At 36.5% G+C, this 144179-nt stretch overlaps 3 protein-coding genes across 6 annotated transcripts; 2 read left to right on the top strand and 1 right to left on the bottom strand.

Annotated features, from left to right (window-relative positions):
• Window positions 1–6984: 6984 nt before the first annotated feature.
• On the bottom strand, window positions 6985–10014 carry LOC131153093 (pentatricopeptide repeat-containing protein At5g16420, mitochondrial). The gene is made up of 2 exons (XM_058105137.1): window positions 7861–10014; window positions 6985–7525 (listed from the first exon to the last, which is right to left on the bottom strand). The coding sequence occupies exon 1, from the start codon at window positions 9893–9895 to the stop codon at window positions 8204–8206; it is 1692 nt and encodes a 563-aa protein (XP_057961120.1). The 5' UTR covers window positions 9896–10014; the 3' UTR covers window positions 6985–7525; window positions 7861–8203.
• A 40034-nt stretch (window positions 10015–50048) lies between these two features.
• LOC131154020 (type II inositol polyphosphate 5-phosphatase 15) lies at window positions 50049–119662 on the top strand. 3 transcript variants are annotated; one of them, XM_058106477.1, is made up of 11 exons: window positions 50049–51043; window positions 72367–72619; window positions 85605–86415; window positions 86586–86710; window positions 94853–94937; window positions 95133–95298; window positions 95401–95441; window positions 95530–95797; window positions 96030–96153; window positions 96593–96953; window positions 118514–119662. In XM_058106477.1, exons 1-11 carry the CDS (start codon window positions 50212–50214, stop codon window positions 118880–118882), a joined length of 3435 nt encoding a protein of 1144 aa, XP_057962460.1. In that variant the 5' UTR covers window positions 50049–50211; the 3' UTR covers window positions 118883–119662. The 3 variants fall into 3 exon arrangements, with proteins under 3 accessions (XP_057962460.1, XP_057962459.1, XP_057962461.1); XM_058106478.1 differs by having other exon boundaries at window positions 50108–51043; window positions 118524–119662; XM_058106476.1 differs by having other exon boundaries at window positions 95133–95441.
• On the top strand, window positions 97575–99588 carry LOC131154021 (uncharacterized). 2 transcript variants are annotated; one of them, XR_009136304.1, is made up of 3 exons: window positions 97575–98028; window positions 98116–98473; window positions 98656–99588. XR_009136304.1 is itself a non-coding variant. In XM_058106479.1 (2 exons), the coding sequence occupies exons 1-2, from the start codon at window positions 98159–98161 to the stop codon at window positions 98827–98829; spliced, it is 489 nt and encodes a 162-aa protein (XP_057962462.1). In that variant the 5' UTR covers window positions 97575–98158; the 3' UTR covers window positions 98830–99588. The 2 variants fall into 2 exon arrangements, 1 of the variants encoding a protein (XP_057962462.1); XM_058106479.1 differs by having other exon boundaries at window positions 97575–98473.
• Window positions 119663–144179: the final 24517 nt, after the last annotated feature.

Below are 144179 nucleotides of genomic sequence, written 5' to 3'. Positions count from 1 at the left end.
GTATACAAACTTGGGAAATCGTTGTATGATTTAAAACAGTCTCCAAGACAATGGTACAAACGATTTTATCATTTTATGATGGATCACAAGTATATCAGAAATAAATATGATCATTGTGTTTATGTTCGCATACTGCAAAATGGATCTTTATATATTTACTCTTATATGTTGATGATATGTTGATAGATTCAAAGAATAGGGAAGAAATCAATAAGTTAAAAAGTCAGTTAAATCAAAAGTTTGAGATGAAAGATCTTGGTGAAGCAAAGAAGATACTTGGCATGGGGATTCGCGGAGACAAAATGAGAGGAAGAGATAGTTTGTCTTAGAAACAGTATTTGAAGAAGGTAGTATAGAGTTTTGACATGTCTGAGCAATCAAAATCAGTAAGCACTCCTCTTGCTCCTCATTTTAAACTTAGTGAAGTTGTATCTCCTAAATCAGACGAGGAACGTAAGTATATGTCACATGTTCCTTATGCAAGTGTTGTTGGTAGTCTGATGTATGCAATGGTTTGTACTAGACCTGATATTTCACAAGTTGTTAGTATGGTGAGCAGGTATATGCATGATTCAGGTAAAAGACATTGGCAAGCTGTGAAATAGATTTTGAGATATATTATAAATATGATTGATGTTGGTATAGTATTTTAGAAAAATAATACTATTGAACAACGGGTTGTTGGATATGTGGATTCTAATTTTGTAGGTGATCTAGATAAACATCAATCAACTACTGGATATGTTTTTACATTTTCTAATGGTCCAATGAGTTGGAGGTCTACCTTACAGTCTAAAATTGCCTTGTATACAACAGAAGCAGAGTACATAGCAACTTTAGAGGCTGTAAAGGAAGCTATTTGGTTGCAAGGTTTACTTGAAAATTTGGGAGTTATTTAGAAGCACATTGTTGTGTTCTATGATAGCTAGAATGCTATTCATTTAGAAAAGAACCAAGTCTACCATGCACGAACGAAACACATCGACATTCGGTTTCATTTAATATGGGATATTATTGATAGATGTAAGATACTTCTTCAAAAGATTACTATAGCTAAATATCCCACAAATATGTTGACCAAGATTGTGACAACAATCAAGTTCAAACATTGTTTAGACTTGATCAATATCCTGCAAGTCTGAATATTGTTGAAAGGTGCCGATGACGTGGAACTTCAAAAAATATTGGTGACTGAAAAATTTGTTGAATTTATCGTCAAGGAGGAGATTTGTTGTTCTTTATCTCACATTAGTAGAATAGTTCCACATTGGTAGAAAAAGTCATTTTGAATTTTTTTTTTTATTTGTCCCACATTGGTGAGAAGTATTTTTTGGACTTGAGGTTGAGGTTATATAAAGAGCTCAACTCTACATTTATAAAACACACTTCAAAGTTGTATTTTGTCAAAAAGTAGTGGATTGATCATCAGCGCCCGAGGACGTAGGTAATTCTATACCGAACCTCGTTAAATTCTTGTCTTATTCTTTTTATTGTCTTTTATTATTAGTTTCTACATTTGCTTTAATTCCTTATATTTTCAATAGCCTTAATTGTAGTATTGGTGTTTGGTACAAGTGGGGTGCCCGGTACAACAATATTACCAAATTATAATTTTAAAAATAACTTCAGTTATTGTATTACAAAATAAATTGTTCATTGCATAGTAAAAAAAAAAAATTATATTAGAGATGAGAATGATAAATTATCTGCCATCCGTCACAGATTTTTCGATGATCCGCCATAAATCTGCAATTTAAATGAGTCAAATATGAATTGTGATATCCTAATCCAATAATCCACCTAATCCGCCACGGATTATTTGACTCAATCCGCTTTACAAAGTCTAATTTCAATTAGAAAGACCTATTGTAGTCATGTGCAAAGATAATAAAAGCTTCAAATACAAACAATTTTGACTAAAAAAAAATACAATATAAGGCAAGAGCATAATTTTATCAACACATTCCAAAGGCTTACCTCTATCGAGGTGAATATTTAAAATGCCCTAATATGAATGGCAAACTAGAAATGTGAAATTTGAATTAGAGAATCAGATGTGAGTCAAAAACATGTCAATAGAGTAGTCACTAATGTCATTATTATGATTATTTGTGGATTAATTTCAAGGACATTACAAAGGCTTTCTATGGATGGCTCATTGAAAGCACTATTTTTCCAATGGAAACGAGCTTGCCTTGATTAAAAGAACTATTATCTAGCCTTCCGAATAGTTTCAAGCCTCCTTCTCCCATTCCAGCACTCTGGCCAAAAGGCTTGGGAAGATTCAAATGGGCTTTCTTTGGTGTAGGTGGGTAGCTCTCCTAAAGGAAGTAAAATGCATCATATTGACTGGGACACAGTTTGAACAACTATAAGGGGTGGGAGTTGGGGGTTAAGGAAATTAAGGGACTTAACAATGCTTTGCTTGGAAAGTGGTTGTGGAACTTTGAGCTCCAAGATGGCAAACTTTGGAGGAGAGCAGTGGAAGAAAAATACTGTAGAGAAGAGGGAAAGCACTATCTAAAGGAAATGAACAGCTTGCGAAAGAGAAGGAAGTTTCTCTAGATTCATTGCCTTTGTGGTGGGTAACAAAAATAGATCATATTATGGCTTGATGTTTGGCAGGGGGATAATTCTAGAGGCACTCTTCCTACATTGTTCAGGCTAATCTCTTGTTAGGAGGAGCCTGCTGCAGATGTAGCAGCCACTGCTCAAAGAGATACAACCTGAAACTTGCGGCTCAAAAGAGGCTTCAATAATTAGGAAATGAAAGCATTGATTAGTTTATTAAATTCTCTTCAAAAGGTCACAACTCGGTCTTCAGGTGAGGATCAGGTTAGATAATTAGGGGACAGGAAAGGTAGACCCTCAGTAAAGTCATCCAAAACCTGATCAATCAAGAAGAGAATCCGGTTTTCTTGGGAAGCCATTTGGAAACCTAAAAGCTCCTTAAAAAATCAGCTAGGGGTAGAAGAGTTCAGTTTTATAATAAGTTTGAGCAGATACTTTTGAGAGAATGCGTTAACTGAAGGCAGAAGTTAAGATTGTATTGGCTAAAGAGGGATACTGTAATACGGGACACTTCCATCGAGTGGCGAGTGGGAGGCGAAGGAGGAATTTTATAAAAGGATTGGAGGATAATACGAGTACAATTACTAGGGACCATGTTGGCACTGCAAGTACAATTTCTGATTTTTATAGGAATCTTTTTTATGAGGAGTAGGGAGGTTAGGACTATGATTGAGGGGTTGGATTGGTGCCCTATTCCTGTAGAGAAAGCAGTATGACTCAAGAGGCCTTTTGAGGACGATCTTAGAAGTGTTGTATTCGATTTGTATATAAAGAGGGCTCCAGAGCCAGGTGGATTCACAATGGCTTTCTTTCAGGATGGTTGGAATTTGTTGAAGGACAATTTTCTAGTATTTTTTCATGAGTTTTTCCATAATGGGATTGTGGGTAGGAGCACTAATTCCCAGTTGCCTAAAGAGAATTTTCCTACTAGAGTCAAGGATTTTAGGCCAATCGGTCCGGTGACTACTGTGTATAAGATCCTTGCCGAAGTATTATCTAAGAGAGGATCTAGTTTCTTGGTAGTTACAGTTTCTCAATGAGAGGATGCGTCCCTTGGCGATAGACAGATTTTAGGTGCAACTCTGGTAACTAATGAGGCTGTTGAAGATGGAAGAATAACAAGGGCCTGCTTTTGAAATTGGATTTTGAAAAAGCTTATGACCATGTTAGTTGGGATTTCTTGGATAGAGTGCTGGACAGTTTTGGAGTGAGATCAAAGAGTTGGATTAGGCAACACCTTTCTTCTGTGGCCTTCTCTGTTCTAGCAAGTGGGGAGGCTAAACCCTAGTTTAGTGCCTCTAAGGATCTAAAAGAGGGAGGTTCTCATTACCCTTTCCTTTTCACTGTCGCAGGTAATGCTTCGAGTAGAATGATTGAAAAATTGGTTTGATAGAGGCTTAAAAAGGATTAAGCTGGGCCATATGATCTGACCCATATAGCATTTGTAATTTGCAGAAGACGCCATTCTCTTTTCTTTTAGAAGGATATGGGTAGGTTTTCCAATATGTTAACAATTTTACAAGTGCTTGAAAAAGTGTCGAGTCTTAGGATTAGTTTCTCTTCAAGTGGCATTATGGGCATCGGAATCAACCGAAGTCCTTTTGTTAGGCTAGTCGTCATGTTCCTAAGTTGGCCTATCACTAATTTAGGTGTCCCCCTTTGTAGTGATTCTTTTTGGGAACCAGTTTTTGACAGAGTTGCTTGGAGGTTGGATGGATGGAAAGAAGGTTTTTTCACATTAGTCATATTCATGCTTGTCTTTATTCTATCCCCGTCTACAAGAAGTCCCTTTCCAAAATTCTTATAGTAGCGCGTAGATTAGAAAAATTAAGGAGGGATTTTTTGCGGTCAGGAATCAATGAGCATGATAAAGATCATCATGTTAGCTGGACATATGCGAATACGTCCAAAGGGGAGGGAGTTCTAGGCCAAGGTAATTTGGTGTCCAAAAACATTTCCTTGTTGGGGAAGTGGTTGTGGTGCTTTCCTTTAGAACTCGAGTCCATTTGGCATAGAGTAGTTTGTAGAAAATTTAGACTTCTTCAAAATGGATGGATGCTAAAGTTGGGGTTAATTTATTATTACCTATTCAACTCCTTGGAATTTGTTTCTCGGATTTATCGTTTTCCCTAATGTTCAGCAGTGTTGGTAATGGAGAGAGAATCTGTTTCTTGGAGGATCATTGGTTAGGGGAAGCTCCTTTGGCAATTTTGTATCCTCATCTTTATCAATTATCCTCTTTTCATGATTCCCCTATCTCTACGTTCTCGCACTTGTAAGAGAATGGACGCTTTTGCAATTTTGGAAAGAACCTAAATGAGATAGAGACTAGCGAGCTTGCCCCTCTGCTGAATTTGATTCATTCTTTTCAACTCCAATCTGGGAAAGAGAAAAGAGTTTGGGGTTTAGATTCTTCTAGGGATTTTTCTCGGAAATCAATTTGAGTCATGATCCTAATGCTACTCCTTTTGCCTCTCACTCTTTCATTTGGAATGCCGAAGCCCTTCTATGGTTAGGCCTTTTTGTGGGCAGCAATCATGGAAAAAATATAATACCAATAATTTACTTTAGAAATGCAGACCTAACAAGTTTTTGTCGCCTGATGTGTGTATTCTCTGTTCTAAGAGTGAAAAGACATGTTCGGGTTTGTTCTTACAGTCATTTCTCTTTGACCCTCTAGAGTTAATTGTTTCGTATTCTTGGAGAGTTGGCTGCACCCTTTCTCCTTGAATACATTTTGTGCTTTGCCGTTTATGGGGTTTGGAAAGGGGAAGGAGAGAGAGAGGCTTTATGGTAGTGCTCCAATTTGGCTATCTTTTGGTGTATTTGGATGTGTTTGGATGGAGAAAAATGCCAGAATCCTTAAGAACTTGGATACTCCTCTTTAACTTTCTTTAGACTAGAATGTTGTTCCTCGCATCACTACAGGTTTTGGCAAATGGTTTCTTTCAGCATTTACCTCTGGCAGAAATTCGGCAGGACTGGGATGCTTTGCTCAAGTAGAGCTGTTTTCTGCAATCTAGGTTGTTCTTTTTTTGGTTGTTTCAATAGAGATTTCTAATCCTCCCTGCTTTTTCTATTCCTCCCTGCTTTTTTCTTTTCTTGTTGTTGTACTCTTTTTATCTCTGAAAAATTTCTTTGTATTCAAAAGAAAAAAAAAAAAAACAACTTTTTTCTCACTTCGGAAGATGCATTGGATCAAGGGGGATAATCTAAAAAAGGTATATCCATGTGATGTAGGATGAGAAGCGGGTACTTCAATGGACCATTTCAACCCAATTTGGAAGCCGATGTCAAAGAAGAGGGTCAATAGATTATTGGATCTTAAATACAAATGTACTAAGTTAATTAGTTGTTTATTATGTGTATTTAGTTTTCTTCTAGTAGGATTATGCGTTTGGGGGCTTGCTTATTTTCAGGGTATATGTGTAATTTCATGTGTTAGAGGCTTTCTTATAAATAGCGCGTGAAAGCCATGTAGAGGTGGCTATTGTTGAATTTGAATTGATAGTGAATGCATGATTTGCCCCCCTTGCATCTCCTTCCTTCTTCTTCTTCTTCTTCTTCTTCTTCTTCTTCTTCTTCTTCCCCTCTCCTCTCCTCTCCTCTATCTCTCCCACATTCTCTCATAGCTGCAGATCTTTGATGCTGTCCTGCATCACCATGTAAGCCAGAGTGCTATACTTGCTATGCGAGGATGGACCAATGGAGAGAGTGCAAATCACCTTTTACTTCATTAAGAAGACCATAGAAATTTGGTGTTTGGTTTGGCAGTGAGTTAGAATGAGCAGGTAATGCCAACTACAGTTCAATCTCTGCTTCACTGCAAAACAGTAAAGTGTAGCAGCAGATCAATGAAAACAATTTGGAGTCTGATTCCACTCTGCCTGATCTGGAACATTTGAAGGGAGAAGTAGAACGGGTTTTCAGGGGCAAAACATGCGCATTTATAAATTTAAGGACACTAAGCATTTGCAAGCACCAATTTCAGGCCTTGCATTTGGATTTGTGTGAATTTAGACAAAACTCAATATAATCTTGTACTGCATTTTGTACAAATCCACACAAATCCAAAGCCGAAATTCATACTCCCAAACATAGGGTGTTATGTTTACTCTTTCTTGCCAGAGTACGGGAAACTTTTCTCCAGCTTTTGTTTCTTGGACTCATTTTCTAGTTTTTGGCTTTGCATATTTTTTGGTTTCGTACTATGTGCTGGCAAAGTTTACTTTAAAAACAATTCCCTTCCAAATTCTGACATTGAACCTAGAAAGAGGAGCAAAATTATGCAAGACCCTCAATGAAATGTGAGACAACCCCACCACTTAGTTAAACAATTTGTGTTAAACCTAATTAAATTACTCTGCTCTGTGCGGTTATGAATGTCCTCCCCAGTGTTGATCAATGTATTAGTTTTAAGAAGAAGCCAATGAGTACTCTCATAATAAGTATGAGAATATAATTACACTTTAATTGTGGTAGGAGGGGCTTAGATGAGAACAAAGTACATGGATGCAAGTAAAAAATATAATACATAACGATTTGTGGTCAAAATGTTAAAAGAGAAATGGTGAACACTTACAAAATCATGAGAGGTCCTCCTGGTAACGTATGTTCAGCACTTCTTTGTTCCTTATCCAGCACAATTATCTGTTCTTTACTCCCAGAAAATACCTAGGGCGCTGCTGTAAGCCCCAACTCCCAGAGCAAGAGAGAAAGAGGAGGTGTAGGGGAGAGAGAGAGAGAGCTCCACAGGAAATTTATAATAGGAACATACACGAAAAAAAAAGGTAGGAAAAACATCTTTCCAGCAATTATTGAGCTTGGATATTCTTCCCATTAACTTCCCCCCAGGAGAAATGTGAGTATAGTGCTTTTCCATTCATTAATTTCCTTCCCTTTTTAATTCCTTGTAATAAAACTCATCAAACTTAGATGATCAGGTCCACAATATCTGCAAGAATTAAAAAACGCATCCATTAAACAAGATGATTGAGGCACCTATAAGCAACTCTTTTTCTTGGATGTTTTGTTTTGCTAATTATGTAAGACTCCTTCAAAAGAACATTACCAATAAAAACACTAGCATCTTCCAGAAGAGATCATTTAAAAATGAAATTTGACACAATGCATGTCCCATATGCACACAAATAGAATGAGGAGGCTTGGAGGTCCTAACTACCTACCCAATCCCCATGTAGATTCTTAGACCTATATACAAGGAATAAGAATTAACATATACAAGTGCGAAGGAAAAACAATCACCAAAAGCAATGGTTGAAGTGTCACCTTTGAAGTGGTATTGAAGTCCTGGTTCTCTGAAAAATTTCCATAGTTCTCATTCTAAGATGATAAGATAATTGCCGGTTCGGTGCATGGAAGGCAATAACAGTCACCATATAACCTCCAATCGGCTATTTGGTTTTGAAGATGCTCACAAATATATAAAGGTGACTCAGAGTAACAGACCAAGAAGACCTCTGCCCATAGTATTCCCCCAAATTGGAGACCACTCAAAATATTGGCTTTCTTGCATGAACAGAAGGTAATTCACCCGTCTCTAAAGTTTACATGTTTTGGAACCACCTCTCTTGTAAATGCAGTAAGACAGGAAAATGCCATGCTTTGGATTCTAAGAGACATCATCTAGTAATATTCCATTGAATCTATCAAGAACAATTCCCCCACCAACTACATTGCCAACAATCTTGGTAATAAGAACTTCCCAAGAATCAGTATCAACTCCACCCCTTGAAGCAGCCATGTGAAGAATCTTGGTGACATCTCCTTCCTTTTTTGATTCATAAAGGCCCTCAATCAATATAGAGTAGGTCAACTTATTTGGCAAACAGCCCTTATCCAACATTTCCTCAAGAACTCTAACTCCTTCCCTTGCATTACCAACTTTGCAAAACCCTTTAATCAACATGTTGTAAGTGAAAGCATTAGGACTATAACCTTTTTCCACCATGTCATCCCACAACCTCCCAGCCCCATGCAGTTCCCCTTGCTCACACATTCCCGCAATAAGTGTGTTATACACCAAAACACTAGGAATTGAACCCTTTTCAAACTCATCAAACAGCTTCTTTGCTTCCCATATTTTGCCCTTCTTACAGAGCCAATGCATGAGCGTACTAGAGACCGCATTATCTGGGGTACAATTTTTCTTCAAAAGCCTTTTCCACAAATCACGAGCTTCCTCAACTTTCCCTTCTTCACACAAGACGTCAATAACTTTACAACAAAGTGCCGAACTTGGTATATATTTCTTATCAAGCATATCGTCAAGCAAGTTAAGCGCCTCCCCAGACTTGTTTTCTTTGCAAAGTGCTTCAATCATCACCCCGTAGGTTACATCATTGGGCTCAATCCCATTTTCCTCCATATCATCCATCACCTTAACTGCATCAATCAACTTCCCTTGCTTACAAAAGCCGTCCATCAGTATTGTATACGTAGTTGCATCTGGGAGCCATCCTCTATCCAAAATTTCTCCAAAAATCTTCTTTGCCCCAATCATATCAAGCCGCGAAACATACCCCCCTAAAATAGTCGTGTAGGTCACGACATTGGGAATCATTCCCATCGCCGGCATTTCATTCAAAATCCTAATTGCACCTTCAACATCATTCTTCTTGCATAGGGCTTTGATGAGAATATTACAAGTAAAGACATTGGGTATGATCCCAAACTTCTTCCTACAATTCTTAAACATGAGGTGCACCAAATCATACCGTTTGTTTTGAACCAAAGCATTCAACAGAGTGTTAAAAGACCTCACCGATCGATCAAGGCCGAAATCATTGATGCGCAAGAATGCACGAACGGCCTGTTTAGGCCGGCTCGCAATGCCGTAGTTTCGGATGATGGTAATGAAAAGGTTTTCGCCGCATTTGATGTTGGTCCTCCGCAATTGGGACACTAGGATTTCCATTTCATCAAAAGCGCGAGCACGCGACAGCTTCTGGATGATGGCATAGTAGGTGTCGTAATTGTGGGAAAAGCCGGGGTGAAAATTGCCGGCGTGCTGGAAAATTTGAAGAGCGAGGTCGAGGTTTTGTTGGCGAGTGATCATGGAGACGAGGCGCTTGGGATAGAGGCGCTGCGGCCAAGGTTTGATCGGTGGCGTGACGGTGTAGGACTTGAGGAGCTGCTCCTTGGAAGTGACCATCGCGAGGTGGTGGTGAGAGGGGTGGGCCGCGAAGACATCAGAGGCTGAAGACGTGCACAGGCTGCGTTCAAAAGTGGAGATTGATGAATGCAGGGCGAAGACGGTATGAGTCTTCAGCGTCGGAAAATGAGATCGCCGGTGGAGCAGCATATTTCTTCGCGCAACTCGAGACTGTCTATTCCAGCCTTCACCCTTGCCGCCAGATGACCGAGCGTTTGGCAGCACCAAAAGAAAGAAGACTACTCGCTATTGTTAAAGAACAAGGGCTGAAGTCTGAAGACGCACAAGGTTCCATATATAAAGAAAACAAAATTTTGCTTTAGGCTTCCATTGCAACTCCAAAAAACATTAAAAAAAAATATATATATATATATATATATATATATATACATATATAAGAAAATTATTTACATTTTCATCTTTAGTTAATAAAAAATAAGAAAATAATATATCAAATTTATAGATAAAATTTTAATTTTACACATTATTAATATATTTTTTTATTTAATTAAAATGAATTTTTTCTTTTGTATGAAGTACTATAAAAAATAAAAGTTTTTTTTAATATAATTTAAAAAATAGGAAAAAATTAAACATTAATGATCTGTAAAATCAAATTTTTGTTTATACATTGGTTAATATTTTTATTTTATTTCTCATTTTCCATGATAACCAAATATGAAAATGCAGATTCCTTAATATTTTGTTTTTTTTTATTTTTCTAATATCTTTTTAGTCTCAATCGAGAAGGTTTCAAAAATTTTGAAATTTTTTTTTAAGATTTTCAATTTTCATAAACCTTCTTTGAGTTTTGTCAAAAAGACACAAATCTTTCCTTATATCTGCCAAAAAGATATGTTTTTTTAGTACATAATGTTAGGAGAGATTTATACAAATTTCAAAGTTTTAGGAGAGGTCTCTAAAATTTATGAATTCTCATAGGAGATCCCCTTTTTTTTTGTCAAATTTTAAGAGAGGTCAATGTTTTTACAAATAAATAAATAATCTTTTACCCAAGTTTGTCACTCACACATGTCAAGTGAATGAATATTTATTTAAACTACTAAGTAATCACCGCAAAAGCATGTCTATATAGTTCAAAAATACATTTTTCATTGCAAATTGTTGTGCAAAATAATTGTTTTCACATTTTTTATAGTGCAATGCAACAATATTATATTTCCCAACACGGATACATCCTCTCTTAGTGCAATGCTATTAAGTGGCTAATATAATTAAATATCAAAATTTTGCAAAAGAGCTAAGAGGAATAAGTTACCAAACATCTGGGCAATTGAGAGACAGAGTTGAAAGATTGAGAGCGAGAGTGACAAACAAGAGCCGAGAGGAAGGAGTCTCGAAGCTGTAGAGGCTCTCAACTTGGAGCCAATCCCTCGAGTAGGCACCCTGTAGTACCTTCCTGTTCAGAACACAGAGGAATCACCCCCCAGAAGAATATCCAAACAAACACTAAGGAGGGAAAAGAAGACTGGAGGACTTAGAAGACCACAGGTAATATCAGGCTACCCCTTCCATCCACTACTTTGCAATACAGTAGTGTACACATTTGTAGGTTATTTGAACCTAAACCCAACACCGAATCAAAAACCCAAACCAAACTCCCAAGAACCTAGTCCCGAACTGCAATCGAACCAAGTATAGATCCATTTTAAAACCCACTAAGCCCAACCTGTTTTAAAACCAAGCTCACCTTCATTTTTAAACAATCCCAGACCCACCTTCGTTTTGAAACCCACCAAGCCCAACCCATTTTAAAACCAAGCTTGCCTTCATTTTTTAAACAACCCCAAGCCCACTTTAGTTTTGAAACCCACCAAGCCCAACCCGTTTTAAAACCAAGCTCACCTTCATTTTTAAAACCCCTGGGCCACCTTCAGCTTCACTTTTTTTTTTTTTTTTTTTTTTAAAAAAAAAAAAAAAAACAAAACAACCCAAACCCACAAAACAAACCAAGCCCAATTCGTTTTAAAACTAACCTGAGACCATTTTTTTTAACCAAGCCCGTATCACTTTAAAAAATCAAAGCCCACCAGGTTTAAACCCTAGCCCAACACGTGCCAGAGCCCACTAGCCCACTCAGAGTGTCTCTGAACCCACACAACCCCATGGTTGACTTATATGAGTCAACTCGGTACCAACTCACTAGGTTAGGGTCCAGACGAGTCACCTCATCCTTGAACCCTAACCCTCGAACCTGAAACCTTAATCCCTCAAGCTTTCACACACAGACCTGAGCACACACTAAACGCAATTAGCCATTCAATCTAAAGCACAAATCATTGTGTCCAAAACCAAAGCACACACACCCCAAATCTTCAAGCCAACACTCAAAATACAACATCACATTTACACAACATCACACAAAGCACACACATTTACAGAAGCCAAAAAGCAAAACACGATTAAACAGGGAATACTTATCTTGAAGTTCGTGGCCACTCTGTGGACTCTCATCACCTCAGGATTCCTAATTATATCCCTCATGGATCTCCAAATTAAGTCACGAGGAAAGGAACTAGAAGACCTCATGGGTCTTCACTAAGAAGTAGAGAAAGTGAGAGATCTAGGGTAGGGTTTTGGACCAGGACAAAGAAGAGGGTTAGGGTTTTAGGGAGTGCTTGTGAGTATAGAGGAGTATAGAGAGAGAAAAGAGAGAGAGAGAGAAAGAGAGAGAGCAGGCTAAGGTTTTAGACCTTTTGAAAGCTTCTGAGAGAGAGATGAGTGAGAGAGTTTCAGAGAGAAGAGGAGTGTAGAGAGAGATTGAGAGAGATTTAGGGTTTCAGGAGAAAGGAGAGGGAGGAAAGAGGTGGAATCATAGAGAATGGAGAGGGAACAAAGTGATAAGTGAGAGAAGAAAGGGTAGGTTATAGGGAGCATCTGAAACCCTAGGGTTTCATAAAGGTTTCTGGGAGAGATAGCAGAGAGATAGAATCGTAGAGAACAGAGAGGGAACAAAGAGATGAGTGAGAGAAAAGAGGGTAGGTTGCAGGGAGCATCTGAAACCCTAGGGTTTTATTAGGGTTTTTGGGAGAGAGATTGCAAAGAGAGAGAGAGAGAGAGAGAGAGAGAGAGAGAGAGAGAGCTTCAGACGAAAGGATTGAAAAAATGAACAAAAGGAAAAAATTAGGCTTTTGTATGTTCAATTTCGGAACCACCAAGAAGCGACACGTGGCTCACCCTCCTCCACTCCTTTAGCGTGTTACGCGGCCTCTCCACCACCTTTCAATTTGTGCTTTCACTCTATGGGTAGGATTATGCCGCATCAACGATCCAAGTCTCCTTCCTTTGCTCCACTTGGTGACCAACAAATGGCTTGCCCTCCTCCATGCACGTAGAGTGCTACACAGCCTCCTTATGGTCGTTCGATTGGGGTTTCCCTGGGACAGCTACGATGATGACACGTCAATGATTCGAACCATGTAGGAACACCCCACTCGGTGACCAACACATGGCCAGCCTACGTCACCATGATGTCCGAACCTGCAAACTTTAATGAGGGTATATATATATACATGCCGGCCACGTGTCTCCACCCGGCGACAACACGTGACTTAGTCCATTGACCTAGACCGGTCTCTCACGAACCGATTGACCCCCTCCTTGAACGGATTTTGAACCGATTCTTTTAATTTTTCTTATTTATTTTTGTATTATATTATTTATTTGGATAAAAATTTGGGGAAAATATGTAAAAATCACACAAAAAAATTCAGAAAAACAGAGAAAAATCACGAAAACATTTTTGAGGTTAGAAAATTGTTTTTGCACACTTTTCATCCCGAATATTTCTAAAAACCTCCGATAAAAATTTTAAAAAATATTATTTAATATTTAGAAAAAATTTATAAATTTTTGAAACAAATTTGGGAGTTTATTTTCATAAGATATTTTCTCGATTTTTAGTCCCTATGATTTCAAAACGGGGTGCGGGCTTTTCAAGCTTCACATGCCCTAATTCTGAGGAATATATTATAATAAGTATACTATGTAAAAATTGTGAATACTTGTGTGATTTATTGGTGTTTTGTAAATTGTTCAAAGGGAGTAAAACAAAAGGCTATTAAATTTAATTTAGGGATAATCTTCAATTAATTAGGTACCGTTCATAGAAAGGGTGTGTAGGGGGTGCTAGTACCTTCCCCTCACATAACCAAACTCCCGATCCTGATCATGGTGACGCAAACCGATTCTACCATTAATTGGGTGGTAATCACGTGTTCTAACCACACTCCAAAAGGTTAGTGGCGACTCCATCACATCCAAATTTTCACGAAAATAAACTTATCATTTTTATTTTGCCTGCCTCGAGGCAACCTCACTTCCAGGACGTCACGACATATAACACGCAACCTTACCTTACATTTTTTTTTTCAAATGAAAAAATTAAAAGTTATTATAATTCTAAAATAATAAGTGTCAACACATGCAACCAAGGGTGTAACGACCTGCTTATTTTACCATCTATTTTATTTTATTTTTTTCTGAAATAATTCAAACCAACATATTCAATCCGGTAGATCATAATCAACCTGAACCCGTGGGTACTAGGGATATATCAAAAATACAAAACGGAAGCCTAAGCAGCAGAAAACATAACATCAAATATATACCTCAACATCGTATCAGTACCAAAGTTTACTACAAATATCATAAAATATACATAACCCAAAAATGTCCAAAAGTAGCATAGGGTTCCCACCCACAAATCCGTCAGACCCTAGAAAAATGCTTACCCTTCAAATAGGGTAAAACAACTGAACTCTAATGTTGCGAAGCTTTATCCGCTCTCCTACCTGGGGCTCCTGAAATGTTTGTATAATTTTGGGGTGAGACGCCTCTCAATAAGGGAAATAAACTAATACTAGTATGTGACAACATGAGTTTAACCGTGTTATACACAATAGCATATATAAGCATATCTAGTAAATATGTTTGTATCATTTATGGGAAAAACATGCATAATCATAACATGGCATAACATAATGGATTTTCATAGCATAATTCATCTCATATAATAATAATAATATGAAAGCAACCCTGGTAGGTTAGCTAGTTGTTGTCATGTATTACCCCCACATGACTGGGTTGTGTGGCCTGAAGGCGAGACCTGACAAGGTTGGCCGACCATTGCCAAGTCAAAAGTACAGTCTGTAAGTCCGATGGGTCTGTCAGACATAGTCCGTACACCAGGGGCGTCCACACTTCTTAAAATCACATCGACTATACATCCTCGTGCTAACCTCGTACGAATGTTAACACAATATCATGATGATCATGAACACATAACAGCGGTACCATGCAAGTGCTAACCTAAACCGAGCCAATCAAGTTCTGATAACATATAACATATAATCAAACTGTGATACATGAATATTTCATATTAATAATTGCCAAGTTAATATCATCACATCATTTTGCATATATATATACACATCATGAAAATCATCGGCCCGTACATCGGCATTTCATATTTTACCATAGCTCGGCCCGTACGACTGCAAAACATATCCATAGCTCGACTCGTTCATTGGCAAAACATATATATAGCTCAACCCATACGCCGGCAAATCATATAAAAATCTCAGCCCGTACGCCGGTTTTCCATTATAAAAATCCATAATATCATCATGTTCCTAGAAAACGGTAATTCATCATAAAATCTACTTATGCCACATAAAATGGGTATTATATGTATCCAGAACTATCATCATTTTCAGTAGTATTTCGAAACATAATACTCATATATATATATATATATATATATATATATATATTCATGAAATCAAATGCTATACAGTTTTACTCATAATTTTCATAAAATAACTAGCTTAATTTATCCCCTTACTTGATTCCTAAAAAGCCCTTAAGAAAACAGTCCTGCACCTGCAGGGTTCCTGGTTCAACACCCTGAAAACAACATTTTTTAGAATTGAAATTCAGTATTTCTACACATACTACATTTCCTACAACTGTAGGGAAGGGCAAATATTGAGTAAAAGTCTTACCCTGGATTTGGGATGAATCCCAACGATCCACTCTAGCAAAGTTGAAGAGATCTTTCCCAAGAGTGTCATGGTGGCCTCGGATTGTTGAACCAGCAAAAAATCGGCCCTAAATCCTAGAGAAAAGGAGGGAAAATTGAAAGGAGAGAGAGAGAGAGAGAGAGAGAGAGAATTCCGACGGCCAAAAATGGCTGAAAAAATTGCATTTAGGGCTACTTATACTATGGCCTTCGTTGACGAGCCACGTCACCATGTCGACGAGGTCTAGAAGGCAACTCGTCGACGAACTCTCCCCCTTGTCGACGAAATTCAGAATCGCTTAAATATCCTCTCAGTATCTTCTCGTCGACGAAGCGCACCATCGTCGACGAGCCCAAAGTGCCACGTCGTCGATGAATGCTTCGTTGCCGCCTCTTTTACAATTTCTATTTTCCTCTCTCTTTATTATTATTATTTAAATACCATTCTTCTTCGGGTCATTACAAATGGTCTAACAATTTGACAGGGATGACAACCAAGAAAATTTTTTGGAAGGATGTTTAATCATGCTAAGGTTATATGGTGTCATCACTAGCATGTTTATTTATCGTGTAGTTTCATTTACCTAATTACTACTAATTAAGTAGTCTCTAAGTTAATCTAAGGCCAAAGAACCAATAGACACGATCTATTTAAACAAAACCCAATTCAAGAGTATGAGTATGCAATGACAAGGTATTGACAGCCCCTACACACCGTCTTACGAGCAGTATCTGATTAGTTTAAGATTACTTTTGAAATTAATCCCATAAAAATTTTGATTTTTTTCCCCTTTCAACAATTTACCAACCTTTTAAATATTGAACAACCTTGCATAAGACAAAAACTGCCCTCTCCTTGTGATCTTCGAAGTCGTCATCAGATTAATATCAACATATGAGTAAGTTAATTTGAAATTATCCATTTATTAAATATTTGGTGGCCCCAAAAAAGATAGAAACTGTAACGCCCCAAAAATAATTATTACAGGAGCATGTAGTGAATGTAAAAAAAATAAAAAATAAAAAATAAAAAAATAAATAATTAAATTAAATTAAAGTAATTAAATTAAAATTAATTAATTAATTAATTGGTTAATTAGTTAATTGATTAAGCAAATAAATAAAGTATCATGATATATATATATATATATATATATATACATATATAATAATTTAATATTATAAAGCATATATTGGAATCCTCAAGAACTTCCTGAGGATTCAATTCCTTTGAATTTGGACATACGCCAGAAGCTTCCTAGCGTCATCCTGCTCTCCCTCACTCTCCTCGTCTCCTCTCCCTCTTTCCTCAATTTCTCGATAAATATTCTGTCGATCAGAAAATCAAAAATATCATTGGGTTCCCAGTTCCGCCACTGACATTTCTATCAGAGCGAATTTGTCATAGGAGCGGCGTAGGCACCATTCCTGGGGTAAGGTAATTTTTCCCTATTTTCTCAATTTCTCCTTAGATCTTTAACCAAATCGACAATAAGGCACAACCACAGGGTCTTAGTCGCAATCATCGTCATTTTGGTCAGAGTAAATTTTCAATCTGGGTTTCCTAGGCACCATTCTAATGCAAGAGTGGGATTTGGAGAATTAAGTAAATTGATTATATTTGAGGGTATAATTATTTATTTGGAATTTATGTGCCTAGAAAATATTAAAATAGTATTTTACTTAGTATTGATTTAATGAAATTAAGATTTTTGATTCAGGATCCAGGTGAGCGCTGCAGGCATCAGTTTGGGATTCCTGTTGGCGTAGTTCAAGAAATTAGAGGAATAAATTAAGTCAGAATTTTCATGGAAATACTTATTATTCCACAGCATTTTATTTCAGAAATTATGTATGATATAAAATTATGTTTGAAAAATTACTGCTGTTTATAGGGAATGTTTATATATATATTATCATGGAAAATGATTCAATTTGTGTTGCATGGGCCTAAAATCTTAAGATTTATGTGATGGCAAAATGTTATGATTTTAGAACCTTCATGCTATTATTGTTTTCGGGAAATGGTTAAAACAATACAAGAATTATATTTTTCATAATTCATAAAATGACGCAAAGATCGTAATTTATGAAACAGCGCGAGGGCTGTAATTTAAAAAACGACACAAGGGCCGTAATTTATGAAACGGCGCAAAGGCCGTAATTTATGTGAAATGGAGCAAGGGTCATAGTTTATATAAAATGGTGTAAGGGCCATTAATTTATGTGGTATGATATGAAATGTCGGTGCAAGGGTTGTAATGAAAGATATGTTATTTTTGTGAAAATATTATTATGATATGAAATGCCGGTGCAAGGGTCGTAATGAAAGATATGTTATTTTTATGAAAATATTATTATGTTAGATATTATGGTGAAACGGTTATATTCAGCATATGAAATACAGTATATGATATCAGTACCCGGATGGCTTAGTTTAGTTCAGTTCAGCAGCACGATACCTTAGCTATATATGTATTCAGATTATGTTAGTGCTACCACATGTTGCAAGGGACTGTGGGAGATTGGCCGTCGATGTGACTTCAGTGTAGACTTGCAGACGTTCCCCTCGTCGTTCGGATTAGGGTGGGGCAGACCCATCGTACTTACAAACGTATATTGATCTAGCATGGTCGGCCAGCCAATGCTAGGTCTCGCCTTCGGGCCGCACAACCCAGTCTTGTGAAGGTAATACATGGCATCAGTTAGCTATCCATCCTAAGATTTATTTCATGTATTATACAATTATATAAGATGTTTTACATGTACGAATATTGTAATAACCCCAAAAATGACTATATAAGATTAGTGAGGTGATTCCAAAAAATAATTAATTAAATTTATAAAATAATAATAATTAAATATATTATTATTATTATATTTATATATATATAATAATTCACTTGAAGCTTCAAAGAAGCTTCAGGCGAATTCACAATTCCATAGCAGCCCCCTCAGTCTCTCTTTGTTGCTCTTCATTTCTCTCCTTCTCTCCTTAGTTCCGTGACGGATTCTCGCCCGATCGAAAATCAAAAGATACCACCGGACTCCATTCTCCGCTGCCGTCATTTCTACCGGAGCGGATTGGTAGTAGGAGCGGCGTTGGCGTATCTCCTAGGGTAAGTTAATTTCTACTTTTACCTCAATTTCTTACAAATTATAAGCTTAATTGACGATCGGACACCAAGACGAGAATCTAGGGTTAATTCTTTATAAGTCTAGCGGAGTGGATTTCTCGTGGGGTCGTCATGGGCATAACCCCAAATTTGGGATAAGGGGGTTATTAAGGGGCTTGTTATCATTTAATTAGTGTTAATTTAAAAATGTTAGAATACTGAACATCTGAGGTTGAAGTAGGATTTTTGAAATTTAGGGTCCGGGTGAGCGCCGCGGGTGTAATTTTCTGACCCGCATGCATAATTCAAAAAATTGAGGGTGTTAAATAATAGTTTAAATGTTAATTTGGGGTATATGGAGCCTAGGGAAGGTTAGATGGGTATTATTTTAGGGAAATAAGTTAATTAATCTGGGGAAAATGCAAATTGCAGGATTTGAGTTTTGGGCGCCAAGAGCATAGGATTTGGGTTCTAACAAGACTCTCAGTAAGTCAAGTAAAGAGAATAAATTATTACAGTCAATTTAAGAAATACTAATTGGGTTGTTATGTGAAAATGATATTATGATATTTTACCTAAAATTTATTATGATATGAGTATTAGATGAAATTTGTGTGGCATATGATTTTTACTAAACTATGTTTAAAACTGGTTTAAAGGACCTTGAGAATTATGAGATTATGAGATGCTATCAGCTTGGACATATTTTTAGAAACTGTTAGGCACCTCCTACGATAGCGGCTACTCCTCGACCATATAGAGGAGGCTATCAAGCACCTTAAGGCAGACAACATATGAATACTGCTCTGATGCAAGTTTATGCACTGATGCCTAGAGATACTAAGGTGGCAAGAGACATGGTGACAGATAGTAAAATTATAATATCAGTTAAAGTTATTGTTTTATGTGATTTAGAAGCAATGTGTTCATTTATTTCTTGGGAATATATCAGACTATGTAAAATGGGAACTTAATTATTAGACATCAAATTATTTGTAGCCACACCAATAGGAACAATGGTAAAATGTAGAAGGGTGTTTAAGGATGGTCCAACGGATATTCAGGGAAGGATATTGTCTACTGGTCTTGTAGTGCTTTATAGGCACCGATTTATTTTGATCTTGGCAATGGACTGGCTAGCTGTTAATTAGGCCAGTATTAACTATTATCAGAAAGAGGTAGTGTTCAGACCTCCAAGAGGATAGGAGTATAGATTTGTGGGTCCATGTGTGCGCGCCTCACCACAGTTGTTATCCGCCATTCAGGTGAGGAGGTTGTTGTTGGAGGGTTGTTAGGGATTTGTGGATTGTGTGAAGAAGGTACCAGAAGGGGAGTTAAGATTAGAGGATATCCTGGTAGTGAGGGATTTTCTTGATGTATTTCCTGAGGATTTGTTGGGACTACCTTCTGAACGTGAGGTAGAATTTGCTATTGATCTAATTTCGAGGACAGTGCCGATTTTGAAGGCGCCGTACAAAATGGCACTGGCAGAGTTAAAAGAATTAGAAGAACGGTTGCAGGAATTGTTGGATAAGGGGTTTATCCAACATAATTTCATATTTCCATAAGTCGGCCAAAATAGTGGAGACAGTTTAATCTTGAAATTAAGATGCCATAAGAATGTAAAATACTAAGTGGGCAACAATTTGACTTCTATGTTCTATGAAAATTTTTTATTTCCTGGTAAGTGATGTTATCACCATAACCTGAAAACAAACCTGAGAATAAGATGTCATGGGCATCACATTGCCAAGTAACCTGAAGGATCTTGTGAATCAAATAACACCTAATCGAATCATCTTTAGCAACTTACCTAAAAGAAAAATCATAATGATAATTGGACCTTAGCAATCTATACTAGGACCTGAAGTTTTATCTTTTTGCTCTATCCTATGCGAATCCAACTTGGAAATGGGACACTAATTTAACGGCTCAGGCATCGGTTCAGTTGGGATTTGATTCGTATACAGTTTAATGTGAAATCTTTTGTGGTAATCTGCAGTTGATTGTGGCTTTTGAAGTTATCTTCAGAATCTAATCCTTCTACCATTGGAAACTCTATAGTACAAATGAATATCACCCTTTTCTTCCCGATTCATTTTACATAAGATTTATGCTACCGGATAATGTCCGATCACTGATCATAACTAACTAAACAACTTCATTAGTATTGGATTTCGTACCAAAAATCAAGACACATGTGTATCGCATATTTGTCTAGCCACTAGAGTAAGATCAGGGTTGGCTTGAGTCAGTATACCAGGACTTAGACTTGCCCTAATTGCAATCTGTGTTCTTCATTGAGGATATTTTCCAACTATGTTTTGATATTCAATGTGTACTACCATAGGTTAGAAATTGAGTCATAAAAACTGTTTGAAGTAAGAAAAAAAATCTAGGAACCAAATTTGGTAGGAAAATGATACCTTACCTTGATTAAAAAGTGTAAGCTTGTGCAGTAGTTTGACATTGAAAAGAAATTGGGTGATTAGAATTCCAGGGAATGTTTGGGAGTTCATATAATTTTTTTTTACTCATACGAATTACGAAGTTATGATGAGAGTTTTGAAGTACTTTTATACATTTGATCTGACAGGCAAATGATAATACATCCTGATTTGAGATTTCCCAACAGGTATGATCCTTGATAAGTATGAGTCATTATTGCAAGTTCTCTAGTTAAAGATGAGGCTAACCATTGGTGGTTATCTATTGATCATACACCTAATTGTTTGTTTTTAAAAGAAAATAGTACTCAGAAATCCAAATGGAGTGAGGGTTTTCTTTCTAACTAATGAGCTCTCATACTTGACGTCTTGAGTGCTTAGGGAAGGATAGAATTTGGGCACATGTTTGGGGTTTGTAGTAGTAATGAAAGAAATATACGAGTTAACGAATCCAAAACTTCTTTACCCATAGGTGATGAATTTTTAGATATTTTTTCCAAATGATTTATCGGGTCTACCTCCAAGAGGAGATTGAATTTAATATTGATTTGGTGCTAGAAACAAAGCCTATGTCGATTGCTGCCTATAGAATGACATCAACTAAACTAAGGCAACTTAATCTGTGACTAGAAGATTTCCTTAACAAGGAATCTGTTCGACCTAGTATATCATTATAGGTTGTACCTGTGTTATTCACTAAGAGACATAATGGGGCCTTGAGATTATGCATTAATCATTGGAAGTTGAATCACGTTACAGTAGGAATTGATATTGACTTCCACGGATTGGTGGATTATTTGATTAATTGGTAAAATCTAAAAAAAATTTAGGGTTGATTTGTAATTAAATTATCACTAATTAAGAATTGGAAATTATATACTCCAAAAACAGAATTGAGTACACAGTAAGATCACTATAAGTTTCTGGTGTTACCAATTGAGGGTTATCAATGCACCTTACATTTCCATAAATATAATGAATCAAGTTATTCAACCATAATTGGATCACTTGGATCAATTCATTATAATTTATATGGATGATTTTTGGCGTATTCAAAGACTCAAGAAGAGCATGAACAACATTTGTGGTTAATGAGAGCATCAATTATATGCTAAACAGGAAATGTTGGTGTTAGATATTTGGAAGGTTGGAGATGGGAATTGAAGTTGTTGAGTATTAGTGTTGAAGTAAGGTGTATTAGGACATGATGTATAATCCATCGATTTATGTCAGTTATCAGTTCTAATAAAATTGTTTATAAAGGTTAATTCAAAACTTGTTAGGTTAATGATGGATTTTTTTTGAAGTTATATTTAACAAATTTTGATGATGAAATTTTTATAAGGAGTGGAGAATGTAACGTCCCAAAAATAATTATTACATGAGGATGTAGTGAATATAAAAAAATAAAAATAAAAAAAATAATTAATTAAATTAAAGTAATTAAAATAAAAAAATTTATTAATTAATTGGTTAATTAGTTAATTGATTAATCAAATAAATAAAGTATCATAATATATATATATATGTATATATAATAATAATAATAATAATAATAATTTAATATTATAAAACATATATTGGAATCCTCGGGAAGTTGAATTTGGGCGTATGCCACAAGCTTCCCAGCGTCATCCTGCTCTCCCTCACTCTCCTCATCTCTTCTCCCTATTTCCTCAATTTCTCGACAAATATTCAGTCGATCGGAAAATCGAAAATACCATTAGGTTCCTAGTTTCGCCACCGACTTTTCTACCGAAGCGGGTTTATCATAGGAGCGGCGTAGGCACAATTCCTGGGGTAAGGTAATCTTTCCCTATTTTCTCAATTTCTCCTTAGATCTTCAGCCAAATCAATGATCGGGCACCACCATGGGATCCTAGTCGCGATCATCGTCATTTTGATTGGAGTAAATTTTCAATTTGAGTTTCCTAGGCACTATTCCAAAGCGAGAGTAGGATTTGGGGAATTAAGTAAATTGGTTATATTTGAGGGTATAATTATTTATTTGAAATTTATGGGTCTAGAAAATATTAAAATAATATTTTATTTATGATTGATTTAATAAAATTAGGATTTTTGATTCAGGGTCCGGGTGAGCGCTGCAGGCATAAGTTTGGGATTCCTGTTGGCGTAGTTCAAGAAACCAGGAAAGGGAATAAATTAAGTCGGAATTTTCATGGAAATACCTATTATTCTACAACATTTTATTTTAGAAATTATGTATGATATAAAATTATGTTTGAAAAATTACTATTATTTATAGGAAATGTTTATATATATTATCAGGGAAAATGGTTTAATTTGTGTGGCATGGGTATAAAATCTTATGATTTATGTGATGGTAAAATGTTATGATTTCAGAACCTTCATGCTATTATTGTTTTTGGGAAATGGTTAAAATAGTACAGGAATTATATTTTTCGTAATTTATAAAACAGTTCAAAGGTCATAATTTATGAAACAACGCAAGGATAGTAATTTATAAAACAACGCAAGGGTCATAATTTATGAAACGGCGCAAGGGCCTTAATTTATGTGAAATGACGCAAGGGCCATAGTTTATATTAAATGTCGTAAAGGCCATTAATTTATATGGTATGATATGAAATGTCGACGCAAGGACCGTAATGAAAGATATGTTATTTTTATGAAAATATTATTGTGATATGATATGTCGGCGCAAGGGTCGTAATGAAAGATATGTTATTTTTATAAAAATATTATTATGTTAGATATTATGATGAAACAGTTATATTCAGCATATGAAATACAGTATATGATATTAGTACCCGAATGACTTAGTTTAGTTCAGTTTAGCAGCACGGTACCGTAGCTATATATGTATTCAGATTATGTTAGTGTTGCCACATGCCGCAAGGGGCTGTGGGAGATTGGTCGTCGATGTGGCTTCAGTGTAGACTTGTAGACGTTCCCCTAGCAATTCAGACAAGGGTGGGGCGGGCCCATCGTACTTACAGACGTATATTGATCTAGCATGGTCGGCCAGCCAGTGCTAGGTCCCGCCTTCGGGCCACACAACCCAGTCATGTGGGGGTAATACATGACATCAATTAGCTTTCCATCCTGAGATTTATTTCACGTATTATACAATGATATAAGATGTTTTACATGTACAGATATATAGCATGACATGTATGCTACTTTCAAATATGTTTATTCAGTATTTATCAGACAGATTTCTCATATATGATTTATGTACAGTATATGCTTATGACACGTGAAATACCCATGTTGCCACACACTGATATTAGTTTATTTCCCTTACTAAGAGGTGTCTCACCCCAGCCCTAAAACATTTCAAGGAATCCAAGTAAAGGAGCGGATAGAGTTCCATAGCGTTAGTGGTTGCTTGATCTACCTTGTCAGAAGGGTATGTCGCTATGCTAGGGTCAGATGGGTTTTTGGGTAGTGACCTTAGGGAACTTTATGATCATTTTTGGGATGTGTGTATATTTATATGACAGGTTTGTAAAACTCTAGTATTGTATTTGGACGGTTGGTTTGTTATGTATATGATGTATGTTTACCGCTGCTAGGGTGTCAGTGATATATGACAGGTTTATTCCCCTGTACCCGTGGGTCTGGGTGGATTATGTTTACAGTTATCATGATTATTGACATGCTATTATGTGAATATATATATATATATATATATATATATATATATATATATATATATGGTAAATTAGGTAGGTCGTTACAGAAACTGCCTTTATCTTGAGATCCTCAAAGGCCTGCACAATGTTGGTACTTAGGAAACCAAAGAGGGGGGGGGGGTGAATTGAGTCTTTTTCTAATTTTATGATCCTTACTCCTTTTATTAAACTCTTAATGAGTAATAGTTTAGTATGTATATTCTAGTGAATGTGTTGCGGAAACTTAGAAAAGAATAAGTTTATATTGACTCACAACTCACCCTGAATGCTTCAATAACCCAAGATAATGTATGAAATATGCACAAACACAATTGAAAAATTAATTCAGTCAAATAATAAGAAATGTAAGAGAGGAGGGAGAGAAATGCTTAAACTCTTTTATAATGGTTCAGTCTCCTTCACGAGAAACTACATGCACTCTCTCGATCAAATCCAAGTCGAAGTTTCACTTGCAAACTTGTTGCTTTTCAACCAAGGCAAGAGCACAAATTACAAGACCTAACCTGTTAACGTGGCTAGAATACAAAACGAGTCTTTCACTGAGGTTTAAAACAACACTTACTGTAATGCCCCGAACCCTTTAACCTGGGTCTGGTGCGTTATACCTGATAAAATCCTGATAATCCATAATCCATAATATGCGCAACGGAAAACATCACCATAATCTCCATATAACATAATACCAGAGTTTACTAATTCTAACTATAATCCATAATAAATCATCACCTGCATTCTTATATATACACATATCTCCCAAAACATTTCAGTATTTTCATAATCATTCCTTACCCAACAACCTTAAAACATAAAGACATAAAACATAAATATTTACATTCCCCAAAATTAACATAGAAATATATCCTTTTCTTTTTATACAATCCTCAAAAGGCTAAAAACTCTCGAGCTCTCAAAGCTCGATCTCGAGGAAATCCTGAAAAAGATAAATTCATATTCGGATGAGACACATCTCAGTAAGGGAAGAAACAATATATTAAAACAGTATGTGGCTAACATGAATTTATATAACAACATAAAATTTAACATTTGAAAATTGTTAACATAATTTCTGAAATCATTCTCTGATCCTAACAAAACATATGCAAAAGATTTAACCCATGAGATTTGTCACGACCTGCTCATTTGACTCATTTTTTTTATATATATTATCAACATTATAAAATCATTACTACATATCCCACAATCCAACTCAGCAGGTCACCATCCACCTGAACCCGTGGGTTTCAGGGATACAACAAAACATACAGCAAAAGCCTACGCAGCAGAAAGTATAAAATCATATACAACTCATCATAATGTGCCCAATACATACCAGAATACTATAAACACTAACTCTCAATATATGTACATCCCAAAAATGGAATCTAGGGACAATTCTCACAAAAACCTAACTATCCCTACAAAAAAACTTACCCTTCGCATAGGGCAGATAAACAACACTACTTCTGTGGGGCTTTTCCTACTTTCCTATCCAGGGCTCCTAAAAAGTTAATAAAATTTAGGGGTAAGACACCTCTCAGTAAGGGAAATAAACTAATGCTAGCGTGTGGCAACATGAGTAATTCGTGTTCAACATATATCATATACAACACATTTAGTACTGTTTCATCAAATCTGGGAAAACATATGTATATCAAAACATGGCAGAACATACTGCATTTTCATAACATATCTCAACTCATGTCATAATAATGATAACATAAAAATCATCCTAGTGGGTTAGCTGGCTGTTGTCATGTATTACCCCCACATGACTGGGTTGTGTGGCCCGAAGGCGGGACTTGACAATGGTTGGCCGACCACTGCCAAGTCGATAGTCTAGTCTGTAGGTCCGATGGGTCTACCCAGACTGGTCCGTACACCAGGGGCGATAACAGCACACTTCTCGAAAATAACCACATCGACCATCTCATCTCACACCACTCCGTACAGTGGCGTTAACACAGATATCATGATCACGGGGATCATGGACACATAGCAACGGTACCGTGCAAGTGTTAGCCTAAACCAAGCCAACCAGGTTCTGATACCATATACATATACTGAAACCGTGATACATAAATATCTCATTTCATTTATTTTCACATCAATCATATCATTTCACAAATATACATGTATCATAAAAACCATCGGCCCGTACGCCGGTATTTCTCATTTTAACATAGCACGGCCCGTACGCCGGCAAATCACATAGCACAGCCGTTACGCTGGCAAACCACATAACACGGCCCGTACGCCGGCAAATCACATAACACGGCCCGTACGCCGGCAAATCATATAGCACGGCCCGTACGCTGGCAAACATATCCACACATATATATATATATATATATATATGTACAAAAACATCTCGGCCTGTACACCGATTTTCCCTCATAAAAATCCACTTCATCCACATTCCCAGAAAACAACATTATACAATATTTTTACTCATGCCACACAGTAGATTTTCCACATACTCAACATACGATCATTTTCACAATATTTTACAAATATAAAACATACGTATATAAACATATACATTTTCCATAAATCAAATGATAACTATATATATTTATAAGCATTTTCCAAAACAGTACTAGCTTAGTTTATCCCCTTACCTGATTCCTGAAAAACCCCTAATAAAATTGCCCCGCACTCGCAGGATTCCTAACTCAACACCCTGAAAATGAAAAATCCCATAATTAAAGTTCAATATTTCGAAACATACAATATTTTCCTCAACTGTTAAAAACTCAAATATTGGGTAGAAAGTTTTCACCCAAAAGCATTCAAGTTTAACACCTGAGGGGTTTCCTGACCAATACTCCGAAACTGAAAACCCCCAGTATTAAATTTCAGTATTTTCATGCGTATGACACTTTTCTCAACTGTCAAGACTCCAAAAATTGAGTAAAAAGGCTTACCCTGGATTTGGGATGGAATCCAAATTTGTTTCCCTAACGATCCGCTCTGGCAGACTTGTAGAGAACTTTGCCAAGATCATCGTGGTAGCTTCAGATCGTCGATCTGACGACTGGTGAGGCCGGAAACGTATAGAGAAGGGAGAGAGAACCGTAGAGAGAGAGAGAGAGAGAGAGAGGAGAGAGAGAGATTTCTTAAAAAAAACATTTCTCCTGGATTTCCGTATATATATATATAACTAGGGGTGAGCATAATTCGGGGAAAACCGAATTAACCGAATTAACCGACCGAAATTGGTCGGTTCGGTTCGGTTAAAAAATTATGTTCGGTCGGTTCGGTTATGCTTTCCAACATTTCGGTGAATCGGGTTTCGGTTCGGTTAATGGAGAATGTTAATTCGGTTAACCGATTAACCAAATTAATAATTAATTAAATTTAAATATAAATTAGTAAATTAAAATCTGGTTATTATTATTCTGGTATTCTCTCAAACTCTCAGGCTCAGTCTCACACTCAGCCAAAACGCAGAAGACCCTCCCTCACTGGCAGTGAGTCACTGCCTCTCTCTCACTCACCTGAGCTCGCTCCTCCGCAGTCCACACCAGACACCACCGGTCCACCAGACTCCATCTTCACGCGATGCCGTCGTATGTGTCCATCGCCGTCGCCATCGCCGGCCATCGTCACCAACACGGCAACAGACTACACAGTCATTGCTCTCTGAAATCAGAAGGCCATCACTGAGTCACTGCCTCTCTCCCACTCATCCGAGCTCACTGCTCCGCACCGCCATCGCCATCGTCGTCGCCGTCCATCGTCACCAGCACACAAGCTGACAAGCACCCTCTCATTCTCATTTCTCCTCTCGTGCACATACCAGTTCACCGAGAAGTGAGAACCACCCCCGAGTCCCCTTCCCTCACTTCTCGGGAAGCTTCCCCCCTTCCCTCACTTCTCGGATACACCTTCCCGGCTTCCCCCCTTCCCTCACTTCTCGGTTAAATTCGGTTAACCGAATTACCCGAAAAATAAATTCGGTCGGGTCGGTTCGGTTCGGTTCAGCCAAACGGTTCGGTCGGTTCGGTTAACAGTTTTCTTTAACCGAAAATTTCGGTTAATTCGGTTAATTAACCGAATATGGCCGAACTGACCGTTTGCTCACCCCTATATATAACAGGATTTTGTCAACGAGCTCGACCTTCGTCGACGAGTCCTTCACAAATTTCGTTGACGAGACCCTGTATTCGTCGATGAAATTCAGGCGGCCTTAGAACCTCTTTCGGTATTTTCTCGTCGACGAAGCCCTGTGTTCGTCGATGAATTCCTTTAAGCCTTCGTCGACAAATTCCTTTAAGCCTTCGTCGACGAATATAGGGGATTCGTCGACAAAGCCCTAAAACTCCCCCTTTTTGTTTTTCCCTTCCGAAATGCAATGTCGTCGACGAACGCGGAGCGTTCATCGATGAAGTCTATGGCTTCCTTCTATTTTCGGTTTCCATTTCCCTTCCTTATTATTTAAATTTCATTTTAAATTTGGGTCGTTACAAGATTACCCAAGGATAAGGATGATTACCTGCCTATAAAAGTAGCACCCCTTTACTTTGATACCTATGCAACCCAAAGGTCCCAACTAAAGCATACTAGGACACTCACCTTACTCAGTAAGCCCTCAAGTGTTAAATTGATCTCGTACTCACACCGTTCAAAAATAGCTTTCCGGCAAAGGCCCTAAGGATAGGAAAATCTACCCGCCCGTACAAGTAGGTTCCCTCTACCCTAGTGCGTTATGCAGCTACTGCCACATTTGAAACTACTAGCGCACTCGCCTTTCTCAGCAAGCTCTCAGGCAAAGAGTACGCCCCGCCCAAATCATAGCATGTTCTACGTACATAAAACTTCTAATATCATAATACATCATTCTTTCTTTCATCATTCAATCATACATACTTGTTTATATTCATAACTTAAACATTTCATTTCATTTCACTTTAAGTGACTCTTTCCCATTTTACATTGTTCACATTTCACACTTCATTTTCGTTCATTCATTTCCATTATCATTTCATTACATACCCAGCATCTTCCAGCTGTTTTACCCATCATTTTTCAGTTGTCATACATTTACCCAACATCTTTCAGCTATTTTACCCAGCATCTTTCAACTGTTTTACCCAACATCTTTAAGCGGTTTTACCTAGCATTTTTCAGCTGTCATACATTTACTCAACATCTTTGAGCTATTTTACCCAGCATATTTTAGTTGTTTACATGATTGTATTAACACACACAAGCAGCATAGTTCATATCATATTTTATTCTCAATACTTTACTAACTTAGTGTAACGCCCCGAATCCTAAAACTCAGGTCCGGTGCATTATGCCTAATAATAACCTGATAAATCATAAATCCTTACATACATTTGCAGCGGAAAAACATAAACATAATTTCCATATAACATAAAACCATAAAACCGTAATATACTAGAGTTTGCTATATCCTAACTAGAAATCCATAAAATCCAACCATCACCTGCATTTCCATAAATACATACTCCATAACATTCCAGTATGTTCACAAACATTCTTTTCTCCATAGACTTAAAACATAAAGACTTACAACATAACATATACATATACCCTGTTTCTTTATATAGTCCTCCAAAAATGCTAAATACCCTCGAGCTCCCTAAGCTCGACCTCGAGAATGTCCTGAAAAGAAATCATCATATTCAGGTGAAACACTTCTCAATAAGGGAAGAAACATACATATTAAAACAGCGTGTGACCAACATGAGGTAAATAAACATCATTTTAAATACATTTGCAAAACATCACGTAACATTGAAATCGTTTTCTGAACCTACACAATCAAATGCAAATAGTTAACCTACGAGATTACCCAAGGATAGGGCTGATTACCAGCCCATACAAGTAGCACCCCTCTGCTCTGATACTTAGGTAACCCTAAGGTCACAACTAAAGCATACCAGGGCACTCACCTTACTCAGTAAGCCCTCAAGTGTTAGATTAATCTCATACTCACACATTCAACAATAGTTTATCAGTAAAAGTCCTAAGGATAGGGAAATCTACCCGCCCATACAAGTAGGTTCCTTTTGCCCTAGTACGTTATGTAACTACTGCCACATCTGAAGCTACTAGTGTACTCGCCTTTCTCAGCAAGCCCTCAGGCGAAGAGTTCGCCTTGCCCAATCGTAACATATTCTACGTACATATATACTTCTAATATCATAATACATCATTCCTTTCTGTCATTATACATTCATACACATTCATTTATATTCATAACTTAACTTTACATTTCGTTTCACTTTAAGTGACTCTTTCCCATTCATATCGTTCACGTTTCACATTTCTATTCATTGCATTGTCATTGCATTGCATAACATTTCATTTCATTACTTCGTAGTACAACTGGTCTTTAGTCATCATTAGTTAGTTTCCACATAGATATTCGTTAGAATCTGCTACAGTTAGTTTTCACATAGAAATGTGCTAGAATCTGCTAACATGGCTGTCTTTCAGCTGTCTTACATTTACATGGTTGCATTTAACATACACAAACAACATTGTCCATATCATTTTTTCTATTCATAAAGCTTTACTTACTTAACCTGCATCTCATATATCTAACATATATTTGCACAGAATCTTATGTCACATAGTTTTAGCAATAAAATTCATATACATTCCTTACAAAATAAGTCAACCTATAATTAACATTGATATACTAAAAATACATTTCATTTCTTACTTAATTTCTCAGAAAATCTCTTTCACTTTTATTCGTTTACTTTCACATATACATAACTATATAAACATTCTTAGGCTTAGAAAACATAAATTTCATAGGTGGCATTTTAAACCCGCATATAAACATATTTACAAAAATAACACATAATTTATGAAAAACTTGATTTAATATATAAATTTCCCCTTTACCTAACTTTCGAACTACGTTAGCAGGATCCCCGAACCGATACCCGCAGCGTTCACTTGAACCTTGAATCCAAAAATTCTAACTTAATTAAAATAAATTCCAATTAACTTAAATCTTAAAGAAAATACTTATTTACTAATTCCTAGACTCCAAATAACAACATTCCTTAAGAAAATTCCAATATAACTAACTTACCCTGATTTTGGGATGTTTCCCAAACCTCACAACCCAACGATCAGCTTCTACAGCCTTGAAGAGAATGATCCCATGAGCCTCGTGGTAGTTCCGGATCGTCAAACCGGATCAAAATTGGCCCGAAATCGAAGAGAGAAGGCTGGGGGATCGTTTTTATAGAGAGAGAGAGAGAGAGGAGAGTGTTCGAGAATCCACGTTGAAAATGAAGAAAAACCCTTTTTATACGCAGGGCTTTGTCGACGAGACACGTCGATTCGTCGACGAGGCGCTGTAGAGTCTTCGTTGACGAGAAGATACCTTCGTCGATGAAATTCAGGGTTTCCAAAATTCTCTCCCGGGATTTCTTCGTCAACGAGAAGCAGACTTCGTCGACGAGTTTAGAAGGACATTCGTCGATGAATACAGGACATTCGCCGACGAGGCCTGCTTTTCCTTCTAATTTCTTTCCTTTTCCCTTCATTATCCATTAATCCATTTCATTTATCATATTTTCTAATTATTTAAATTCTTAGGTCATTACACTTAGCCTGTATCTCATACATTTAACATATATTCGCACAGAATCTTATGCCACACAGTTTAACAATAAAATTCAAACACTGTTTGTAAAATAAGCCAACCAATATTTAATGTTTATATACTAAAAATACCTTTCATTTCTTACATAATTATCCTGAAAATATTTTCCCACTTTCATCAGTTCATTTTCGCATATACATATCTAATAAACAATCCTAAACTTGAAAAAAAAATATAATTTAAATGGATGACATTTTACCCATACCGAAACATATACACCTACATATAATCAATTTATTTTTTCATTAAATTCATAAAAATTCTGGTTTAATATATATTTTTTCCCTTACCTGATTTCTTGAACAACACTAATAGGGACCCCGAAAAATACCTGCGGCACTCACCTGGACCCATGAATCAAAAATCCTAGTTCCATTAAATTATTCTTAAATAAAATACTATTTAAATATTTTTTAGAACCATAATTTTCAAATTAACAGTTATATCCGCAAATATAACAATTTGCCAATTTTTTCAAATCCCATTCTCGCTTTGGAGTGAGGTTTAGAAAACCCCAATTGGAAGTTTACCTACATCAAAATGACGAAAATCGTGACTAGGACCGCGTGGTGGTGCCTGATCGTTGATTTAACAGCATATTTACAGAGAAATTAGAAAAATAGGGAAAAATTACCTTTCCCTAGGAATAGTACTTAAGTCGTTCCCACGACAAATTTGTTCCAGCAGAAATGTCGGTGGCGGAGTTAGGAACCCAACAACACCTTCCGTTTTCCGATCCGCCGCAAACTCGTCGAGAAATTGAGAGAGAGAGAAAGTGACGGAGACAGAGAAGCAATTGGGCGCAGGAAAAACAATTTAGGTGGGGTTGGTGTGCAGCGTGCGTCTCTGCAGAAAGTGATTACTTCAATTAGTTTTTTTTTTTTAATTTCTTTCATACTACTTCTTTTTATTTATTTATTCAATACATCATTTAATAATATTTAACTAATTATTTGATTAATAATTTTAATTAATTAATTAATTTTATTTATTATTTTTTCCTAATTATTTTAATCATTTAAATTTTTCGGGTCTTTACACTTACAATGATGAAAAATTATAAATGATACATGGTTTAGTATCTCTAAGTAGATTGATGATGCCAAAAATCAAACTTACAACTCAAATTCTCTCGAAAAAATGATATACTCAGAACTTGAAGAGAGCTAAAACTAATGAAAAGAACATTTGTAAGAAAGTGTTATCTTAAGTAAAAACAAAACACTTTATCACTTAGGAATGTGGAAGAGAATGGGAGACCACTTTGATATTGATTTCTCTTCCGCTTCTACCTTGAAATTGGATTCCTTTTATAGCCAAAATTGTCCACTAGATGTTGGAGAGGTTTTGGCTACATGTGATTGAAATTGGAGCTAAACAATCAATGATATGACAAGAAATCTGATTTTGAGGTGAGATAATGTATTTTATAAAATCATAAACGATCAATAAATACAAAATAAAATTCCATAAAAAATCATATTAACTCATCAATGAGTCTAGTTTCCAAAGAAAAAAGAATAGTATCAATTGGAATAGTCGTCGAAGAGATAAAATTCAAATACTATAGATATGTTGAGCTAGTTTAATGATAAAGGTTAAAATCTATTGGCTGATTTGTACAATTTATAACAAATCGAATATTTATTCAAATTAAGTGTGCTATACAGTTCTACAATCCCCATAACGCATACTTTCATATAAAAAATGAAAGAAATATTTTCAAAGATTCTACAGTAAGATATGTTTAATTTACTGCAACATAACTTTATGACAGTATAGAATGATCATATTGTTTTAATTATTATTCCTACATTATAGCTCGAAAATGCCTACATAAAATTTTTCTGAAGAGAATGATGAGTCTAGTTTTATATGAAATAATATTATAATTTTTGAACTCACGATGAAATAAAATATAGAATTAGATTCACAAATAGTACAAAATTATGGTTTGACTTTTTTCTTAAAACATAGGGTGCATTTTTACAAAAAACACTCATTTTTTCTCTAGATATAAGAGTTAAATTGAATGTTTTTGAAAATATTTATTTGTTAATTTTAAAATATAAAAGGTTTTTTCACACTTGGAACTTTCAATAAAAATATATAGTCATTTTACTATATGATACTCAAATTGGTACATTTACTTTCTAGTTAGGTATTAACATACTTAGCCTTAAATGGATTTCTATATAAAAACATAAAAGGAAATAACTATCACATAATAATTAATGGAATAAAAATTCATATAACACATGCACAAAATAACTATCACATAATAATTCATGGAACACAAATTTACATAACACATGCACTAATTCTTATTTGTTTTGTCATCGTCAAAATCAACATGAAACCTAGTGGGCTAACATGACATAATGTTAAGGTCTATCATCATATCGATTAAAGTGTTTTAAGGTAGAGTGAGATGCAATATATGAAAATAAATTATACAATAAATAAATATCCACCAAATCATACAAGAAAAATGTACACCAAAATGCCCCCATGACATGACGCGGTGGAAAGACATCAGCAAGTAAGAAGAAGCATCGGAGGTTCAATTCCAGGTAGATACACTCACGAAACCAGAGGTACCTGTGAATGGTGAAAGTTTATTCTATGAGACAGTGAGGACCGTGGATGGTGAGAGTTGGCTCTGTGAGCCAGTGGAGACTGTGGATGGTAAGAGTTCTCTGTGAGCCAGTAGGGCCGTGGATGGTAATGAAAATGTGTCCAGAAAGTCGAGTTGGCCGAATGTCTAACTGATGCACAAAAGTCGTGGAGAACGTTGATCCATAGGTTTGGTGCTGCACCAGGGGGTCCGAAGGGTTCATTGGTGGATGGAGTTCCTATGTAATAAAAAAACAAATGTACACCTAGATGACATGTAAAGCAATCCACAATCAAAGCATATATTCAATAAAATCAAGGTTACCAAAATGATAGACACTAGTGAAGAAATAAGATACACTAGCAAGGAAATAAGTACATATGAAAAACTTATCTTAATGTAAAAAAGACAACTAAGAAAATTCAAATATAATTTCCAATTTTAAAAGGTTCTAACTTCTAATTTAAGAAAAAAAAAATACAAATAAAGTTCAAAATTTGATGTACAAGGAAGTTTTCATTTATTATTTTTCAATTTCCCTTTTTTTTGTGTACTTTTCTAACAAATATAAAACCATAGTCTAAAAAACACACCAAAGAGGACGAAAGAAAATCTAGAAACCCCAGCAATCACACTAGAAATTTTGAGAATTTCTTTACAACTTTTTACATTTTAATGGAATTTTTAAGACTAACAAAAGGGAAGTAAAACAACAAATAATAATAATAATAATAATATCCAAAGTTCAAGATAAGACAAGGAATTTTATCTTTTGATTTTTCACTATTTATTGTATTTTTAAAATTATTAAAAAGCACGGTAAAATACTACTACTACTACTACCACTACTACTACTACTATTACTACTATTAAGAATAATAACAACAACAATAACAACAATAACAATATAATAAATATTGTTATAATTAAAATAACAATCAAATTAGAATTATTTGTTTATTTTTTTCAAAATTTTGAATTTAAATCTAATTTAAAATTAATTGAAGAAAATAAAGTAACTAAAAAATAGAAAGACTGCTCAACCAACTTAGTTAAATTAGTCAATCAGTTCGGGCAGTTTGCTTGCACTTCTAAGGTTTTCCATAGATCCCTAATAATAGTAGCATCACTAAAACGACATTACAAAATAAAAAATGTAACCTAACACCGCATGGAATAAAGAACACAAACATGAAATCAAGATTATAATTATAGTACAAACGTGAAAGAAAAATTGCAATTTTAACACAAATATGACATAAAGATTGCAACTTTAACACAGGCATAATATGAAGATCGCAATTTTTAACACAAACATAGGGTGAAGTTTGCAATTTTCATCCCAACCACATTATAAGATTGGACTTTCAACAAAACCCATGAAAGAAGGACTTCAACTTTTAGCAAAAAATAACACCAACATGCACCAACATTCCTAAAGTCCTATGCTCATATTTTAATCCTCTATGACAAATTGCAAAGATACATAAGAACATGAGGGAAAGAGCATGAGTCTTGCCTTGTTTTTTTTTTCTTTGTTTCGTGGACTAAAACTAAAAAATATCAAGAAGCAACCAAGATAATAAACTTCCTTCATCCTCTTCTCACTTGAATGTATGCCTTTCTCACTCCTCTAGTTTTCAAAGTGTTACTCCCTCTCAACCTGATTCTCTTCACCAAATCTCTTGAATGTGAATCTCCCCACACCCTACCTTCCCAACTCCTTTATAAAGAATTAGGGTTGAAGTTTTAAGCCAAAAGATCAACTTCACATAACACCCTTAAACGCACCAACCCACCAAGGGAGAAGAACTTAGACACAACCCAATCCTACATCAACACAAACTATTAAAATTTAGCCTAATATTATCTCAAATTTGGCCCCATAGACTCGCAAGATGTTAATTTATTAGAATTCAAAAATTGAGGTTTGGAGTTAACCCAAACAAAAATGGTTGGGTATCAACAAAAAGCATTGTAAAATCTTGAGGAATAAATATTTTTGAAAATCTTTCTCGAGTAAAAATGAGTGATTTCCTATAGAGATTTTTTTTTTTTTGGAATTTTGATTGTGCAAGAAGCCGGTTATATGGATTTTCTCTATCATAATGTTTCTCAAGCGCTAGGAAATTCATATTGACAATAATTAAATCAAAGAATTGTTTGCTTTCAAAAGGTTGCAAGTAATGAAAATTTAAAAAGAATCTTTTGCATTTTATTTATGTAATAGGTTCGTGGAAAATTCTCAAATAATTGAAGAAGTGAAGATGAATGGTGTGAAGGACGTAGTGCTTTTATAACTTGAGAATAGTTTTTGGGTAAAGGTAAACGATTTAGAAGGAGATGGGCTTAGAGTCACAACTGGAATAATAGGGTTTGAAAGCAATTGAGTTAATTGGCATGAACTAAGGGAACTCAAAATTGAGAACTTATTGTGATGCTCTATGATTAAACCTAAACTTTGATTGATCACATAATCATCAAAGATTTGTGCTCTAACCACTTATTTTTCCTGTTGCTTTGTTCATTCTCTCTTTCCTTATCTATAATTTTTTTCTTGAATGGAATCTCTTGCAATAAAATTTAGAAAATAATTTGCTTCACTTATATAAATTCTATATGGAAAAAAAATTGCTTGCCATTTAGCATAATTGTATTTTAAAACCAAGTTTTGAACTTTTTGTTTTAAAAAATTCTCTTGCTTCTTTGCGATTTATTCTTAATAAAACTTTTTAACTAAATAGATAATCTTGAAATTTATATAAACAAAAAAATGGTAGATAAATTTTTTTTTAATAGTTGAATAATTTAGTTGAGATCGTAAACATAATCGACACCAAAATGAAATGAAATGAAATTTTCATTACTTTCTTATTTTTGCTACAGAATGCAATCATAAACTAAAAGCAAAGCATATGTTTTAACAACCGTGAAACTTTCAGAAGACTCATACATAAACGATTTCTAACTAATCATTTACTTTTTGTTTATGCAAACAATTAGTTCTCGGGTGTTTGTGGTGATGCGGATTGATGATGGTGAGATGGTTGAAATGCACTTGTTATGCCAACCCTCGGATCTGTAGGAGTAGTTATCCTATTTCACAAAGGGAGCCCCGTGAAATAAGTAATGCGGAAGGATAGTAGAAGTCATAAAAATCATAGAATGAGGGAGAAATGAGGGAAGATGACTGAAAGTATATTAGAAGGAATGGGGAGAAAGTAAAGAAGGAAAGAATTGAAGGGAGATATGAATGAGACAACCAAAGAGAGGGACAAAAGGCACTGGGTTGGTGCCGCACCAGGGGGTCCGAAGGGCTTATTGGTGGTTGGAGTTCTTATGTAATAAAAAATAAAAATAAAAAAAAGCACTGGGCCATGTTCTAATACTGGCTATTGTATTGATATATTAGAGTTGGTTGAATTGTTGGGGATCCTTTGCAACTAAAACTAATCACATATTTTTACTCTCCCTAAGTAAAAAAAAAATAAAATATTAAAAGTTTAACAATAAATTAATAATGTTTCTAAGCATTAATGGGGGACTTCAATGGTCATATTTTTGTCAAAATATATAAATCAATAAAGGAAATATAACTTATTTTGCCTATAGAAAGTTTTTGTTCTAACGTCTTTATAATCCCAATAATTAAACTCTTGTGGAGAGAATGGAAGGGAAAATTTCTTTGTCGAATTGGGGTTTCCTCCCCATTGTTTAAAGACAATATATGATTAATTTTTATTTTAATAAATGCTAATTTTTTTTAATCATATTTGTCAAGAACTTCAAAAACCTCATCTAATTTAGTATCAACTAAGATAAATTCGTACAAATTTTGTTGCTTTTTGTCATGTTTGTGAATTTGGTGGAATTATTTATTAATAATTTTGTCAGCAATCCTTTAAGGAGATTGTTGAGGAATTTTGGTTTAAGAAATCCTAGCAAAGGGAAAAGAACGTGCCAAAATATGGTTCGACTAGGTAAGGAAAGTGGTCATTTGTTTGGGTAGTAGAATAAGATAAATGTGCTGAATCTGAAGTCGAGGCTTTGTCTTCGTAGCTACTTAATTTGGACTACAAAGGGGGAAAAGACTGTCTTAAAATGGAATATTTATTGGTTAAATGGATAGTTAAGGGGACTGAGATGGTCTTGATGAAGACGACTTGGGTTGATTAAGGAGAAGAAAGAAAGTGGGAATTGGTGGTAAAACTTGGGTTTGTAATGGTCATAATTGAAAAGATCTTGGATTTCATTTTTGCAATAATTTTAAAAAAAATTTAGACATTTGTATTCGTCTAACTTTGGTAGGAATATTTTATTTTATTTTACAAAAAAGACTCTTTTACGTGGTAATTATATTATACATTTTTTTCTTCCCCATATGCATTGGAAAGATCATAACATATTTCTCTACTCATTTGAGTTTTGATGGTTTTGACTTTATTTTGAAAAGTTCTGTCAGCAAGTCAGCATTTAATTTTTTCATAGGCAAAATCATTTTCTTAAGAAATTAATTTGATTTTCTTTATTTTTAACGATGGAGTGATCTTTTAATATATTAATATACTTGTGTATCGATGGATAAGAAAATTTAAATAAAATATCTTTGTTTTTAAAATTTGTCTTAATTTTTTCCTTCATAACTAGAATTTTTTGTTGTTTTCTTTTGACCTATTTTGGAAGTCCTAAGTTTTTCAAAATCAAATTGTTCGCACCAATTATTTAATTCTTTTTTAGTTGTCATTCATTTTTTTTCCAATTGATTTTTCAATCTTAAATCATTACAAAGTTCTAATCCTATCATGTTTATGACATATATTATTTCGCATACGTCCACGTTTATTTTCATTGAATTCCTTGTAATTTTCCATTTTGTTTCTAACTTTCGTTGTAAAAAGAGTTGGTAATTACGAAACAAAATTTTCTTTCCAATAGGAAGCATTACAATAAGTTCGTTGCATAACTCTTGCTAAGAAAATGTTTTTAGGCCTTTTAAAATATGTTAGTTTCCTACATTTAAGGTTTTGTAGTAGTTCATGTTGTCTTTCGTTTGAAAAGGTGAGGGTTTTCTACAAAAATGAAACGTATTGTTAAACATAGGGCAGTTATACCTTCATGGATTAAATTTTCGATTTTTGTTCTTAGTGGTGTACCATCTTCTCCCCTCTTTGACCGAAAAAAAAAAATTATAGTTTTTATTTGTTCTTTTGTGAGGTAATTTTCTCACCAAGAGCGGAGTTGTTCCGCGAAACCAATAACTAAGGCTTTGACTGCTTTAGGAATAAATTATTTTTGTTTTTAAATATAAATATGTTCTACTATAAATATTTGTTTAAATAGTACAATAATTTGATATTCTAATAGACTATCAATGTTCCATTAATAACATGTATTGTAATAACCCTTCAAAAAAAAGTATAGAATAATAATAATGGTCATTCAGTTAGTATCAAAATAAAAGTGTTTCTCTATTAGGATCTTTGATTCCATATTTGATGCCTAAGAAAGACCTTGTCTAAGCGAGTGCTCAGAGACCATTGTAACTCAGTCGCTCCCTAGAGGTCAGCCTGGTCAAAATGGAATTTCATAAAATAAAATAGGGTAGACATTGTTTGTATACGTAAATAAGTATATAAAATAATATTTTGACTGATATAATTTGTAAAAATATATGATAAAATAATAATAATATAAGTATCTTATGCGAGGCCTATGATGACCCAAAAATATATATACGATTAAAGCATAATAATAATAATAATAATAATAATAATAATAAAATAAAAATAGTCATTAAGTTAATATTAATATAGAAGTGTTTTCTGTAGGATCCTTGATTCCATATTTGATACTTAAGAAAGACCTTGTCTTAGCGAGTGCTCAGAAACCATTGCGGCTCAGTCACTCCCTGGAGGTTGGCCTGGTCAAAATGAAATTTCATAGGATAAACAGGATAAACGCTATTTATATACGTAAATAAGTACATATACTTAAAATAATGTTTTGATAAACAATAATTTGTAAAAATACATGATAAAATATTAATAATAATATAGGTATCCTATTATGGGCCCACAAGACTATGTGGGGCCCACATGAGTTTCGAAATCGTGTGAGGTTCATATGAGTCTCAAAGTTGTTAAGACTCATAAAATCGTATGAAGACTATGAGAGTTACGTAGGACCCACTCGGGTCTCAAAGTTATGTGGGGCCCACAAGACCATGCGAGACCCACATGAGTTTTTGAAATTTGAATTTAATTCTTTAAAAAAAAATTAAAACATGGCTTAAAAATAATAACAATGATAATAATAATAATTTTTAAAAATATAAAAAATAAAATACTTAATTAATTAATTAAATTAATTAAATAGGAGTGGTGGCAAACACTCCTACATGACCTCTATCCCCATCTCAACTCAACTCATACCTAATCCATTCTTTAATTTAAAAAAAAAAATTATAATTTCACTCCTCTCCCTACACTTTTACAAATTCTATTTCTTCTTCAAAATTTTCCTGTAAATAGGAAACTCTCAACCTTCATTTTTCACAAAAATTTTCAAAGGAAGAGAAGGATTAGTGAGTGAAAGAATTAGTTGTGGAGAGATAATTTTTGAGTAAGTTTTCACTTACCCACTCTTTCCGATCTCATTTTTTAGAGATATTTATTGTATTCGTAGCACAAGGTAAAAGAATAGGTAAGTAAATTTGATTATGTTAGATTTTTTTTATTTAAAATTCATACCCGAGTTTATTTGTAAGTAAATTTTGATTATGTTAGTTAGTTTCATAAAATTTTCTTAAGTTTATTTTTACGCATATTTAATTATACTAGTTTTGTCTTTAATATACTTGCAATTATTTTTGAGTTAAGAAATGTTCTAAACCCCTCGAGTATTTTACATCATTAATTTCTATTCAAAAAAATATTTTTAACACGAAAATTGTGTAGCATGAATTTATTTATACGTTGCTTATTTCACGAAAATATGAGTAAATATTAAATGAGTTGATTTTTTTTTACGTTACATATTTCACGAAAATATGAGTAAAAATGAGATTTTCATAAAATTATTTTAATTGTAAAAATTATATAATAAAAATATTTTAAAAACCCCTTATGACTCAAATGATACAGAAAATTACGAATCCTCGGTATCATAGCTTAAAGTTTAAACGGATCAGAGTGCACCCATATTGTTTATAGAGTGGTTTTATATGGTAGTGGATTTCTCCTGAGTGCACACCTAGGTCGGACTAGGGTTTAATAGGGAAAATCTCACTAAATGATGATATACGTTGATTTAGTTAGGCCGGCCATCTAGTTAAGTTCAGTCTTCGGACCGCACAATCCAATCATGGGGGTAAACATGACTTACAATTAACAGGCCTAAAGGTGATTTTTACAGTATATGTATATACATATTTAATTACGTGTACAGAATTATAAATGATTTGAAGGTAAAATATAAGTTTATATGAACATGGTCATTATTGTGCCTAAATGATGATTTAAAGGAAACGTGTAAGGAAAATTATATATATGTATATAATTAAAAATTATAATTTCAGTTTTTAAAGTTAAAAATTTAATTTAATAGTTATAGTATATGATTATAAAATTTTACTGTTGTAGTTGATAACAAAAATTTTTATGCATAAATTTTTAAATTTACATTTATTTTAAAAGCATTTTTGAAGTTATAGTATTAAATATTATTTTACGAAATTATGAAAGCTCATTTTGACCACACACTAATAATAATCTTATTTACTTAATGTAATAATCTTATTTACTTACTGAGCGTCGTCTCACCCCAATTATTATTTTACATTTCAAATCACTTTGAGAAGCATACTAGAAATCTAGAGTAGCAAGTGCATGGGTGGAGTATAAAGAGTAAAGTAGAATAAAAATTTAGCATAATACAATTTAGAATATGTTTGTGTATTTTAGAATTTTGTATTTTAATAATTGAGACATATATTTGTAATAAAGTTAATTAGTGTTCTGGTAATAAAAAATAATTTATATTTATTTGTATCCGCTGAAAAATTTATATGTAGGAACTCACTCGGGTTCGGGTCCTTACAGGGCCCATAAGATCGTATGGGGCCCACATGAATCTCGAAGCCGTGTGAGGGTTCACACAAGTCTCGAAACTGTGTAGGGCTAATAAAATCGTGTGAAGACTATTGAAATTACGTAGGACCTACTTGGGTATAGGGGTGAGCAAACGGTCGGTTCGGTTAAATTCGGGTAATTAACCAAATTAACCGAAAAATTCGGTTAAATAATACCATTAACCGAACCGACCGAATTGAGGAAGGATACCGAACCGACCCCGACTGAATTGCCCATTCGGGTAATTCGGTTAACTGATTTTAACCGAAATCATTTAAAATTAATTGCTAGAAATATAATACAATTATCATTTTTTTTTAAACCAAATCCAGCTTAATTAAATACCTTATTTATTAATTTTATTAATGAAAATAATATTTTACCATAGAACAAATAATCCAAATAGGTTAATTAAACTCCTTAATGCACTTGCATAAGCAAAATTTATATTCATAAATTATATTTAAAATTTAATTAATTAGTAATTCGGTTAATCGATTAATCGAAATTTTTTTTATCCTTAACGGAACCGAAATCGATTAACCGAAATTTTATAGAATTATAACCGAACTGACTGAACAAGGATTTTTACCCGAATCGAACCAACCAATTTCGGCCGGTTAATTCGGTTTTCACCGAATTATGCTCACCCCTACTTAGGTCTTAAAGTTGTGTGGGGCCCACATGACCATGTGAAGACTACATGAGTTTTCGAAATTCAAATTTAATTTTTTTTTAAATAAATAGCTTAAAAATAATAACATTTTTTTTAAATAAAAAATAAAAAAATTACTTAATTAAGTAAATTAATTAAAATTAATTAAATGGGAGTATCGGCAAGCACTCCTATTTCCTCCTCATGATCTCCATCCCCATCTCATACTTAACCCATACCTAACACATCTCATACCCATTCTTTAATTTTAAAGAAAATATAATTTCACCTTTCTTCCCACACTTTTATAAATTATATTTTCTTTTCCAAAATTTTCTTATAAATAGGAAACTCTCAACCATCATTTTTCACAAAATATTTTAAAGGAAAAAAATGATAAGTGAGTGAAAGAATTAGTGGTGGAGAGAGAATTTTTGAGTAAATTCTCACTCACCCACTCTTTCCAATCTCATTTTTTAGAGATATTCATTGTGTTCGTAGCAAAAGGTAAAAGAATAGGTAAGTAAATTTGATTATGTTAGATTTTTATTTAAAAATTTATACCCGAGTTTATTTGTAAGTAAATTTTCATTATATTAGTTAGTTTCATAAAATTTCCCTAAGTTTATTTTTGCCCATATTTAATTATACCAGTTTTATCTTTAATATACTTGCATTAATTTTTGAGTTAAGAAATATTCTAATCAACTCGGGTAATTTTCAGCATTTCTTTCTATTAATATATATATATATATATATATATATATATACTTTTTAACACAAAAATTTTGTGTGACATGAGTTTATTTTTACGATGCACGTTTAATGAAAATATGAGTAAAGATGAGATTTTCATAGTATTATTTTAAATTGCATAAATTATAAAAGATGGTTTTAAAACCTCTTAAGACAAAACAAGTTCAAAGTTACAGATGTTCGGTACCGTAACTTAAAGTTTAAACAGATCAGAGTGTACTTACACTGTTTACAGAGTAATTTTATATGTTAGTGGATTTTTTCTGAGTGCACACCTTGTTCCGGACCAAGACTTAATAAATAAAATCTCACTTAATGATTATGTACGTTGATTTAGTTTGGTCGACCAGCCAGTAAAGTCTAGTCTTCGGATCACACAACTCAGTCATGGGAGTAAACATGACTTACGACTAATAGACCTAAGGGTGGTTTTTACAATATATGTTTATATATATTTAATTACGTGTACATAATTATTGATGATTTGAAAGAAAAGTATATGTTTATATGAAAATGAGGCATTCTTGTGCCTAAATGATGATCTAAAGGAAACGTATAAGGAAAAATATATATACGTATATAATTAAATATTTGCTTAATTTAACAATTATAGTATATGGTTATTAAATTTTACTATTATAGTTGATGATAAAAATTTTATGCAAAATTGTTTAAATTTACATTTATTTTAGAAGTAGTTTTGAAGTTATAGTATTAAATATTGTTTTACGAAATTTTAAAAGCTCATTTTGGCTACATACTAATAATAATCTTATTTACTTACTGAGCGTTGTCTCATTCCAATCATATTTTATATTTCAGATGACTCTGAAGGGCATATCAGAAATCAGACATAACAAGCATGCGGGTGGGGATAGGAAAAAAAAATAATGATTTATTAGAAATATTAGTATGATGCTAGATGATTATCTATTGTGTAATTTTTTTTCTTTTAAAAATAAATTATTGTAATACGGTTAATTAGCACTCTGATTTAATAATAATTGAGTTTATTTACTTCTGCTGTAAATCGATGGTAAAAAGTAAATATCCCAAATCCTTTGGAGTTGAGATATTACATGTATTGTCAGAATAAACTCTAAACAATAGTTTTTCCACATATTGTAGGTCTAGAGTTATAAGTTTAGGGTGATAATTTTTTGTTTGGGAAATTGGTACAATATAATCTTCACTGGCTTTATTTTTAGATTTTTCAAAATTTGTAATTATGTATTTAGGGACAGAAAATTACCTTTGTCTAAAAATGGTTGATCGGGTATAAAAATTATCAACAAATGAGACATACTCTGCATCTCATCTTTCCATTTGGAATCAAATGTGACATTTCCTGTTTCATACTTGATATATATCCTCCAAATGATCAATTTGGATATTGGACTTATGGAGGAAGGACCTTTTGCTTGACCCATTGTTATGGCAAATTAAGTTTATTCCTCGTAAGATTTTTTGGAATCATTACATTAAAGTAAGGAGAAGCTTCTTAGCAAATTGTTTGTTAGGGAGAATGTTTGGTGGATTGGAATGAGGGATAATTTTTGTTAGAGAGTTCATCCTCAAAACCTAGGTGTTAATTAAAGAGAGTTAAGAGACTCTTATACTGGCTTTGGAACTGCTCACAGAGACGATGTGGGACTGGACGAACATTAATACTCTCCCTCGAGCCCATGAGGGAAATGAGGCGACGAGAGACCATGAGGGGCAATGTGGCGAGGAGAAGTCCAACCCACGGACGAGCTAAGCAGCCCAAGGCCCAACTCTGATACCATGTTAGAGAGCTCATCCTTAAAACCTATATATTAAAGAGAGATAACTAAGAGGATCTTATATTGAATTTGGAACTGCTCACAGAGACGATGTGAGACTGGACGAACATTAATAATATATGAACTCAAAAGTTTATAATGGATTTTATAAATTAATTTGTAAGGGTTTGATTTACGGATAAATTTATAATTATGTGTTTGTGCATCCAAAACTAAATATTTTTCCTTATATTCTTACAATGTTTAGAAGTTATTTTTTAAACCCAAAGGAAAAAACTTTGCTAAAAAATAAAATAAACTAAAAGCATTCATACATACATACATACATACATATATAAGTGTAATGACCCAAAGATTAATGGTATTTAAATAATAAAGAAAGAGGGAAATGGAAACAAAGCAGAAGAAAGCAGCTTCGTGTTTGTCGACGACATTGCACTTTGGGCTAGTCGACGAGGGTGTGCTTCGTCGATGAGTAGATACTGAGAGGATACCTAGGTGACTTTGAATTTCATCGATGAGGGGGGGGGGGGGGAGTTCGTCAACAAGTTGCCTTCTTGACCTCGTCGACTAGGTGACGTGGCTTGTCAACGAAGGTTAGTGTATAAATAGTGTTAAACTCGGATTTTTTACACAAAAAATCCAGCGAAACTTCTCTCTCTCCTCTACGATTTCTCTCAATTCTCTCTTCAATTCTGGCTCCGTTAGTCACCGGATCGACGATCTGAGGTCACGACGACGCTCCTGGGAAAGTTCTTTCCAAGTCTGCTGAAGCGGATTATTGGTGAGACTGAGTTAAATTTCATCCCAAATTTAGGGTAAGATCTTTTATGCAATATTTGGTTTTCCAGCAGTTGTAAGAAATGTAATAATCGAAAAGATAGTGATATTTTGTTCTAAAAAATGTTGTTTTCAGGGTGTTGAGTGGGGAACTCTGCGGGTGTAGGACCCGTCACAGTAGGGGATCTTAGCAGGAATCAAGTAAAGGAAATATGCTATGCTAGACAATTTTGTTATGATTTAGTACAAAACATATGATTTTAGCAAATTATTATTCAGACCATATATACAGTTTTCAGAGCCTGATAATATTGATATTTAAGTTGTGTGGCATGAGTTTAATATTAGATCAGTACAGGGTTTATATAATTTTCAAAATACCATGATGTACAGAAACTTGTATTTTACAGTATTTTCAAATATTATGTTGTGCAAACCTCATAACCATAACATTTAGCTACTACAATTAATTAGATATTTTAGTTATTCAGTTACATAGATAACTCAGATATTCAGTTATTATAGTTTATTCAGATCAGTTTTTATAATGTTATGGTTATTTCAATTATTACAAAATCATGATAAAAACAGTATTTTAGAATCATCAGTTATTTATATATATAGTATTAAATACTAATGGACCATATTCAGCCAACAGAGCACAGTACCGTAGTTATATTCAGTTCAGAGTGCAACCACTACTCAGATAGTATGTGGTATTCAAAAGTCGATTGTGCCTATGTTGTGGACAGACTCCCCATCATATATGGGTTGAGGGGGCCGATCTGATTGTTGGAGTTCAGTTGACTTACCCTGATCAGCCAGCCAAGTTAAGTCCTGCCTTTGGGCTGCACAACTTTGTCATGAGAGATTAAATCATGACTTTCAGTTATCCATCCAAAAAATTTTCTTAGTTATTATATATACATATGACTAAATTTACAGAAAATAGTCTTACCTATAGATATTAGTAGTATTATGAAAATAATATGCAGGAAGATCAGTTCTTGTTAAGCAACATAGGTATGATTTATATTGTAGCCGGTATACATGTTTTATTCAGTTGTGTCATTTATGGTATTTTTCTAAATCAGATTTTACAAGCATGTAGCTCACTTGCCACACACTAACAATAGCATATTTCGTTTTACTGAGCGTTGTCTCATCCCAATAATTGACATTTTTCAGGTGACCCAGTTAGGCGAGTAGATCAGGCTCACAGGTAGAGGGGCATCAGTGCTGCCCTGTCGATAAAGTGAGTATTTTTGGGAGGTTATTTTTGTATAACTCTAGTTCAGTTGAGGGTATTTTGGAGAGCAGTTGTTTATGTATATTTTGGAAATATTCTGACACTCTGGTATTATATATATATGGTTATGGTTATACGATTACAGCTTCTCGCTGCTTAGGTTGATGGTTTGATTTAATCTAGTAAGTATCAGAGCATTATATATTTCATAGTATAAAAAAAAAAAAAAAAAATTCTAGCAGGCCGTTACAATAACTCTATCCATATTATAAAATAATAAAAGTGCAATAGGATAAATAATTTTATGAAAAAAACTATTGTATTTTTAAAGAAAGACAATATTACTAAAAAGAAAATAAATATAAACAAAATTAGTTTTATAAAATCTATTTTAGATAAGTTTAAATTTTGAACCTAACAATAAACGTCGGCAAAAAAATAAACTAAGACAAAATATGATAGAGTTACAATTTGTGTAAAAGTAAAAAAATATTCTTATATTTTAAAAATAAAATAATCATCTATAAAAAAATAAATTCAAAGAATAACTATATATATTCACATTCAATTTTTTTTATTTTGAATAAGTTACGAGTTGTACCTACAAAATCTATTTAATTAAAAGATAAAATAAATATAGTGATATTATAAATAGTGAATAAATTAAATAAAATTATTTTAACATCTTTTAAAATTATTATGAAGTATCTAATGTCATTTAAATAAATACTTATATAACTTTTGAAATATTAATTTTAGAAATAAAATTATAAACCTAGAAATATCCTCTGAGAATTTATTTGAACTTTAAAAGAAAACTCATTAATTCATCACAAAGTAAACACAAAATATTCATTACAAATTCTTTACGTATCAAATCTCAACTTAGAATTTTAAATAAATGTAAAATTTAATATTTCTAACAATGTTAGTTGGCATTCTTATCATATCATATCTTATATTTATAAAACATTTCCTATTAATGTATCTAAGTGATATCATAATGTCAAGATTTCATACTTTAATATTTGTAATTAAATTGATAATTTATTATTTTATTTTTTAAAATGATACATAAACTTTTTAAAAATTATAAAAATATTTTACAACCATTGACTGGTTTTAAAAATAAATAAATTATTAAATATTTAAATCAAAGTTAGAAGATATTAATTAGACAAAAATGGGGAGTTTGACCAAAGAAAAAGGGACACAAATCCGAAATTCAAGCGGCCGTAAGACGTGAAGCTGACCGTGGCACGGAGAGACGGCGATGCCATCTAAGAATCCATTATCCGTCATGGACATGACGTGCACGTCGTAAAATCTCCTCAAAGACCCGCTTCTTTCCCAACGCCAAGTGTACGCCCTCTTCCCATCAGGTCCCATCACGTCCCCACTTCCAAACGACCACCTCTCTCTCTCTCTCTCTCTCTCCCTACTGACTTGTCTGAACCCCAAACCAAGTAACTCTGCATTTCTCTCTCTCTCTCTCTCTCTCTCTCTCTCGCTCTCTATCTGCATAAGATTTTTCTCTCTTAGTCAATCAATCTATGGCGGATCAAAGGATTGAGGATGACGAAGAGGACGTGTGGGCAGCTCTTAGCGCAGTCCCTGAATCGCGCGGTCTCCATTCCTACAGTCACCAGTGGGGTTTCTCCACACCGCCACACCGAGAACAACCACGCGATGTCAATGTGCGGAAATTCAGTCTCGAGGAGGATCGTCCACCTCCTAAAATCTTCGACCGATTCTACGACTCCTCCTCTGACGACGAGTTCTGTAATTACCCATTCGACTCCGCCGCCAGCGGTGGCGCCGGCGTCGAAAGCGCCGGCAAACGCCTCGATTACATGATGCAGTTCTTGGACCGCAAGCTACTGTCCTCGAACGATGTTCAGAGCGACAAGGAACATCGAGCCCTGCCGGAGTTTGTTGGCAGTGGGGGAGGGACTGGAATCTTCAAGCTGCCGGTTAGAGCCGCGGTCCATCCCGGCCGGCCGCCGAGTTTGGAATTGAGGCCTCACCCGCTAAGGGAGACTCAGATAGGGCGTTTTCTGAGAACTATTGTGTGTACGGACTCGCAGCTTTGGGCGGGGCTGGAATGCGGGGTTCGATTTTGGAATTTGTCGGATGTGTATGGGCCGGGCTGTGGAATCAAGGGTGGGGATGAGGACGCTGCGCCTTTTCAGGAATCGGCACAGACTTCTCCCACCTTGTGCTTGGTTGCAGATGCGGGGAGTAGGCTGGTGTGGAGTGGGCATAAGGATGGCAGGATTAGATCGTGGAAGATGGATCGGTCTTCGTATGGAACTCCTTTCAAAGAAAATCTATCGTGGCAGGCTCATCGCGGTCCTGTTTTCTCAATTGCTATGACATCATATGGTAATGTTAACGGTACCTTAGATTAGTTTGGACCTCTCTCTCTCTCTCTCTCTACACGCACACACACACACATGGTGCTGCCAATTTACTAATTAAACAAATGAGAGCTTTATAGTAACACATGATTGCCGAAGTTTGAGATCCCATAAAGCTGTGCGTTTGTTTTCCTTGAAAATAGAGGAAATCATATGAAAAATATGGGTATTTTTGAATGTAGTATTTGAGTAACTTACTGTGTTTGATTTTATTTTTTACCATGCGGCTGAAATTTTGGGAGGCAGTATGCTGAAAATTTTTGACGGATTACAAATTTAAGAACAGGTGGTTGGTTTCTTTGATATGCTCCTCATTAATTTTTTTTTTTGGTCACTTAGTTTCTGCTTCTAAAGGTTCTTCTATTTTGATGTGTGGAATTTTTGCTATTAATTTTTTTTTTTAAAATTATAATTAATTTTTCCCTTATGGGCAAGAGAATGAGGTGAAGAAATGAGAAGACATTTTTTTATGTCACTTCATCATGTTGCATAATTGCTTCTTTTAGATTGGTATCTATGTAATTTGGTATCTATGCATTTGGTTTATGCTTGGCTATTTTGTGGGTTTACACATAAATTTGAGCATTAGTGTATCAGTTCAACCAATAACTATTTAGGAAGACAAATTCCATTGGAGTTTATGTCTTACATTATATTGTAATTGAAATTGAAATTATATTTTTTGGGATAAAAAAATTTCATTAAGATATAAGAATGTGTAAAGATTAGAAATCCTCAATAGAAGAAAAAAAAGAAAAGAACAAAAACAAAAGGAAACTATTTCAATGAGAAAAAACAAAATTAAGCTAATAGACATAACTAATCATGTTGGGTATCAAAGAAAGCCATATTGCTAAAACATCTTGTAGAGAACACTCAGATGGAAGTGTAAGAAACAATCCTGTCCCTAATCAAATATGTAGATAAGCATGAGCTCGAAAAATCTGGCACTTTTTTTTTTCTGATAAACAAAGAAGTATTAAAGGATAGCAGAATGTACACCAGAAAATTAGAAAGAGAAAGGAAAAGAAAAAGAAAAGACAGGGAGAATAAGTAATCCTCCCTTTAGATAAATAGAAACTAGTTACAAAGAATGCAACCTAAATAGGGAACTAAACTCAATGTAACAGGGCAGCCCAATCCCGCTGCAAGTCTTCCAGGGAAACATGACAAAAAAAACCATTTGTTGACACAATGACATAAAATATACCACTTTACTCCAGAAAATTGTTAGTAGTAGGCACGCCTTTGAATATTCTAGTGTCCTTTCCAATTTAAACACACTAAATAATAGCCATAACGGTGCAACGTCATAGAACTTTCCTATCCTTTCCTTTGCCAAAACCCCTAAAAGTTATGGTATCCTTCAAAGTGTATGGACAGACCCATTTTTCACCGAATATACCAAATAACGTATTCCAAATAGGCAACATGAAAGGGCAGTGAAGAAAGAGATGTGCACAAGTCTCTTCACTCCTCATGCAAAGGATACAAATGTTAGAGGATAGGGCCTTATTAGGTCTTCCTTTTTGAAGCAAATCATTGGTATTAATTCTTTCAAGTATTGCAGTCCAAATGAAAGATTTTATTTATGAGGGAGCTTTAGCTTTCCAAATCAAAGGATACAAAGCAAAAGGATCCACAGTAGAATCACAAATCAAATAGGTGAAAAGAAAGGAGCAACCCAGTCAAAAGAACCTTCTCATTAATCTCTCTCTCATTTAGATTCCTCCCAAAATGGAAGTTCCAAGAATGGCCATCTTCTTGCAAAAGAAGAAAAGCAGAAATCAGGGCGTCGTGAAGATTTGATAAACAAAAAATACGAGGGAAAATACTAGGCAAAGGCATCTTCCCCATCCAATGATCCTCCCAAAAACGAATATGCCCCCCATTACCCACTGTATAGTGCACATTAGGAAGGAAATAATCATAAATCTGAGATATAAACTTCTTCCAAGGACTTGAATAAGTAATGTTAATTCCCACTTTAGCATCCCACCCATTTTGTAGCATTCCAAATTTACTGAGAATTACCTTATGCCAAAGAGAATTAGGTTCTAAAGGGAAGCATCATAACCATTTCCCCACCAAAAAGATGTGTTTGGACACCAAGTTACCAAGATCCTAGCCTCCCTCCTTTTTAGGCTTACAAACAGTCTTCCAACAATCCAACCTAAAGATGATCTCTACTACCCTCTTCCCCCACTAGACCATAAGAAATCCTTCATTAATTTCTAAAGCCTCCTCGCAAATCTCACAGAGATTCTAAAAATAGAAAGGTAATGCAAAGGGATAGAAGATAGACAAACCTAGATAAGGGTAATATGACCCCGCAAAGTGAAGAATGCCGTCCAATCTCCTGGCCACTCTCTCAAAAATAGGGTCTAGAAGGGAGTTTGCATTGGGATCACCACCAAGGGGGACACCTAAATAAGTAATAGGCCAAGTCAAAACGACACAACCAGCTAGCCCAGCAAAAGAATCCGCCTTAATACCTAGACCCACTAGACCACTCTTAGAGAAATTAAGTTTAAGCTCGAAACTTTCTCAAACACCTGTAAGGCTATAAGATAGTCAACAAATTAGAGAAGTAGCTTTTGTTATTTGATAGGAAGATAATAGCATCCTCTGCAAACTGAAGTTGAGAAATGATCCAATTCTCATAACCTACTTTAATCCCCTCCATCAACCCTCTATGTAACCCTCTCGAAAAAATCTAGCACTTCTCTCCTGCTAGATTACTTACATGATTGCAAAAACCCCACATCACTGCAAAATCCTCACATTCTTTGTCTCCAAAAGCTTCTAAAATTCAACAACAAGAAAGTATCCAAAGTATGAGGACAAACCCAACACTTTCCCATCAAATTGAAATATTTGTTCCATAAGCACCGAGCCATAGAGCAACAAAGAAATAGATGAGCATGATCCCCACTGCTAGCATGACACATAATACACATGAGAGTGAGTGGGAGGGGGAGAGGGAGAGGAAAGGATTGACACCCAAACATCCTCTCAAAAAACGAGCTTTGTTCCCTTGTCCACTTTGAAATGGGTCAAAGGAAAGAGTTGACATGCTACCTCGGACACAAATTTCTAGGGGCATGCATGAGAGATGACACCACTTCCTCTAGTCTCCTACCCATTTCGATGGAGTCCATATTCACTTCTAATAACCTTGTGCCATAGGGAATTAGTTTCCAAAGGGAAACACCATGATGGTCGATTGAAAAATATTTGCGAACAAAAGAATCAGTTTGATTTGGGGAGGATTGAACCAGAAGCTTTGCAAAGGCCACATACCACATCTTATGTGTTTGATCCTTGTATTTATGGGAGGCATGAGGAAATAGAAAAGCTAAAAGAATCTATCTTAGCCGATGATGGAAGGGGTGAGAAAGTACATGTAATTCCCATTGTTGGGATGGGAGGGGGAGGGAAGACAACCTTGGCTCAACATGTGTTCAATCATGAAGAGGTGTGTGGGCATTTTCATAAAATGCGTGGGTTTGTGTATTAGATAACTATGATGTGAAGAGAATCACGAAGGCAATTCTTGAGTCATTCACTTCCCAATCCTCTAGTTTGAATGAGTTGAATGAACTTTAGGCCAAAGTGAATGAGACAATAACAGGAAATTTTTTTTACTTGTTTTAGATGATGTATGGAATAGAAATTATGCCGATTGGAATAATTTGCGCCTTTGCAGTCTCCCTTTGGATCTGGAGAACAGGGAAGTAAAATCGTAGTGACGACCCGTGACCATAATGTTGCATCAACGATGGGAACTACGGAATCTCATTTTTCCTTGAACCATTTATCTGATGATGATTGTTGGTTGGTGTTTAAGCAACATGCATTTGAGTCCCCCCCGCCCCTCCAAAAAAAAATTGATCTCAATTGGTAGGAAAATTGTGGAGAAGTGCAAAGGCTTGTCTTTGGCGGCAAAATCGCTTGGTGGCCTTTTGCGCAATAAATTGAATGTGCGTGACTTTGAGGATGTATTGAATAGTGAAATATGGGATTTACCTAAGGAGGGGAATAATGGATTTGGTTCAGCATTAAGATTGAGTTATTATCATCTCCCTGTAGATTTGAAACGCTGCTTTGAATATTTTTTAATATTCTCGAAGGATTATGAATTTGAGGAGAGGGAGGTAGTCCTTTTGTGGATGGTTCAGGGTTACATTTTAGGGAAACAAATGGAAGATGTCGGCAGTCAATATTTTCGTGGTTTTTTGTCAATGTCATTGTTACAGCCATCGAGTGGTGATGGATCTCTATTTGTGATGCATGATCTCATTCATGATTTGGCACAATATATTGCAGGAAATTTGCATTTTAATCTTGAAGATAATGAGAAGGCTCGCCATTTTTCATACACTTATGAGGATTATGATGTGAAGAAGAAATTTGAGGCCCTTGATGAAGCTAAGTTTTTGCGGACTTTTTTCAGATCCAACCCTCCATCACAACATTTTAATAGAAAAACTTACATAACTCGTTATGTTTTAATGATATTGTGTCTGAAGTAAAAATGTTTACGAGTATTGAGTTTGAGTGGTCATGAAATTTTTGAGTTACCTGATCGAATTGGTAATTTGAAGCATCGACAGTATGTTAACCTTTCTAGCACTCATATTAGGGAGATGCCTAAATTAGTAAGCAAAGTTTGCAATCTACAAACATTGATATTGGGAAACTATTTGTACTTGTAGAGACTTCTGTCATGGATATGGAAGTTAATCAACTTACGTCATCTTGACATTAGTGGTGTAGGGAGAATTGAAGGCATGCCTTCTTGAATGGGTGGATTGACGAGCCTAGAGACATTATCAGATTTTATTGTCAGGGAAAAATACAGTGGGTTTGCGGGGATAGATGAGTTGAATTTACTGGATCTTAAGGGAGAACTTCGTATATCTAGGTTGAGGAATGTAACAAATGCCGAGGAAGCAAGGAAAGCCAATTTAGTTAATAAGGAGGGCTTATCTGCATTAAATCTACAGTGGAATACCGACAGTGGATCACTAGACTCAAGTGTTGAAGGCACTACAGCCTCCTAAAAATGATTGATCATCGAGGGGCCTAAACCCATTTTTAAAACAATCCAGACCCAATTTTTTTAGACAAAAACCAGGCCCAACTCCTTTTAAACAAACCCGGGCCTGAACCCATCACTGAGGAAAGGAATGATTAGGGAAGAAATTGAATACTTGGAAGATAAGGTCAAATTTTCGGGGTCATCAGAGGAAAATAAATGTCCATAAAGGGTCGGTTTAATTTTGAAGTCTTTCATTAATTGATAAGGTTTTTCTTAGAATTCTGACAAAGTGGTTATTTAGGTTGCATTGCATCCATGCATTTCCTACATAGTTTCATGCATAGCCATGCATGCATAGTCATCTCCAATGGGTCAGTAATCACATTTCAATTTTCTGTAAAACCAGTGTACTAAGGTAGTAAAATTAAGATCCGGGGTTCCAGCATTGAGCAGAGCAAGGCGGTCTCTTTACGTCTTTGTAATTCCAGGCGAGACCACCTTGCTCTGCTCAATGCATGCATAGTCATCTCCAATGGGTCAGTAATCACATTTCAATTTTCTGTGAAACCAGTGTGCTAAGGTGGTAAAATTAAGATCCGGGGTTCCAGCATTGAGCAGAGCAAGGCGGTCTCTCTACGTCTTTGTAATTCCAGGCAAAAGGTTGGAATCATGGGAACCCGTTGCTCGATCATAGTAAGAACACTTCGTGGAAAGTCAATCATGTGCTTGATCACCTAAGGGTGATAACAAGATGGAATTCATCCATGCTTTTTGTTTAAATTATTTTGAAATTGAATGAAATAAGAATGCATTTCATTCTCATCCTCCTCGGATCTTCACCTTGTGCCAAATTTTGTCTATTTTTGCTTGCATTTTTGGTAGTGACATAGGAAATGATTTTGTCAGTACAAAGGACTTGGGGCTAGTAGTTGGTTTTGGGAATCTATTTAATGGGACAAAAACAAAGAAGATGAAGGAAAAGCCTCCAAGCTGCAAGGACCCCACTTCAAGATGTTGTCAAGGAGCCTTGTTGGATGTGGATTTCAAAATGATGAAGAATTGTAGGAGAAGTGGACAGAAACGACTTACCAAGCTTGGCCATACATTTGCTTGATGAAATCAATGAACAAAGTCTCTTGTCTTTGCTATCTAAATTATGATTGGTGTCTTAAAGAGTATAATGGTAATATTCTGATCAAATGAGGGGTGACCATCTTTGGTCAACTAGTATTCCTAAAAAGAACCAAACATTGATTTACCATTTGCTAATCAATTTGAGCCTGAATATTAAGCCAACTTCTTTTTAAAAGTTAGTTCATCAGAAATTTAACTTGGGTTTGGGTCTCCTAGTGTTTGACAAGTCATTTGAGGCAATGGTCACAACCAAAAGGATGGCAGACCATTTTTCTACTACTCAAAAGAAATTCAAAAGAAAAATAAGTTCCTTGCTAGCCCTTTTGAGCCTGAAAAATTCAATTTTTGATTAACCTGTCAAAGAATCACATCCTACACTAGGACAATTTTAAAAAGATTAGTACCAAATGGAGTCCAAATCAAAATGGAGCTAAGATTCTTTTATGAAAGGAAAAGAAAAATGTGCAGTAAAAGAAGAAGATGCAGAAAAAAGAGAAAAAGAAGGAAAAAGAAAAAAGAAATAAGGGACATACTTCATATGAGATCTTTGACCAATGATTACCCTTGATAAGATCGACCATTTTGAGCCTTATTTAATCCTTTTCTTCTTTAACCTATACCCCCTAGCCTACATTATGGGCCAAATAAAAGTCTTGACCAGATTGGTATATATTGATGTCTTAAATGAATTGTTAGACTCAATGTTGAGTCTGAATTACGTAATGACTTGATCCTGAAAATGTATGTTGGCAACTTGTTTAAATAACAAGTTCGGTCAATACTTTGGAAATACTTCGCCACAAACTAGGGTAGAAAATTTTATTATGTGATGGGATTTTCAAGCCTTAGTTTCCTTATTCTTATTGAAACCTAAATCTTTAGCCTACATTTCGTCTTGTGTCTTAAAGTCCACCCTGAGATTGAAATACTGATCAGACTACTTAATGAGACACCAATTATAACTCAAGATAGAAAGTTTGTGGAATACTAAGCAACAATGTATCTTGGAGTGGAGGAGTTATGTTTGTTGACAAAGGAGGCCGATAAAAGAGAGAAGAAAGAAGAAAAAAAGAAGAAAAAAAAAGTCTTGCCCATTGATGTGATTCTCTAAGCTGGCAACAAAGTTACATCAGTGTCAAAGTACTGGTATAATTGTCTCCTGTTAAACAAAAATAGAAAATCAAGAAAAAACAAGCAAGTTTGAGCATTCCATTCATATCCCTAATGAGATTGAATTATCTGATTGCATGTTTATTCATTTAAATTTCAAAGCGATTTTAAAACATTAAGGATGCGATCCCAAAAAAAGACATGATCAGTCACAAATTAGTTTACTGGGGCAGATTTCATGTTGAGTTTCAGGGGAGCCAATTCAGGGGCATCCATGTTAGATTGGAATTCGAAAATATGACCAAGATCAGAGTTTGGTTTGTTGATTACAGGCACATTGGAGAAAGAAAGTTTGCACATCATCATGCATTTCATGCATTGCATAAGGAAAAGAAAAAATGCATACATATTCTTATGTCATGCAATATGCATATGTATCATGCAACATGCATACATCCCCGCATTCTAGCATCATGAGTAGCCACATGCATACATAACATAGCATCATTCAGTCATACTTGTCTTATTGTATAGACTTTGCACATCCATTTTCGTCCATGTTTAAGCAATCCTTGTTTCGCTAAGTCCAAATACTGGGGCACTGACCCAGTTTGTGTCATCTACTCTAAAACTGGGACAAATGACTCGGGTCCAAATTAAGCCATTTACTTTGAAACTGGAGCAACTGACCCAAGTCCGAATTGATCTATCCACTCTGAAATTGGGGGACCAGGCCCAGGTCTGAGTCAAGTTGTCTACCCTAGAAACTGGGGTATTGGCCTTTAGGTCACAAATGGTCTTTTGCCAAAATACTGGAGGTCCTAAGCCTTTGAAATTCAAATAATCTTGTCTAAGTTATTTCAATTTGTCCTGACTATCTCATCTATTTGGGTACTCTTCTTCGTGTACTATGGTTCGGTGCAAGTCACTCCTGTGTACTATAGTTCGGGTTCCTATACCCGATGCAAGTCACTCTTGTGTACTATAGCTCGGGTTCCTACACCTAATACAAGTCACTCTTGTGTGCTATAGCTCAGGTTTCTACACCCGATGCAAGTCACTCCCGTGTACTATAGTTCGGGTTCCTACACCTGACGCAAGTCACTCTCGTGTACTATAGCTCGGGTTCCTGCACCCGATGCAAGTCACTCCCGTGTACTATACTTGGGTTCCTACATTCGATGCAAGTTACTCCCGTGTACTATAGGTTGGGATCCTACGCCCGACGCAAGTCACTCCTGTGTACTATAGCTCGAGTTCCTACACCCGATGCAAGTCACTCCCGTGTACTATAGCTCGGGTTCCTACACCCGATGCAAGTCACCCCTGTGTACTATAGCTCGGGTTCCTACACCCAATGCAAGTCACTCCCGTGTACTATAGCTCAGGTTCTTACACCCGATGCAAGTCACTCCCGTGTACTATGGCTTGGGTTCCTGCATCCGATGCAATTCACTCCCGTGTACTATGGCTCGGGTTCCTACACCCGATGCAAGTCAGTCCTGTGTACTATGGCTCGGGTTCCTACACCCGATGCAAGTCAGTCCTGTGTACTATGGCTCGGGTTCCTACACCCGATGCAAGTCACGCCCATGTACTATGGCTCGGGTTCTTACACCCAATGCAAGTCACCCTCGTGTACTAATGGGTTCGGGTTCTTACATCCGGTGCAAGTCATCCTCTTAAGATCCTATTGACCCTTTCGCGGTCCCAATCCTATTGACCAATTCGCTGTCCTCTTTCCATTCTTATTGACCCTTTAGCAGTCCCACTCCTATTGATCATTTCGTGGTCTTCTTTCCATTCCTATTGACCCTTTTGCGGTCCCACTCCTATTGACCTTTTCGTGGTCCTCTTCTTATTGACCTTGTCGCGGTCCTTTTCTTATTGACCCTTTCGCGGTCCCACTTTTAATTACCCTTTTGCGGTCCCATTCAAATTTACCTTATTTTGTGGTCCCATTCAAAAATATTAGTTGGACTATCTCATTCATTCAAGTAGTCATCTTTTGATTTGAAAATTGCTCTGGCTCTCGGGACCCTACACTCGAGTAGTCATTCTCCAAAGGCTCTCGGGATTCTACACCTGAGTAGTCATCCTTCGAAGTCTTTCGGGATCCTACATCCGAGTAGTCATCTTCCAGAGAATTGTGCTAAACTTTCCTACGTTGCCCTAGTCACTCCTTTTTTTATCCTTGATTGGCAGAAGGAAACAATACCTGATTGATCTGAAAGCCTTAGACAGTTATGTGGCCTGGCTAAAATAGGTGTCTTTTATCTTTATATGCTTGTTGCTAAAGATAACATAGGAGGGTTCCTACTATTACCTTGAAGCAACAAATCATATAAAGAGGGGCAGCTGTAGACACCCCAAATTTAACCAGGCCTTTCTAAGGAGACCCTTTGTAATAAAAGTTGACTTTGTATCCCAGGAATCGGAGGATCTTTTTTGAAAAATCTGATCGAGTCCTGAGTCTTGAAAATGAGTCCTGATTATTTTCAGAATGGAGTCCTTTTTTAGAATTAAGTCCTTGAGTCCCGGTCATTCCGAAATTGAATCTTGGTTATTTTTGAAGTGGAGTCCCGGATGTTTTGAGTCCCATTTATTTTCTTAATTGAGTCCCGGTTGTTTTGAGTCCCATTTATTTTTATGTTGAGTCCCATCTATTTTTGAATCTCGATTATTTATTTTGAGTGCCGGTTATTTTAATTTGAGTCACATTTATTGAGTCCTATTTTATTTTTAAATTGAGTCCCCTTTATTTTTTGAGTGACGGTCATTTATTTTGGGTTGAGTCCGTTCTTGTAAGTAACCAGGCTTTATTCTTCTCTGAGGATTAAAATAAAAAAAAAGGAGGCTTTTTGCATGGACCATGTAGCCCGTGCAAAAGGGGAGGGGAGGCCTCCATGCACAACCCAGACCCTCCCACACTGCTCTCTCGCTCCCTCTTCTTTTCCATTCGCGGCTGCCGCCAACCATCCCCCACTCTTTCTCGCACACAGCCATCACCATCTTCCACAGTCAGCCCCTCTCAAATCCCAGCACCTCAGTGCTGCTGGGCGACGCACACACACACTACCCTCATTCTCACCTCCCCTCTTTCACGCACACTGCTCCTCACCTCATCTCACGACCATCTTCCACAGCCATGATATCCAAGAGCAGCCTCCCTATTCCATCTCATGCACATCCTCCCATCTCCCTCACTCTCCCTCTTCTCTTTTAAGGCCATCCCGGTTTCCACAAGCAAGCCAGCTCTGACCCCACAGCCATTCTGCCAACACCCAGTTTACGGCCATTGATTGCTCACAGGCCACACAGCCCACGCACTCATCTCACGCCGCCTCCATACCAGCAAAACCACACTCACACCCTCTCACGGCAGCAGCAGCAGTCCTGTCGGTGACCCACGACCAGCAGCCCGTGCAGCCCCACCCCCCCCCCTCACGGCCAGCTTCTTCTTATTCCGGCACTTCTCCAGCCACCATCCCGCATGTATATATTGTTTTATGTATATATTTATGTATGGTTTGTTATTATTATATAATTCATAGATATTTATAGCTTATTATTTTAATCTTATCATGTAAATGGTGTATTATTTTAGTTTTTTTCTTTATGGTTATTATGTATGTATGATATAGAGTTTTGTCATTGTTATATATTTGTGGTATAATGTATATTAGGGTGGTTATATTATCATGGTGCTTTTGATTATTGTTATAAATTATTTAGGCTGTTAATATTATCGTGTTTATTGTTTAAATATTATTTAGGGTTTTGATTTATTTAGGATATTTATCATGTTTATTGTTTATATGGTATTTGGGGATTTTGATTATTATTGTTTATTATTTAGGTTTGTAATATTTATGCAGTCCAGGGTTTTTTTATTATTTACATTATTTTCATTATATTATCATTTAGGGTTCTGATTATTGTTTTATTTTAGGGTTTTGATTATTTCATGTTATTAGGGTTTTGAGTAGTGTTTTATTTGATTTGTTTCTATATTATTGTTGTGTATCAATTTTAGGGGTTAATTGCTTCCATATAGCTGTAGTAATTTTAGGGTTTTGAGCGTTTCCATATTATTATCACAAGTTTCCATATTGCTACACATTGATTTTTTTTAGGATTTGATTGCTTCCATATTATTGTATATTATTGTTTATGATCGGATTGACGTTGTATAGGGCTTGTCTTGTTTTAATTCTATGATTTTGGTCTTATTTGTTTCCGTGTTTGTCCATATTACATTTAACTTTTAGGGTTTGATTTATTGTCATGTTATTGGAAGTTTCCTTTATTGTTAATATTATAATTTTATTGTTGAGGTTTTGATTATTTATTGTTAAGGTGTTTTTTTAGATATATTATACGGTATTGTTGTTAATATTATATATATATATATATATATATGTATTATAATTCTAGTAGTATTATTATTAGTATTTTCGTGTTATGATATGTATATTGTTATTATTATTATTATAGTGGTATTATAATATGGTGTTAGTATTTTATTATTATTTTTATTTATTTTTCATATTATATTATCTATTTTAAATTTCAGGAAAACTATAAAAAAATCATAAAAATCAGAAAAATTCAGGAAAAATTCCGAAAAATATTTTTGAGGCCAGAAAATAATGTTTGCACATTCTTCACTTGAAAAAATAGAAATGGGTTCCAAAAGCCTCCTAGAAAATTTTGGAATATTGTAAATTATTTAGGAAAATTCTATAAATTTTGAAACAAATTTGGGAGCTATTTTTATAAAATATTTTCTCGATTTTTGTCCCTAAGATTTCAAAAAGGGCACGGGCTTTTTAAGCCTCACGTGTCTTAGTTCTAAGGGATACTCTATATTTAATATACTATGTGAATATTTGTGTGCCCTATTTATTTGCATGTACTTAGGTATTTTGTAATTTTTCAAAGGGAGTAAAATAAATGGCTATTAAATTTAATTTGGGATAATTATTTAATTAATTAGGTACCATTTGTAGAATGCGTATGTAGGGGGCGCTAGTACCTTCTCCTCACATAACCGAACTCCTGATCTCTACTTTGGTATACGTAGACCGATTCTACCCTGAATTGGGTAGTAATCACGTGTTCTAACCACACTCCAAAAGGTTAGTGACAACTCCCACCTCAATTTTTTCCTGAAAATATCACCCAGGGCACCTCTGCTTACAGGACGTCGCGAAATCTCATATTTGAGAATGCATCATTCATCCAATCCGAAAATCCATCACCCTCGTATCCCTTGATGGTCAATCCTTCCAGCGTTTTTGGAGGCCGTAGCGCCTCCAGTACGTCAAATTCAGCACTTGAGTCTAGTGATCCACTGTCAGTATTCTACTGTAGATTTAATGTAGATAATCCTTCCTTATTAACTAAATTGGCTTTACTTGCTTCCTCAGCATTTGTTACATTCCTCAACCTAGATATACAAAGTTCTCCCTTAAGATCCAGTAAATTCAACTCATCTATCCCCGCAAACCCATGATATTTTTCCTCGACAATAAAATCTAATAATGTCTGCAGGCTTGTCAACTCACCCATTCGAGAAGGCATGCCTTCAATTCTCTCTGCACCAGTAATGTCAAGATGACGCAAGTTGATTAACTTCCACATCTCTGACGGAAGTCTCCGCAAGTACAAACAGTTTCTCAATATCAATGTTTGTAGATTGTAGAGTTAGCTTACTGATTTGGGCATCTCCCTAATATGAGTGCTAGAAAGGTTAACGTACCATAGATGCTTGAAATTACCAATTCGATTCGGTAACTCAAAAATTTCGTAACCACTCAAACTTAGTACTTGTAAGAATTTTAACTTCAAACACAATATCGATTAAAATGTTGTGATGGAGGGTTGGATCTGAGGGAAGTCTGCAAAAACTTAGCTTCATCAAGGTCCTCAAATTTCTTCTTCACATCATAATCCTCAGAAGCGTATGAAAAATGGCGAGCCTTCTCATTATCTTCTAGATTAAAATGCAAATTTCCTACAATATATCGTGCCAAATCATGAATGAGATCATGCATTACAAATAGAGATCCATCACCACTCGATGGCTGTAACAATGACATTGACAAAAAAACATGAAAATATTGACTGCCGACATCTTCCATTTGTTTCCCTAAAATGTAACTCTGAGCCATCCACAAAAGGACTACCTCCCTCTCCTCAAATTCATAATCCTTTGGGAATATTAAAAAATATTCAAAGCAGCGTTTCAAATCTGTAGGAAGATGATAATTACTCAATCTTAATACTGAACCAAATCCATTATTCCCCTCCTTAGTTAAATCCCATATTTCACTATTCAATACATCTTCAAAATCACGCACGTTCAATTTATTGCGCAAAAGGCCACCAAGCGATTTCGCCGCCAAAGGCAAGCCTTTGCTCTTCACCACAATTTTCCTACCAATTGAGATCAAATTTTAGGGGGGGGGGGGGGATGCTTCTTCCATATCCCTAGCCTCAAATGCACGTTGCTTAAACACCAACCAACAATCATCATCAGATAAATGGTTCAAGGAAAAATGAGATTCCGTAGTTCCCATTGTTGATGCAACATTATGGTCGTGGGTCGTCACTATGATTTTACTTCCCTGTTCTCCGGATCCAAAGGGAGACTGCAAAGGCGCAAATTATTCCAATTGGCATAATTTCTATTCCATACATCATCTAAAACAAGTAAAAATTTCCATCGTGTTATTGTCTCATTCTCTTTGGCCTAAAGTTCATTCAACTCATTCAAACTAGAGGATTGGGAAGTGAATGACTCAAGAATTGCCTTCATTATTCTGTTCACATCATAGTTATCTGATACACAAATGCAGGTTTTTTTATGAAAATGCCCACACACCTCTTCATGATTGAACACATGTCGAGCTAGAGTTGTCTTCCCTCCCCCTCCCATCCCAACGATGGGAATTACACCAACTTTCTCACCCCTTCCATCATCGGCTAAGATAGATTCTTTTAGCTTTTCTATTTCCTCATGCCTGCCATAAATATGAGGATCAAACGCCTAAGATGTGGTATGTGGCCTCTGCGGAGCTTCTGGTTCAATCCTCTCCAAATGAAACTGATTCTTTTGTTCGCAAATTTTTTTCAATAGACCATCAATCTCTTTGAAATGGCTGAGAGGAAATAGTTGACATGCTACCTCAGACACAAATTTCTAGGGGCATGCATGAGAGATGACACCAATTCCTCTAGTCTCCCACCCATTTCGATGGAGTCGATATTCGCTTCTAATAACCTTGTGTTGTAGGGAATTAGTTTCCAAAGGGAAACACCATAATCACTTATCCCTCAAAGCAATATTCTTAGACATAGAATTACGGATGGCCACGTTGAGGCAACCTCCGGATTGACAAGTTGATGTGCCCTCTCAACAACCATTTACCAAAGAAAATCTTGCATAATCCTCCTCATTCTACTAGCGACCCCACTAGAATCTCTTTGCAAAGTTAAAGATAGAGGAGAGAAGAGGAGGAAAATAGAAGGAAGAAGAAAAGAAGAGGACAAATGGAGGTGTACAAATATCACCAAACCTAAGCTTTTTACAACCATTGGACAAGGTAGGCTAAGTGAAGCCTTCTTGGAAACATCGCCTACTTCATCCACATATTACAAAAATGGAGTTCTTGCAACCATCTTCAACACAACATTTCTCACAAAATGACTCAACGTAAATGTGCTTTGTCCTCTCATGAAACATTGGTTGCTAGCAATATAAACAGCAACTTGATTATCACAATACATATATAAAAATTTTCTACTCAAGAAAGACTTCAACCACATAACTTCACTCACAATATGAACCATAGATTGATATTTTGCTTCAGAGCTAGATATTGCTGTAGTAGTATGTCTCTCGCTACGTCAGTTAACAAGACTTCCTTGCACAAATGTGCAGTATCCAGTATTAAATCTTCGATCATCAACAAAGCTAGCCCAAACTGCATCAAGAGTATCCCATAGTCTCACAGTTTTCATTACATTTATATATCAAACCTCTACTCAGTGAATCTTTGAGATACCACAGGTTCCTACAAGTAGCATCCCAGTGCAGCTGTTTGATATCTTCCACAAGCTGACTAACCATCCCCACAACAAAGGATTTGTTAGATCTAGTAACAATAAAGTAGATCAACTTGCCAACCAGAGGCGTATATTGATGTTCGTCAGTTTGTATTCAAAGTCAGGTCCAACATTCCTAGACAACTTCAGACTGGAATCTATGGGAGTATCAACTTGTTTAGCTCCCAACTTTACAGTCTCAGCATACTTTGACTGACATAGATTCAACAAAAAGACAGGTGTGGTACTTGTAATAGTTTATGTTGCTGAAATCATGCTGGCTAGAGTGAGGTTGCAGATGTCAAGTAGTGGCTTTAAGCAAAATTTAAAATTGAGACTGCTTAAGACCCTACATGGCCTTATCTGTTCTATGAAACATCACGCATGCAGCAATCTGTGGCTCCATGCTATACCACAACCATACGAGGAATATGTCATTCCCTTCCGTCCAATCTCATAACCTTTGGAGGCTGGAGAAGGAGAAGAATGCTGCAGTTGTTCGGACTTCCCTATTGCATTAAAATACATAGGCGCTGGTTGAGACCACAACAGTAGTTGGAGGATCCAACCAATTTGATGGCTGTTATCTGTACCTTGGCAATATGAGCCAAAGCTTTCTATGTAGAGGCTGTCAAAACCACCCTCAATACACTTCAATCAGTGCACATGAGTATCATGAATGAAGAATGCTGCAATAATGCAGAATGAGGCAGTACACACTAACACAGAGCAGCACTTCAGAACTTCAAAGATCCAGAACTTCAAGAGGCAGCTATGACGACAGAACTGAAATTACAATATTTGAAGATGGAATTTTTTGACCAAGCAGAACAGGGCTCTAGGGCAGACCACAACAGAGCACCGTAGGCACTTTACAAGCATTACGACTGTCAGCAACTAGAAACGAGTGCAGGCATGAGCTGGACACCGATTGAAACCAGCCAGCAACTGATACAAGATTGCAAAATCAATCACAAACACGCGCAGCATCAGAAGTTCAAAACAGCATCACGATGCCACAACCAGTCGGTGGAACAGCAGAACCGCGACAGCAGCAAACTGACTTCACATCAGCAAACCAGCATGAACACACACAGCATCCTACCAAGGATACTGCACATCTTAGCTGAGAGGAAGAGTGTCTCTAAACAACTCTCAAAAATCATAATTTTGGTAATTGATTAGGGGAAATAAGAAAAGAACAGAAAACAGAATGTCCAAAATCAAGGTGAATTTAGAGGAGATTGGCACTCTAATACCAGGTTGTAAAGTTGGAGATAGAGGAGAGAAGAAGAGAAGATGAAAATAAGAGGAAAAATTAGGTGGCGGTTTTCCAAGAACATACAGAGATCTCTAGGTCTGCCCTCTTATATAGTAATAATTAAAAGGACATGAAAGGCAAAAATGCCTGGAGTCAAACAGCATAATTACTACAATAGCATTTCTATTCCAAGAAATCTTAAACAGGTATAGAAATGTAGTGGGGTCAGTGAAAAAGACACCTGAATTAAAATAATGTGACCCTTTAGGAAAAGAGATCATCCTTCCACCAATCTAGACATATGGACTCCTTATTGATCACTGAATCCCAAAACTTCTCAACCTGTGGATTTCTACCCAAAGGAACTCCTAAATAAGTCTAAGGCTATTGCAAAATCCCACAACCCACAAGAGTGGCATACCTAGAAGTCACCTCTGGAGTTAAATCAATAGCAGCTAGTTCATACTTTCCTATATTAATCTTAAGCCTGGAAACCAAATCATAAACCTATAAAATGGTGAGAATATTACAAAAAAGATGTCTTATCATATGACTAGAATATTATAGTGTCATGAGCGAACTGAACTTGCGAAATAATCATTCCATCACTTCCAACAACGTACCTTGAACAAAACCCATATGGATGTCCCTCTCAATCATCCTCTTGAACACATCATTGACGAAAAAAAAAGAGAAAAGGTGATAAAGGGTCACCCTTAGAGGCTAAAAACCCAGTCGTAGGTTGGCCATCGGTAATCACATAAAAAGAGGTAGAAGAAAGAGAAACACTATGTTAGATTACCACTTTACCTAAGAGCTTAAGCTTTTAGGTTGTGGGGCAACAATGTATATCAAGCTTTAACAGTCCTCTGCACCTGCAGCCCGACAGCACAAGGAGAGATAAAAACACTATAGATAACATCCATTACAGGGAATACAATAAATTTTTTTTAAATACCACACAATAAACATGGGCAACAAGATTAGAACTTAAGACCTCCTATCAATCAGCTCTAATACCATGTTAGATTACCATTTTACCTAAAAGCTTAAGCTTTTTAGGTTGTGGGCCAACAATATATATCAAGCTTTAGCACCCTAATCCAGCCTTGCCACTTTGATCCAAAGCCCTTCCTATCCAAGATCCTATCAAGAAAGAAAAAGGCAACTACCTTTTCACGTGTCTTCTTAAAATCTAGATTAAATATTAAACTCTAATTCTTACACCTGATATCCTCCACAACTTCATTAGCCACAAGGACAACATCTGAGAACTAGAAATGGTACTCCTCATCACCTCCTTATCCAATAAGTCGAAATTAACAAAGATCTTGCAGACACTTGTAGTCAAACTTATAGGTTGAAAATCATGAACATTAACAGAGTGATCCTTCTTGGGAACTAAGGTGATGAAAGTCGAATTCAAAGTCCTAGGAGTCACTCCATTAGCATGACACTCCTATACCACTTTCATCAAGTCCACCTTAACCACATCCTAACTTTTGGAAAAAGGCTAAATTAAAACCATTTAGCCTAGAAGCTCTCTTCCTATCGATGCAAAACATTGCTTGCTCAACCTCATCCTCCTTAAATCGTCTCTTAACCTAATAGACCTATCATGAGAAATGGGACACCAATTCAAGTCTAACACCTTAATCATCGAACAACAACTTTTGTCCACCTTGTAGAGATTTCTAAAAGAGCCAGGTTATCCCTAAACAAACAATAGCTAGAAGCCTAACAACAATACCTAGATTCAAGTTCGTGAAGGAGATGTCTTCTCTCCAAATTGTACATTCTTTCTTTATCTAGTGAATTTATTTTTCTATCAAAAAAGAAAAAAATTACAATCCTCCTACATTTTCCATTAGCTATTCCTTGGAAAAGTCCAGTATTACAATTCCCCTCATGGGCTCATTTGAACCTAACCTTTTGTTCCCAACTCATCTCCTCTTTCAATAACAAAGCCTCAAAATTATTCTTAAGAGAAGCTCTCCTAATCTTCCTTATGATCACAATCCTCTTTCTCCTTCAAAATAGTAGACTTCATAATATGCACATTGCCTTCCTTATTCCACCTTTTCAAGGCTACATTTTAAGCTTTCAACTTCTTCATAAATCTAAAACCCTCCCATCCCTCTCACAAACAAGCACCCCAAGATTTTTCCACGAAAGAGAAAAAAAAGGATGAGAAAGCCACATATTATTAAAATGAAATGGAATGAGACTTCACCTAACATGAGATGAATCCAAAATGAGGGGAAAATGATCTAAGACCAGCCTAACTGAGATCTCTTTCGAGATGCTAGGAAAGCCATCTTTCCAATCACTAAAACACAAAATCTTATTGAAATAGCTAAACACAAAGGTCACCTTTTGTTGCTTAGTAAACATAGAAATGGCCAAAGAGAAAAATCTAGAAGTCCAGAGTCCCCAATAAATCTACCAAAACACTATCTTCTAATAATATGGGAGCCTCCAAGTGTGGATGTGGCAACATGGAAATCCCTGCACAAAAGTCAACTAGGGGAATGGAATCCAAAGGAATAAAATTTAAGACAAATGTTTATAACCTTATCAAGAAGGCCTATTCTAGGTATCCCACGTCATAATTTGGCCCTTAGAAGCTCCCAAAAAAAGGAAGAAAGTATGACACTCCCAAATGCTTGAACCACACATCCCAAATACTCCTGATGAGACACTTGTCAATTAAGTAAAATTTCGTTTCTTGCAATGAAACAACACCAAAGGGAAACTTGCACAATAACCTCTCAAACTTCCCTATCTCATCCATTAGAACCATCATGTTCCAACTAAGGATCCTCGTTGAAGACTATAAATTACCCCCATTGGGAGGGCGGACGATTGTAGATGAGTTGATAGCGGTGCAAATTTGGAGTTTTGGAAGGAAAAGGAAAAAAAAGGTTTTGAAATTGTTCAATCTTTTCTGTTTTGTGGACACTTTGGCTTGAGAGGAATGCCAGAGTTTTTAGAGACTAGAAGACTACTCCGAGTTTGATTTGAGAGAAAGCTATGTTTTTAGATTCCTTTTGGGCTTACTCTTTTGGGGGGTTTTTGAGGGTCTTTCACTGTCTGATAGCCATAGGAGTTGGAAGGCAGCATTAATGTAAATCTTTTGTATTTTCTCTTTTCTTCTTTTGGGTTTGTTTTGGAGGATGCCTTATCCTCTTCCTTGTAATTGTTTTTTTTCCTTGCTTCAATGAATTTTTTTTGTTATCTTTAAAAACTACAAATCACCCTGTTTCCCCTACTCTTTTTATCCCCATAATTAATAGATGAATTCAATTTTTGCAATTTCCTTTCAACTTTTTCTCTTTTCTATCATAAGACTTGGGGATAAGACTTTTACCCTAACTTCTTGACCAAAAACATTTGCTAATTTCAACCCCAAACTAACCTTGAGGATTTTTTGAGGTTATCGATTGCCTCATTCACCTGCTGGTGGATGGATGCTGATAGATTGCCACTTTACCTAAAGGCTTAAGCTGTTAGGTTGTGGGCTAACAATATATGTCAAGCTTTAACACCTCCCTCGCACGTTATAGGGAATACATTAATTTTTTAAACACCACATAATAAACCATGGGCAACGAGCCTAAAACCCTGGACCTCCTAGTAATTAACTTTCATACAATGTCAGATTACCACTTAACCTAAAAGCTTAGCCTATTAGATTGTGGGCAAAGAATGTATATCAAGCTTTAACAGAAGCAACTTTCCCCCATCCACTAATTCTGTTTGCCATCTCATTGAATCAATTCTATTGTTAGCCTGTTTGGAATTTGGTAAAAAAATGCCTTTACCCCTCGTTTGAACTTGGAATTTGGACCTTGAATTTAGATTTGTGTGGATTTGGATAAAATGTAATACAAACTTGTATTTGAGTTTCTTTTACCAAATCAGCACAAATCTAAATCCGCATGAAATCCATGCTCCCAAATACAACCTTACTAGAACTAGAATTATCACAAAAAAAAGCTCAAAGAAAAATCAGTAAACAGGTAGAGAAGACTTAGTAAGTTGTTATGGGAGAAACATAGAGTAGGGGATGCAATAGGAATCTTAATTCTTTCCATGGCTGAAGCCATTGCTGGATTTTCACCATCCTTCAAATGGCAAACACTGACCTGAGTAGATTCAAAATAACCACATTAACCTCCTGGATGAGCATCCTCTTCCTCTTTTCTGTTTTGATTGCCAAGAATTTCCTTACATGGGAGCTTAAGCTCTTCGTGTGGTTCAGCTCTAGTACGATCAAATATCTATGAATGAATTAAATTCCCTCTTTTTTGATGCTTAATATTGCCTTCCAATTCTTGTACCCTTTTCCATCATTTTTTGTTGATTTGTCAAAAAGGAATGAAAAATTTACCAAGGACTTAATTTTTTACTGATTGTTCTGTGGCCTATGTGGTTTACATGGGGACATCTTGTCCATATCCAAAAGGACCAAAACAATATAACTATTTCCTGATTGACTCAGAATATTTTGAAAAAATTTACAGAAGCAGCAGGTAATTTTTATGGAACATACTGCATGTTTTACCAAATTCAAATAATTTCCAAGCAATTCTTTTCCTTTTTAACTTTGTTTTATTTTGATCAGGGGATCTATGGTCAGCATCTGAGGGTGGTGTTATTAAGGTCTGGCCATGGGAAGCCATTGAAAAAGCTCTTTCTCTAACGACGGAGGAAAGGCATATTGCTGCTTTGCTAGTGGAAAGATCGTACATTGACCTTAGGAGCCAAGTAACTACAAATGGCACGTGTAACATGTTCACCTCAGATGTGAAGCATCTGTTATCAGATAATTCTAGAGCCAAAGTATGGAGTGCTGGTTATCTATCATTAGCATTGTGGTATGTGTTTTGTTTTGCATGTATTTTACACACACACCCATGCATTTTATTTTATTTTATTTTGTGTTGATAATATGTCATTGGCAAGGTTTTAAATTCCGAATTGGTTAATATTTGAGGCCCCAAGAATATTGAAATTGTGATCTTAATTTTGACTTTTAAAAATAATATTAGTAGTACAACATGGGATCTTTTTATGGAACTTTAGGAACTATTACTAAACAAAACAAGGCATGATGTAGAACTAAAATATAGTAAATAAAATGCATAAATGACAAATTCGTGGTGTATAAAGCATATTAGTTACAAAGCAATGCACATAGTAAAGATCTTCTTTTGAATGGGAGGGAGTTGGAGGTGTTATCTTCTTTGCTATCTCTATTAAATGGGAGTAATCTTTCTTCAGAGAGGGTTGTTCGGTCATGGTCTTTGGATTGGTGGGGAGTCTATTCTTGTCAATCTTTTCTTTGAATTCTTGACTCGCTCTAATTCTTCTTTCCCACTCTATCATTTCATTTGGAAGGCCAAGGTTCCCCCAAAAATTAAGGCTTTCACTTGGTTGGTTGTGCTCAAAAAAATTAATACCAATAAGTTATTGCTGCAAATAAGGAGACCTTTGAAGGTTCTCTCTCATGATGTCTGTGTGTCCGGTTACAAAAATTCTGAGACAGCTTCTCATCTTCTTTTGCACTGAATTTTCTTGGAGGGTTTGGAATAAGTTTTTTGGTATTGCAGGTGAGAGCTGGGTATGCCCTTCTTTGGTGGGAGAATTGTTAGCTATTTCTTTCACAGGCTTTGGTAGGACAGTCTTATGGAAGTGTGGAATGCCGAATACTTGCAGTTTTATGGGGGCTATGTTTGGAGCATAATGATGCAAGGTTATTCACTGGGAAGAAATTAAATTGGGTGCTGATTTGGGATAAAATTCAGTATTTGGTCTCACTGTTGTGTGCTGGATTGGGATTTTTCAAAGGAATTAGTTTCCACGAGTTACAAAGAGATTGAAGGAATCTATTGGCATGTTGATCTTTTCTTTTTTGATATTTATTACGTATTAGTTGTTTTTTCCTGGATTGTTCCAGGCTTTTTTCAGGAGATGTCTCATTCTCCCCTGTGTAAATTCTCTTCCTATTAATGAAATTTTCTTTTTCTGTAAAAAAAAAAATGAAGATCTTGATATAAATGCAATTCATAAATCAGCCACAATGTTATATCATATTCAAATAGAAATAATTTAGGAATAAAGGTTCAATAACATGTTGTAGTTAATCCTTACACCCAATATTAAGAGAAGATTCCAAAATGTATTATTTTATTATTTCTGTTTTTATCTGGTCAGAATTTATTTTGATAAAAATTTTTGTTAAGAGAAATAATTTCCTCTAGAGCAGGTCATTCCTATTATCTCTTGAAACTTATAATGCTGGTTTAATAGGTCATTTATTTACCTAGTAATAATATTTTTTTTTGTTAAACTAGATTTATTAATGAATTTAATGCAATTATTCTGGTTCTATGATTACTTAGTAATAAATGGATAAAATGTGAAAACTCAAAAGCTAGTTGATGCATCACGCTGCAGAACTCTTTTTTGGATGAATTAGTTGGTGTTTTCGGCTTGTGTAGCCCGTGGTGGGTGGTTGGGAACAATTTCAATATTATTCGCAGTTCCAAGGATCTACTAGGGGCCTCCAGGCTCACTAGTAGTATGAGGAGGTTTAATTCTTGATACAAGATTGGTGGGCTCAGGGATATCCCTCTTAGCATGGTCCGTTTGATGTTGATGGCATCAGAGCTTCCTCACTATTGGCAGATTCCTGTTCATCAATGCATGAGAAGATGCCTTTCATAGGCCTATATTAGATCATTGTCCAGTGCTCCTTGGTTCCAACTCGATGCAGTGGAGTTCCACACAGTTCAGATTTGAGAACATGTGGTTGATGCACCCCTTGCTTAGGTAGTGTGAGGGTTTGTGGGTCTGTGTGCCAAGTGTCCGGTTCAGGGACAGGTGTTTAAATTGATGAAAAAAATGAAGTGTGCGAAGATGAAATTGAAGCAATGGAACAAAGAGGTTCTCAGAAACATTAAAGAGGTTAAAAACATCTTTGGTGAAATTTCTGTTTTGGATAGGCTGGAGGAGTGCAGTTTGTTAGAGGAGGAGGCTAGGGCAAGAAGGGCAAGGCTTTTTAATGATGTGGAGGTGTTGTTACTGGTACCAGAAATTGAGGGTGAAGTAGGTCACTGAAGGGGACTGCAACTCAGGTTCTTTCATAGATTGGTGAATGGGAGAAGGAGGAAGAAACTTATTGAGGATCTGGAATTAGACTTTCAGGGTTTGTTTAACCCATACACAGATTGTGGTGGTGTTCATGAACTTCTGTAAACACCTATTCGCTGAGGAATGCCCAGGTAGACGCAGGCTGGAGGGTTTAGATTGGAGTCCCATTTATACTACGTCAAGTGGCTTGTGAGGCCTTCTGAAGTTGAAGCTAAACAGTGTTTGATATGTGCAAGGAGAAAGCCCCCAGCCCAATGGTTTCCCAATGGTTTTTTTTCCTGAGAATCAGCAGATATTGCAAGAGGATATTATGAGGTTTTTTGAAGGAATTCCATAGAAATGGGGCAGTGAGCAGTAATGTGAACTTTACTTTCTTAACCCTCATCCTCAATTTGGAGAGATCATCAATGGTGAGGGATTTCATGCCTATCAACCTAGTCACTAGCCCTTGTTAGATTCTGTGTGAGGTCTTATCTAAGAGGCTGAGTGAGGTATTGGAAGAGATGGTGACCACAGATCATAGCTCAGTCCTCTTTCATTATAGAAAGATAGATAGTTCTTGGACATTGTTTGGGTGGTCAGTGAGGTGGCATGTGAGAAGGGGCAGGAGGGGGCTTATCTTTAAGCTGACTTCATGAAGGTTTACGATAGGATGAACTTTGGTTTTCTGGATATCGTGATGTGTAGGAAAGGCTTTAGGGTCGTGTGGAGAAGATGGATTAGAGGGTGTTTGAGCTTGACCAACATTTTTGTTGTTGTCAATGGGTAGTCCAGAGAGTGGTTTAGAGCTTCTTGAGGGCTTTGGCACTAGGTCCCACTGTCTCCATTTTTGTTCACCATAGTGGCAGATGTCCCGAGTAGGATGCTCTCGCTAGTGCAGGAATTGGGGTGATTAGGGGTCTAACTGTGTTGGTAGGGAGGAGGTGGAGGTGTTTCATGTCCAATTTGCTAATGACTCGATGAAGTTTCTCGAGGACAATGTTAAGAAATTCTCCAAGGCAATTATCTTGTAAAAAATCTTTGAAAGATTTCGAGATTAAGGGTTAATTTTCAAAAAGTGGGATAGGTGCATAAATGTGGGAAGCAGGGATCTTTAGGGGTTTAAGGCCATGGTGGGTTGCGCTATTGTGGAATGGCCACCATCCTTTGTAGGCCGTCCTGTGATTGAGAGGGTAGGAAGGGGGCTGAAGTGGTGGAAAAGGGATTACTTTTCCTTAGGGGTTTGTATTGCCCTCACTAGGGCTGTTCTCTTGAACATCCAAATTTATTTCCTATCTCTTTTAAAGTACCCAAGAGTGGCATGCCTTTATTAGATGGCTGGTAGCAGTGGGCACATGGTCTAGCTGGATAAGGTGCAGACTTGGAAGAGTATTGATTCTACATGTCTGGAGACTATTGATCATCTCTTCTTTGGCTTTCCAGTCACTGGTATACCAGAGTCACTACAGCTATAAATTTTCCTAGCCATTCTCTGTTTTTGGAAAGATGGACTTAATCGGTTGAGCAGCTTGGGGAGCAACTCTGAGCAAACTTAGTTAGGCAGTTTCAATTTATCACATCTGGAAGGTTAAAACACAGCCATATTTTTTCTTTTGGGTCAAAAAGAAATTCATTGAGATGAAAGAGAAGAATTTACGTCAAGATGGAGGATAAGGGTCCTCCTAAAGAAATAAAAAACCAAAGGGAGAACAATAATGCTCTCCTCCAGTTCCTCTGAAGATCTGTCAAAAGTAAACCCCGAAAAAACCCAAAAGAATAAGCCCAAAAAGCTGCGAGGAAACCACTCTATTTCAAAGGAAGCAAGGTGGATTTGATTTGCCAGTAAAAATCCTTGCATTCCTTTCTGTCCCAAGGGTTCAAAGGACTGCTAAGATAGCACATCTCCAAAGAGAAACACAGCCATCTTTAAGAAATCTGTTGACATTGATGAAAATTTTCGTTGTATCTTCTTTGATGTAAAAGGAAAATGCTTGGATTCTTGTAAGTTTAGGTGATTTTTAGGCTAAGTTTCTTTACTTGCCTTTTGTACTATTTCCCCTTGTCGTAATATATTCTTTCTTAATTTTCGCAGAAAGGCACCCAAAAGTGTGGCTAGGATCCTTGAAAGTATGATGCTTGACTCTCTTTGGTCAGGTTCTGCAAAGTATTATAGTAGGATATTTGAATGAAATAGATTAAAATAAATTAATTAGTAATTTATCTCACGCATATGTGCCCTCCTTTTTATTTTTATAAATTTAGCAATTCATTAATTCATAAATAAAATAAAAAAGAAGAACGAACGAACTAAGGAACACGTTGATTATATAAAAAATGTGGAGAATTTTCAATGTGCTTTGGGAGCCTGCTGATAATTTAAGTCTTTTTGACACTCGCATGACATCCCCTAAAGTAGGAGGGATCACCTTGTTTTGCTGGGAGGTTTTTCCCGAAAATTTCTCTTTAATTGGAAAATGGTTGTAGAGGTTTCCCTTAAGAGGTAAACTTTTTTTGGCACAAAGTGATTAAAAGTATAGGGTTCGTCAGAATGGGTGGGACTCCAGAGTGAAAGTCGAGGTGTGATCCCAAGAGGGGGGTGAATTGGGTATTTTTAAAATTTATTGTGGAAGCTTAATCTATTTTAAATGTTATGAATTTATAAGTGCTCTAACTTCTCAACAACTACAAAAGCGTTCTCAGCAAACAACTATACCAATATAGATATTCCTAAATACGAAAGAGTCTAAGCTAAGATTTCAATATGTAACAAACTACACAATATTGACAATACTCACAGCAGAACAATATTAACAAAAATATGCTCAGCCACATGATAATTTATGCTATAACTTGAGTAAGTGATATACCAATCACAATAAAATTTCCAGCAGATTAACTTAATATGATATTTGTAACTGCTTCAGATTTTAATCAATAAGAATATGCTTAACTACAGCTGAGTTGTTGCAATGATTCCAACAATTAAATTCAATCAACAAAATAAAAGTAAAAGGATTTACAGCATTCACAGCAGATACAAACCAAAATAAATATGCTGAGAAATATGAAAGTGTTAAGGTAGAGAAGAACACCAGATTTTTTACAAGGTTTGGCTACCGTGCCTACGTGCTTGCCTCAAGCAACCCACTTTGAGGATTTCACTATCCCTCCTTCAATAGGTGGAGAAACCTCTCTCTTTTAGTAGGCGGAGATGCCTTTTACAAACCCTCCTTCAATAGGTGGAGTCGCCTCTCTCCTTTACGTAGGTGGAGTTACCTCTCTCCTTTGCTTGGGCGGAGTACCCCACTCCTTCACTAGGCAGAGTCGCCTCTCTCCTTTACTTCGGTGGAGTTACCTCTCAAGCGAAAACACCCTTTCTCTTGTTCAACAATTCAATACCAGAACCGTCAGTTTACACAAACAATCAAGAACTGATCTGTACAGTGATCACTCTCTAAACAGAGCAGATTCGTGCACAAAAGCACTCTAGTACACTCTGAGAAGATGTTTGCTATGAAGCTCGAAGAGATTAAGCTAGGTTTTCTGGTTTTGAAAAGTTATAAGCTTGAAGAACAAACTCAGAAAAGGTTTTTCAGCAAGACGGCGCAAAACACACTTTGATGTTCAATAATATGTGTAATATCTTGTATAAAACACGTTTAGGGTTAGCTATTTATATGTAGGTTTGAATTATAGCCATTGTACGTGTTTTGGTAACATAATATTTGAGAATCGAAAAGATTTTCGGCCGTTTGCAAAACCTATCGCAGCGCTGCAGTCGACTGAACTGTATGTTCGGTCGCCCGAACGAATTAAATTAGGAATTTCAAAATTGACAGTAGCCATTCGGTCGACCAAACACATTTGGGCGACTGAACCTGAACTGTGTCTGGAACTTTACAATGGCAGTAGCCATTCGGTTGACTGAAGTCAATGAACCTGAGGTTCGGTCGCCCGAACTCTTTGATGCCAGATGAGTTTATTCAGACTTCTGCATTCGGTTGACTGAGCATGATGCCTCAGGCTCCCGAACATCCTAAAATTCAAATTCCTTTATATTTTGATTCCAAAAATGATTTTGATATTTTGAAATAATATTTGGACTTTGTAAAATTTTTTTTTTTCCAAGACTTTAAAAGGTATCTAGGGTCCAAATAAATAATCTTAGAGCTTCGTAACAAAATCCGACATGAGATGTACTTACATGAATTCCTATTGTACAATACACATAACAACCTATCTAAGTCTTCATGTCCTTAAGTTTGGTCTTCATCCAAGCTTTTCTTCAACATCCTTCTTTCATTTACTTGTGTGCTTCATGGCTTTCCAATTTGCATCTTTTATTGTGTTTTTATGTTGTAATACCTGTATACACACTTGATGACACAATTAGATGCCTTGGTTTATCATTATCATAACGAGATTAAGGCTTGCTAGGCCAACATAGAGGAAGTCACTTTGCTTCTCATGCTAGTTGTTGGAAATTTCTGTCTTAGATTGCTAGTATTTTCTTCCCTCTCACCTGTTTTAAAGCTGGTAATTGTGACATGGTTTGTTTTCCCTTCACCACCTATTAGTGCCTAATTCTATTCTGAATGGGCTCTCCTTCTTGGGATTCCACATTTTTAGGAATCTCAATGGAAGAGAGGTTGGGGAGCCTTCCACTTCACTCAATACGTTGAATCACTTTGCACTGTCGAGGAGGGGAGGTGAGAGTGCATGTGGACGTGGGTGATTTGTTAGGTCTTTTTTCCACAAAATATTTCTTTCTTTATGACTGCAAATCATGCTCACCCATTTTTTTTTCCCCCTCGGGACCACATCATTTGGAAGGCTAGAGTTCCATTCAAGATTTGGACTTATATTTGGACTGTCACTTTGAACCGGATTAACACACATGATTTGCTTCAGATTATAAGGCCTCGCAGGACTTTGAAATGTGTGTGATGTGCCACAAGTCCAATGAAATGAGTTCTCACCTCATCCTACTTTGCAGGGTTGCTACCCATCTTTGGAGTGCCCTGTTTTCTTGTTTTGGTGAGGCTTGGGTGCCATCGTAAGTGGTGGGCAACATCTTGTGAGATTTCGAGGTTTTGGCAAAAGCAGGAAGGGAGAAAAGCTACAGCGTCAAGTGGTTTTTTCTATTATTTGGACCTTATGGATAGAAAAGAATGCGAGAACCTTCAATGATAGCATAACCTCTTCAGATGTGTTGTGGGAGAGAGCAGTATTTTTAGCCTCTCCCAGGATCCATTCTTTCGAGTTTTTTAGGGGTCTGCGCCGCTTGATCTTTTAGGAATTGGCAGGCAGTGCATTTGTAATTTTTGTGGTTGTTTTCATTTTGTTCTTAGGAGGATATCTTGTTCTCCCTGTATAATACTTTATGGTTTGTTAACGCAATTTTTTTTCTTCTAAAAATATTATTACAAATAAGCATTTTGTAATAGGAATCACCAAACTGAACATTGTTAGATGAAGAAATTATGATCCAAGATTGAAAATATGCGTACGCACAATTATTGTATAGAAGGTGTAACTTAAGTGAGGTGTTATGGCCAAAATAGTTCCAAAAATCCAAAACTTTAAAAAAGGGCTGCTTGTCTAAAATCTATAATATTACAGTTGTTCTCTATAAAAAACTGAAAACTTCTTGTTCGAACTTAAAATGCTTAAAAATTCCCTCTGAATCAAGATCTTCTTTTACAGAAATTTTTCAAAATTTTATATCCAAATTATAGCAACGATGATACCATATAGACCTTTAGGATTGTAAGGTTTGAAATTCTAATTTCATCTTATAAACATTTGTGCTAGAGTCAAATTTTGGATAAAATTTGTCGAAATTTGATTATTTGATAAGCTTTGGACTGTTTGTGCAAAAGTTGAAGGAAATATACAAAATGGAAATTGGATGGGAATTTTGGCACTGTTCCGAAAATTTTACACCATGATCATTGGCAGATTAGGCTGTAATTTATTTCATGGAAAATGTCCAATTTTTGATAAATCATGTGATGATTATAGTATGGTTAGAGAGTTGTCTTTGAGCTCGATAAAATTATGTTCTCTAGTATTTACAAATTTTCATTCTTCATACTTCGCAATATTGATAACATTAGTTTTGAATACCATTATTATTATTTTTAGATATTAATTGTGAGAAACCTCATTTTGTGTGTACTTTTAATATCTCATTCAAATTGAATTTACTGAACTTGAATAGTATGGGAAAGAAGAAATAAGTTGTGTCTTTATGGCTGAAGCACACAAAAATTCCTTTGTATCCCGAAAGTACTTGAATGGGAAATCTTGTAGACATGTAAACTAGTATGTGTGTGATTGTTTAACTAAGCTACCTTCCTAGTTATACGCTCATGGTCTTATCCCACACACTCACTTATGTCCTTATTCTTTGTCATAGAGGTGTTTGTGTTTCAAACAATCATTCATAGGCTACCCTTTCAAGAGTATATTTCCGATAGAAAGTTGCTTCTGTTGCGTATATATGCAGATTTCCTCGCAGATACATTGGGCTTAGGAGAATAAATGTGAGTGACTTAGAGGAGTTTGTAAGGATATCACAGAGCCTAATACTTTGGGTAAATCAATTTCCAAATGCCTTTGCAGATGCATTGATAGAGGAATGGAAGATGAATATAGACTGTCACCTTAATCTGGCTTTTCATGAGTTTTGCCCATTCAGTCCTCTAAAGTTATGATTATATCAGATGATGAATGTGAAAAGGTGGGACCTTCTCTCAGATAATAAGCCAGTTAGTACTGCAGGGAATTCTTCACTAAGAAAAATTAACAGGCAGAACTTGTATTGCTTGATCAATGAAGGTGGGACTTCAAATGGTTATCTTTTGAAACATTAATGGATGCAAACACAAAAGGGAACTATTGATGATGACCTATATTACAATTATGTCACGTGGTTTATGCTTTAGTTTGTCTATGCATGTTTATGTGGTTATGAGCAATGTCTTAAATTTTGAAGCTCAAAAAGTACAGAAATAAAATGATGGAAATTAGTAGTAAAGCATGGCATTCTATTATGAAACTATAGAAATTGTTAATAGAAATAATAATGTAAGTTTTAGGACTAATATATTACAAACTAAATACATCTATGTTGTGTGTGAGGTGCAATAGTTGTAATATAATATGTGTATTAAACATATTTGTAAGATAATGTGTATTAAATGTATTTGGTAAATATAAATTGTCAACACATTTCAAAGGCTCACTTCTACTGGGGTGAATCTTCGAACCGCCTCGACATGAGCGGTAAACTCGAAATGAGAAATTGGTATTTTAGGGAATGTGGGTCAATAGCATGTCAATGGAGTCACCACTAACCTACTTTAGTCTAGGTGTGGTAAGAATGCCTAATGAATTACTACGGATTGATTGGTCATTAGCTAACCTAGGGTCCAAGGAACCAATAGCAATGGTCTATGCACAAGAGCCAAGTTTGAGAGTGCGGTTATCTGAAGGAAAGGTACTATTACCCTGACACAACCGTTCCTCAAATGATACCTAATTAACCTATGGTCACTTTTAAATTCAACCCATCAAGACTTTAATTCTTTCATTTTGCATTTACTGACCTTTAATATATTAGATAAACTTGTACAAGACAGTAATTATCCTGACCTCGAGATCTTTGAAGGTCTGCACAAGACACCACCTTGAGGTTCGTTGTAGGATGAATTTTATCATGTGAATGTGCTTTGATGTACATTTACCCTCCATTAGATATTGGGTCAACCCCGCACAAGACGACGATTACCCTTATATCAGATACTCTAAGGTATACACAAGACACCACCTTGAGGTTCGTTGTCGGGTTCATTAAAGTATTTTAGGGTTTTTCAGATTTCCAAACATCTAACCATTCAACATTCAGATAAGGATTCAAGTGTGGTTTCATATTATGGCAAAATGATATCACATGTCATTGAGACATCATATGCGATTCAAATTATTATGAGCCTAAACAAACTCATTAACACAATTCAATCAACCAAACATTTGTAAGCCAAGGCTCGGTTTTTGTGTATTATTTGATCCTCGTGCTCAAATTAGTATGCAAATGAGCTCAAAACACTTTGAAAACCTTAAAAACAGAATTAAAACCCCTTTGGAAATTTTTGTTATTTTTAGGAGTTTTTTGCAATTTTTATGATTTTTAACAACTTATAAAGGCTAAAAAAGCAAGAAAATACAAGAAAACTTATAAAACATATTTAAAAGGGACCAAAAATTAACCTAAAAATCCCTAAATGTTAATGAAGGTGCCCTAAAATTACTAAATAGAAAACTCTCTGAAAACTTGAAAAGAAATCATTTTTTGGATTAGAAACAACCAAATTAAATAAAAATAGAAATAAATAATAAACTAAGATAACGGTTTAAAAAAAAAAAGGAATTTTTTTTGGCTGCTTCCTATTTTTTCAATTTAAAATATTTTTTAATCAATTTTAAAAGTTTATTTATTTAAATAAATAAATAAATAATAAAAAATAGGATGGACACCAACTGATTTATCCAATAGTTCAGTCCAAAGGCAGCATGCATGCGACACATGAGAGGAGCGTGCCAGCTGAAGACTTTTCCGGTTGTCTTCCTCAGTGCTAGTGAAGACACCAGAATCGTAAAATGAAAATTTGCTCATAAAATGAAAATTTGCTCGTTTTGGCCTAGTTTTCTTGGCCATTTCACGCAGGACAGCCACCATTCTTCTCCTCTTGAATCCATGAACATTTTCTGGCCAAAAAATGTGCCTAAAACCCGTGCAAAATAAGCTGTAACCATCTTGGCCAGCCATCACCGGCGAGCATGGTTATGTCTAGATTATGAGCTTTTCCATGCTTGTTTCCTGCCTGTTTTTGCTTAATCTGACCCTCCAGACTTCCTTTCACTCATTTTTGGCCGTTTTATTGATTTATGTAAGTAAAAAAACCTCTTTTCTAACTCTTTTCTCTTCTCTATTTTTTCGGCCAACCATGGTATGTGACCACCTATTCTCTGTTTTTTCTTTGTTCTTTCTCGCTATTCTCATCCTATTCCAACCCTAGACACACGCATGACCTCAAAATCCCAGATTTTGTGTTATTTTTATATCAATCCTGGATTAGCCTATCTTTGAATCAGAAACACCCTTAAGCATGCTCTAATGGACAACTATGTGCAATCAGACCATAAAAATCCTGATTTCAACATAATATTTGCAAGAAATATTGCAGGTTTATCTCATGCATGAAAGAGAACATAAAAATCTCACCTTTGCCATACAAATAGGATGATTATGAAACCTAATCATTCATGCATACTTAAACTCATAAAATTATGCAAGGGGAGTTTGAGAATGAGAGATTTTCCTCACTTTTCTTGAAATTTTGATCTCTCTAACCTTTGAATGATCTTTTCCTTTTCTTGACTTGAACCTTCAATCTCTAAGCTTCAAGCTTTCCTCCTATATCTTCTTCTTTTCTTCCTTTCTCTTATTTTCTTCTCTTGCTCTTTTTCTGTTGCTCTCTCTCTTGGAGTGAATGTAGACTCTAATCCCTTTTGGTTTGTTCCCCCCTTTGCAAGAGCCATAGCTTCTTATTCATAGAGCAGCAAAGGAGCTTGCTCTAGTCTTCCAATTTCAAAAATGCCCTTTTAGGGCAAGGGAACCCCTTCCTTGTCCTAAATGGGGCTTTTAGCAAAAGAGAAAGTTCCCCCAAGGATAGGAGCCTATCCTTATCTTGGATAACTCCACAATTAACTTAATTGAGAATCAATTAAGCCTTTAAAGTGCTGTAGAGGGTTCAAGTTTAATATGAAGATAGGGTTAGAGAAAGGGAGAGAGACTTTAATTAGACTCTCCTATTCTCTAATTAAATTCAATCCAGACAAAATTAGGTGTCTACATAAATGAAATTCATGAATTAATGAAATATGATTATTATACAAATGAAGACAATTTAGACATGAATGGTTAAATGAAATGTTGTTGTAAGTTTTTTTTTTTTTTTTTTTCATATAAAATCAAAAGCCCGTGTAATAATCTTTTATTTCAATAAGAAAATGAGATAAAATAAGAGAAATCTCACTTCATGTTTAAATCTCACATTTGAATTCTGAGAAAATTTCATTCTATAGATAAAATTTTGACAAATTTTGCTAAATTTTCAAGATATCAATAAATTTTGGATGATTTGTTGAAATTTCGACGGAAATTATGTAAGACGGAAATTGAATGCTATTTAATTTCAAGGGTGATGGAAAGCGGAAATTTTAGTGGAAATTTCGGCAAATTTGTGGAAATTTAAGACCATGGTTGTGAGGAAGTGTTAATAAATTTTTAGGTAGGCTTTTGTTCGTGGAAATTATTTATATATTTATTTATTTGTTTATTTATTTATATTTTTCTCTCAGTTGCAAAACTGTGAAATCCAATGGTGGTGGGTTTATTGGTCGATCCAATGGCGGTGGGTCTATAGGTCCTCCATGCCTTTTCTTCACTAGGACTATGTTTGCTTCTAGAGCCCTATTATTTAATGTTCCCTTTGTTTTCATAATTCTGAAACCATCATAATTTTGTTTTTGGATGGACTCAAGTAACACAGCCCGAAAAACATCTTTTTTGGAAGTAATTCCGGGTTGTTTTATGGAACTATATCACTCTACTATTTTTAATATCTACTACTATTGTTTGAATCTTGAATCATCATACAGGGATGCACGTACAAGAGAGTTACTGAAGGTATTCAATGTAGACGGTCAAATTGAGAATGGAGTGGACATGCTATCAGTGCAGGATCCTGCGATAGAAGATGAGCTGAAAATAAAGTTTGCTTCTGCTTCAAAGAAGGAGAAACAGCAGAGTTCCTTTAGTTTCTTTCAGCGATCACGTAATGCTATAATGGGGGCGGCCGATGCAGTTCGCCGAGTTGCAGCAAAGGGCACCTTTGGAGATGATAATCGGAAAATTGAGGCATTGATTACAACAATAGATGGAATCATTTGGACTGGTTGTGCAAATGGCTTACTTGTGCAGTGGGATGGGAATGGCAATCGCTTACAAGATTTCCATTATCTTTCTTTTTCTGTTCAATGCTTTTGTACATCTGGATCACGGGTATGGGTAGGATATGCCAGTGGTACTGTCCAGGTGTTGGATCTTGAGGGTAATCTACTTGGAGGATGGGTAGCTCACAACAGTTCTGTAATAAAAATGGCTGTTGGTGCTGGTTATATATTCACCCTTGCTAATCATGGTGGCATACGTGGTTGGAGTGTCATGTCCCCAGGGCTTCTTGACAATGTTTTGCGTGCAGAGTTGGCTGGCAAAGAGTTTCTATATGCTAGGCTTGAAAATTTGAAAATATTGACTGGTACATGGAATGTTGCACAAGGAAGAGCTTCTCATGAGTCACTTGGGTCGTGGCTTGGGTCTGCAGCATCAGATGTTGATATTGTTGTTGTTGGGTTGCAAGAAGTAGAAATGGGTGCTGGTTTTCTTGCAATGTCTGCAGCAAAAGAAACTGTAAGATTTCCAAACTTTTCTTAACAATATTTTCTCATAAAATATTTAGGCATTGTCACAGCTTAAGAAACATAGTTTACTGTTACTATTTTAAAATTCTGAAATATTGTAGAAAACTAATTGATAGGACTGTTACAGTAGTTGCTATTGTATTGTTGTTGTTGTTGTAGGTTGGTCTTGAGGGAAGCTCTGTTGGGCAGTGGTGGCTGGACATGATAGGAAAAATTTTGGATGAGGGGTCAACTTTTGAACGTGTTGGTTCTAGACAGTTGGCAGGCTTGCTCATTGCTGTTTGGTGAGTATTTAGGGAAGATCTTGAATGAGGTTTGCTTCCCCTCCCCCCCTTCCCTTACCTCTATAATTTGGGAATTAAGCCTGTTAACCCATTTATGGGTTCTTTGGAAAATCTATGAAAATTTTCTGTGCATTTTGTCATTACGATGATGGTGTTGGACTGATGCAATTAATTTTCCTCCATACTAGTTTCAAAACAGCGATGTTTAGGACCAATCTATCAAATTGTGGTTGTGGGCATGGTCATGGTGTTTTCCGGAAAGTAGGCCTGGTGAATGTTATGTCACATGGTACAAGCTGCACCACTCTTGTCAAAGGCATGTGCGTTGATTCAATAGAGTATCCTACCCATTTGAATGTGGTGGGGAAATTGAAGTGACTGTAGAGTTGACAATGAATGAGTTGATTATTTTTTAAATCCCATGATCCTCAATTTGAATCGACACCTAAGTTGGACTTGGATCCAATAGATCTAGGTTGAGCTTGGCCCCTCCTTTTTTGGACGAACCTCTCTTTTTGGTAAGCAAAAGTTACATGCACCACATCTGGGAAATTACTTCTGAAAATCTAACCTCTGATTTTTTGGGGAGCTTTTAAAAGTTACGGATTTGAAGATTTTGAAAGATAAAATCTGGATTTTTTAATAGATTATTCTACTTCATGGATGTCCTTATTTTTATTTCCAAATATTACAAAATTTTCCATGTATTACTTACATATCTAAAAATGACACTCATTTTGGTCATTTAAAAAATTGTTTGCCTTTTTTTTGGCCGAACACTTAGGATGAATGTTTTCTTCTCAGCAGCTCCTTCACATGATTGCAAACAAATTTTATGGTAATCTAAATTAGGTCTTTTTTAAAACTCCTTTTCATCAGCCACACAGGGGCTGGCCTAAGTCCCTATTGGATTTATCTTGAGCTTGCCTATTTAAAAACTAGAAAATTTATTTGCCATATGAAAGGCCTTAAAACCCTTCCCAAAATGACTTTAGAGTTAAAATATATAAAACCCATAACCTTTTATCCCACAAAGTCTTCCTTTGTTTGATTCATCTCAATAATAGTTTATTCGTAGGCCAGAAGTGTTTGGGTTAATGTTTTGAAAGCTGAACTGGTCACAAAGAAATAATTATATCACACATTCATGGGCAAATGACTAAAATCCCAATAGGCTTAATTGATTCTCAATCAAGAGGAAGTTCATCTCACAAACATCTCATTTATTCCTTCTGTGATCAGGTTCACTGTGGGTGACTGTTCTTTATAATTTTGGAAATATTTTTGGGTAGAGATGAATCCTTGTTTTTCCTCATTTGTATCGCCTGTCTGATCTTCATGATTCTCCTATTTCTTTTTGCTTTTTTTTTTGTCAGAGATGGATTTCCTTTTCTTGAAGTGTCTATTTTTTAGGAACCTCATTGATGGAGAGGTGGGAGATTCTCTTCTATTCTGATTTTTCTTATGGGGTTTCTTCTTATAGAAGGGATAAGAGGATTTGGTTGTTGGATATCTGTCACATCTCTCCCCTGTTGTTTCTTGTGAATAATGTTTTATTCTCATCCAAATCACGTGCCTTTCCATACTGCCTTTTCCTTTGGAAAAACATATTTGGAAAACTGAAGTGCCTTCCAAGGTGAGGGCTCTTGCTTGGTTAGCAGATTTAACACCAACAATCTGCTGCTAGGATACACTCATACACAACAAAATTCTTTATCTGGATCTGTGTCTTTTGTGTTTTTGTGGTGGAAAGACATACCCTAATCTCCTTTTGCACTGTTATGTGGCTTGGAATCTTTGGAATAAGTTTTTTGTCTGAACAGCTTTTAGACTTCCTGCTTATTGTGTTCAAAGGTATTTACAGAAATATGTGAAGAATTTATGATATGGAGATTTTTTTCTTGATATAGTATATTTGGTTGGAGAGGAGATATTGGATTTTAAGGGGAGAGTTTTGCCTGCATAGTTGCTTTAGGTGTGGTTTTACAGATTCCTTTTGGTCCTGTGCTTTTGATTTCTTCAAGGGAGTTTACCCTGTAGAAATTCATCACAATTGGAGAACATCGTTGCCTAGACTGTTTTGTTTTCTCTTTTTTGCTTTGTTTGCTTTTGAATGATTCCTTGTTGTCCTTCATATACTTCTTTCTTTTTCTTTATAAATTTATTCATTTATTTATCTATTTTATTTTTTTAAACTCAATATCTAACAGTATGATTCATATCATACTTAATGGGTAATTGGTGATAAAAAATAATTTTTGTTTAGAAAAAAAAAGCAACTATGAAGTTCTGTTTGATTATGTTTCCAATTTCTGTCTTCTTTTTATTTTTATTTTTCAGATAGTAAGAATTGATAGCAAGAAGCATGCTTCACAATGTGTTTTTGTTTCTAAAATAAAATTGCAGTGTTGCCGTTTTTTTATGAATAAAAATGAAAGTACCAACGAGTGGTTTTCATTTGTTTCCAAAACAAAGCAAAACATGTTGACTGCCACAACTTTAGTAGTGTCTTTTTTTTGTGTAAAAAATGGATCTGGCTTTGAGTCCCATTAGGAGCAATGAAAATTATATATATATATATATATATGTATTTTCTTTTTTCATAATCCTCGCCATGTCTATAATCCACTTGTGATGCACTCAATGTCGTAATCTTTTCATACACAGCCGATCTGAAGGTTCATATCATAGGGATTTGACAGGTTTTATGTCGGTTGTCAGCACAACTAGCAAAAGTGGCGCATCACTTATACCACTTGGGTGTAGTGAAAAATGGGTGAGGGTGGGTAGGTCGTGGTTCCAAAGCATTGCATTGTGTCAACACTTGATACATTCTCAAATATGCGAGTGTTCTTGCATCATTCTAGATGTAGGAGGGTAAGGAAGTTAGTTTTGGAGATTAGGTGATGCAGGGGCAACATCAAGATTTCTGCTGCCATGGAGAACTTAGAAGAGAGAAAGGAAGGGGAAGGGAGGAGAGAGAAGCTGCTAGGGAAAAAACTCACGTTCAATTCCAATTCAAATTCATCAACAACTACCTACAACATGGCTTTCACACACTATTTATAAGAAAACCTCTGAACACTTGAAATTACGCACATACCCCTAAAACTACATAGCATACAAACATACCCCTAGAATACACAAATATTACAAACAAGCCCCTTAATACACGTAATACTATCTTATTAAACTAAACACAGTAAACTACTAATTAAACCCAACAATTATCAATCCAATTCTTCTTAAGTAGTCTCCAACGTGGATCTTCCCAAGGTCTTGCTTATCTTAGCAACATGGAATGTGGGGGCACTTACGGGTAAAAGCATGGAGATAGTGGGCACAATGATTAGAAGAAAAATTAACGTAATCTGCCTTCAAGAAACTAAGTGGGTAAGGGAAAAAGCTAGAGAAATTAAAAAACTGGGCCTTAAATTTCGGTACACTGGCAAAGAAAAACAAAAGAATGAGGTAAAATCATTGTAGACAATGACTTAAAAGATAGTGTTATAGATGTTAAAAGAGTAAGGGATAAAATCATACAAATCAAGATGACTTTAGGTCAAGAGATAATAATGTCATTAGTGCTTATGGTTCTCAAATATGCCTAGCAGAAAACCAGGCAATTTCAATAAGGATTTTGAGAGGATACATAGAGGACATGGATATGGAGATAAAAATGAGTCTAGTGATATCATCTTAGATGTTGTCATGTCATATGACTCATATGATCTTATTACAATGAATACATGCTTTAAGAAGAGAAAAAATCACTTAAATAACCTTCAAAAGTGGACAAAATAAGAAGTCAAATATATTTTTTCTTAACTAGGAGGGTAGATCTTTTTATCATTGTAAGGATTGTAAAGTCATCCTGGGTAAAAGTTTAACTACACAATATAGAATTCTAGTGTTAGATATATGAATTAAAAAATGGAAGAGAAAGGGTAACATAAATCAATTAAGAGAACTAGGTGATGGAACCTAAAAGGAGAAAATATAATAAAATTTAATAATAAAATTATCAGAGTGTGATTGGACAATAAGGGATATTTTAGTTGCAAACTGCCTTTGGAGTGGGATAGCTAACTCAGTTAAATAGATAGAAAAAGAGATCTTTTAGGTGAAACTAGAGGAAGATTCTCGGCTAGTAGGAAGTTGGTGGTGGGATCAGGATGTCCAAAAAGCTGTAAAGACAAAATGAAATTGGTATAAAACATGGTAAAATATAGAAATGTGGAAAACTTTGAAAAGTATATAGACAGGAGAAAAGATACAGTAAAGGCTGTTATTGAAGCTAAACCTAGAGCATATAATAATTCATATGCAAGATTAGATACAAAGGAAAGATAGAAACATATTTAAACTTGCTAGCTAGAGAAAGAGCCGGGGCTTTGGAAATGTTTATAAAAAAATTAGGATGATAGTTTCTTCATTTTGGCATAAAGTTATCAAAAGTAAATTTGGACTTGATGGGAATGGAGGGGATTCTAATTTGGGTTTTTGATGCTCTTCAAAAAGTCCGTGGAAAGCTATACCTCATATTTGCTTTCTCTTTATTCCCCATACTAAATGGGTAAGGGCTGTAATATCTGTTTTTTGGAAAGACCTATGGATGGGGAATGTTGTTTTGTCCACCTCTTTTCCTCGCCTTTTTTGCTTGAGCTCAGGGAAAAATGATCCCATTTCTTTGTTTAGTGTAAACTCAGTCGGTCCTTTACCCTCATGGGATTTTCACTTTAGGAGAGCCTTGAATGATAAGGAAACTATTGAGTTATCTTCTTTGTTGGTTATGTTGAATAATTGTAGGGTATCTTCTAAAAAGATTCTCAATATTGGTTGTTGGATTCTTCAGGAGTTTATTCTTGTAAATTTTTCTTTGATTTCTTGATTGGGACAAATTTCTCCTTCCCACTTTACAAGGTTATATTGAAGGTCAAAATCCCCCTTAAAATCAAAGCGTTTCTTTGGTTGGCTGTGCTTAATAGGATACATTCTAATGACTTGTTGCAGGTGAGGAAACCTTTTAAAGACTGTCCTTCCTGATATATGCATGCTTTGCTTTGATTGTTCAGAGTTTGTTACACATCTTTTCTTGCACTGCAATTTTGCATGGAAAGTTTGGAACAAGTTATTCTATTACTTTGAAGAAAGTTGAGTTTGTCCCAGAATGGTGGAGGAGTTCTTGCCAATTTCTTTTTTGGGGTTTGGGAGGAAGAAGGAAGGAAATGCGTTATGGAATTGTGCTTTATTTTTAGTGTTTTGGGATTTGTGGAAGGTACGTAATTTGCGTATAAATTTAGGGAAGAAGTTACCATGTTGGTGTGGGATAAGATTCTTTTTATGGCTTCTTTATGGTGTGTCGGCTATGGAAATTTTGAGGGAATGTGTGTTTCAGATGTTCAGTGCAATTGGTAGTCTCTTGTTAGGGTGTCTCGAGTTTCTTTTGTCGTTTTTTATTTTTGCACTTCTCTTTTTTGGTTTCTTGAGGATTACCAAACTTTGCTAAGGAGATGTCTTTTCTCTTGATTTTAATTCTTTTTTTTTTCTAATGAATCTATTTTCCTATTAAAAAAAACATGCAAAAAAGGGTGACAAAGTTGCTTTAATAAGTTATTTAATGAAAACCAAGCAGAAAACTTAAACTTTGAATTGAAAAGTGAGGAAAAAACTAAAATATTGAGATTTATTCACAAGATTTGAGTTAATGAAATTAAGTTTGCAAAAAAGATGAAAAATGGAAAATCTATAGGACTAGATGACATGCCAATTGAAGTTTCAAAATGCTTAGGTGATAATGGAACTTTATGGTTAACTAATTTATTTAACGCAATTATAAAAATTAAGAAAATGCTTGACAAATAGAGGAAATAAACACCTATATACAAAAATATAAGTCATACATTGAAACTGTGGGAAAGGATAATTGGGAAAAAACTAAGGTTTAAAATGAGAGTCTTAGAAAATCAATTTGGTTTTATACCTGGAAGATTGACTACAAAATCTATATATTTTTTGAGAAGATTAACGACAATGTTTAGGGAAAAGAAGAGGGACTTGCATCTTGTTTTTGTTTACTTTGAGAAAGCCTTTGACAAGTTTCCTAGGAAGTTTTATGGTGGGTTTGGAAAAAAGGGAGTATGTAGTAGCTATATTGATGTCACTAATGATATGTATGATAGAGTAATGACTAGTGTTAGGACTACATGTGGAGAGTTTAGGGTATTCATTGCAGATGATATTCTATTGATTGATGAAACTAGTGGTGAGTAGAATTTAAGTTAGAATTATGGAGAGAAACTTTATAATCTATAGGTTTTAGGATAAGTAGAAATAAGATAGAATATATGAAATGTAATATTAGTCTAGGTTGGAGGAATATAGGAGAAAAGAGTCAACTTGATGGTCAAGAAGTTAATAGCACTACTTGATTTCAATACCTTGGATCTATTATGCAAGCTGAAGGAGAATTGAAGAAAATGTTAAAAAAAACTTAAAAGTAGGGTGGGTAAAATCGACAAGTGCTTTGGGCATTTTGTATGATCATAGAATACCTTTAAAATTGGAAGGAAAGTTAGGACCGCTATAAGACCAGCATGCAAAAAATGTTATGGATTAAATTACAAAAATTTTTATGAGTAAAAAATGGATGTTTGCAATCTGGATATCATTTGAAAATGATTAGTTTGGATATAATCAAACTTTCAATTGATCTAGGTTCTTGGGATCCTATAAATGAAACATGGTATCTTTGGACCCTATTGAATTTCATTGGAGTAAGAACTTAATGAAGATTGTATTGATTCTTAACCAAGAATGACAGAATTGATGGAGGCTGTTCAAACAGTTATAGATCAACTAAATAGTCTTTGTTGAGCAATTAGGGGAGGAGTATGGGATCCGTAGTAGGGGAGATAATCACTCACTTGATCTAATATGCTACGAATAAATTTTACCCCTTATTATAGTGTGCTTTCGAGGGGTGCTATATGAATCAGAGGCGGTAGGGAGCAACATATCCAGAAAGTATAAGTTGTCAACATGAGATTGTTGAGGTGGATGAATCATATAACGTTAAAGATAAATTGAGCAATGAACATAGTGGTATGTTAACCGGAGAACTTAAGTTAAGGGAGGGGTGGCTCAGATGGTTTAATCATCTACAACATAGGCTAAATAGTGCACCATTGAGGTGAAGTGAGCTAGTTATTGTTAGTGGTAGTAAAATGGGTAGGGATAAACCTAAAATAACTTGAAATGAGATAGTGAGTAAGGATTCATTAGCCCTTAAATTATTGGAGGAAATTGCTCGTGATCGTGCAAATTGGTGGAAAAGGATTCATTACCCGATTAGTGGGGCTTAAGGCTTGGTTTGTTCTTGTTGTACTGATGGAATTGTGAACATATAGCTAATTGGAAATAAAACACTATATAAATCTCGTATTTTATAAATCCTGTGTTTTAGCTGAAGACACCCCATTCAATTTCCTTAAATCTGGTCAAATTTTACAAAATTTGACAATTTTGGAACCAAGGGCAAAGTCTTCTATGTTTTATGTTTTGAAGGGAGGGAGGGGATATTGGTCAAACATCAAAGTGAACATGAAAACGCCTTTGTGATGAATATTTAGCCTAAGAAAGCCCTAAAAAATTTGTGGAATTGGCCAAAAGGGGTGCCCCAAATCAGAGGATTGGACCAGGTTCCATGTTTTAAAACATTGGTTGCCATACCCTTGGTGTAGTCAGGGTCTCGGGGATAGCTTATGGCTCAGCTCCTCTGTGGGAATGTTGCGGCCCTTGTAATGGCTCCTAAAGTAGGGCCCCCCTCTTAGTTTGTGGGCTGACTATAGAATTGGTTTCACTGCACACAGGGGCTTATGGTTATGCTCAGGTAGGAATAATAGGATTGCCACAAATTGTGTATGTGTGAGAGAGACAGAGAGAGAGTTCCTATTTGATGTTCAGACTCCCCCCAGCTTCGTAGTTGGGGTGGTTGTCATGAAAATAATTGATTTTTAGTTTGTCATTGCTTATGATGCCTGCTTTACTGAATTTTTTTTTTTTAAATTTTATTTTTATCATATTAGGGTCAGCATCCTCTTTGAATGTCTTATTGCTTATGGTTAATGAATTATCTTTCAGGGTTAGAAATCATCTTAGGTCTCATGTTGGGGATGTTGATGCTGCAGCAGTTCCTTGTGGCTTTGGGCGAGCAATTGGTAACAAAGTATGGCAGTCTTCATCCATTCTTCTGATTTGATCTGATTAAATTTGCTTCCAATACTTGGTGTCATCTAGTGGCTTGAGAGAGAGAGAGAGAGGACTGGATCCTGTTTTAAATAGCATATTACCTTTGTTTTTTTGCTGTTATTCTATCTTTTGTAATTCATGTGATTGACATTGCACAAGGTGGTTTGAACAGGGAGCTGTTGGCTTGAGAATGAGAGTGTATGATCGGATCATGTGCTTCGTGAACTGCCACTTTGCTGCACATTTAGAAGCGGTCAGTCGCCGCAATGCTGACTTTGATCATGTATATCGAACTATGGTCTTCAGCAGGCCATCTAACCTCTTTAGTGCTGCAGCTGGTATGGTGCCGTACTTGTCCCTCTCTTGCTCGCTTGCCTGCTCAATGTATTTGTTTTGGCTTGCTTATAGTTCTGGCTTGCCATTGGTCATTTCTGTTGCAGCTGGTGTCTCATCTGCTGTTCAAATGCTTCGCAGTACAAATGTACGTATGCCTGGATCCTCAAGTTATGATAGAATACATTATAATGTGCAACTGTGGTCTGTTTGATAAGACATTGATGCTTGTACAGACTCTGGGTGCCCAAACCTTCGAAGGGATGCCTGAGCTATCAGAGGCAGACATGGTTGTATTTCTTGGTGATTTCAATTATCGGCTTCATGGTACATCTTATGATGAAGCAAGGGATTTTGTTTCTCAAAGGTGCTTTGATTGGCTGAAAGAGAGGGATCAGCTCCGAGCAGAAATGGAAGCTGGGAATGTCTTCCAAGGAATGCGGGAAGCAGTTATTGGGTTTCCTCCCACTTACAAGTTCGAAAAGCACCAACCTGGATTAGCAGGTACCATCATTACAAATTCCATTTCTGAATCAGCTGTATTGGTTAGTTATTCTAAATTAAATGCTAATTTGACTATTTCAAAATTAACTTTTAGCTCTTTAGTCTGTGAATTTGATAAGCAATCTCATAGGGGTTGCCTGCTTATTCTGGCTTTCTTGTGCTCTCCATATCTTAGCATTTCTTCAAAAGAATTGGAGTTTAAATTTTTGCAAATTGTACATTTTGTCCTTAGGGTATGATTCTGGAGAAAAGAAACGCATTCCTGCCTGGTGTGACAGAATTTTGTATCGTGATAGCCGCTCAGCTTTGGTGTCTGAATGCAGTTTACAGTGTCCTGTAGTATCTTCAGCTTCACAGTAAGCCTTTTTTGTTATGTACGCATGCACATACAAACTAACCTGTGCACATGAAAAAACACACTTAAAGAACCTACTGGGGCTAATTTTTTTTCAAATTCATGTTAGATGGCATTTCCGTCGGTATGTTAATTGGGTTTGATATCTGATCGACACTTCTTGTGCATTATACAAAAAAAGTACTCTTGAAGACAAAGTTTGATTGCACTCACCTTGCACGTTATGCCATCTCAAATTTCAGCTTTACACTGACACACTACATATGGAAGAGTTGATCAGACAGTTACTGATCTCTGATGGTTGCCTGAAATTTCGTAGGAGGGAGGAATCTGATCTCACTATAATCTCACATAATTTGCAGCCTGTGTTTTCCTAAGTTTTATTAACTGACCTGTATATTAGGTCTGGTTTTATGCCTTTGACATTTGTGATTATTTAGGTATGAAGCTTGCATGGATGTGACAGACAGCGATCACAAGCCTGTCCGTTGCATATTTAACGTTGGCATTGCTCGAGTAGACGAGTCAGTGAGGAGAAAAGAGTTTGGAGATGTTATTGGATCAAATGAGAAAATCAGGCACATACTCAAAGAATTATGCAAAGTTCCTGAAACTATTGTCAGTACAAATAACATTATCCTTCAAAAGCAAGATACATCCATTTTGCGGATTACCAACAAATGTGGGAAAAATGATGCTTTGTTTGAAATAATTTGTGAGGGTCAATCTACCATTGATGAGGATGGACAAGCATCGAATCACCTTCCAAAAGGTTCCTTTGGCTTTCCACGATGGCTAGCGGTAATATTCTTCCCTCTCTATATGAACTCGAATATTTTTTTTTTGGTGTGACACAAGTTTTCTGTCTGTGTGTGTTCTGATTTCGTTTGGGCCATCTGGAGGGTTGGTTGGGTATTAATTTCATTTCAAGACTTTTATGCAATGTGTGTGCTTGTTCTAATTTTTTTTGGAACTATATATATTGGGAATGAGGGGTGGGGTTTGCTGAGAATTTCATTTCAAGATTTAAACATGGTTCCTGATGAGGGGAATAGGAGGCGTACATGTGAATGTACAGGCATATCTCATAAGAAAAAGCACCTTTAATGGTTCTGTATGCTGCCGTGTATTGTCTTGGGAAGAAAGTCACAACTGACGACCCTCACCAGAGTAACTGTAGCTTGGAATGGGCACCATAGTGGACGAGGCATGCACATGATCTTGCGATAAATGACCAGGCCATGATCAAGGAGATTTTTTATTAAAATAGGGTTGTGGAAAGTACAAAATACAAAAATAAGGTTGGGTAGAAACATAATGCCAAACTGGGGTTATCTGCACCTTGAAGCTGTGGAGACATGAAACCCAAAACAGGCGAGTTGTGTCTGCATCTTCAACCTGCGTACGCAATGTGGACCCCACGTGGCAGAGTAGTCTGTCTCTTTCTTCCATCTGCTCCTCTCTTCTTCATCTTTTTGCTGTTTTTTCACCCTTTCCCTTAATCAATACAAACTAAAACGTTTTTCATTTTATTTCATCCATTTTTGTTTTGCTTCCCTATCAACAAGAGCTTGGGATTTCTATTAGAATCTTTCAATCTGAGTTTCTCTTCTGGATTTATCAACTACATTGCATTTGATGGTGGCTATGGAGCTGCTGTTGCCCTGATGCGAAAAGGGAGCATACAAGAACTCATTGTTGCCCATCAACGAGCATTGCGGCATGTGAAATGACGACTCGTGTCTCTCCTTGTCATACCATGGCATCGCAAGTGGGGAATTCGCCTGCACAGGCTTTGTTAGTGGTGGTAGCAGCTGTAGCTCTGGGCTCAGAAAGTACTGTTCCCGATCCAATCTCTTTACCGGAACTAACTTGTGTAAGGAGACCCATTTGCTCCATTTGTCTCCTCAATTGATCTTTGGTTTGAATGTTCCATGGTTTTGATATAGAGAAAACTTGACAGCAGCACTCTCGATTAGTTGGCAAAACTCTGGGAATTTCCTCCAATGAGCTTCTGGGATTCACTTGGGTGTTTTGCTTGGTGCCTGTATAAGAAAACTGTGAGCACTGACAACATCCCAGGGCTCCAGGGCGCACTCATAGCCACCATTGGAGTTCAGAACTCGAACAATCTCAATTCCAGCAGCTCTGTTCTCGCTGGCTTCGAATTTCCAGATCAAGCTAGCTTCAATGCTGTCTCATCCACAACTATTGGGTCTAGCCTTTCTGATTTCAAGAAATCTGAAACATCAGAGGCAAAGACCCAATCAATTTTAAAAACAACTAGGCTGAAATTTTTTTTATGCATGGCTACATTTCAGGTCTTGTCTTTTCTTTTTCTTTTTTTTTTCATTTAAATTTTTTCTTTTTTGGCACACCGCACACACATTTCCCTCTCCAGGATAATGCTTGCAGCTTTGTCTTTTCTCGTCATTTATTTATTTTTCTCCCATTTTCATCATGTCGGATCACTTTGTTGTGTGGGCCCATATTGCATTTGCAGGTTAAAGATGCAAAAACAACCCGCCTTTTTTTTGTGGGGCCCATGTCTGTGCGCATCTTCAAGATGCAGATAACCCTAACTCGGTATTATGTTTCTGCTCAACGCTATTTTAGTATTCTGTACTTTTCACAACCCTATTTTAGTAAAAAATCCATGGTCAAGGGTGGATCTTAGATATCTTGCCGAGGTAGTTAATGGGTACTTCGTATACACAGATGAGATATACTTTAGAACCTTGACGCTGTTGATCTCATGTTTCTTCTTGATTACTTTCTAACTTTAGCATTAGGGGGTTTCTATCGAACCTTGCTCTAGTGACTCCGAATGTTCTATTGTGCAAGAATTGATCATCCAAGGAGGCTATTTCAAATAAAGATCATAGCCCAAGCCTTTTACTGGTGGTGAGCCTAACCAAATTCTGCATCAACAGTCAAGGACCATTTGCAGGAAACCACAACAAAAAGCCATGATACGATCATAAACTCGCTGCGGAAAGAAGGGAATGGCCAGCCTTGAGGACGATCAAGAGCACATTTCTGTGTTTTTTTGCCTCGACTATCCTTCTCAACGAGGAGAACCAAAACTTGATGCTCCCTAAGTGTCACGAGCTAAGCTTGTTCAGGGCATTATGCTTGCCCGTGACCGCTTATCTCGTGTGCTTAGGATGGGTTTCCATCATGTAAATACTAGTGTAGGGTTAATTTCTGCTAGTAGAGTCTTTGTAAGCCAAATAAGGCAGTATGACTACTCGGTCACTTTGATGTTTCCTAGTGTCAGGATGATAATTACATAAAAACCTCTTTAGGGGAGGGTGAATGTTCATCAGTCATTGTAAAACTCACTAGCAATTGTCAACGTGCTTAGCCTACTTGCCTCCCTCGCTAAGTACAACATGTCAACAGAGGATTTGTTAATGAATTACGTTTGCTTCAATATTTACTGCTTGGTTGCCACGGCTTTCATGAATTGATTATTATTTCCGCTGCTATCTGATTGAATATTAATGAAAGTGCTTCGTGGATGAATGTTGGTAAACGATAGGCTGGCTAGTTAAGCAAGAGTGCTTTAGCTAGCGCCGCATGGCCCTTCACAACGGTGTGAAAAGAGGCGGACCGTGACGCTAAGGCACGTTCTCCTTTCCTTGCAGCAGTTCCAAGTCACGTAAAACCAGATAAAGGTGTTTGCAAACTGCTTGAGTGCAAATCCTTGAATCATGAGAGAAGCAACAGTCCTTAGGATGTCCACCATGTCAAAAAGATAAAGCTTGAAATACCCAAGGAAGCTTGACTGTGCCTTGTGATCTTCTTTGGCGAAGGTTGACTGAGCAACGTCAACCTGTAATGAGGAGAATGGAAATGTTTGAGTGTAGCTGAAGAGCCCTAGCAAATCTGATGCTTGTCCTTGGAGAAACTAAGAAGCGGACATTGTAAACTTTGTTCACAAGGGAGATAGTGGGGGAACCACTACCAACAGTATTTTGGATGCCAACCATGGAGTTGTATGACGACACCCTGGACCCCATGATCTTTTGGAGGCCTTTCAGGCCCCATGGTACTTCATGGAGCCTCTCCAATGCCATTATATTGAGCTTTTCCCACAAGTCTGAAGAAGTTAGGTGTTTAGGTCTAAAACTTGGTTCTATGTACACCTTTTAAGGATTTTAGCACCCAATACATAGGGCACTTCTTAAGCAACAAGTGCGTGAGGAAGACCTTATTGAGCCTTATGGAAATTAGATAAAAGCTAACTATCCCTTAGGTATTATCTTAGTTGTCTCAACTTTGAAGCGCCTGAATTACTGATCCTATAACAAAGAGTAGCGGTTGCCATTCTAATGTACGACTTGAACCCTTCCCAATTCAGTTTTGCATTGTTAAAAAAAAAAAAAAAAAAAAACTATGAGAAACTTTGCTTGAGTTACTAAAGAAAGAAAAGGGCTATTGTGATTTTAAGGAAGTGGAGTAAGCCTAGAAAGAGATGGAGCATGGGAGGGAGAAGAAAAGAATAAATGAACCGGGGACTTACAAAAGTTGTCTTAGAAAGAAAGAGGAAAAATGCCAAAAGCTTCTCGACAAGGATCACCTCTGAAGAAGTGGTTTGAGTGCTTTATAACCCTTAATAGCTCTTGGGCTTCGATCCTTATGTTGATTCAAAACGACCTAAGAGTTTGTTGGTTGGGTCCACCCAAGTTTGGGGCATAGAGAACATCTATGGAATGGTATTGCTATTTCCACTAGGACTATGGTCATGATCCAGAGGACTGCCGACGAATTCGAGACATGATAGAAGCCTTCGTTTGAGATGGCCCTTTAGCCTAGTTTGTACATAATCTCCACATGCACCAATTCACAAGCATTGAGTACAAATTAAGTAAAAATAGTAAGCAATCATGGATATCACTAAGAGTTAAGTGGTAAATCTTAAAGCAACACAATTCATACTATCACACCTTTGTGTGTACTGAGTGTTTAGCAAGGGAGGCAAGCAGGCTAAACACTTCTAGAATAGCTAGTGAGTTTTATGAGATTGATGACTCTTCCCTAAAGACCGTTCTATGCAATTCCTACTCCAACATGAGCAAACATGACCGAGGATGCATACCTTAAGGCATTACACTACCAAATGAATAAACCTAATACTAGTATATACATGATGGTTATGCATTCAATATGCACAAGACAAGTTGTCACAACTAAGCATAATGCCTTGAATAAGCATGAATCATTATATTCTGCCCCACTTATGATGTTGAATTCCCTGTAAACTTTGATGCTAAGCCCTCACTAACTTTGTATGAATGATTGCAATGTCTTCCTTGACGCCCTTCCACTTTTTTGAGAACTCGTGTTGTTATCTTGTTAATTTGGTGGGTCTTGGTAATTTGGTGTCTAAAAGCACCTCTCTTTTAGCTAAATGGAGGTGATACTTTCCCTTGGAATATAATTCCCCATGGCATTATATGAAGCAAGCTTGGGTTGGATGAGAATGGGTGTGATGCTAATGCTATTTTGAGATGTTGTTTGGGTAGTCCGTGGAGGTCTACTTCCTAGATTTGCTCCTGTTTCACCCTACTATAAATTCGTAGTGGGAAGGGATTCCTAGATTCGGTTTTGGAAAGACCAATGGCTTGGGAATGTTACTTTTTTCGCTTTTTTTCCTCGTCTTTTTAGATTGTGCTCTTGAGCCAAATAGAGTTATTTCCTTTTTTGTTGACAATGCATGTAGTCCTTCGGTTTCTTGGAATTCCATCTTAGGGTACCTTTAAACAATAGGGAGATGGTGAAGTTGTCTTCCTTGTTGTCTGTATTGAACAAATGCAACCTATCTTTTGGAAGGGATGTTCGTTCTTGGTCTCTGGATCAATCGGGGGTGTTTACTTGTAAATCATTCTATGAATTTTTGACCTATTTTAATTTTCCTTTTCCTCATTATCCTATTATTTGGAAGGTTAAATTTCCCCCGTAAAATAAAATATTTTACTTGATTGGTTTAGCTTAACAAAATTAATGCCAATAACTTATTGCATTGGGAGACCTTTGAAGGCTCTCTCTCCAGATGTGTGCGTGCTCTGTTATAGGAATTTTGAAACAACATCTCATCTTTATTTGCATTGTGATTTTGCATGGAGGATATGGATTATGGAACAAATTGTTTGGTATTATGGAAAAGAGTTGGGTTTATCCCCATCTAGGGGAAGATCTATTAGTAATCTCTTTCGTTGGATTTGGGAGAGGGAAGGATAGGGCAGCTCTTTGGAAGTGTGGTAAGTTTGTAGCCTTATGGGGTTATGGCTGGAATGTGGGATGAAGTTAAATTGGTCATTGGTGTGGGAAAAGATCCAATATATGGCTTCTTTATGGTTTGTCAGATTTGGAAATTTTAGGGAAGCTAGTTTTTAGGATTTAAATAGGGATTGGAGGAACTAGTTGACTTGATTTTTGTTGTTTAAATGTGTTTTTTTGTTGATTTGAACAAGATTTTCTTCGGGAAACATCTTGTTCTCCTTGTAAATTATTTCCATACTAATGAAATTTCTTTTGTTATCAAAAAAATAAAAAAATAAAAAATAAAAAAGGACTCGTGTTGTTGTCTTCTTGATGATGTAAACTCTTAGTTTGCAAAGATCTCTTCAATTTCTTGTTCATTGGGTTGTGAGATCTTCAATGGTGCTTTGGTTGATTGACCTTCAGGTTAGATATTCTGGATCAACAATGAATGGCTTGAGGTGAAAAACATGGTGCACCTTCATCCAATCAAAGAATCATCCTTATAAAAGGCCTTTCAGACTTTGGCCAAGATTGGACTAATCCTTCATATTTGCGAAGTAGACTCCTATCTTGAACTCGTTGTGACTTGATATATTTTTTATGGAGCTTAACAAGCACCAAGTCACCCATGTTGAAGTGCAATACTTTGATCTACTCCTCCTTCATTTGCTTCAAAGATTTCTCCAAGTAGGCTTAGGAAGCATCTATGTTCTTGTCTTCATTTTTGGTGAAGATGTGCACTCTCAGACTCATCCACTGTGAGGTAACAGTGATTGCTGGTGTTCAACGAGCTTAAAAGGGATTTTGTTGGTTGTTGAGCTTTTTTGAGCATCGAAAGAGAATAGAGCCATGTCAAGTAGTTGCACCCATTCTTCTAGTTTGGCGATGATGAAACATCGCAAGTATTGCTTTAATATCTTGATGAATCTCTCCGTTTGTCCATTTGTGTGCAGGCGATAGATCAAAGAGATGTCAAGGCATGAATCGAGGATTTTGAGAAGTTCTATACCAAAGTTACTTGTGGATCTCGTGTCTCAGTTGTTGATGATGTCTTGGGGAACAACCTAATACTTGACGATGTGCCTAAAAAACAACTGTGCTGCCTCTTGTGTGGAGTTGTAATTCAAAAAGAAATCTTTAACAAGAAGTAATGACTTTGGATAGGTTGTTAATTAAGTCAAATGAGACACACTCTTGCAATCTTATTGGTACTTGAAGAGGCTTAAATAGCATTACAATCTTCTTCCGTCCAACCTTGCTTTGTTGATAGGTGACATGACTGCCACATCTTGTATGCTAGCTTCAACAATGCTAAAATTCGGTGCCATCCTAGGTGTTTTGCCCATATGGTGTCATCACACTCCCGCCATGGTCTTAAATTTCCACGAAATTTTCGAAATATCCGTCAAAATTTCCAATTTTTTCCACCCTCGAAATTGAAGTGGCAATCAATTTCCGTAGAAATCTCAACAAATCATTCGAAATTTATCGAAATCTCGAAATTTTAGCGAACCTTGCCAAAATTTTAACCATACAATGAAATTTCCTTGAAACTCAAATGAGAGATTTAGGAGTGAAGTGAAATATATTTTATTTATTTTTACCAAAACAAAAGATTATTACAAATACTTTTGAAATGATATGAAAAAAAAAAACTTACAACATTTTATTTAACTATTCATGTCTAAATTATCATTATTTGTATGATAAATAATATTTAAATGATTTATGAATTTCATTTGTATTACCCTGAATATGTTTTATGTGCATTATCTTACAAATATGTTTGATACACATACTATATTCCAACTTTTTCACCTCATACACAACATAGATGTATTTAACTTGTAATATATTAGTCCTAAAACTTACATTATTATGTTTGTTAACCATTTCTAAAGTTTGACAAAGAATTCCATGCTTTACTACTTGTTTCCGTTATTTTTTCAAATCAAAATCAAAATTGACATCGAAATCGAAATTTCTGTCGAAATTTCTGTACTTTTGGAGCTTCGAAATATGGGTCAAAATCAAAATTTAAGACCTTGACTCCCACAATAGCGTCTTCCTCAAGTCACTAGCTTTTGAAACAAAGAGTCGATGATAATTTGTCTACAAGAATTGCTGCAGTGCCTTTTTTCCACCAACTTCACCCACTGTTTTTGAGACAATATCTGCAAGCCTCTGAGACAAAAAAGCATACCTCTGCTTAAGAAAAGAACCAAGAAATAGCCAAGTAGGTTTGAAAACTCATAGTTGTAGAGTTCATAAGGGAAATAAGCTACCTTGGCTAGCTAACGTTGTATTGGTGAAGAAGGCAATGGAAAGTGGCCAATGTGCATTGAATTCACTACCTAAATAAGGCATGCCTTGAGGAGATGCTTGGGATCAACCTAGCAGCTGCCACTAATATTTTGGCAATAGATAGTAGAGGAGTTTTGGAAAATCTTGGATGCAAGTTCTTAAGGGAAGAAGCTTCACTATATAGGTGAAGAAGGCTTATAGGAAGTGGCAAACATGCATTGACTTCATCGGTCTAAACAAAGCATGCTTTAAGGACCGCCTTCATTTGTCAAAAATTGGTTATGTCGTGGATGCAATCTTGGCACATGTTTCAGTTTTATGGATGCATGCTCGGGGTAATCCAAATAGCACACAAGGATGAGACGTCCTTTGTGATCAAGTAGGGTTCGTATTGCTATTGGGCAGTTGCCATTTGGAAAGAACACCAAAGCAACCTTTCAAAGGATGGTGAAACAAATCGGAACACGGAGGCCTACATCAACAATACCAAGTATCAATCTTGGGAACCACATTACTGATGTGGTAAAGACCTTTGGAGTCGTGAGAAGTATTAGATGAAATTGAATCTCGCCAAGTGTGCCTTTGGGGTATCCTTTGGGAAGTTCCTTGGTTTCTTGGTGAGCCACCAAGGAATTGAAGAAAATCCAAATAAAATACAAGCGTTAGTAGATATGAAGGCACCCAAAGTATCCATGAGGTGTAAAGATTGACAAGGTCAGTAGCTGCTCTTGGAAGATTTATGGCTCGCGCAATAGAATAAGTGCTACCCTTTGTTCTTGGTTTTATGGAAGGTCCTAAACTTCAATGGATGGAGTAGTGCTAGTAAGCATTCAAGGAGTTGAAAGAGTTGATAGGCTTACCTACAACTAGGGGTGTACACGGTTTTTTTCAGTTCAGTTTTGGGTAAAACCGAACACCGAACCGAAACACATTGGTACTTATAATTAAAAATGTTACTGCACTGTGAATCCACTATTCGGTTAAAAAAAAAAAAATTTCTTTGGTTCAGTTTTTCGGTTTCTAACCAAATTGAATCTCAGCCCAATACAAAGCCCATTGCAACAATTGGGCCTTTATTGAAAGGGCCTTTATGGAGGGCCCTAGGAGCCAAATATGGGCTAGGCGCAATAAAGCAAGCCCTCAGTCCATCAGCTAGTAGCTGGGTTGGGAGTTGGAAAGAAAGAGAAGTGGGGAACCTATATTTATAGCTGGGGGAGAGACTTCAAATCTCTACCACATCCAATGTGGGACAGAATAGGTGGGGAGGCTGAGAGCATTGAGAGTTTTTACCCTCTTGCTGTCCCGCATTGAAAATTTTTGAGGGAGGGGAGTCTCTCCAAGTTTATAAACGCAAACTATTTCTCTCTTTTTTGTTTTAGATTTCTATTTTGATAATTAAAATTAAATTAAAAAGTTAAGAATGTGAAGATGTATTTATTTTATTCAAAATTGAATTTACTGGAAAATTATTAGTTGAAGAATTTATATATTTATATATATATATATATATATCAATTTTAGTTAAATATTATATTGTAGGGTAGTATTAATATATATTTTTATAAGATATTTTGGTTTTTTGATTTTCGGTTTGGTTTTGGGTTGGAAACCAAAACCGAAACGAGAATTGAAATTTTCTATTTTCAAGAATCGAAACCGAAACCGAAAGACCGAACCAGAACTTATTTTGGTTTGGTTTCAGATCAGTTTTCAGTTTTTCGGTAAATTTTGTACACCCCTATCTACGACGCTCTCGAAACTAGAAGATAGTGAGACCCTACTGCATTATTTGGAAATGCTAAGCCATTAGTTTAGTCCTTGTTCGAGCAAAAACTTGACACAATGCCCTATTTACTCCGTGACTCACCTCTTGAAGGGGCTACAATTGAACTGCCTAGGATGAAAAAGCTTGTGTATGCTTTAATCTTCACATTATTGAAACTTAGACCCTACTTCCATGCACACCCAATGATAGTAATGACCAACCGTCTTATTAGATAATTATTATAGAAATAGGGGTGTCTAGAACGTGGATGAAATGGGCCTTGAAGTTGAGCACCATTAAGTATCACCCATAGCCAGCCACCAACAAGGTGCAGGTCTTAGTTGACTTTATTGTGAAGTGCACTGCGTTTGGCTGTAGGGAAGACTGGGCTTGTCAACTTTGTAAACTTTACATCCGTTTTTGGTCAACTTCGGGTGGAAGGGGGGGGGGGGGGGAATTGCCCCCAACCATGGAACCCTTGAGCTCCCTCTTTAGTTTGGCTTTAGGATAGCCGACAATGAATCTCGTGCCCTTGTCTTGTGTTATGCCTAGGATAGATGATGGGGGTTGAGGGTGTTGAGACCTCTAATGACTTCTAGCTAGTGGTGAACCAACTCCTTAAGGTGTTTGGGGTCAAGGAGCTTGTCATGAAACAATACCTGCAACCATGTTGAAGGAAATTGCGGTTTGTTTTGAATAACATCCCCCATGGGAACAAAATGCCCAGGTGGATTCCAAAGCTAGAAATTGTGAGTTTTTGACCACCACCAAGGTTAGGAGGATGGTAATGATAGAGAATTGGTTGCATAGGAGCACCAAGAAGCCAAATGTGGGTGCAGTTGTTATATATTTGATGTACATTGAGTTGGATGGACCCTATCCTTGACTGCTTAACAAATGGAGTCCTATCATCTTATAAGGTAGAGACTCGAAGGGTTGTTTTCCAGGTTGCTTGGTACATTGAGAGAGGAGTTGTGTATGAGATCTTAAATGCCACCTTACCTCTGCCTCCAAACCTTTAGGAAGTAGTGTATGTTATGATAGAATTCAATGAAGGAACTTGTACTAACCACCCTAGCTAGAGGACTATAGCACACAAGGTCCTCTTGACTCTTAGGTAGTGTTTGGGAGCACGAATTTTGGAGCTTGGATTTGGATTTGGATGATTTTGGAAGAAATGCAATACAATTTAATATTGTATTTTGTCCAAATCCACACAAATCCAAATCCAAGGTCTAAATTTCATGCTCCCCGCAAGCTCAAGTCTATGTCTGCACGTGTGACACTGCCAATTAACAAGTTTGGCATCCATGGCCATCTGCCTAACATGGGTTAATATTTTGGGGCTGCTTGAAAAGTCTACTTGGTAGAGGAAGTTCATGGTTATCGTGGTGGACTACTTCACTAGTGGATGGAAGCATAGACATTGGCTCGTATCTTAGGGAAGGCCTGCAAATCCTTCATCTAAAATATGCGGTTTGCAGGTTTTTGATGCCGCATGTCATCTTGATGTATAATGGCAAACAGTTTGACCATAGCCAATTTAAGGATTTTTACGCCAAGTTGAATATTTGCACGTGTTGTACCTCATCCCTAATCAATGGGCAAGCTTAGGTAACCAACTAAACAGTATTTTGTGCCTTGAAACCTTGAATAAAATGAGCCTCCTAGAAATGCGAACAAGCTTCCGATGATTGTGTGGTCATACTAAATCATCGACCTAGCCATTGGTATCCCATCACAATTGTGTCAATGGAGATTAAAATGCCTTCCAATACTGGCATATGATCTTTAACACCAACAATTAATATTAGAAAGGAAACTTAGATCTCCTCAATAAGGCAAGGGGAGCAATATCGGTGAGGACTACAACCAAAAGGTTAGGGAATGACTATTCAAAGAAGTTGATCTTGTCCTTGAAAGTGATGCAGCATGTTTGGAGGAAAGACAATGTAGATTAGGGTAATCACGAGGAGATATAGTGGTAAAAGAGAGATCCTCTCGCGAAAATGCAGTGGTGGAGGCTATGGAAGGAGCATTGGGTGAATCCTCACCCAACATTTCTAGATCTCAAGAAATTTTGAGAATTGATAGGCAAAATGGAAAGGGAAGATTCTATATAGCTTCTTCGTCACATATATACATGCATATATACATACAAACACACACACACACACACACACACACACACCCACACCTACATGACAGCCTTGCACTCTAAATGTACATAGGAAAATGATTATTCTTGACTACAACTGTTTAAACTTCTCTAGACTCAAAGTTATATACAAACTTTGGGACTTGATGCATAAATGAACTTGGTAAATGAAGTTGGACTTGGGAAATGACGCGCTTTGACTAGACGATAAATAGGACAGCTGGATAACAACAACTAATAAATATTATAGCAACTAACAATATTAATTATCGTTCACTAGGTGCAGCAACCCTGCATAAAGGAAAGCCCAACCATTGGGACTCTTGGATAGCAAAAGTGGAGCTTTTGTGGAATGATGCTTAAATGTGTGAACCATTAAAGATAGCAACTCACACTGCATCAAGTTTTTTCTAACAATGGAGGAATGGGTGCATGGCTTCAGTAAATAGTTAAATATGTTAGTTGCTATAATATTTATTAATTGTTATCTAGGTATCATTATTATAATGGTCTAGTCATTTGTCATTTCCTAAGTCTTATCATTTACCAAGTTCATTTATAAGGTCTTTGAGTCTAGAGAAGTCAAAACATCTGTAGTCAAGAATAATCATTTTCCTAGGTACATTTAATGTGCAGGGATGTCATGCACATACATGTTAGTCCAGATAATGAGCTAACAGTATAGAATTTTCCCTTACCATTTTGCCTATCAGTCTTGTTCTGCTTAGAATTTTCCCAAGTTTTGGAAGTGTGGGTTAACGATTCACTAGTGGCTCCTCCCATGGTCTTCACCATTGTGTTTTTGTGCGAGAGGATCTCTTTTGCCATTATATCTCCCCGTATAATCATAATTTGTCAAATTTCTAGTCTAACAAATTCTACATTGTCTTTCCCCCATTTGTGCTCCATCAGAAAATGAGGCAACTTGAGTGGAGGTAGAGGATGGAAAGTTTCAATTTAATTGGCGAGGCCCTTACAGGGTTCACGAAGTGATCTTCCTCATTAACTTATAGGTTGGACACTCTCGCAAGGACATGGAACTTTAAGAACGTGTGGAAGTTAGAGAGAAAAGAAAGAGGGATTGAACAATATAGCTCAAAGTGAAGATGTGTTGAAACTATTTGAAGTATTTCCAGTGAACACCAAAGAGAAAAAGAAAGAGGGACTGTAACGGTATTGCCCAAAGTGGATATTTGTTTAAACTAAGTGTATTTGTTGATGAATTAAACTAATGACTATGGCATGATTCACTTCATGACCTCTTTGCATCTTGCAATTATGGTTAAATCCTCCTAAGGGTATGCAACCTCAGGATTGTGTTAAATCCTTTCAAGGGTTTGCAACCCGTATTGCGAGTTAGATTAAGTTGAATCCTTCCAAGGGTCTGTACCCTTGGAAGGATTGAGTTAAATCCTCACCTGGGACTGTGATTGGACTAAATTCTCCCAGGGGTTTGTAGTTCCAATATTGGGAGTTAAATTAGAGTAAATCCTTTGAGGGTCAACAACCGTATTGGGAGATAGATTAGATTGAATCCTCCTAAGGATCAGTAGCTTGGTATTTGGAGCCTGATGTTAATATTGGGAGTTAAATTAGAGTAAATCCTTCGAGGGTCAACAACCAAGTATTGGGAGATAGATTAGATTGAATCCTCCTAAGGATCAGTAGCTTGGTATTTGGTGCCTGATGTTAGGGGTCAGGTTAGATTGAATCCTCTCAAAGGCCCATAACCTGGTATTAGAGGTCCGACTAAATCCACCCAAGGCTCTATAGGCTGGTATTGAGAGTTAGAACAAGTTCAACAAACCCACCCCAACCCACCCAAAAGGGCCTATATTCCAATATTGTGACTTAGGTTCGATTTAAGGTTGGAAGCGCTGAATTCAAAATCAGAGAACACTCAAAACACATCGAAGATGAGAAGAGTATACTGCAAGATATTAAAGAGAGAACCACTTTCATAATGTAGCTTGATTAAATCATAAGAAAAAGAAAATAAGGTACAAAGCCCCGCCGCTCCTGGGGCTGAATCCCCTCAGCCCTCCATCATCTTCATCAATGTTGATGACATTTGCCTACTTGAAAGCAGTTGCCATCTTGGCCTCTGAAGTTGCCGCAAATTCCTTGTCTTCTGAAAGAGCCAAGGTCATGGGGTCTAGACCTTTTAGGAACCTATGGATATGGCCTTAGAGCTCAGGGCATGAAGTGCAGCCCTCTTGAATAGCTCGAAACCATCGATCCAAGAGCTAAAAGCATAATCATTGAGCCCATTGTGGTTGGCCTTGAAAGCCTTGAAAGGCTCCCCCATAGCCTTCTCTGAGCTTGCCATAGCCACCTTCATCTCAACTAGCTCCTCCTTGGTCTTGTTGAGCTCTGCCCTCACCACTCATAGCTCCTCCCAAAGCTTAGAAGACACTGTCTCCTAGTCCTTCAGCTTCTATGCCCACTTCTATTGGGCCTCCACAGCTGTCTATGTTGAGAAGATGAAACTCGTTGGTGTTGTCATCCTTGGCATTAGAGAGCTTCTGAACCAAATTGACCTTGTCTTTTTCAGCCCTAGAGAGGTGTCCTAGTGTGATGGAAAATACCTTGCCAGCTTGAGGAAATAAAAGCAAAATAATGGTTAGCATGAAAAATAAATAACGGATGAAATGAAACATGTTATGAGAAGTAGAGGAACTTGAACCAAAAAATTTTTGCTGCATATTTCCCCAAGTGTTTGCAGGGGCAGTTGTTAGGACCTCCTTTCGAAGGAGGACCAAAGGGGCCCCTGAGGAGTTGACGCCTCCATGTTAGTGGCAGGGATGTACTTGACCTCAACCTAGTACACCTCAACCTAGTTGAGCACTTGAGCTACAGCTCCCAAAGAGTTAGAAGAAGGCTTGGGAACCTGGAGCCTCTTTGCCAGCCTCCAAGGAACTGGGGATTGGTCTCCTGAGGTCCCAACAGAGCTCACAGCCACTTCTGCTGCCTTTTTCTGGGTTGAAGCCTCCCTTAACGCTTCACAGGATGTGTTTTCCAGCACCATTTTCCCCTTTTTAATCACTTCTGTGGAGCTGGAGGAGGGGCTATGCAAGTAGCTGGAGGAGGAAGCACGAGATGCAGAGCTTCAAGGAGCTGGATTGGGTGGGATACTGGAGTCGTGAGTTGGGTTGATGGACCTTGAGGACCATTGGGACTCAAGCAAGATGGACCACTTACAGAAAGAGAACCAATCTGGGTATTGCATGGCAAAATTATTGAACTGTGAGATAACCATGAAATAGGACACAAGATTGATCCTCTGTAGCAAAGGCTTTAAGGAGGAGATGCGTTGGCTGCACATGGTCCTTAGCTACTTCCCTTGGGGTATCGGTCCAGATTTTGGGAGGTTTATAAATTGATGAAAAAGTTGAAGTTAAGACTAATCTTTTAGATTTTAGGAACATCAAAGATTCCATCTTCTCTGAACTGGTGGGTTTGAATGGGCTGGACAAGTGTGGCTTGTTAGATGAGGAGGATAGGGCTAGAAGGGCTACTCTTTTGCAACGATTTAGAGGTGTTGTTGTTAAGGGAATACATGAGTTGCGCCAGAAATCAAAGGTGAATTAAGTGATGGAGGGGGACTTTAACTTTGATTTCTTCATAGGGTGGCTGTGCGAGGAGGAAAGGCCTCATCAAAGACTTAGCTAGATTAGGGTGTTTTGTGAGGGGTGATTAATAAATTGGAGAAGAGATCGCAAGTTTGCTCAAGAATTTGTATGTAGAACAGTGCCCGAACATATTGATACTTGGGGCTTTCATTGGCGTCCCATTGAGCCAAATTCACCTGACTAAGCTTGAGAGCCCTTTTGAAGTTGATGGAATAAAAAATTGGCATTTTAGATGACTAGGGAGAAAGCTCCTGGTCCTAATGATTTCATGATGGATTTCATTCAAGATGGAAGTTTGTATAGAAATATATATTTTTAGGTTTTTAAGGATTTCATTGTAGTGGGTGGTGGGGACTACTTTTCTTGCTCTTATCTCTAAAAAGGAGAGGTCTATAAGGCTGAGGTACTTTGGGCCTATTAGTTTGGTGACTAGCCATTATGAGATTCTTTTAGGAGTCTTGTCCAAAATACTGAGAAAGGTTTTGAGTGAAACGGTGCCCATGACTATGTCCGTGTCTATTGAAGACAGACTAATCCTTGATGCAGTGTTGGTTGCTAATGATGTGGTGTAGGACACGAGGAGGAGGGGGCTTATTTTTTAAGTTGGATTTTGAGAAGGCTTATGATATGGTAAACTGGAGTTTTATCAACAAAACAGTGGTTAGTAAAGGCTGTGTTTGTGTGGAGGAAGTGGATTAGAGGATGCTTGAGTTCAACCTATTTGTGGTTATTGTTAATGGTCAACCTAGAGAATGGTTTTGGGCTTCTAGAGTTTTAGGCAAGAGGATCTTTTGTCGCCATTTTTTATTTACTATGGAAGGGGATGTTTTGTATGTTTTGCACACTCAGAGGTGTAGCATGCCCTTCCACTATAATGAGTTGGAATAAGGGGTTTATCAGTTGGGAGGGATGAGGTGGAGGTGTCATATGAGTCATATTTCTAGTTTTCTGATGATGCTATTTTGTTTCTTAAGGACAATGCTGTGAAATTCTGGAAGGTTATTTACCTTGCTGACAAATTTTGAAAACATTATCTGGATTAAAAATCAGCGTATCCAAGAGTGGACCCATAGGGATTTAGAGAGGTTTAAAGTCTTGGTGATTACGTCTCTTTAGATTAGCTGCGCTCCTATCTTTGTCTCCCTCATAGAGAAATCCTAACTTTTTGACCTTTTGGAATCTTGTGGTTGGGGGTGGGTTGGAGGTTGGAGGGGTTGAAGAGGGCCTACGGGTAGGTGCTGTAGTGGGTGTTTTTTATGGTGCCCTGTTCTGCCGAGCAGACCCACTGTAGGGAAGGGAGGAACTCCATACGGCTTATGGGGGTGGTTTTTTTTACTGCTCCCTTTGTGATGTGCAGAATAGAATGAGGATTGGCACATCCGTGGAATATAGCGGGAACAACAGCAAGTACAGCTTTTTGAAGTGATAGGGAAAAGCCCTAGTCTTGGAAGTCATATAATCTTCATTGGTGCCTCCCTTTCTAACTTGCCCATTTATTTCTTATATCTCCTTACTGTTCCCATGACTGTCACTAGGCTTTTGAGACTAGATGACCTTGTAATGTAGTACAAGAAGCAAGACCTTGGAAGATCCTTGTTGGAGAATAATTAAGAAGAACTGGGTCTAGGTATGCAGGGATAGTTGGGTTTAGCTAGTAGTTTATTATGTGTTTAGTTTAATTAGTTCAGTATTATGTGTATTTGGGGGCTTGTTTGTAATATTGGTGTGTTCTAGGGGCATGTTTATAATGTCATGTAGTTTTAGGGGTATGTGTAATTTCATGTGAAGAGCCTTTCTTATAAATAGTGTGCCAAAGCCATGTTGTAGGCAGTTACAATCCAATTTGAATTTGAGAAGTGAACATGAGTTCCCCTCTGTATCTCCTCTCCTCCCTTTTTCCTCTTCAATTTCTTCTAATCGCTCCATTGCTGCCAAACCTTGACGCTGCCCCTGCATTACCTTGTTAACTGAGAGACTGTTAAGGGGCACAAATCGAAGGGGGGCTGGGCCTGGGCAATGTGGTTTCTAAGAACATCTCTCTAATTGAAAAACTGTTGTCAAGGTTTCTATTAGATGTAAGGTGATTAAAAGTATGGGTCCATTGAAATGGGCGAGGCACTAGAGGAGAAGGCACTGTTTCTCATCCAAGCCCGCTGAAGTTTGTTTACGCTGGTTGCTTGCTTGTTATTTCCTCTTACAGGTTCAGAGTGGGTAATGGCAACAGTGTTAAGTTTCTAGAGGATATTTTGGCTGGTGAGAGATCATTGGAGTTGATGGTGCCCCATCTGTTTAAGATTTCCGCTCTTCACAATGCACCTACCATCTTCTTCGGAGGGGGGCTCTCTTTCTTGGGATTTTTATTTTTGGAAGAATGTCAATGAAAGAGAGGTTCATGAACTTACCATCTTGTTCAATGTCATCGCTTATTTTGTTCCTTTAAAGAAGGGCATGAGAAAGTTCTGGAGGGGAATTCTGTAGGTCTCTTTACTAAATTTTTTTTTTTCTTTTTTCTTTTTTATGGCAAAAGAAATTTATATTAATGGGAAAAGAATTTACAAGAGGGAGAATGAGACATCTCCCAAAGAAAATCTGGAACAAACCAGAAAAACAACTAAAACCTACAGAAAAAGGAGAAACTCAACAAGCCAGCACATTCCTCCAATCTCTTTAAATCTTCTGGAAACTGTTTTCTTCTGGAAAACCCCAAATCCAATGCACCACAGTGATGCTACCAAATTAATTTTTCTTCCCAGAGAATGCGCATTAGGTTCCATCCATACCCACATAAAACTGTAAATAAACCACACCTCCATAAGGCTGCCCTATCCTTCCTTCTATCAAAACCTGTAAAAGAAATGGCTAGTAAGTCTTCTGCCAACAAAGGACATACCCAATGTTCCCTCATAATACCAAACAGCTTATTCCAAATCTTCAAGCAAGTCAGTGTAAAAGGAGATGAGAAGCTGTCTCAGAGTCCTTCAAACAGAGCACACAAACATTGGGAGAAAGAGCCATCAAAGGTCTTCTAATTTGCAACAAGTTAGTATTTATTTTATTATGCACAACCAACCAAGTGAATGCCTTAATTTTTGAGGGAGCCTTGGCCTTCCATATTATCAGAAGTGCAGAAATGAAGAATTAGAGTGGATCAAGAATTCAAAAAAAGGATTTGCAAGAATACTCTCCCAACTAACCCCTGGACCAAGAGTGTGAACATCCCTCCCCGACAAAAGATTACTTCCTTTCAATAAAGATAACAAGGAAGACAACTCCTCCATCTACCTATCATTAAGAGTTCTCCTAAAATGAAGATTCCAAGAAACCAAAGGACTACTCAAATCCCCAACAAAAAAAGATACAGCTCTATTTTGCTCAGCGCTCAATTGAAAGAGACGAGGGAAATAAGTGGACAGAACTACATTACCCAGCCAAGGGTCTTTCTAGAAGTGGATACGTGACCCCCTCCCCACCACAAGTTTAGAGTGAGGAATAAAAGAAAGGATAAATCTGAGAAATGGACCTCTGCAGACTTCCCAAAGAACATCTTAAATTACTATTTGTATCCTCCACCCATTCTCATCCCGTCCAAACTTCTTAAAACTCTATGTCAAAGGGATTATTCTACAGGGAAGCATCATTACCGTTTTGCTAAAAGGGCGGTGTTTTTAGAATACTAAATTCCTTTTCCTTCACCTTGTAAAAACTGTCTACCAATCATTTTCCCAATCACTTTCTTTGGAGCCATGCTATTTGGAAGGCTATGGTTCCTTACTTCCTTTTAAGATTCAGATGTTCATTCGGACTGTTTCTCAGACTATGGTTAATATGCATGATTATTTGAAGTGCAGAAGACCCTACATGGCCCTAAACCCTGATATGTGGTCCATGTGCCATGACTCCAATGAAACAAATGCACAACTCTTCATTGTAGGTGGCAAACTATCTTTGGAGTGCTCTTTTCTCTTTTTTTGAAGTCTGGGAGTTAAGATTCAGATGTTCATTCGGACTGTTTCTCAGACTAGGGTTAATATGCATGATTATTTGAAGTGCAGAAGACCCTACATGGCCCTAAACCCTGATATGTGGTCCATGTGCCATGACTCCAATGAAACAAATGCACACCTCTTCCTTCATTGTAGGTGGCAAACTATCTTTGGAGTGCTCTTTTCTCTTTTTTTGAGGTCTGGGAGCTCCTCAGGTCATGGGAGATTTCTTGTGAGTGAATTGTTGAGGTTTTTCCAAAACCAAAAAAGAGCAAGGTGATGCATGGTTTTTTCTACCTTGTGGACCCTTTGGGATTGAAAGGAATTCAAGAACTTTCAAGAACCACTGAACTTCCCGCTGTTTATTATGAGATAGAGTTGTGTTTTTTTGCCTCTTTTTGTGCTCATTTGTTTGGGTTTTTTTAGGGTATGCCGCTGCCTAGCTGGGGAAAGGATTGGAGGGCCAGCTCCCTTGTAATTGGTTAAAATATTCTTTTACCTTTTTGGTTTTTTTTTTTTTTGTTTTTTTGTTTTTTTTGGAAGATATCTTGTTTTCCTGGGGTTGTACTTTGTTTTTCTGTTAATATATAATTTTTTTCCTTATCTGAAAGTTTTCACTCTTAAAAAACAGAAGCAGACTTAAAACAGCTTTTGTATATGGTATTAACGTGTTTCTCTTGTACATTCTTATTTCTCATCTCTGCGATCTTCTTTTCTTCCTCCTCTCCCAGGCCCTTTCTGATCTCCTACCTCATTGTTCTCTTCTCACCTTTCCATTCCATTCTTGTTCTGTTTGCGAGGGTGCAATGGCAGCCTGTTATCTGATTCACTTTCTTAGCCCTTTTCCTTTTAAGTTCTCATCTTGGAATATTTTTATTGAAATAGCGAGTTGAAAAAATTGTACTTTAATTTATGTGAACTCTTTTCCACGGATATAGATTTTGGTTATTTGGTTAGTGATTAAAATGCATAAATCTTGTCCTTTGGTGCATGATCCTTCATTGACTTTCATATTAGAAAAATGGTTTACTATGGTTTATTGTGAGGTCATGTTTTTCTCCCACTTAGATGCACACACAAGCTGTCTCTGTACGTCTCTCTCCAACTTATAATTATAATCACAATTACCTTTTCCAAGTTCTCTTGAATAGAAAACATATCCATATTTCTGGTGGTTAATGTTTGCAGCGCTGTATGATCATTATTTGATATTTTTAAACACCACACAATAAATGCGGACAACAAGAGTAGAACCTAGGACCTCCTGGTAACCAGCACTGATATTGATTACCATTTTATGGAAAAGCTTATTTTAGTTATCTAGCATTATTAGTGTGTCAGTGTTATCTTAATGAGTGAGAGTTAGGGAGGGTAATATGGTCGTTGGAATGTACTTGACATATATAAATAGAGGGAGAGACCTATTATTGTGTTAGGTCTTCCATATAGTCCATTACTTGCCCAAGACTTATTTCCTGCTTTAGTCAAAAGTTTCCAATGTATCTACTACCATTTATTTAATTTTGCAGTAGTTGTTTTGCTTTTCACAGCATTGTAAACTTCTTGAGGAATCTTGAGCAAGAAAATCACCCCCTGTTAAATAATATCCTGAGCATTTAAGGAATTATCCTCGTCAGTACTCCAGAGAAGTATCCTTTCCCTGTGTTTAGGAGCTTGGGTTTCTGGCGTTGGATTTGGATTTATGTAGATTTAGACAAAACATAGTATGGAATTGTACCAAAATTCATGCTCCCAGACACAACCTTTAAGTATTTAACAGATCAACAGTGTCTTTTTTGGGCTAGTAGGCAACAAGATCAGGTTCTTTGATTGTTTTTCTAGTACTATCAAATGTTATTTAAGGCTGCATTTGGTTGCTGACTTGCACATCAATTGATTTCATATGTAATTCCAGTGCTGTGGAATTTGAATATATTGTTTACCTATGGCGCTACTGTGGTTTCAAGGTCTTGTTAGATTTAATTCCAAATTTCTCAATGGTCTTTAGTCTATAGCCTTACTGCGGTTTGATACTTGAAAATTAGATCAATCCCAAATTCTCAATGTACAAAGCAGCCAAACAATGCTGTTGGAATTGGTGTCTCCACTTCCACTAGTAATGCTTTAATTCCAGTCTACCAAGCATAAGCACATCATAATCTTACTGCAGCCATGGGCTTCTAATTTTTGCTATATCGAGGGTCATGATTGGCTTTTTTTCATTTTTACTGTTCTTGAATTTAAATTAGGTCACTCCAGCTGCTGGCATAATTAGACGGAATCATATTGTGGAGGTGTCTGTTCATCATGAGGAATTTCAAACATTAGAGGAGTTTGTTGATGGAGTACCTCGGAACTGGTGGTGTGAAGACAACAGGGACAAGGAAGTCATACTAGTGGTTAAGGTGTTTGGAAATTGCATGAGCAGCATGATTGAGACGAGAAATGACCACCGAGTCCGTGTGCGGCAGCACTTATCAACCAAGACAATCCATGTTGACTCTAAACCTAAGAATGCTAAGCGAATCCAAGAAAATGTCCTTCAGCGGGGTGACTTGCAAGTCCTCAGCAGCTCCTATGATGTAGTTGATCACCTACGGAATTTGGAGAGTCTTTGACACAGCTAAGATTCTCTTTGCAGTCATTCATGTGTCGATGGGTGGTAAAAACAACATCGAATGTCTAATCTTGCAGGTGGAAGTGGTCTTCCTGTCTGGGCAGATGCTGTTTATCCAAGCATCTTGATGTAAATACCTGTGGAGCTTGCTTGCCAAATTACACTATTTTGGAGACTGTCAAGTCCCAACAAGCATCTTATTTTCTTTTCAGTTCTGATTCTTTGAAGATCATCAGTTCGTTAATCAAGGTTTTGGGCTCAAACCAGTTCTTGGGGACTCTTGGTCAATTCGGATGTGTATAGAGAATGAGTATGCATGAAGCAGCGAAAGCACTTTTAAAATTTTATCCTCTTTTTTATCTTCTTATTTACGAGCACAACTGATTTTTAGAGTGTACAATTTTTTGTTAATTAAGGTTGATTAGCAAGTAGAAGTGGGCTTCTGTAGTTCCCTTGTGTCATCTGTCATCTTCCGGTGGTGGTGGTGGAGGTGGTGGTGGCGGCATCATATTATTATTGTGATTAGAATATCTGTAGGTCTTGATAGTGTTGCTTATGTGGCTCAAAATAATTGGTTCGCAATAGATGGAAGATTTTTCAGTTCCCAAGAGAGATATCCTAAAGTACCAAAACTTGGTGGTTTTTTTAATTTTTTTCTCCAAAGGATTGTTGAGCTACACTCTTTTTATTTTTATTTTTATTTTTTAATGTTTTTGTGTAACATGGAATTACAATAAATGAACGAATGGAATGAAGTGGAATCGATCATTCTATTTTGATATCTTCAATTAGTTATTTTGTTTCTTTTTGTTTTTTCCTCTAATGTTTAAACTAACATGACATGGATGATGTGTAGGCAAAAAGAAAAAAGAAAAAAGTATAAGGTGGGAAATGGAGAGTAGGAAAGGTAGTGTTTGGAGACATGAATTTTAGACTTTATATTTGAATTTGATTGAATTTGGATAAATTTAAATATAATTTTATACATTATTTTATTCAAATTCAATACAACTCTAAATTCAACGCAGCATGATGAAAGTGTATTTCCAGTTTCCTTTTGTTTGGTAACTTCGGTTGAATGAAGGACAATAGGAAGAAGCAAATGTTAATGAGTATTTTTTATTAATTAGATTAATGGGCTAGTCTCTTTAATTTCTATCCATTTTTTCTTGTCTTACGTCGAGGGGTTAGGATTTTAATCTTTAGTTTTGAATTTGTGTAGATTTAATTAAAATTTAGTGGAAAATATATTAAATTTTATTTAAATTTAAATCCTGAAATTGGAATTTCCCAAACATTACTTTCTTTTCAGAAGTATGGTGAAGAGTATTTTCTACTCAACTTTTAACTAAATAAATTGATGGAAAAACACACTTTCACCTTATTTCTTTTTGTTTTCCTTTCCTCCTGCTTGGTGGGAAAAGAAATCCTTTCACCTACTTACCACATAGCTGCTTGTAATTCTGAAATGAATAAGTCCTTCGGGGATGGTCAAGAAAATGGGAAAATAAGTGGACCCTTATACAGAGAACGTCAACCTCAATTAAAACTCTAGCTTCCAAAATGGTGTCTGTTGACATGCCACGCTATCACAAGCATTATAGATAATTTTTTCATGAGTTATTACTTTTGTTTGACTGATTTTATGTTCTCATTGTTGAACTTGAATTGTTTTCTGTGCTGATATATTTTATGATCGTCAGGAAAATTCTGAATGCAGGACTCTTGCAAAGTCCCACCATCCATGGTATCAAAGCTTGCATGTGAGCCCTTCTTTTTTTTTTTTAATCCGTAAATGTAAAGCTTGCATCTGAGCATACTTGAGAAGAGGGAAGCAAAGGCTCCCAAACAACACAAAAAAGCAATTACACTCAACCTGGGTATTCCCAGGGGCAAAAAGGCCTTCAAAGACTACTCTTTAACGGTCAAAAACATCAAAATTAAGTTACACTTAAAAGGCACAAAGAGGTACCAACAAAACTGCTCAAGCCACCTTCTGAAAGAGATCCATGTTGATAAAATAGAAAAATCAGAGCAGCAAATGGCTCACAGCACAATCAGAACTGAATCTTCAAATCAGCTGAAGCCACCATTTAATAATAGGTACTGAACTTCACCCCAAATCAGCTCAATCAGCACTGCAGGACACAGTATCTTACAGACAAACTTCACTGTGACTAGTCCCCCAACCAGTAGAGAAATGAGGAAATTTGTCATACGCTTCTATATGTGTGAACCTGTATCACTTTGAACACAGCTTCAGGTAAGATGATCTTTTCTCAAATTTCTCTTTATTTTGGAAATGCCAAATGTGATACACCGTAGCTGCTGGACAGATTTTCTTAGCCACAGACTGAACACCTGTGCCTTTTGCTTCTTTGTGCATCCATTTAAGAGCAGCTTTCAGAGAAGTCATGCATCTAGTCATCCCCATCCATTTACGAACAAGGTCCCAAACTCCCTTCAAGAAGCTGCATTTAAAGAAAACGTGTTCAACAGATTCCTTTTCTGATATGCACATCTCACACTAATGGTCAACCCTTTCCCCCTGCAACTTATCATTTGTGAACAGTTTGCCTTTAATACCCAGCCATAGAGTAAATGAGTGTTTTGGAGTGCAACCACTCTTCCACACCTCCTTACACCAAATAACCTTTGGCCTTTTGTTTATCCAGAAATTGTAGCATAGGGAACAACTGAACTTATTTTCATGCAACCACTGTTTCATCATTGAGTCTGCTGCATTTTCATGATCCCTACAGCCCTGTAGGATCAGATTCTTAATTTCCAGAATTTTTTTCAATAAAGGAGAGTCATCACATTTGGGAGTAGCATCCCAAATATTAAGGTCTTTGAGGTACACCTGATTCACCCATTTAGCCCATAAGGAGTCCTTTTTAACATGAATGTTCCAAGAGCCCTAGTAAAGATGGCCCTGTTCCAAGCTGCCAGATCAAACACTCCTAACCCACCTTTAGTTTTTGGGAAGCACACCTCCTTCTAGGCAACCATAGGCCTTTTCCTTCCTCCCCAAAGAAAGATCCGACATAATTTCACAACACGTCCCAACACAGCCTTGGGGATGGGGAGAATGGACAACCAAAAACACTCAATGCCTTGAATGACAGAATTAATAAGTTCTAGCTTACCTGCAAAGGATATGGTATGGCCAGGCCATGTCCCAAAGAGACCTGCAATTTTGTTAATCAAAGGCCCATAATGCACTGAGTTGAGTCTTGTTGAGGCAAGGGGAATACCTAAATATCTGAAGGGAAATTTCCCTTCTGAAAACCCAGTCACTCTTTTTATTTCCTCAAGGTCATGACCCTTGATTCCTGCTGTGTACAAGTTTGATTCTAGTTTATTAGCTGCTAATCCAGAACAAGTTGAAAAGCTGTTAAGGCAACCAATAAGAAGCTCAATGGATGTGAGATCACCTCTAGCAAATAAAATTAGATCATCAGCAAAAGCCATATGTGTAATCTTAAGTCTTCCACATTTGGGGTGGAAGTTGAACTCAGAATTACCTTCCAGGTTCTTGAGCAATCTTGATAAATATTCAAGGCAAATGACAAAGAGAATGGGAGACAGGGGGTCCCCTTATCTAAGCCCTCTTCTTCCTTTGAAGAGCCCATGAAATCCACCATTAAAGGAATTAGAGTATGTTGTAGTAGAAACACATTCCATAATCCAATTAATCACGACACCTGGAAACTTCAAATTTTTAAGCATGCCTCTAAGAAACCCCCACGAAATGGAATCATATGCCTTTTTCAAGTCCACTTTGATCATGCACCTGGGGGAAGTTCTTTTCCTAGCATATTTTCTTACAATCTCCTGCACCATATAGATGTTCTCAACCATGCTTCCTTGGCTGATGAATGCTGTTTGAGCTGGGCAAACCAGTGTGTCTAAGCATGGTTTAATTCTGTTAACAATAACTTTTGAGATAACCTTGTAAATTGTTGGCTTTTTGAGTCCGATCTCTATTTTGATGTTGACAAACCACCAGTATTTTAAGTGTGCATTTAGTGTGTGAACATATTTCCAATTCAGCACGAACATAAGATACCCATAAATGAATGCTAGAAGAACTTGAAGAGCGATATTATTTGACATATTTTATAAGGACAGGAGAGCAAAGAAGAAGAAGAAGAAGACATTTGTTTTAACTTGTATATGCATTTTAATTTTTATTATTTTGGTCTGTAATAATGCATGCATATGTATGAAATGATTTGAATGCTTAGACATAACCGTAGACAAACCTTAGGGCTAACTTTGGTCAACCGAAGGTCGACCAACGCCAGGTTTTTAGGGTAAATTAAAATGCCTAGACCTTAGATTGACCCTAGGTCCCTACACATAATTTTGCTAAAATGAGGACAAAACCTTTAGTGTGAAGGGCTTCAGGCAACCAAACTGTGTGCGTTGAAAACGCCTCGGTCGACCAAATGGTTGACTGGTTAACAAGTTTGACTTGGTTTGGGCGATCGAACCAAATTGAATTGAGAGTTTCCGGGGGACCGAACCTTTGAGCGGTCACTTTTCACCTTTCCCGAGCGCCTGAACTTCATGTTCAAATCCACCTCGGGCAACCGAACATGTGAGTTCGGTAAATCGAACTTTAGACCGGGCGACTGAATCACGGTATTTTGAAATCGCCTTCGGTTAAACTACTTGAACATATTTTCAGGCACCCGAACCTCAAAAACTCGCTTTTTCTCTTGTGTTTATTCAGGCGACCGAACTTCAGGTTAGGCGCTAGAAACTCTCGGGTTGCTCATTTTTAAATAGGGTAATTAGGGTTAAAAATTAATTAAACTTTTTAATAATTCCCAGTGTGTCCCCAATGGTCAAAAATTTCCCTGAGTCTATATATACCCCTTTCATAACTCAAATTAACAACTTTGATTAGCACATTTTTTTCTCTAATTTTTATCCTAATCAAAGTTTCCCAAAAACATGTTTTTATTGCAAAATCTTTTATGGGGTAAATTTTATACTCTCCCAACACTCTTTGTTACCTTTTGAAAATCATTTGAAAGAGTTATTCATTTTGATTGAGCTTTTATTTTATCAAAGTGCATTTGCTCTCACCTAAACTCATATTTTTTGAAAATCATTTTGAGGGTAAATCTTTGAGTTTCTCTTGTTTATTTGGTTGATAAATACTTTTGGAGAAATGTTTTATAGAGTTTAAATCTTTATGTGCTTATCATATACATCTTGTTCATAGATTAAAAATATTATTTTGAGTAAAACACCCTTACTCTCTAAGCATTATTTCATATCATTGGAGTGTGTATTTTTTATGAGCTTAAATGTGTACATTTCTGCTTGTATTTAGAAGCATTGTATTATGTACAAAAATGGTTTTTATTGTACTAGTTAGGTTCAGCCCGTTAATTGAACTGGGGAGTCTCAGCCCCGTAAGTGAGACCGGTTCGGTTAAGCCTGTAAATTGAACTGGGGAGTCTCAGCCCTGTAAGTGAGACTAGTTCGGCTCAGCCTAGTAATTGAGCTGGGGTTTTCCTCGCCCCGTAAGGAGAGGGTGTAAACGACTTTTGCTCTCTCCGGTTAAGTGAGCAGGTTTAGTAGAATTCGTGGGGGGTATGCCCAAGGCGGAGACGTAGGCTGGTTTGGCCGAATCTCGATAACAAATCTTGTGTCTCTCTCTCATATTTTATTTAAATTATTGTACTTTAAGTTCAGTATGTGTATGCCTATTTATTTACTATTATATTTAGTTGCATGCACACATTTACTTTGAATGAGATACACATGTATGCATGAACCGAATAGCTTAATCTTTTTACATACACGCGTTTAATATTGAATGAGATATGATATGTGGTGAATTGGTGAAACATTTAAATTAGCCGAAAAGTTTTTAAATCTCCAATTCACCCCCCCTCTTGGGATCACACCATTTCCAACATAGATAACGTTACAATAGGCTATGGGTCTAAAGTCGGTAATTGTGTTAGCATGACTGGATTTTGCAATCAAAGCTATGACAGAGTGATTAATCTGCTTTAACATCTAACCTTTCCCAAAGAATTCTTTAACTACATAGTAAAATCTATACCAATGATACCCCATACTTTTTTGAAGAAGCATGAAGTGTAACCATCAGGGCCAAGGGATTTATCATCCCCAATGCTGAACAATGCCTCTTTAATTTCCTCCTTTGTAATATCATTCACCATTTGAACGACCTGATCATTATCTAAAGTCTGGCCTTTCAAAATAATCTGAGGATCCACTTCTGTACAGACCACTTCTGACCCCAGGAGGCCCTTGTAATAGGCCACGAATTCATCAGCAACCTGCTGAATGGAAGTAGTTTGCTCACCATTACTCTTCAAAACAGAAGCGATGTGATTTCTTGTTCTATGTCTTCTTATCAACGAATGGAAAAAGGAAGTGCTTCTGTCACTGTCTTTTAAATATTTGTGTTTGGCTTGTTGGGCCAGAAAAGCCCTATTAGCCTCCTCCAATCTAACCACCACTTCTTTTTTTGCAATAACCATCCTCCGTAAATCTAAGTCCTCAGGAGAATCATGGAGTCTCTTTTGCAACTCAAGAAGCTCATCATTAGCCCTCGCAGCCCTTGTGGAAATATGAGAGAAATGGAGATCATTGAGAGACCTTAAAAGGTTTTTTAAGAGACTGTAATTTTTTGACAAGCCTGAACATTCTGCAGCCCTGGAATCTTGAATTCCAACCATTCCTAACCAGATTCTGAAATATTTCATGTGTAGTCCACATGTTAAAGAATTTGAAAGGTCTTCGAGACCCATACAACTATCTTCAGCAAGAGTGACTATGCATTGGGACTGGTCTGATATGTGGCCAGGTAACTGGAAGCAGCCGTGGGGTTTTAGGCTGATGTTATCCCATTTGGAATTAAACATTGCCCTATCAAGCTTGCACCAAACTCTTCCGTTAGTCCAAGTTAACAAACACCCAGTAGAGCAGATATCTGACATCCCTGCCTCTATGAAACAATCCCTTATGTCTTTCACCTCATAATCAGCCACACTGACCTCATTTCATTTTTTCTTCTGCTAGAAGCACATTATTAAAATCACCCATCAAGAGCCAATGGCAAATACAAGACTTACTAACCCTGTAACAACCACCAAAAATAAAAATAAAAAAAAATTATTAAATAAATAAATAAATACATAATATAAAATAATATAATGTAATATATATATATATATATATATACACACACACACACACACACTCATGAATATAATAATATTATATACATATATAATATAACCTATTCCTTCAGGATTAAGAAATCCTGAGATCTCCCCCCTAGAAGACTCTCGCCACTCTCTCTCTCCTCACACTCTCCCACTCTCTCTCTTCATTACTTCTCCATCTGTAAGTCGAATCAAAAAATGAACACCATCATGAGGTCCCGACTTCGATCCTTAGCAAGTTAATCGAAGCAGATTTTAGGTTTGAACTTCCTAGGCATCACTCCAAGGCTAAGGTAAGAGAAATAAATTATGTCAGGAACTTTTATAATTTAACCGATTAAATTGTAATATAAGATTATATGAATTATATACATGTTTTTTCAAATAATCTAGCACATGAAAATTGGAATTTGGATTATTATTATTATTATTATTATTATTATTATTATTATTATTATTATTATGAGTTAATTAAATTGGTATTTGTGAGACTAGAGATTTTATAATAATTGTTATTTTAAAGTTGAACCGATTGAATTAAAGTATTTGATTTCTAGATTATTGTACTTGATTTTATGAATAATTTGACAGGTTAAAATTATTGGTTTGATTTATTATACGTATTTTGTAAATAATTAAAGTGAGTAGGGTTAGTTATCTCTATTTTTCCTTTAAATACATATTTTGAGTTAGATAAATTGTGGAAATGATTAAACCTGTGTTTTTGGTAAAACAAATATTGACTATAAAACGACTGGTTTTCCAGTAGTATATATTATTATGAGAAACACTCAAATCGTGTGGCATGAGAAAGAATTTTATTGTTCAAATAAAGTTATGAGTTTATGGTTTGATATAATGACATACTGGAAATGTGTTGATAAAATATTATTTTCTAGAATGGTTGAAAAGAATGCATGTATAGTAAATAATTATGGTGGCGTATAGGCCACGAGTATTGTCAAATTGCAATGTATGGTTTAAGAACTCCGATGGACCATAGCACGCTCGGTACCGTAGCTGCAGTAATGAAGAGTAGAGTGCAACCACACGTATCGAGGAGAGTGTTGGTATTGAATAGTCGATTGGGCTAGTGAAGTGTAGAGTTTCCCCTGGAGTATAGACCAGCATGGGGAGACAAGTCATACTAGCAGAGATGGAGTATAGTTGAGTTAGCCCGGTGGCAGGCCGACCAGGGTTAAGTTCAGCCTACAGGTCGCACAACCCGTCATGGGGGGAAGCATGTCGTTTATCCATTCGAGGAGAGTTCTTATATTCATATTTGTAGATTTAACTAGAGTAAAGCATATAAAAACGGAGTATAACAGAGCATATTATTCCAGAGATTATAGTTCACATAGTATAGTTGCAAAGTATTTACAGTACACAACTTGTAGTTGCAAGTTGTTGCATGTGTGAATACAGTCTATAAGTGTCTTAATAGTTGTTGTTGTTGATTAACAAATGGTTATATTTTGTATACACTAAACTTATTGGCCACACACTGATGATAATTTATTCCATCCTTACTGAGAGGTGTCTCGCCCCATCATACAACTTATTTATCAGGACCGTCTTATGATCGAGCCTAGTGAGCTCCAGAGTGGGGTGATAGTATAGCTTAGAGTAAGTGGTTGTATAACTCAAATGTATTTTGTTTATTTTATTTTCTGGTTATGTAATATGGATAGAAGGATACATCTTTTTGGGTTGTATAAATTAGTACTCTAGTATTTTATTTGAGGATGTTTAATTATATTCCGCTGCTTGGATGATATTTATGGTATCAGAGATAGGTGAATGGAACACATAACACCCCGAGCCCCACTTGGCGGGTTTGGGGCGTTACAAGTGGTATAAGAGCTTTAGGTTGTTAGGTTCTGCAGACTCTAGGGTGGATTAATACCAGAGTATAGGTTCGAGTTAGGATGAGGATTGGAATGGGTAGATTAGGATATTAGTAGGGAATTTTGAGTTTTGTTTCGTGGCTTGTAGGCAGAAACCCCTTGATGGTCTTTTGTGATTTTCTGAATCAGTTGCGAGTTTCAGAAAATCATGGTAAATTCATCGACGGTGATGTTTCCAAGCAGAGAGACTGGAGCTTGAAATTAGAACTCGAAGGTTAGATTGGTTGATTTATGGGGATAAACCTCTGAAAGAGAATTTTGATAATTTAGGTGTTGTGATTTGATGGTTTTGTGGTTAAGTTAGGTGTTTGATGTTTAAATTGAGGATTTGAATTTTAAACTAGTTTCTTTGTTTTGTAACTGTACTAGTCATCCCAGATTTGGAAGTTACATTTCTTACATCTATGTAATAAGATAATCTAGTATATTAAGTTGATAAATTAAGGAAAAGTTTGGTTGGTTAGCAAAATTTTGAAAATGAAATTCCTACAAGGGGAAAATGTAACGACAAAAAAAAATAAAAAAAATAATAAATAAATACATAATATAAAATAATATAATGTAATATATATATATATATATATATATGAATATAATAATATTATATACATATATAATGTAACCTGAATGAATAGCATTCCTTCAAGATTAAGAAATCCTGAGATCTCCCCCCAGAAGACTCTTATATACATATATAATATAACTTGAATGAATAGCATTCCTTCAGGATTAAGAAATCCTGAGATCACCCCCCAGAGGACTCTCGCCACTCTCTCTCTCTCTCTCTCTCTCTCTCTCTCTCTCCTTACGCTCTCACACTCTCTCTTTTCATTACTTCTCCATACGTAAGTCGAATAAAAAAACGAACACCACCACAAGGTCCTAGCTTCGATCCTTAGCAAGTTAATCAGAGTAGATTTTAGGTTTGGGTTTCCTAGGCATCACTCCAAGGCTAAGGTAAGGATAATAAATTATGTAATGACCTCAAAATTCACACCATTTTTTAAAAATAAAATATAAAAAGACTGATAATCATTTACTCTGATACCCCTATAACGATTACTGGGAAACACCTATGCAGTGGAAACATAATAGTGTACAACCATATACACAATACCTGAATTCAATATCTCCCCAAAATATACATACACAAAAACATAAATTTGCAGTATCATTTATCAAAACTCTTGATATCTACCCAAAAATACTTTTCTCTTAGAAACACTTACCCTACAAATAGGGCAATGCAACCAACCTCTTTATCTTCAAGCTTGATCTGCTCGTCTAGTTGGATCACCTGAAAAATGTTAAATTACTGCAATGAGACAACACCGAGTAAGACGAAATACGCTATTACTAGTGTGTGGCAATATAGTTTACATAAATAATTTTCTAATAAATAACTGAAACTGAGATAGCCTGTAACAAAATACACAATATAACTCACACCTATGTGGCTTAAAATATATCTGTAATATCTAAGCTTTCTATTTAATCATACTTCTACTATTATAATAGATTTTGCTGTTATCCTGTAAATCTGTACATATATATCTATATCTGTGAAAACTACCCTGGAAATCTATATGTCATGATTTAACCACTCATAAAGGGTTTTGTGGCCCATAGGCGGGACTTAACTTTGGTTGGCCCACCAGGATAAGTCAATTGAAAACTCTATCAAACATCAGACCGGCCTCCTCAACCCAGAATATTGGGGAGCTTGCAATCCCTGCAGACACGGTAATTGATCTCTCCCTCGTCAAATTGGCCACCTCTACCTAGAATAATGGGGAGCCTGCAATCCCTCCAAGGCACGGTTGACAAAAATTCACACACTATCTGAGATATGTGGTTGTACTCTGATCTGAAGTAGCAACGGTATCGTGCTTTGCTGACTGAATCTGACTGAAATAATTCATCAGGAATCTGATACTGTATAATAATATTCTATATATAAATCTTGCTGTTTCATCATGATTCCAAAATAACCATACTGATATGAAAATACTGTTATATCTGACTGAAATAACTATCATATCTGATATGTAATATCTGACTAAATAAACTGTAATATTTGAGTATTATGGTTTTGAAAATTTAAAAATTATCGTATTCTATAAATACTGTAAAATATCTGTTTGTAAAATATCTGCTTATAAAATATCTGTCTATATATACACTGTAATTCATAATTCTGTAAAATCTGGTAAAACATATTTCTATGCAAAAATATTGCAAATCATGATATTCTGAAAATTTGTATAAATTCTGAACTGTATTCTGAGTCCAAATGTGGTTTAATAGGGCTTCCCGATACTCTCAATTGGGAACATTGATGGGTTTGATTCCTCATTTAGTAGTTTGGAGGTTGTGGAGAAGGAGATGTGTGGCTAGAATTGAGGGAAAATTTGAGAGTAGTACAGATGTGTGGTTGTCCATTAAGTATTGGGTGGGGGTTTTGAGTAAGACCATGACAGGAATGACTCAGTTAAAGGATGCTAATGTTCGAATATTGTAGAATCTGGAAGTGCAAATTGTGAATAAAATAAATAAAACTATGCAAGGTGTGAGATGGCTAAAACTGAGGCAAGGGAGGTTGAAACTAAATTTGGATGGGAGCAGCTTGGGAAACCCAGGACCGGCGGGTGGTGGTGGCATCCTTAGAGACTGTATAGGTTCTTTTATTTTTGGATTTCCAAAATATTTTGGTTCTTGTTCAAATAATGAAGCTGAATTGAGAGTTGTGATGGAAGGAATAAATATTTGCAAATATTTGGGACATACCAGTATTGATATTGAATGTGATTCGAATATTGTAGTAAATTGGATAAGATCCAGCAAACGCTCCCTGTGATATTTGTGAGATTTTTGGGAGCAACTTATTGGTTTATTGGAGGGAGTAGACTTCTCTATAAATTATTTGTATAGAGAAGGGAATAAAGTGGTAGATGCTTTGGCTCGACAAGTTGTTATGGGGAGGAATAGTTTGTTTACAAAGAGTAGTCAACTTCTTAGAGTTATCAATGGTTTGTATAAATTGGATAAGTTGGGTACGACTTATATGAGGTATATTTAGCTAGTTTCCTTTTGGTACTGATATATGTTTATTTTTTTTTTCTTTTGTTTGGTTTGATGCATGAGATTTTTATTAGTTAGTAGGTCTTTTTTTAGATTTGTTTGGACTTGTAGTCCTGTTTTGGTTGGATGTTGGTGTTGTTTTTGAGAGGCTTTTAAATTTTTTCTTAATGTAATCTCCCATTGCTTGTCATGTAACCACAGTATTCTTCCACCAAAAGTGAGGGTATATCAATAAATAAACGGAAGTGCTGCCCTTTTAAAAAAAAAAAAAAATTCATGCCACACAACTAAATAAATAAAAGCCCCTGTACTGAAATCTGTATTTTATGATAATAAAGATAATTTATACTTTATAGAATTTACCCCGAAACACATATATATTACTGATAAAATTTCTTAAATTCCTAGCATAGCATATTTCCCTTACTTGACAAACTAGGCTCATTTACTAATTTCTAACTTATGCCCACAACGTTCATAATTTCACAATCCTGAAATTATACACATACATATTTCCCTATTAATCAATTGAATTTTCATAATAATTTCCATACTCACATTTCTTGAATTTATAAACTATTTATCATTTACCTGGGTTCATGAACACACCCTTCCCTAACCTGCTTATAGTATATGCCCCAAAACCCTGAATTCACAATACCTAAAATAAATCATCCCAAACACCAGTATAATATCATCTACAACCAAATCTGGGTTCAGAAAAACCTACAAGACAAATAACCCTTAAATAACCTACTTGATTTTGGGATGGTTCCAAAACTTCTCAAGTCGAAATTATGCTTCGATTAAGTTGTAGAGAATCTCCTCAGGATCATCGTGGTAGCTTCTGATCGTCAAATTGGGGAGAAACGGAGCCGAAAATCTAGAAAGAAGACAAAGAATTTCGAAATCTAGAGTGAGAAAGGAGGAAAAACTGTTTCTCCTTGCTGAAATCCCGATTTTGCATATTTATAGGTGACTAGACACGTGGCTTCGTTGACGAGCCACGTGTACTCGTCGACGAGGCGAAAAAGGTAGTTCTTCGACGAAGGTAAATAACTCATCGACGAAACCAATGGGTTTGAAATACACCTTCTCAGTATCTCTTCTTCGATGAGACACTGAACTTCGTTTACGAACCATATAAAGGAGTTCGTCAACGAAGCCAGGGCATTTTTCGATGAACTCTGCTTTACCTCCTTTAAATTTTTTTTCCTCTTTATTTAATTACTATTATTTTTTGAATCTTTACATTCTCCCCTCCTTATAAAATTTCATCCTCAAAATTTTCTATTTGTGTTGCACACCGTCTTCTGAGGAAAATTGGTTACTTATTTTATTACTTACCCTCACTTGTGGTGGAGGAATATTGTGGTTCCAACTAGGGTTTTGGAAGATTACAATATATATATAAATAAAATTCTCCCAAAGCCAAAAACACTATCTATCCTATAATATAATGTACATTCATACTTTAATTACTCTACACTGAAACAAGTAATATTGATTTTCTCAGAATTATTACCCTTGACTACTAGTGATTCTCACTAAACAGTTGTGGGTATTTTTGTTGTATCTCCTTCTCTAGCTCCCATAAGGCCTCCTCCACTGTGTGATTTCTCCACAGGATTTTTACTAATGAAATTCTTTTAATACGTAACTCCTGTTCTTTTCTATCTAGAATCTGTACTAGTGTTTCCTCATATGCTAGTGTATATATGAGCTCTATCTCCTCATAGTTGATCACATAGGAGGGATCGGGGATGTATTTCCTTAACATGGAAACATAAAATACGTCATGTACCTGGATAGTACTGGTGGTAATGCTAGCCTGTACGTGACTGGACCCACTCTCTCGAGTCCAATAAACCTAGGGCTTAGCTTACCCTTCTTCCCAAACCTCATGATTCCTTTCAATGGTGCTACTTTCAAAAATACCTGATCTCCCACATCAAACTCTAACTTCCGGCGGTGAGTATCTGCGTAGCTTTTTTACCGACTCTAAGCTGCACTAATCCTGTCTTTAATTAGTCGGACTTTATCGTATGCTTGCTACACTAATTCTGGTCCCAAAACTCGTCTCTCGCCCATTTCATCATAGTATAGTGGAGAACGACACCTCCTACCATACAATGCCTCATAAGGTGTCATCTCAATCCTGGCCTGATAGCTATTATTATATGCGAACTCAACCAACGACATATATTAGGTTCAACTACCCTCAAAATCCAGCACACACGCTCTTAGCATATCCTCAAGTATCTAGATCGTCCTCTCTGTCTGCCCATCAGTCAAAGGATGAAAAGTTGTACTGAATGATAACTGAGACCCCAAAGTCTTATGTAAGCTCCTCCAAAATCGTGATGTGAAACGCGGGTCTCAGTCTAAAACTATAGATACTGACACTCCATGAAGTCGAACTATCTCTTGAATGTATATCTCTGTCAGTCTATTCATAGGGTAGCTGATTTTAATAGGTAGGAAGTGGGTAGTATTCGTTAGCCGGTCCACAATCACCCAAATGACATTCGGTCTGTATAGCGTCAACAGTAACTGTAATGACCTGCTATTTATTCAAAAAAAAAAAATTCTGAATATAAAAAATGTCATCTGTCTGAATACTAATAATAACATCCCAGGCCCAAAGAGTACTGAGGAAACTCTATTTGTCATTCATAACTAAGCAGCAGTGCACAAAACTAGGAACTGCTATACACAATACAATACTAGAACACTATAGAGCTCTAAAATATAATTACAACACAAAATAGCCAGTGATAAAATTCCAAAACAATCTACCCCAAATGACTGGCATAAAAAATACACCTACCCTTCCAACTAGGGCAGCTCAAGACAATCTCTAACCACGAGCCTGATCTGCTCGTCTAGCGGGGTCTCCTGAAAAATAATAAGTCACTAAGATGAGATAACGCTCAGTAAGTAGAAATATGCTATTACTAGTGTGTGGCGGTTGAGTTAATCATTTAAAATACTGAAATAATACTGATACTATAATCTGAGAAAATTGATAAACTGTATAGAATATATATTTATAATGTAATCATTAAAACACAACTGTGTATCTAAGTTTGCTATTTGAAGGTACTGCTAATATAATAATATAAACTACTGCTGTGTGATATATCTGTACATATGAACTTCTGCTATACCCTGGGATCTGTATATCATGATATAACCCCTCATGATAGGGTTGTGCAGCCCGTAGGCTAGACTTACTCTGGTTGGCCCTCCAAGTAAGTCAATCTCTATCATCCGCCAATCTATAATGATCTATGAAGATCCTAGCCCACTGTAATCACTCCGGGCTATCTCAAACCTCTGTCATTGTCTAACCGGGTACCTTAACCCAGCATGCTGGGGAGACTGCATATCTCTCCTAGCACGGTTAGACGGAATCCACATACTATCTGAGTTATGTGGTTGCACGTGTTTGAAACTAGCAATGGTATCGTGCTCTACTGTATATATATCTGTCTGTAATTTTCACAGGAATCTGATATCGTGTAATACTGTATGCACATATATAAATATATAATCATCTTGCCGCTTTTAACATAATTTCAAAAACAACCATAATACTATAATTCTGAGTTGAATTATCTAAGATATCTGACTGAAATATATATATATATATATATATATATTATATGTTTGTAACATCTGTGTTTTCTGTCTGTACTATCTGTAATATTTGTATATAATATCTGTATACTATGTATATAATATCTGTAATCTCTGAATAAATTGTTGTATCATCTTGATGCTATAACTGTATATATGCTATAATACTGTAAGTCTCATTCATTTCTAACAATCTAAAACATCTGAATATCTGTAATACTGTAAAATCTATATATATATATATATATATATATATATATATATATTGTATTGTAATAAACTCATGTCACACATTTGAGTAAACACAATCTCATGCTCAATTTCTGTAATTTTGCTAAATAAAAATAATATTCATAATTCTTTGGAAAAATAATATGATCTGCATGCTTGTAAATACATATTCATAATATTCTATATACAGATTAAAAATCGATAGCATAGCATATTTCCCTTACCTTAAATCTAAAAGCCCTACTAAATTCTGGCCCTATACCTGCAGGGTTCCTAACTCAACATCTTGAAAACAATATCTCTCAGAACAAAATATCAGTATCTCTCTGTATGCAACACTTCCTGTAATTGTAGGGAAAGTAGATTCTAAATAAAACACCTTACCCTGGATTTGGGATGAATTTCAAACCAACTTTCCGCACGATTAGCTCCGGCAGACTTGTAGAGAACTTTGCCAAGAGCGTCGTGGTGGCCTCAGATCTTTAATCCGGTGAGAAATGGGGCTAGGATCGAAGAGAGAAAGGGAGGGGGTCATGAGAGAGAGAGAGAGAGAGAGAGAGAGAGAGAGAGAGAGAGAGAGAGAGAGAAGGGTTTCTACGCTAAATATTTTGATTAAAAATCCGAGTTTCAGCTATTTATAGGGTGGGATTCGTCGATGAGACACGTCACCTCGTTGACGAGTCCTATAGAAAGTTCATAGACGAATCTGCACCCTCGTCGACAAGTTTCAGTCTACTTTAAACCTTCTCTCGATATCTTCTCGTTGACGAAACTGGACTTCATCGACGAGATCCTGAAGAGCCCTCGTCGACGAAACCCCTATGTTCGTCGATGAGTGTTGTAGAATTTCTTGGGTTATTACATTCTCCCCTCCTTATAAAATTTTGTCCTCGAAATTTACTAGCGGTATTACCTTCTATCATCCCATAAAAGAAAATGGTCTACTTATTTTATTACTTACCCTCACTTATGGTGGAGAAATACCGTGGTTACATACTATGTTCTGGAAAATTACATATATAAAACTATAACTATCTATTAACTAAATCCATACATGTACCTGCAAAAGAAACTTATCTAACTATTATACTTTACCTAATTACCTCTATATCTCTTGGAACAACTGCGGGTATTTCTGTCTGATCTGCTCCTCAAGTTCCCAAGAAGCTTCCTCTATAGCGTGATTCTTCCACAAAACTTTTACTAATTGAATTTATTTTGTGCGTAATTCTTGTGCATTTTTATCTAATATCTGTACTAGTGCTTCTTCATTAGCTAATGAATCCTTAAGATCTATCTCTGCATAGCTAATGATGTGGGACGGGTTTGTGACGTATTTCCTCAACATAGTAACATGAAACACGTTGTGTATTCTGGATAAAACTGGTGGCAAAGCTAGCCACTAGGCTACTGACCCCATTCTTTCTAGTATCTCAAAAGGGCCAATAAGCTTAGGGCTCAACTTGCCCTACTTTCAAGAATACCCGATCTCCTACTTCAAACTCTAACTCCCGGCGGTGAGTGTCTGCATAACTTTTTTACCGACTCTGTGCAGTACCGATTCTTTCTTTAATTAGTCGGACCTTGTCACAAGCCTGTTGTACAATCTCTGGACCTAAAACTCACCTTTCGCCTACCTTGTCCTAGAAGAGAGGAGAATGACATCTCCTGCTATACAGTGTCTCATATGGAGCCATGCTAATACTAGACTGGTAGCTGTTATTGTAGGAAAATTCAACTAGTAGTAGAAACTGAGTCCAGCTACCCCCAAAATCTAGCACGCATGAACGAAGCATATCTTCTAAGGTCTGAATTGTCCTCTCAGTCTGACCATCTGTCCGGGGATGGAAAGCTGTACTAAATGCTAGTTTTGTACCCATAGCCTCCTGAAAGCTTTTTTAGAATCATAAAGTAAACCGAAGATCCTGGTATGAGACTATGGATACTGGTACACCATGGATGCAAACTATCTCCTGAATGTATATCTCTACCAGTATGTCCATGGAATAGCCAACTTTAATAGGGATGAAATGGGCAGTCTTTGTCAGACGATCAACAACTACCCAAATTGTATTTAATCCTTGCCGCACTAGTGGTAACCCCATAACAAAATCCATAGAAACATGGTCCCACTTCCACTCTGGAATAAACAACGCTTGCAACTGCCCTGTTGGTCTTTGGTGCTTAGCCTTAACCAACTGACACGTCAAGCACTGTTGTACAAACTCAGCTATTTCCCTTTTCATTCCACTCCACCAGAAGTACTCTCGCAAATCCCTATACATTTTAGTACTACCAGGATGGACTGTGTATAGTAATTTGTGAACCTCCTCCAATATAGTTCTCCTGATCTCGATATCTGCAGAAACACATAGTCTAGTATGGAACCGCAGGGCTCCGTTATCTAACATGTTGAATTCCTCTCCCTGACCATCCCTTACTTTAGCCATAACCTCTGCCAACTCTGCATCATCACCCTGAGCTACTTTAATTTTCTCATACAGGGTAGGTTGTATAACAAGGCTGGCAACAAAAGCTTGAGGGCTATCCTCTACCAACTCTATGCTAAGTCTCTCTAAATCCATCAAGATCGAGTGTTGAATCTCTATGGCTGCCAGTATTGGTTCTACTGATTTCCTGCTTAGAGCATCTACTACTACATTCGCTTTCCCTGGGTGGTAATTAATAGTACAGTCATAGTATTTAATAAGTTCTAGCCACCTTATTTGCCTCATGCTTAATTCTCTCTAGGTGAAAAAGTATTTTAGACTTTTGTGATCTGAGAAGATTTCGCACTTTCCACCATACAAGTAATGCCTCCAAATCTTAAGAACATACACCACCGCAGCCAACTCTAGATCATGCAGAAGATAGTTTTTTTCATATTCTTTAAGCTTTCTAGAAGCATATGCAATGACCCTATCGTGCTACATCAATATGCACCCAAACCCCCTTCAGGGACGCATCACTGTATATCACAAATCCATCCTCCCCTGCCAGGATAGCCAATACTGGAGCTATAATCAATCTCTGTTTCAACTCTTGAAAGCTCTGCTCACAGTCATCAGTCCATTCAAACCTTATACTTTTCCTCGTAAGTCGCATCAATGGACCTGACAAACTGAAGAAACCATCCACAAAACACCGATAATAACCTGCTAAACCCAGAAAACTCCAAACCTCTTAAACATTTCCTAGCCTTACCCAATTCACTACTACCTCTATCTTACTCGGGTCAACAGATACACCTACTCAGAGATTACATGGCCAAGAAAAGAAACCTATTTTAGCCAGAATTCGCATTTCTTGAACTTTGCATATAACTTCCTCTCTTTCAATGTCTGCAATACCAGCCTCAAATGATGCTCGTGCTCCTCAAAACACCTCGAGTATACCAGTATATCATCAATGAATACAACCACAAACTGTTCTAGGTACTGATGGAACACTCGGTTAATTAAATCCATGAATACTACTGGTGCATTAGTTAATCCAAATGGCATCACCAAGAATTTGTGATACCCATATCTCGTACGAAACGCCATTTTTGAGACGTCCTCTACCCTCACTCTCACCTAATGGTAACCTGACCGCAGGTCGATTTTAGAATAAACCTGGGTCCCCTGAAACTGATCAAACAAATCATCGATCCTCATGGTTCCATATTTCTTTTTCACAAATAGAACTGCCGCTCCCCAAGGCGACACGCTAGGCCTTGCAAACCCATTATCTAGTAATTCTTGCAATTGATCTTTAACTCTTTTAACTCGGCAGGGGCCATTCGATAAGGAGATTTAGATACTGGTGTTGACCCTGGTAGAAGATCCACTATAAACTCAACTTCACAGTCTGGTGGCAAACCAAGTAATTCTTCTAGGAATACATCTGAGAATTCTCTAACTATAGGGACATCAGCTTGTTTCAGTTCTTCTTTTAGCGATTCCTTGATGTAAGTAACAAATCCTTGGAAGCCTTCCTGGATCAATTTTCTCACCTGAATAGCTGATGCAAGCTATGGCGAAGAACGTACTCGCGAACCATAAAATCTATATTCTGGCTCGTCTGGAGGTCTAAAAATCACTTCTTTCAAGTGACAATCAATACTAACATGATTATCTGCCAACTAGTCTATACCCAAAATTATATCAAATCCTTGTATATCCAATATTACCAAATCAGATAGCAATATTTTTCCCTAAATAATTACTGGAAAACCCCTGAGTACCCTTCTACATCTCACCACTGACCTATTCGGCGTAGCTACAGCCAACCCAATATCCAACAACTGTGCCTCATACCCCGTTAACTTAGCATATACCGCAGAAACAAAAGAGTGGGTGGCACCTGTATCAAATAAAACAATAGCTATAAATGAGAAAGCAGTAAGGGTACCTGTAACTATGTCTCCAACTACATCGGCGTCACCCGGTGTCAACGCGTACACTCACTGGTGCCGTATTTCTCTTTTGTCCTCCACGGGGCGCCTGATAACCACCTCGGTATGGTATGGGAGCTAGTTCCTGAGCTATCAATCCATGACACGACTAGGATCTGTGCTTGGGTCTCCCACAATGGTAGCAGACGTCCTCACCCATTCTGTATTCACCTAGATGTCTACGACCACATCTAGGATAGGTAGGAGCAGCTCGTCCACCCAAAAAACCACCACGGCCCGTCATTTGTCCTTGACCACCTCCATAAAGATCTCCTCTCTATGGCCCTCGGCTAGAGCTCGCCTGTAAACCTGAGGCGTAGACCTCTTCCTCTGACCCTGAGCTACAGCGCTCCCTTGCATACCAGTCTCAATAACAGAAACTCTATCCATCACCTTTGCAAACGTTTGAGCTCGAAAGCCAATAACTTGCTCAAATAAACTCTGTTTTAATCCCTCTTCAAACTGCCTGACCTTCTTCTCTTTGTCTGGTGCTAAATGTGGGGTGAAACGGTATAACTCAAGAAATCATGTAGCATACTGTGTCACCGTCACAAACCCTTGAGACAAATGTAGGAACTATGCTGCCTTTGCACTTCGAACGATAGCAAGAAAATATCGCGCGAATAATAGTTTCTTGAACTGACTCCACGACACAAGCACTGGATCCGGCCTCTGCTCCTCAATTGCGCCGATCTCCACTAGCGTTTTGCTTCTCCTATCAATTCGTAAATTCTAATTTCTGCTCGTATGTACATGTCAGTACTGCTAAAATCTCCTCAACATCCTTAACCCAATTCTCAGCCATGATCGGGTCAGGTCCTCCAACAAAAAAAGGAGGCCTCATCCTCGTAAACTGCTCAATTGTGCAACTACACTCTCCTCCACTCCTAGCCATCTCAGCCATCACCTGCTGGGTGACGTTGTGTAATACGACATTTGTATCTCCACCTCCCATACTGGAGGGTCTTGGTTTATCACCTCCAGCATCCGTACCACTGCTACCCGGATCCATCCTAAAAATACACAAAACGCTATTTTAAAATCCTATATAGATCTACTTTACTCCATCCAACTAAAACCTCAAATTCACTATCAACTATTTCTTTTGTTCTTGCTCCAAAATCCAATCCTATGACCCAAACACACGACTCGTTGATAGTTTACTATGATTTTCCTAAAATCGTCACCCCAGGAAAAACGTAGAAACCACCACAATAATCCTGTATTCAAACCACTGAACAAATCCTCAAGTTCTTTTCCTATATTCTGGTATTGTATCTGTTACATTCTAGAGTCTACAGAACCTAACAACCTAAGCTCTGATACCAAACTGTAACGACCTACTATTTATTCAACATTTTTTTTCTTTTTTTTTTCTAAATATAACAAATGTCATTTGTCTGAATACTGATAATAACATCCCAAGCCCAAAGGGCACTGAGGAAACTTTGTCTGTCATACATAATTAAGCAACGGTACACAAAACTAGGAACTACTATACACAATACAATACCAAAAAACTATAAAGCTCTAAAATATAATTACAACACAAAATACTCAGTGACAACATCCCAAAACAATCTACCCCAAATCATTGGCATAAAAAATACACCTACCATTCCAACTAGGGCAGCTCAAGACAATCTCTAACCACAAGCCTGATCTGCTCGTCTAGCGGGGTCTCCTGAAAAATAATAAGTCACTAGGATGAGACAACGCTCAGTAAGTGGAAATATACTATTACTAGTGTGTGGCAGCTGAGTTAATCATTTAAAATACTGAAATAATTTTAATACTGTAATTTGAGAAAACTAATAAACTGTACAGAATATATATCTATCATGTAATCATTAAAATATAACTGTGTATCTGAGTTTGCTATCTAAAGGTACTGCTAATATAATAATATAAACTGCTGCAGTATGATATATATGTATGTAGGAACTTCTGCTATACCCTGGGATTTGTATATCATGATATATCCCCTCATGATAGGGTTGTGTGGCCTGTAGGCTGGACTTACTCTAGTCGGCCCTCCAGGTAAGTCAATCTCTATCATCTGCCAATTTGTAATGATCTATGAAGATCCTAGTGCATTGCAATCACTCCGGGCTATCTCAAACCTTTGCCATCGTCTAACTGGCTACCTCAACCTAGCATGCTGGGGAGATTGCAAATCTCTCCTAGCACGATTAGATGGAATCCACATACTATCTGAGTCATGTGGTTGCACGTGTCTGAAACTAGCAACGGTACCATACTCTGCTATATATATATATATCTGTAATTTTCACAGGGATCTGATATCGTGTAATACTGTATACACATATATAAATACATAATCAATTTGCTGCTTTTAACATGATTTCAAAAACAACCATAACACTATAATTCTGAGCTGAATTATCTAAGATATCTGATTGAAATATATATATTATCTATCTGCAACATCTGTGTTTTCTGTCTGTACTATCTATAATATTTGTATAAAATATCTGTATATTATGTATATAATATCTGTAATCTCTGAATAAACTATTGTAGCATCTTGATGCTATAACTGTATAATCTATCTGAATAAACCGTCAGAGTGTTATGGTTTAGAAATCATGTTCTTCTGGTGAATACTGTAAGTCTCATTCATTTCTAACAATCTAAAACATCTGAATATTTATAATATTGTAAAATCTATATATATTATATTGTAATAAACTCATGCCACACATTTGAGTGAACACAATCTCATGCTCAATTTCTGTGATTCCGCTGTATAAAATAATAGTCATAATTCTCTGAAAAAATAATCTGATCTGCATGCTTATAAATACATATTCATAATATTTTGTATACATATTAAAAATCGATAGCATAGCATATTTCCCTTACCTTAAATCTAAAAAGCCCCTACTAAATTTTGGTCCTATACCCGCAGGGTTCCTAACTCAACATCCAAATAATATCCCCTAGAACAAAATATCAGTATCTCTCTGTACACAACACTTCTTATAACTGTAGGGAAAGTAGATTATAAATTAAACACCTTTCCAGGATTTGGGATGAATTTCAAACCGACTTCCCCCACGATTAGTTTTGGCAGACTTGCAGAGAACTTTGCCAGGAGCGTCGTGGTGGCCTCAGATCTTTAATCCAACGAGAAATGGGGCCAAGATTGAAGGAAGAAGGGGAGGGGGTCATAAAAGAGAGAGAGAGAGAGAGAGAGAGAGAGAGAGAGAGAGAGAGAGAGAGAGATAAGGGTTTCTGCGCTGAAGATTTTGATTAAAAATTTGAGTTTCATCTATTTATAGGGCGGGATTCGTCGACAAGACACGTCACCTCGTCGATGAACCTGCACCTTCGTCGACGAGTTTCAGTCTACTTTAAACCCTCTTTCGGTATCTTCTCATCGACGAAACTGGACTTCGTCGACGAGATCCTGAAGAGCCGTCGCTGATGAAACCTCTATGTTCATTGATGAGTCTTGTAGAATTTCTTGGGTTATTACAATAACCTTGTAATGAAGTCCATAGATATATGGTCTCACTTCCACTCAGGGATGTGGAGTGGCTGTAACTATCCTATTGGCCTCTGGTGCTTAGCCTTTATCTGCTGGCACGTCAAATACTGTTTCACGAATTCTGCTATCTCTCTCTTTATGCCACTCCACCAGAAGGATTCCCGAAGATCCCAATACATTTTAGTATCGCCAGGATGAACTTTATATAGGGATTTATGTGCCTCCTCTAAGATAGCCCTCCTAATTTCAGCATCTGCAAGCATGCACAGTCTGGTACGGAACCATAGGACTCCATCATCTGATATACTAAACTCCCTCCCCTGTCCATCCTGCACTTTTTCTATCAGCTCAACCAATTCTGCTTCATTCCTCTGGGCAGCTTTAATTATTTCTTGCAAGGTAGGTTGTATCACCAGGTTAGCAATAAATTCCTAGTGACCATCCTCTATTAGCTCCACGCCTAGCCTTTCCAAATCCATTCGAATCGGATGCTGATTCTCCTCTGCTAACAATATTTTACTCACTAACTTTCGGCTTAGTGCATCAGCTACCATGTTTGCTTTTCCTGGATGGTAGCTGATAATACAATTATAATCCTTAATGAGCTCGAGCCATCTTCTTTGCCTTATATTCAATTCTTTTTGAGTGAAGTACTTCAAAATCTTATAGCTAGTGAAGATTTCACATCTCCCACCAAAAAGGTAGTGCCTCCAGATCTTCAAAGTATACACCACTGTAACTAACTTTAAGTCATGTACTTCTTTTCATATTCTTTAAGCTGACAAGAAGCATAAACAATAACTTTCCCGTGTTGTATTAACATGCATCCAAGTCCCTTTTGGGACGCGTCGCTGTATATCACAAATTCATCCTCTCCTGATGGAATAGACAGTACTGGTGCAGTGATCAGCCGCCGCTTTAACTCTTGGAAGCTCTGTTCACAATCATCGGTCCATTCAAACCTCACATTCTTTCTCGTGAGTCGTGTCAGTGGACTTGATAATCTGGAAAAACCATCGACAAAGCATCGGTAGTACCCTGCCAGACTACCCTGCCAGACTTAGAAAGCTCCTAGTCTCCTGAACATTTCCTAGTCTCACCGAACTCACCACTGCCTCTATCTTACTTAGATAAACTAATACACCGTCTCTAGAGATCACATGCCCGAGGAAAGTAACCTGCCTCAGCCAAAATTCACATTTCTTGAATTTACATACAGTTTCTTTGCTCTCAGTACCTGCAAAACCAACCTCAGATGATTCTCG

This window comes from Malania oleifera, chromosome 4 (genome assembly GCF_029873635.1).
Source record: "Malania oleifera isolate guangnan ecotype guangnan chromosome 4, ASM2987363v1, whole genome shotgun sequence".
Taxonomy (NCBI): Eukaryota; Viridiplantae; Streptophyta; class Magnoliopsida; order Santalales; family Ximeniaceae; genus Malania; species Malania oleifera.
The sequence above is the reverse complement of the archived record's forward strand: the minus strand, read 5'-3'. Positions and strand labels throughout refer to the sequence as shown.

Coding starts and splice junctions, on each gene's coding strand:
- LOC131154021 (XM_058106479.1), top strand. CDS start 98,159: ATGAGCTTCTGGGATTCACTTGGGTGTTTTGCTTGGTGCCTGTATAAG. Junction 98,474..98,655: donor TATGCATGGCTACATTTCAG/GTCTTGTCTTTT, acceptor TTGCATTTGCAG/GTTAAAGATGCAAAAACAAC.
- LOC131153093 (XM_058105137.1), bottom strand. CDS start 9,895: ATGCTGCTCCACCGGCGATCTCATTTTCCGACGCTGAAGACTCATACC.
- LOC131154020 (XM_058106476.1), top strand. CDS start 50,212: ATGGCGGATCAAAGGATTGAGGATGACGAAGAGGACGTGTGGGCAGCT. Junction 51,044..72,366: donor AATTGCTATGACATCATATG/GTAATGTTAACG, acceptor TATTTTGATCAG/GGGATCTATGGTCAGCATCT. Junction 94,938..95,132: donor GGCGAGCAATTGGTAACAAA/GTATGGCAGTCT, acceptor TGGTTTGAACAG/GGAGCTGTTGGCTTGAGAAT.